This window comes from Anser anser, assembly GCF_964211835.1.
Source record: "Anser anser genome assembly, chromosome: 2".
In the NCBI taxonomy this organism is placed as follows: Eukaryota; Metazoa; Chordata; class Aves; order Anseriformes; family Anatidae; genus Anser; species Anser anser.
Genome location: NC_139721.1, coordinates 12,734,400 through 12,878,578, shown reverse-complemented (window position 1 = coordinate 12,878,578; position 144,179 = coordinate 12,734,400). Strand labels below are relative to the sequence as shown.

General features: G+C 40.2%; 1 protein-coding gene and 1 long non-coding RNA gene across 2 annotated transcripts; one reads left to right on the top strand and one right to left on the bottom strand.

Annotated features, from left to right (window-relative positions):
• Nucleotides 1–44,685: 44,685 nt before the first annotated feature.
• LOC310894235 (uncharacterized protein) lies at nt 44,686–60,206 on the top strand. The gene is made up of 5 exons (XM_083824099.1): nt 44,686–44,825; nt 45,241–45,421; nt 46,402–46,521; nt 57,566–57,623; nt 59,809–60,206. The coding sequence occupies exons 2-5, from the start codon at nt 45,307–45,309 to the stop codon at nt 59,846–59,848; spliced, it is 333 nt and encodes a 110-aa protein (XP_083680225.1). The 5' UTR covers nt 44,686–44,825; nt 45,241–45,306; the 3' UTR covers nt 59,849–60,206.
• A 16,898-nt stretch (nt 60,207–77,104) lies between these two features.
• Nucleotides 77,105–107,347, bottom strand: LOC310893490. Its single transcript, XR_014579011.1, has 4 exons — nt 107,080–107,347; nt 106,639–106,674; nt 104,517–104,655; nt 77,105–77,864 (listed from the first exon to the last, which is right to left on the bottom strand). It is a non-coding gene; the product is annotated as an uncharacterized lncRNA (long non-coding RNA).
• Nucleotides 107,348–144,179: the final 36,832 nt, after the last annotated feature.

Genomic DNA, 144,179 nt, shown 5'->3' with positions numbered 1-144,179 from the left:
TTACATTCTCATTGTATAGAAAAATGCTCCATAAACTTTGAGACCACAGAAATATGCAGATTTAAAGATCTCACTAAAGCAACGTTTCTGAAATGAAAGTAACCATCAACCACAGCTGTAGACACAGATCCTGGACACTATTCTTTTTAGCTCTCTGGTTTGAACATATAATCAAGCACTTACACTTTGGGGCAATATGAAATTGTTGTCATATCAGCAAAGTCAATAATTAGTAAACCTATGTTTTAGTAAAAGTATTCTGAGTGAAAGTAGAATTATTTAGGTTTAAGGCTTGATAAAATATTGAAATGTACTTAATGCTGATTTAAACTAGCTTATTTGTGTTTAGTCTATTTGTAAGTCTATTTGTAAGGACTCATTTCTGGCGTACATAGAAAAGCTGTGAAAGCCAACTTTCTTCAAATATTTTAGCAGCCATGGTTGTGGTTAAAAAAAAAAAAAAAAAGAGTGAGAGAGTGAGAGAGTGAGAGAGTGAGAGAGGGAAGGGAAGGGAAGGGAAGGGAAGGGAAGGGAAGGGAAGGGAAGGGAAGGGAAGGGAAGGGAAGGGAAGGGAAGGGAAGGGAAGGGAAGGGAAGGGAAGGGAAGGGAAGGGAAGGGAAGGGAAGGGAAGGGAAGGGAAGGGAAGGGAAGGGAAGGGAAGGGAAGGGAAGGGAAGGGAAGGGAAGGGAAGGGAAGGGAAGGGAAGGGAAGGGAAGGGAAGGGAAGGGAAGGGAAGGGAAGGGAAGGGAAGGGAAGGGAAGGGAAGGGAAGGGAAGGGAAGGGAAGGGAAGGGAAGGGAAGGGAAGGGAAGGGAAGGGAAGGGAAGGGAAGGGAAGGGAAGGGAAGGGAAGGGAAGGGAAGGGAAGGGAAGGGAAGGGAAGGGAAGGGAAGGGAAGGGAAGGGAAGGGAAGGGAAGGGAAGGGAAGGGAAGGGAAGGGAAGGGAAGGGAAGGGAAGGGAAGGGAAGGGAAGGGAAGGGAAGGGAAGGGAAGGGAAGGGAAGGGAAGGGAAGGGAAGGGAAGGGAAGGGAAGGGAAGGTGAAATGTTTGCAAAAAGACTTGGTTTCAAGTGAAAATTAAAGTTTATAGAGCTAAGAAAGGTGCCTCTTTTTCTTATCTTGCTCTCCCACTCCTGAGGTAATCCTAAACTCATTTTTTATTTGTCTGAAGACAGACAAGAATCATCATGAAGTTTTGTTGCACTGCTATAGTCATGCAGCTCCAATAGATTTATGTCTAGTTGTTTAATACTCAACTTTTCAGTTTTCTGTAAAGTGAAAGGCTTTTTTTTTTTTTCTGCTTTATGATAACCTGAAAAAGATGCCTTTCTTCTACATCTGAATCTTTCTCATCCTCTTCTCAATCTAAATCAACAACTATCAATGGATGGGAATGGGCTATCTTAATTTCTTACACATTCATGATGGCTACCACAAGCTGCACATCAAGAGCAGCTGGAGTAATGCAGTAGGGAATAGGTAGGGATGTGCAGGGATCCTGCTATCTGTTGCAAGGCTCAGAAGCCCACAGAATCATCTGGTGACACTGTTAGGAAATCCAGCCAAGTGGGCATCAATTATCTATCTCCCTTTGTTGGCTGTGTATACACATTCAGTGCCACCACATCCAAACAGTTGCGTAATAGACCTCAAAACATGAAGCAGCATCTTCAACCAAAGTAAACTCTCTTAGGGTGTGTAGATTACCACTCAGACTGAGCAATTTTAGTTTGCAGTTGCATCAGGTCAGAATTTGGACTCTTATTCAGCCATCAACAGACTGAAATGTTAAGCAGAGTGGAGAAAGACAATGCACAGCGATCTCAAAAACTTCATTTTTATTCATTAAAAGTTGTAATAATTTTTACTGTCTTACGCAAATATTCATGATGGAAAATGAGGACTTCTGTTCAAAACCCATAGACTTTTGGAACAATAACCTCTTTTTCATGAAGCCAGGGATAAGTATGGATGTTTTTCATGAGTATGCAAGTGTCTCAAATCAAGCTATGCTTGCAACACTTTAAATCTGAAGTGATTTCCATGGTCATTGTTTGCAACAGTGTATTCTGCTTGAGAATAAGATGAAAGATAAAGTTTAGAAAATAAAACCATAAACTACATTAAAACATAGCTTAGTGTCTGTGTTTGACATTATTTTTGTAGGAACCTATCATCATGAGTTTGTTTGCATATACAATTTCCGTGACTTAGTGTCTTTACTTTTTACCTCAGAGAATTTTTCTTCTCTTTCTCCACTGTATATACTTTCTAAACTAAATAAAAGAAAGTTAGGCCCTCCAAGTGCCTGATCCCAAGCAATGTCATCCTGGTTTAGGATCCAATCCAGAATCAGTGAAGTGTTGTAAATCTGATCATGATGTTAAGCTATTTCATTTCAGAAAGATCTCTGTATCTGGAAGTGATTTAAAGGCTATGTCAGTCAAAATATGATTGGAGTAGGAACTGCTATCATATGAACTAGCTTCATTATCACTGAAATGGAACCACTCTTTCTTAAACTTATGCTGTATAACAATAAGATCTTAAATACATCAAAGCCTACTATGATTTACACACAAAGCCCACAACTTTACAGCAAAATGACATTCATCATAATAAAAAGATTAATAAAATCTTTCTCATATCTGCAGCTGTAGCAAATTTTACTGAACATCTTCCTACTCATTGATCATGTTAAATATATACCCTTTTGCATCTGGTGTATGCAGTTTAACCCTTTTGCCTTCCTTCATGCGACCAGGATACAAAATGTAAGCAGGAAACTTTTCAGGAACACAACATAAAATATTAAATTTAAGTTGCCTTTTAAGCCGTCAGAAAATCTAAAACGATTTTTTTTCATTATGTACTGAATGCACATTACAGTGTTTGGAGATATACTGGATAATCTCAGAGGTCAAAAATGTAATAAGAGCCTCATTCCTACATAACCTTTTCCTGAATGGAAATCCTTCATAAATATCCATGGCCTTTTATCTTTCAAGGAATATATCAATAGAGAATGCTTATTTGCATTTCATTCTAACACATGCTAGAGGACCTCAAACCAAGCTGGCCTGTTGTAGATTTGAAACAGGATGTTGTGGGTGCTAAAAGTTCACATAAAAAATAATTACCCTAATTCATAGGACAAAATCTGTTGAGCTGTATTAAATATGGTGTCAGGATCAGAAAGTCCTAGGCCTCAAATTGACAGACTGGGAAACTGCCATGGAAAAATGTCAGTATTTGTAGTTCCAGTTCTTATACTGTCCCTTAGGTATCTGGTTTTGGCATACTCAATGCCAAGGCACTCTGGCATATGATCTGAATTATACAAGTACTTCTCCCCACAAATAGCTATCCTTACACTATATGTACTCTGGCACTACAAATAGCCTAGCAATACCTTTCATCTGTAGCCCTGCAAGGATACTGCAGCCTCCAAGAGACCTTGGATCATGTAGGCTTTGTTTTGTGAGCCTAGAAGTCACCCTGTCTTGTCTGTCCCTCCAAACTAAGCAGGCTATGCAATATATCAATACACCCTCATAAGCTAAGTATTAAACTCTTGTGTTGTACTGCTTGCAGTGATTCTTTTTATCACTTCCATTGTCTGGAAACAAGTGTATGTCTGAAGAAGGTTTGTCCAAATTTTACACATTGAACTAAGGTACCAAGGGCAGGAACCCAGTCATACTTCCATGGTCAAGGGAGAGATTTACTGACCTCCAGATTGATCTAGCCCATCTATCTTTTCTGTAGCAGCTTTTTGCTTACTATTTGTATTACATGCCTGACTCTCTCTGTCCTTCTCACTCTCCTCTCAGAAACTCTAATTCTAACTGAGGAGATCTGAGTGGATTGCAATATCCATGTCATATGATCCCCAGTCCTTTCTATAAATATTCTTTTTTTTTTCTTCTTCTTTTTTCTTTTCGTCTTCAGGATAATAGGTCTTTGTGTGAAAAGCCTAAACTGACTGCCTTTTTGGTTCCTGACCATTTACCTTTGACCTGCAGTTCTGATGGCTTTTTCAAATCTCTCACGTCGCATTACTTCTGTCCTACTTACCACTTCATTGGGACAAGATGCTCTTTCAGCCTCTGATGGCTGTTAGCCTGGAAGTGGAATGAAAACTCTTACAGAAAACAATAATCACTTGCTGCTACTGTAACACTAAATAACAAGCAAGAAAATTGTCAGTCTTGCAGGTCTTCTGCCATCAGCCCTCCTCAACTTCATAATCATATCACAACCTAATTGGTCTAAACATGCTAAGTGCCAGAGTCTGGCTCATGGTCTCAGAAGTACATCATTTTAGAGAAGGAAAAAGGCTCTTACCTTCCAACCCTGGCCATTCAAACAAACCTAACTTACTGTTGCTTTATAATACACTTTGCAATACACACAAATAATAATACAAACTGGAGCTGATTTCAGCTGATGTGGAACACAATATCCTGAGCAATAAGGCTGTCCACAAAGAGATAGTTCTCTGTTCCTGTGGGTTCTGTCTGGGAACACATTAAAAATAAATAACCTACCAGAGAAGAGGTAAGTGTGTATAACATATCTCCACCGGCCATTGAGCAAACTCATCAATAATTGCTGATGTTTCTGAAGTGACCCTAAACTGTGGAAGAGTAAAGCTCATTGTTGAGTATTTTCTTCCCAGAAAGACAAGGAGAACTATTGCTGAAGGAAGAATTTGTATCTAAATCATAGCCAGCTTTGAGGGAAGGACAGCAGGTCATTACCATGTTATTTTCCATGGGTTTCCATAAGTTTTTGTTTTGTTTTGTTTTGTTTTATTTTGTTTTGTTTAAGGAAAGGTAAGCAGCAGGAAGAGAAGGGCTTTTTCTCCTTCATTTGCTGTCACAGTAGCAGGTCATCATAGCTTTATGGAATCACTTTCTCTGCCTGCTCCTTAAGCAGAAACTTTGTTATGCAGAGCCTAGAGATCATGGAAAGCCACCAGCTGCCATCTGCATTTCTGCGCACCAGATCATGGTAATACAAGAGAGGTGGGTATTCTGTAATTTTGTTCATTCTGAATTCTGTACAGAATTCTGTACAGAATTCTGTAATTCTGTTCATTCTTCCTTTAAAAAACAAACACAACAACAACAACAACGAACCCTTTGTCTTTCTGCATAAATTAAGCTTTTCCTTCATGCTGGGGGAAATTTGTAGAAGGTCTAGTATTAGTTAAATTTACAAGCTAAAACTGTTCTCAATTGTGTTGCATTTCAGATTAAAACAAAACAAAACAAAACAAAAACAAACAAACAAAACAGAAAAAAGAAAGGGAAAAAAAAAAAAAAGAAGAATATTAGGGTAATTAGTATTAGGGTGAACCAAAAATGGAAAAATGTTTATTCTCTAAATTCACCTCATGCAGTAGAGGTCTTTGTCTAACACTAAGTGATATGGTATAACAGGAGCAGGCAGGTAGAATGAAAGAGGTGGCACTGAGAATCTTGCAGCCAGACACTCTGTGTTTCCAAGGGGCTCTTCAAATTACATCTAATCTTGAGTGTAATCCATGGCTTGAGTGCTGATCAGCAGCCTCAGGCCACAAAACTACTGAATGGCTAAGGCTGGAGGGCACCACTGGAGATCATCTAGTCCCACCCTTCTGATCCAAGCTTTATAAGTTAAGTTGCTCAGGGCTGTGTCCAGTCAGGGTTTTTTTCTGAGCAGATGGGAAGGATCACCTTCCTTCAACTGCCGACATCATTCTGCCTAATGAAACCCAGGAGGCAGTTGGCCACCTTTCCTGCTAGGGCATGCTGCTGGCCCACACTCAGATTGGTGTCCACCATGACCACAGGACCTTTTAGTGCAAAGCTGCTTTCCAACTCATTGCCCCTCAGCCTGTTCTGGTTTTGAGGGTTTTCAATCCGCCTCACTGTCCACTTATCTTACCTGCACTTCTTAACATTATCAATGAGGCTGTTTGGAGAACAGCATCAAAAGTCTTACTAAAGCCAAGATAATATCCACTTCTCCGGCCTTGTCCCCTAAGCCAGTCATGTCATTATAGAAGATGATGAGCCTGGTTAAGCATAATTTCTCCTGCCTAAATCCATGCTGACTATTCCCAATCACCTTCTTTTCTTCGTACGTTTGTAAATGGTTTCTAGGATTAGTCTTTCCATCACATTTCCAGGGACTGAGGTGAAGCTGACTGGCCTGTCTCTCCATGGATCTTCTTTCTTCCCCTTCTTGAAGGCAGAAGTGACATTTGAATTTTTCTGGTCCTCAAGAATCTCTACCAGTAGCCACAATAATGAGGATGACTTTGCAATGACACTGATTATCTCCCTCAGCACTCAAGGGTGCATCCCATGAAGTCCCACAGACTTATGTATATCCAATTTGTTTAGACGTTCCCTAGCTTGATCCTCCTCTTCAGAGAGTACATTCCATGTTGCAGACTTTCTCACTGGTGTCAGGGGATTCCTGAAGGATGGTCTTACATGTAAAGACTGAGGCAGAGTTATGCCATGAGTGTTTTGTTCATCCATGCAGACCTCCTGCCCCGCTGCCTTTGCTAGACATTCTGTACATCCAGAAGGGGCCTTTCTTGAGGTTGGAGAAGGGGGTCCTTGAAAATTAAGTAACTCTCCTGGACCCTTATTTTCTCCAGGTCCATCTCCCATGAGATTCTTCCAAGCAAGTTCCTGAACAGGACAAAATCCGCTCTCCTGATGCCCAATTATTATTATTTTTTAATTATTATTATTATGCTATTCTCCTAAAGAGAGCATGTTCTAAGCTCCTAAGAGCTACGTTTTGCTTCTATTTCTATTGTTCCATAACTTTTTACTGTAAAAACAAACATTCACAACAACAAAAAACATAAGCAGCTTAGGAAGAAGGATCAGAAATCAATTTTCTCCTTTTCTGTGTCAACTGAGCTGCAGCATTATGTTCCTTCTAATTAAATGAGCTATACACAGAGGCCAGAAGAACATGTCAGACTCATTCATACTTGTCTCAGGCAGACAGACTGAATCAGACAGAAGCATTTCCACATCATTTCCTACAGGCTGGCAGAGGTATACCTTCTTTGCCCCCCTTCTTCTTATAAATCCCATTCCTGGGAACCTCCATTTCCTCCTCATTCACTGCACTTGACACAAGAACATGAGTTCCACTTTATGGCTTTAGACATCACCACTTAAGCCCTGAACTGCTGAAACTTGCAGTGCCTAACACACCTTCTGAATCTGGACTGGATCACCTAAACAGATTTGATGATTTGGGCACACTAAACGTGTGCAAGAGCTGGAACTAGGCAAAGAAAAGCTGCATGCTAAGATGATAAAACCTTCAGTCAGTTTATTGCAGCTCATTTATACAGCTCTGACTAGGCCTCAGCAGTTTATAAAATCCTGTAATCTGTTCATATGATACTTGGCATCTTCCCCTGTTCTTTTGGCTCCAAAGTGTTCAAATTGTCTTGTAATGAGGAAGAATAAAAAAGATTTTGTTTTGTTGAGAAGTTTCATGAGAAACTTGGAAATTTTTCTGGCTACCTCTCCAAAACGCATATAGCCTTGTATTTATACTACAGAAAAAACATCTATGTGAAGTTTAGTGTAGCATTGACTCCCTTTATCATTAGCCCCATCTCAATGATAAGGATAATCTATTCTTATCTAAATGAGTGATAAAGATTAAGTTCAAGTAGAATTGGCAGTTAGCAGGGAATAAATCAGTTACTTGCTGAAAAATACCATTTAGGTGACTTCATGATTTCTCATTTAACACCCTCTCTCCCCTCAAAAAAGCAAAGACAAAGGAAGTCAGAAAGTGTACAGCCTTCTGGAAAACTGAATAGAGCTTCATTTAAAATAAGAGGTAGTGACTTTCTCTTTGAAGTGATTATTTTGAAAATTATAAACTTTTTCTAAATAAAATTGCTGAAACTTTTACTAGAAATAAGTTATGAAAGTCTGAATTTGCAGCTCTGAAATGAAGGGTCCAAATAAAATGTAGACTTGTAGCCTGAACTATTCATGCTGATAAAAATTTCCTGTGTAACAACCTACTGAATAGGGCTTTCACCTGATGGAAAGATCTAGGTTCTTGCCAGCATTGATCTGATTGCTCCAATTTCCTTTATAAAAGTCAGTATCACCATCAGCCTTACTTTGACATGAAAGTAATTGTGGCTGCTTTGTTTCTGTATTGAATTTTGGTCATTAGTATGAGCAAGGAGTAGTTCAGGATTTAGTCATCACCTGAACTTCCTTAGTGTGGACAGTCTGGCCATTTTTGTTTCCCCAAGTTATCTCACTGCTGTATCTCACAGCTGAACAAGAAGAGACGTGACTTGAGTGACTTGAAACAATGGTCAGTTTTCACCTTGAGTTTCATTCAGTCTTCTGCTTATCTCAGAACTAGCAGCCCACACCGGCCAAGCAAGAGCCCATTGTTTTGTCCCCTTATGGCTGGACGGAGGCAATCTGTCCATCTCGAAAAGTGCCACCCCACCCCAGATTAGCACTGTCTTTCTGACAACAACAACGTAGCTAAAACTTGATTTTAGTGATCCCCATGTGGCTTGAGACATGTCCTGAAACGAAACAGCTCTTCAGCATTCTAATTTGTTAGGCAGACTTATACAGCTATGAAACTGTAGCAGGCTGACTAAGACCAAAGTGCCTTTTACTGCAGCAAGCCAAACCAAAAAGCTATGTGCAGGGATACATTTTCTGGTCTTCTCCAAGATTTAACAGCTCTCAACCCAGCCAAATCACATTTACAATTGAAAACTGTCAGCAGTTGGCCAAATTATGATGATTCTGGTTACCTATAAAGATAATTCCTATAGTTTTATCTCAGAGTAATTTACAACTCATTGTGTGTGTTTCACAGGATGGCATGAACCGTGAACACTTGTAGTATTTATTGTTACCATATGTTAATGCATAAGTGGATGGCCAAACAAAGACTAATGAGGCTCATAAAATATAAAAAACTGTTGGTCAGAGGATTTTTGGCATCTTTCACAAAGAGTTTCTCATGCTTGAAGACAGAGCTTGTCCTCTGGAAAAATAATAAAAATAAATAAAAAATAAAAAGTCTACCATACGCAGAGGCACCAGGCATGATACATCACATGGTTTCGTCATAAAACAGCCCTTGTGTTATAGGAGCTGCAATAATCTGTGGAAAATGAACAAGAAGATGCCAAAAAAGAAGCAAAATGTTAGCTGAGCTCCATCACAGGGATTTCTCATTTTCTCATGTGGTCAGAAATGATTTCACACAATTCCTTAGATTAAAGAAGAGGTGTACCCATTTTCCTCTAAGAACTCCCAAGGCAGCAAGGAATATTTAGCTTCTATAAAATATGCAGTGGAATTTCTAAGCTTCTTGAAGGCAGCCATAATCAGAGTAAAAACATGGTGTTTTGAAAGCACTGAGCAATTCAAAGTGCAAGTGCTCAAAAATGCAAGTCCGTATTCATTTCCATACAGTATAAAAATTCAAAAAAAGATCCCAGCCACTTCACACAGTTCCTCACTTGCAATTCAAAAGATGAACTTTTTATAATATAACTGTGAAATAGAACTGCATTACGCAGGCTGTTGTGAACTGTCTCTTGGTGACATGGATGTTGATTACAAAATGAGCGAGCAGGTCAACCTTTAGCCCCATAAAATTCCAATAATTTAAAAACAAAAACAAAACAAAAACACACAAACACAAACACAACTTTAATCATTACTAATCCAAATTTTAAGCTCTGAAGAATAGGAATTTGCAATGGGTAATATTTTTATTGTCTTGTAACTTGGTCCTCTCTCTGACTTATATTCACATTTAGGCTGAACTCAGTAGTAATATACACATCCCATGTGAAGAGGTGCTCAGAAGGAATAGTGTAACTTAAATGGGATTTTGAGGATCTCCCTGCCCAAGCTATGTGAGGTATCTATGCTCACCAGGGGACTCTACTTCCAGCCAGCTCATGCTGGGGTTCTGGTTCTTCTATGGAACCAGTTTTGTTTATCCTCTGAGCTTCCTGTATATCTTTGAGAAAGAGAACCAGAAAATGAGGTGCAAAAGGACATGAAGTTGAGAGTTGTGTTTGCATTTTCAAGCCCCTGGAAAGTTTTGAACATTTGTTAAAGAAGATGGGGGGAAGGCCCGGAAGATGGCAAGCCATGAAAACTAAAGTCATGTTAGGATAAAATACTTCATTCATTCCATCATTAAAGTTTTCCATGACATTAAATCCCTTGAGCTGAGGGCATAAAGATTAGAAAGGCAAGGCTCCTGCTGGATCAGATGGAAAACTTTCCACACCCACCACATAATTCCAGAGCATGTAATATCTTCCATGAGAACTGCACATTTTGATACCAAGCCAGTATACCTTAACTATTTGTTCCAAAGTTTCAAAAGTGACTAGTGATAAGACAGAGGCTTCATTTTCAGAAAATCAGGTTATTTTAAGGTCATGCCAGGTTGGACACCCAGAAGACAATGCATTTTGACATGCAAGGGACATATGAAAAACTGAAGCATTGGTTTTAATCTGATGCATTTTCTGAGCACAGTCCTTTGCACCTATATTTACCTAATAGATACTCTGCTTTCAGAGTATTCACTATATATCTGTGATATATATATCAGTATATTTTCACTGTATATCACTATGTGGTCAACTACCCACAGGCCACATCATGTTTTCTGTATTCTTTTTTTCAAAAATATAAGTAAATTAGAAAAAAAAAGGGGGGGGGGGGAGGGGGGAACAACACAACTGATTCCTTCTGTGCTGTACCCCTTAAAATCTGTGCTTTTTTATTTGAAGAAATGTTAGGTTTTATCTGAGGCAGGATGGTGAAACACTGATATTTCCATTAAATCTACCATTGCAAAAAATAAAAAAATAAATCTTTAATGTCAAGATTTCAAAAGTAGGATTTGTTTGCTGTGAATAGGCTGACAGAGGTCATGATAACACATAGCCAAAGCACGAGGTGGAGAAAAAAATATTATATGTTTTGTAATTACACACACAGACTTTGTTATACTCATCACAGATACAGGCATTATTTTTGGAACAAATCATTTTGATGAGCTGTCCAGCATTTTATCCCTGACTCCAATCTAAAATTATGATAATGGCAAGGAATTCAAACTCTTCACTAGAAGAAACAAACTTAGAGCTCTGGAAAGCTCCTACAGTAAATTAAAAATTAAGCAAGAGTGTTACCATTGCTTTAACTTCTGTTGGATGAAAATTATTTTAATTTAATGTAATAAATTCAAAATACCAGCAGAGATTGCTGTAAGCTGGAGTGTTAGTGCCACTCAGTTCACTATAAACATGATTTGTTTTTTAACTTAACCATTCTAGTGCCAAGTGTCAAGGAAACCAGATGTCAACCACACTTTACAATTCAATACTCAGTTTTTCCATTTCCAGGACTTTTAAATTATATGTATCAAAATATGAAAGAAACTTCCTTTGCTTAAGGATGAATGTGGAATCAGTACTAAGGGGTTGAGTAAGTGCTCAGACGTCAAAGGCAGTGTTTCTCCTTCACACACAGTCCAGTTGTAAGGAAGAAGGATGCTCCACTTACAACAGCTCTTTGTAGTGCTCTAGAGCTGAACCCAGTTCTTGACCTTTCCTTGATCATTTCACGTAACACTCAGAGAGAGATCAAAAGGGCATGCAGTTGTAGTTGTTTACAGTGTTAATATTCACCTGTCCCACTAAAGCAGCATCTCTTTGGAAACAAATTATACACTCTGAAGATCCAGGTAAAGGAAATGGGAGATTTTATGCCATGCAGGTTTGTGATGAGGATATTCAATTGGAAGAGGGAAAGCCATAGTTCTCCCACTTTTTTTCTTCCAAAGCTGTTAACATATTTAGCAGTGAGCAGTTACAGGAAAAAATAAACAATCAACTTCAAGATCTGGGATCAAGATCGTGTGTCCCAGATGAGAAATTCTTGATGTATCTGTCTACCTGTTCATCATAAGTTTGTACAGCTGAAGGGAAGAATCACATTTAAATAAACTACTTCAATGAGTGAGCCCAGAGGATGTAGGGGGTGCTCATGACTTGGGGACAGTCTTAATGGGAGGAGTCTGAGTCCATGGATGAAACCATCCATGGTAAGGTATGGCTGCAGCAACCCTACAGGCATGATGGGACACTAAATGGAAAATGATTAGCTCTTCAGTAGGGTTAAAAAAATAAAATCCAAGAAATTAAAACCACAAAACGGGACCATTTCTAACTAACCCCCACCCCACTTCCTCTCCAGAGATAATACACTGCTTTAAAAGAAATCCAACACTTTGAGCCATTCCATTTTAAAAGCAAAGAAAAGCAGTGTAATCCTTTAAGAGTCCATGGGGTATAAGTAGAAGTAATCTCTGCAAGCTAATAATGAGGAGTAGCCTCCCAGTTAAACTGGTAGGTTTATTATAAGTCTTTTACATCAAGAGTGGACAATGTGGTAGGGAATAAATGAGCTGGCATTAAAAGAGAGTAGAAGCTGGACAAATAAGCTCAGAGGATTTTTTCATCTCTGGTTTCTTTGTTTCTACAGAGCTTATGAAGAAAAAGAAAATTAAACCTCTGGCACAATAGTTTATATACCAGTGTTTGGGATCATACAATCTGCATTTCATAAGAAAGTAAACCATGCAGAATTCATGGCCAGCAAAATTTTATTTCCATTATAAGATAAAATACATAGCACACCTTATTCTAATATTGTGCGTTACTACCAGGTCCACTTCCTTATGTGTCAAATTAAGAAAAGCTGGAATTGACAAAATAATGTTAATCAGGCTTTCTCTTGGTACAAAGACACAATAGTTCTGACTCAGGAACTGCAGAATAACAAATAGGTAGAGGAAGGGATGTTATATTAGCGAGATGCTGGCGCCCGTCTAGGGGGTGAATCAGCTCCCAGATCTATGTGTCTCTGTGAACCAAGAGCAGAAGAAGATTTCTGACATGAGCACTCTTCTAAATGCATGCTGTTGTGTGGGATGAATCTTCAACCAAACATTACCCTGGGTTCACTCCCTTTAAGCTAAATAGGTTGTTTTCTAGAAAATTACTATTAAAGAAACAGTGGGTTAGAAAGAAAAGAAATGCTTTACAGTGGAGTTTTGCAAGACTAACTATTTTGCCTTTTAAAGGTCCCCGTTAGTACATATTTATATTTTCTTCCAGGGGTGGTTCTTGCAGAGCTGTTATACCACTGTTTCTAGAAGAAAGTACAGCACATTTGCTAACTTCTTCCTTTCTGATTTAACAGACACAGAGTAAAAGCACTAATGTGGATGTCTAGACAGGAAGACATCTCTTCAGTGGATTAATAAATATTTTGAGGATATATTCAAATCCTCTGAAATCCTTTTATTCAACTGGAATTAGTAAAATTTATACAAAATAAAAGCAGTGCTCACACAGCAGCTTATTTTCAATACCAAAACTCTGGAATAATAAGACATTGCATCTGAGCCAAGCACTTTGAGTATGTGTGCTCAGGAGTAGAGGACTTTGTGCCCAGTATCTTGTGTCCCTGAAACTCAACGTGCAAGGGGCTGAGCTGACACCAGCTGAGGACCAAGCTCAGTGATCTTGGACCTCTGCTGGAAACGAAGCCACATCAACTATCTGAGGAGCTGCATCAGCTGTTTTTCCATTTTCCCATTTTAGTCTGCAACTCTGCTCACTCTGACTTGGGAGATCAAAGATCTTGGGAGTGAGAAGTAAGCACAGTCTCCAGCTGATGCTATATCATGCAACTCCATGACTGTATCTGCTGTTTAACCATATCACTGTTTCTTCAATGAGGGTACAACAGTAAATACAAGTATTTCATTTAGTGTTTGGCAGCACTAATGTATTCACGCACTATCTTAACTCTCACGGTGAGAACATAATTACTGTCCCCACCAAAAAAATATGGAAGCTGAGCTTGGAAAAGAGATCCTGTGACTCTTATTTCTCCATATAAAGCATGACCAAATCCAAGTGAAACAAGTGTAAGGGTAGTTATTGGCTTCTTGGGCCTTTGATTAGGTTTTTATTTAAATATAAACCCGATTTTAGGATTCTCTGAGAACCTACAACTGAAAAATTACTTTTCCCCTACTAAAGCCCTGAACACTTTTTTTTAGGGAAATCATGAAAGTTTAAACACGGTTCATGTTCACTCTACATTAAAAAAATAATGTGGGTGTTAATGAAAGGAAGTATCTTTAGAAACGGACAAATGGAGGCACAAAGATATTAAGTCCATAGAATCGTAGAATCATTGAATGGTTTGAGGTGGAAAGGACCTTAAAGATCATCTAATTCTAACCCTGCTGGCATGGGCTGGGAAACCTTCCACTAGATCAGGTTGCCCAGAGTCCCCATCTAACTTGGCCTTGAACACTTAAAGGGCTTCTCTTGGCAACTTGTTTCAGTGTTCACCTCCCTCATAGTAAATAATTTTTTCCTTATATCTAATCTAAACCTTTAGTTTACATTCTAATCTCTTAGTTTAAAACTGTTAACTCTTGTCCTGTCACTACACTCCCTCATAGTCTCTCACCATCTTTCCTGTAGGCCACCTTTAAGTTCTAGAAGGCCACTAGAAGGTCTCCTGCGAGCCTTCTCTTTTCTACACTAAATAGCCTTAAATTTCTCAGCCTTTCTTTACAGGAGAGGTGCTCCAGCCTTCTGAACATCTTTGTGGCCCTCCTCTGGACCCACTGTAACCAGTCTTTGTCTTGCTTAGGTTGGGGGTCCCACAGCTGATAACAGTACTCTAGGTGGGCTCTCACAGTAGTTGAGTACAGGGACAGAATCAAATCCTTCAACTTGTTAGCTACACTTCTGTTGATGCAACCCTGGGCTACATTGCTGGCTCATTTTGAGCTTCTCATCCACCAGTACCCCCAAGTCCTTCACCATAAGGCTGCTCTCTGTCCACTTGTTGCCAAACCTGTATTCATGTTTGGGATTGCCTTGACCCAGGTTTAGACCTTGCACTTCACTTTTCATCTGGAAAAAAGGGATTTAGTCTCTATTTCCCATAGGCCTTGAGTAGATCTCAGTCTCTTACTTATTTTACTACTTAAAATGAGAACAATAAGGATAAGCATTTAAAGAGATTTTTGGCTTATTTGATTTTTTTAAATTTTAATTACCAACATATGTGAGATGATTATGTTCCTTCAAATGTTTGCATGAGGTGCTGAGAGCAGAATTAGAATGTCTTTATTGTCATGAGCTACTTTGTGATTAGCAAAATAAAAGCAAAACTGACAAAAAACACTGATTCCTCTGGCTGTCGCTGTGATTATCTGATATCTAAGCATTAATTTGAGGCTCTGTCGCATCTTTATATTAGTAGAAGACCATATCTGCACCTCTGTGTTTTCTCTACCTTAAAAAATAAGGGAGAATGTGATATTTTGGGGTGTATTTTCAACTAAATTTATAAAAACAAGTTCAACCGTACTGCCAACCATAACAAGCAGACAGGAAGCACAAATATAAATACAAATAATTTTGTTGATTTCTTTTATACCTTACTTTTTTTTTTTTTTAAATTAGGTTCAGATTTCCATTGTCCGACCTGGGATACCCTGAGGCTGGTCCTTTCTGCATGCATTTTAGGTAAAACATACATAATTAGCCCTAAAACAACATATTTTCACGTTCCAGAGATTTCTTGACCATTTTAACCTCTTCAGTAAACTGTAGTAATGCAAAGAGGAGTACAATCCTGAGGAAAGACAGACATGAAAATAAAATTTGTGTAAAAATTTCTTATTGAGACAGAAACAATAAAACAGTAACTGACAGACTGAAGTGTGTACAGTGGATTACATGAGGGTGTTTTGATAAGGCACCTTGTGAGATAGGATCCTTCTCACCCTAAGGATGGTGGGAAAGTAGTTGAAAGATGTGTGAGATATTTATAGCGATGCTGTTGGCAAATTAATTAACATATTCCCATAAAATTAAGATGTCACCAAAGTTTTGTGGGTTATAGTGGTTCTCTCCATCTGTTGTGTTACATACATTCATAAAAGAAAATCTGTGTTCTTAGCAGGTATGTTCAAGGAAAGCTTTCCTTCTGTTGTCAGAATAGAATTTTTACATCTGTTAACATCAGCTAAATTAAGGATGCTGCGACTAGGAAAATGATAAACTGCTGACAAGGTCAAGCTCTGTAATAGTATTACTTTGATTCTAGTATGAACAATGTCAACTTTACTGCATTTTGATTTCTATATCCATAAGCCTGTTCTGAAATTATTTTAGTATGATGAGCCTTGTCCTTGTCTAATCTATTGTTAAATATGAGATTTTGAAGCAAAAAATTCCAAAATACACATCACATCAATTTCTTCTGATTTGGAAGAAAAAAAAAAAATCACTTTTTTTTTCCTTCAAGAGAGTATACACGCTGCCTTCTGTTATATAACTCGCTTAACAGTACAGAAACAGCTGTACTAGTTATGTATACGTTCTCATACATTTGTGTATGTGTATATATATATATACAAATAAAGGATATTTCACAAGAGAAAAAGTTCAGGAAACTGGAAAATTACGATCTTTTGAGCTTGAGCAAATTTCAAATAGATCAACGTACACGTCATAAAGTCATATTTTAGATTTCAGATATGGATTTACAGTCCTGGTGTTACAGAAGATACAATAAAAGTAGAGTCCTGGCATATGTAAGTATGGCACACACTAGATGAGATGAATTTGCTACCAGCTGCAGTGATTAAGGAAAGCTTTGATATGGGCTCATGTCAGCTGCAGTGTATGGTGGGAAGGTGTGCACCTTAAGGTCATGGCTTACATCTGGGTAACAGATTCTCATTCTCCACTAAAGAATGAGCTCTTCTCTGCTTCTGTTCCAGTTTGAGAGTGATAGAAACAGAAGATTATTACTGTACAAGAGTCTTTAAACAAAAATGCTACTGGGTTTACCTCTGGATCACAAGAGATTCTGTTCAAATCCTGCTTGATGAGTACTCTTGCTGAATTGTGCATGTTAGCCAGTCTTACAATACAAAACAATTTACAAAAGCCATGGCATTGATCCATTTTGTCACAACTGGTGTGTATTTGGCCGCGTCCCATGCTTAATTCTAGAAGAGTTTACAATAGATTAGCTTGCCCAATAGTTACAATAAAAAAAAAGAAGTTAAAAATGTTGATTCATTAAATACTTCATTCAAACTTAATCACAACTACTGTGAAATACACCGTGAATTCATCTGAAAACATCAGCCACACTTCTGGCTAGCCCATTCTCAAACACTGCAAAACCTAATATTTACCCTTTGCTTCCATACAACATACACAAGCATAGGTGGGAGAGCAAAATCGGATTCTCCTAATGAATTAAGGAAAGAAGGACATTTCTCCCCATAAATCTTCCCCAGTCATGGTCAGTGAATAAGGGTGAGAGAGGATATGTGGGAAGAACAATACAGGGAAAAGTTAGGAGGAAAGAAAATGAAACAGTGCATAGAAGATGTTTGTTTTATATCATTCCTCTTTCTGTTGCAAAGCTCTGAACGTCTGTGCTGGAGGCATGTGCTGGGATGTCCCTGAGGGTGAGGAAAAGGCTGCCCACATCCTTAGAAACTGATTAAACTTTTGTAGAGCAGGTTTTCGGGGAGCATAAGGCTGAAAATCTGTCTAAGGCACCACAAGTTCAGGCCAACATAGCTGAACAGGCTATTTACACTACACCTCACAGAATCTGCAGATTCATGGTAATGCACAGGTGCAATATTTTTACCTAACAGTATTTTCAAGGGACTAGAAAAAACACATCACTGACAACAGAGGCATTAAAGTTACCTCTGTATTTGTACACTGAGCAGAGACCTCTCTCTGATGCTGAGGTCAGCCAGGCAGACTCCGCCTAACAGACCAGACCAGACCCTCTTACCCACCAAACGGAGTGGTCACACCCAAACCAAGGACGAGAATGGTCCCCTGCCTCTGCTAACTTTAAGACACTCTTGGGAACTGTCTGAGAGCATGAATTGTCCCAGTGCAACAACCAGGCCAACAAGTTGCCAGTATAGGCAACTGTGCCCCAGCAGCCAGGGGCATGCCCATGTCCTGTCTCCTCACTCTCTGAAGAGAAGGCTGTTTCCCCACCACCACCTGGCAGGAGATTTTTCACCAAGTTAATGACATCTGTGTGAGCTGCTCACCTGAACCCTGTTGTAGCAATGGAAAGGGACAAGGCACCTCGGAGAGTCAGCTGGCTTGTTTTCAATAGCTACTCAGTGAAGAAATGGATTTTTGCTAAAATTTTGTTTTCCTCCACTGACTATAAGTACACTCCAGAGGAATATTTCTGTGTATAGGCTCCACACAGAAAGTTCACACATTTTCTATTTGGAAATTTGCCTGCTTTGAAAGTGTGTAGATTATAGGGATCACCATGACCACCCAATCTGATCTGATTCCTGATCAGATTCTGATTCCCAGATCTGATCAGAATCTGATTCCTTCATAATCTGTAAACTTGAGATGTTATTTTGGAAAAGCAACTGCTCTGATCTGAAATAATCCCAACATCCACCTACTCTGCTAACTAAATACCCACACCATTAAACATCTCTAGAGCAGTTTTGAACTTTCTAGCTCCAACTTCATATGACATTATAATATTATCTAACAGACAGGGCAACACATAACCAAAACAGTTTTCCCCCTACCATCGGCACTTAAAATCTGTGATGAAGTCACACCTGTCCCTCTCTACTGAGGTCCTGGGCTCTTCTTACCACAGTGCACATTTTTCAGTTGTCATTACAAAACCATTTGGACTCAAATCTCAGCAAATAAATAACATATTGATGTTGCTTGAAAAACAGATGAGTGAAACGTTTAAAAATTTGAACACTGTTTATTATTTTTATTACACATGCATCATTAAATACTGGCTTTTTAAATAGTCCTAATTTATTCAGGCAAAGGACAGGCAGAGTTTACAGAACTTACAGATTCTCAGCCTGTCCTTACCACATCTGCCCTTAAAATTTACTGAATGTTAATTCCAAGAGACCTGCGAGAGAGAGGTAAATTGAATACCAACTAAATGGCAGGCAGATTTTCAGCTGGCCACTGTGTACCTTAGTGGTGAATGCACACTTTCATGAGTAGAGAGGCTGCCACTTTCAAATCTAAATTTAGAGAGGTGGTGCATTTCTCTCACAAAGTATGGGTTGATTTCTTCTTTGGAAACAGCAAGTTTTTTCTCAGGAATAAATATCTATCATTTTCCACCATTACTAATTTTCAAGGTCATTACCAGAGTTTTCATGGAATTAAAGAGGACCTGACTTCTGCTGATCTCTGCGGTCCTCTTTGAAGTGCATTGGTGGACAGTTATTACTGTTTACATGTATTTATATGGCTTGAGGGCTACAGGAAAAGTAGGTCCTTTTAGTGCTAGGTTCTGTACAAATAGAAATGAAGGGTGGTCCAGAGGATGAGTCTGCAGTTCAGGAATGGCGTCAGAGTCTGACACTCTGCAAGGTTCCTAAAAAGAGAAAACAAACTTATAATATTATTCTAACAGTACCTTCATGCATATTTATTTCAGTTATTTACAGACTAACTTTAGCAACTGTGAAGGAAAGTTTCAAAGGCAAAAAGTTCAGGTAGACACCCTGCCATGAAGGAAAGCACATGTAAGTTATGTGCCAAATTTCTTTCTTTCTTTTTTCCCAGTTTTTTCCCCACATCTCTACAGGAGTCACACTTCTTCCACAGGAGAATGCCCACACCTGAGGTACAATGCTGATACTGTTTAACACTTGAGCCATCATACGTATTATGCATGACCAAAAAGTTATTAATAGAAGTCAATTAAAACTACAAAAAAAAGAAAAAAAAATGTCAGAGAAGAATTAATCCTAGAGTCACATGTATTGGAAGTAGGATTTCTTTTCTCTGCCAATGCTGGATGGTTTCCCAAATTACATTTCTGCAGCAATTTGTCTAGGCTACTTATAAAAGCCCCAAGTTTTCAGAACTTTTGACTTTCTCCAGAAACTCTCATATCATCTCAAAAGCTGCACAAATTTCAGACTTACATTTCACCTGACTCAGTAGTGTTCACTTAAAACCCAAGAATTTCTTTCTGCCATTGGAGAAAATCCTTCTGGACCTATTTCCTCCTGTCAGAAAGAGATTCTTCATCCCTTGATCTCAGAGACCACTTGAAGAATTTAGGAGCTTCTGGCACAAGATTAAGCAGAGTGATTGCTGCCACCCATAATCACTCTGGTCATTTCTGCATGCTAGGGGAGAACAGGTCTCCTGGACTCATTCCAGAGGAGGACAGCACTACAGGCCATCCGGGCCCAGCTGGAGCACTCACTGAGATTTGGGCTTGTGGAAAATACTTTTAAAGATTTCCGAAGTACCTGGTCAGCATCTTTGGATGGCTAAATGCCTTCAGAAAGTGCAAATACCATTCTTAGTATCCTTATGTTCGTCCCAGCTGACTTCAGCTGTAATCAGCCAGGAGAGATGCACAGCTGGAAGGCAATAAATATCACCCAGAGTTGATGTCTACATTCTCATGGGGTGAACAGTCCTGAGAAAAAAAACCTGTGACTTTGTAGAGAGGCTGGAAAACCAGATAAGCCTTGAAGCCTGATTTTCAGGTGGCTAGACATAGCAGAGGTGCCTCCATTATTTCAATTCCCCACTATAAAAACAATGATAACCTTTTGCTATCTGACCTGGACAGTGTGAAGAAAACTCCCTACATATACTGAGATACTTTAACACATAAAAAATAACTGCTGTTATGTGACTATGCCTGCAGAGGGTAAGAGACATACAGATAACTTTCCAAACAACAGATCAGCAGCCAGTGCAGCTGCCACAGAAGCACTTTCTGCTATGCTGCTGCTCAACACACTGTGCATGGTGCCTGACAAAAAATAGAACTCTTAAGCACTTCATCCCTGCTATAACCATAGCTATAACCATAGACCCTCCGGGGTCCGTTTTCACTTTGTTACAAGACAGTCATCATGACCCTCTTGGTTGTTATAGGATCTCACCTGGGTCATCATACATGGGCCCCAGCATTTGAGAGGCTGGCAAACTCTCAAACACAGCTGTCCGCACAAAATGGGATTCATTAAGTGAGCTGTCCAAGTGGTCTGGAATACATTAAGTTAAAAGGAAGCAACGCTGTACAATGAATTTTCATCCACTGAAATGTGTTACAGTGCTTATCAGGTATTTGTGTAAGCTGGCTCTACAGCAATACCAAGCTGATAACAATTTGCAGCTCCATTAAGTGTTATTAGATGGCAGAAAAAGCAGGCATGCTGGAAAAAAGAAAAAAAAAAAAAAAAGGCAGCTGCACAGAAGCAAGGAATTCCTGGTTTGAAAAAAACACATGTTAAATGAATTGCTTCTGTTGAGCAGATATGGGAAATGATGGTAGCCTTTTCTCAAGCAGCTAACAAGACTACTTTGGATATTACAGACTTATTTTCACTCATTTATTGATTGTGATCTGTAGAAGTGTGTCCAATGAAGGGCGGAGAAACATTGCTGTCTTAGACTTTTCAAGAAGGTACCTTACCACCACTTACATTTTTGAAGTCTTATTTATTGGTTCCCATGACTGTTCCTTTGTGTCTTAAACAAGGGAAATATTGAAAGCAACACCTATTTCAAAGAATTTAAAATTCAAGCTCATATGTAATGTGACAAAAGATCACATGTATCAATGAGGTAGGAATGGAAAAAGAAAAAATAAAGTCACACGTACTTTAGGAGAAATGTCTTCACAGCGTGACTCAACCAAGTTGTTTGGCTCATATCACAGGTGATAAAACCTTGGAACTAAAATAAGCATCCTACGATAAAACTCTGTTAAAAATCACTTCTTGAAGACCTAATGGTAAAACTTAGGCCTAAAAGATCAGGCTGAATGAAATATTGTAAATGGGGATTAAACAAAGAGATTACGGTGTGTCAGGTAATTTTTCATGAGAATGTGCCAGTTTTAAAGACATGTCAGACCATGACAGAAAACTCCATTTACCTCAGTAGGGTGATCAGTAGCCATATGGTTAGGAAGCAAGCTGCTCAGAACAGAAGGAAGGTTTTAGCTTAGTTTCCTAAATTTGTCTGAGATGTGGAAGACTCATTTTCAAATCTTGGCCTGGGTCCAGTTTAGTGTCACAAGCTAGGTGATATGGTGGTCAGTTGGCCATGTAGGGCCTGAGGGATCTTTCTTAAAGGGAATAGGAATTCCCAAGGAAGTTTTCAGGACAGGGAAAAAGTTTCTCCAATGGGACTGGGCAGGTCTTGGGCTATCATTCTTAGCACTGCAGAAAGAACAGGAGGTGACAAAAGATACTAAACTGAATAAACAGATGGGCACGGTGCTATGGTAGGCCAAAACAAGATAACTACAAGAAAAGATAACATGGGAATGAAGGAGTATGCTGTGAACAGATTGTTGTCAAGGGAGATTTTAACTAATGTGTTTACACAAATTGGAAAGGAGCAATGCTAGATGCTTGGTGCTGATTCTCTTTACCTGACTCATAGGTCTATTTGCACATCTTTATAGCAGTACTGCTGTCAAAAAAATAAATTTCTATAACCTCTGAAGCAACCGCACAAAGTTGCAGTCTTACACTGCTTAATGTAGAGCTCTTAGATCCTGAAGACTGTCCCCCCATCTCACAGGACCAGGGATTAGCTGCAAGCAACCGATCTAAGGTAATTAGCCAGGCTGCTTCAGAATTAATTTAGAGATAGGGACTTCCAGGAGGTGACTTATCCTGCTGAGACAGGTACTTAACAACATTTGGAGGAAGGCCAGTTGCTAGCATAGCTGTTAACAGATATTCCTGGCTTCTTCTCATCCTTACCGTCGCCTTACTGGTCTTGATAAACCATAAAGACGTTTGAGCAGCCAATTTGAGTTAAGACATAAAGACCCAGCATTTGTCTCCATCAGCTACTAGTTGTGGATGCCTAACACAGAGCATAAGGACAGCAGAAGGATATAATGATATTTCCGCAGCGCATTCACCAGACTTCAATGATTTATGTATGGCTCATAAACTTTCTGAGCCAAAGATGGCATCTATGATCTCTGTACTTAACAGATTGCCATAGATTTTTCTGCCAAAAGTTTGCTCAGTCACCTTTTGAATCCACATTGGTGGTTTTTTTTTTGGTTGGTTGGTTGGTTTTGTTGCTTTTTGTTTGTTTTTTTTTTTGTTTTGTTTTAAATTACTGTACTGCAACACATCCTTTGCATCACAGTGTTTGGAGAAATATTTCCTTTATTATTCTTATTTTGAACTAGACTTTTAGAGGTTTCATACCTTCTACTCTTTGTGTTGAGAGATCATTTCATATTGCTATTCTTCATACATCTTATGATTTTATATACTCCTCAGAGAAGTTTCCAGGCTGATGAATCTTAGTCTCCTTATTTGCTTCTTCTACAGCAGTGTATCCTTATCTTTGATCATTTCTTATGCCTTTTTTGTACCTCTTCCAGTTGTGTTATAATACCTCTTTATATAGTGAAAGAAAAGAGTGAAGAAATGAGGAACTATACAACATATTCAAGATGAGGTCACAGAATGGAATTGTACAGAGACATAATGATATTTGTTTTGATCCTTAATTCATACTAAAAGCCCTACATTTAATTTTTGGATTTGACTACTGTTACAAGCACATAAAACTGACTGTGATAACTCCAGATTCTCATTTTTCCATGGTAATAGCAGTTCAAAGTTCATCACTGAATATGTAAATACAGTACTGTTTTTCATTTGTGCATCACTTTATATTTACATGGAGTTTCATCTGTCATTTCATCATCCAGAAATTTAGTAGTATGAGATCCTTCTGAAACTCTTTGTATCTGTTCTTGTCAGCAAATTGTCACATCATCCCCTTTCCAGATATTTTCTGAATATACTGTACAGGACTCATCCTAACACAAGCCCTACCCAAAACAAATAGCATACACCTTTTGATTAACTGTAAGTGATGGACATAAATGTAGACTTATATTTGCATGCAGAAATATATCATTAAGTTTCCACACCTCTGAAAGGCCATAATACAAACACTTTTCCAGTCTTACAGTGTTAGAACTGCCCTGCAGATCCCCTGGATAACCCATAACATGACAGATTTAATTCTAGACACAAAAACATCACTATCAAATAGGTAATTTTTTTTTTATATTGACCCAAGATGGAAATATCTTCAGTTGCTGTAGTTACAATGCTGTATGGGTATGTTCTGAATAGATTCAAACTCCCTGTTTCTGGTATTCTGTCTAATCTATCATAGATTCTTCGCAGTTGATTCTATGGTAATAGAATGATAAACACAATACCCTGTTTAGAGTCATTAGGCATTTTCCTGTTTCAACATTTATGATTTAACAATGTTTAGTCAGCTTTACATATATCCTCATCCAGTTTTACGATACTGCCTCCTTTACAGTCAAAGGGGATTTTGCAAATGATCCTTGCTATGAGAGGCAAAGCCTGCATTAACCATTCTTAGCTCTAATACTCCTAATAAAATTTAATATGGATAGAGGAAAGATTTCCAATCAGACTGTTAAATTCAAATAAGCAAGCATTGCAACAGCATATAGCCATTTCTTTTTAATCAGTCACAGTTTTCAACAATTTCAGAAGTTGTTCAAGCATGCAAAGCAGATGAATTTAAATTGCTGCTTCATTTGATGTTATATGATGTTGTTTTTCACTGCAGCTCAGCCAGTATTCTTCTAACTTCATTTAGAACATATTTGGCTCACATTTCTCTTATAGGTTGACTACACATTAAGCATGAAACATGCTGGATGTCAGACAGTCCTAGTCCAGAAATAATTTTCACAGAGAAAGTTGATGGATAAATAAATGAATGAACGAGTGAGGCATGCAAGGTCCACTGTAGATATTGTGGCTGAACAAGCATCAGTGTCAGAACCCAAGCAAAGGGGACTCCATGTCTGTCCTGCCACCAGATCTTACCAAGAAGACAGAGAGGCAAATGGTTCAGTGTAGTCAGCTTTTTTTTATTTTTTTTTTTTAATATAAGATATTGGCACTTGGAGCACACAAAGAAAGGACACAGCATAATATAACCAAACAACTCTCTGACTGAAAAAAATAAAAATAAAAATAAAAAATATAAAATGAAGCTGTAAGGATACTATGATTATAACAGAAAGCTCTTCAGGGCCTGATTGACACCATTCAAGCAAAACGTTCATATTTAGAGCAAGGAAGAACTGTACACTCAAACTCATTCAAATACCTTCTCAATTACACTATCTGTAAATATTTGATTCTCTGATCTGTGATATATCTTTCACCAAATGTATGTCATCAGGTTAATTTCATGACACAGGCAATGTTTTCAAGTGTTTAACCTTTTCTACCAATTTGAATACAAGATTAAATTGCTCTCTACTGTAGGTCTTAATCCAAATTAATTCCATAGACGTCGTTCTAACTGCAAGATCTGATTCTGAAGATTAGCCATGCATACAGATCTCAAAACGTTTGAGCATTTTGCTCACTCCTACAGTGGTCAGTTTTCTGTGTCACTGCAGTGAAGACAAGCAAAAATCATTGCAAACTAAACAAAAGTATCTGGCTCCACTACATAGTACAGGGTAGGAAGTACCATATCAATGTTACCACACGAAGAAAAAACTGCCCCATATAGGAGTTCTCACAGAAAATAATAATAATAATAATAATAATAATAATAATAATAATGATAAATTATCAATGGTTTCTAAACTGTGGTCTATGGACAATGGGTGGAGCATGAGTAGTAAGTGGCCCACACCAGGCTCATGAAACCTTGCTGAGTAGCAGACCAGTTCATGATAGCACAGCTTCTCACAGATCCCCAGAGGGGTAGAATTGCTGTTCTGTGACATTGTTTCTCCATGTTTTAAAAACCAATTATGTTCTGTCAAGACACAAAAGGCTTGCTGAAAGCCTTTGAATACATAAAAGTTATTGCAAAGGAGCGGGAAATCAACTGTGCTCTATATCTGGTATGGCCAGTAGGGAAAGAAAAAAAAAATGTGGAAAATTAAGGCTAAAGATTAAATTAGTTGATAAGTGGCTGATGTATTAATAGTTGAATACACTGGGATAAACTGCCCAGGGAGACTCTAGACTCTCTACAACTGAAGTCTTTCATCACAGCACTGCCCAACACTAGCCAGAAATGTTGCAGATTGAGCTGATCCTGCCATTAGGGAAGAGGAGACTAGGCAAGCTCTCACGGTACCTTACAGCTCTGTCCATTTTGTTAGACAGTTTCTAACAACAACAGCAACAACAAAATCAACTACCCACCCACTGCTGAGTCTTTCTTTCAAATGGTCTCCTTCCCTTTTCTACGGATGAGGCTCTTGTCTGTTTTTTGCAATTTCTGTGGTTCTGAGAACAGATAGAATTCAGTGAAATAAAGAAATTTTTTGCATTTCACAAGGATCCAGTATTTATTTGCTTCTGACATTTGTCTAGAGTCCAAAGGCCCATTAGTGCTAAATCAAACACACTCATTTAATAACTAACAGCAGTACATCCTGCCAAATAATGTTCTCTAACTTTTTTTTTTCCTTCTGTTGGAAGCAGGGCACCCAAAAAAGCAAAATGAATTAGAGGCTCTTGCTACCCCTATCAGAGGGAGAGAGATTATTTGAAAGAAGGAATATGCCTATCTGCAGAGGGAAGATAACCTTTGACGGATATCCTGAGCATTTGCCTACCCCAGGAGAGAGCTTTCCCAAGCTTTGCATTTGTGCTAACGCCACGCAAATCTTCCAGCATTCGCCCCCATCTCAGACTGCAGAACTGAAGGCAAAGCAGCCAGCACCAGACTTCTTTCCATGGTGAGTTAATTGAGGAGGAAAAGGCTCATTAGAGTTCACTTTCTGAACTCACATTCGTGAGAAGAGCATTTCCAAGTGACTCCTTGCAAGCAGCCAGGCTCTGACAGCAATTACAGTATGAATTTTGACTGAGTAAATATAAGGAATATTTTTGATGGTCCACAAAATTGGAACACCAAGATAAAACACACCAGCAGAGAGGACTGAAGGGAAACAGATGTAGTAACCAAGAGGTAGTCTGCAGCGGTTTCCCTGGTACATGGTAAATGTGTACATGCACACACACACATGTACACATATATATATAGATAATATATAAATGTATTTGGGCATATATACATGTACATGCAACCATTTATACAAATATACATACAAATATATACATCTACCTATGCATACATGCATATTTACACATATTTTATACATGTGTAAATATATACACATATATACTGACTGTGTGTATGTATTATATATATACACACATATAGTTCATGATTCTGTTTTCAATTAATGCTTCATCCAGAAAATAATTACTTTACATTCCATGATACAGATTTTTTTTTTTATTCATATATGCAGACAGATAAAGCAGGGTGTTCTGTCCTTCACCTTAGGCATCCATAAACACGTAGACCTAATTCTAGACATTATTCACTGTACTCATGAGTTGCAGAGTCAAAAATGATTGATGATGGCACCATCATAGGGTCTTATATACACAGTCTCACTCTATCTTTTCCACACATTATCAAAGTGAAAGAGATATGGCTGTAAGTTGTGTAGGGACCTATCAGAGCAAGCGGGATGAATTTACAGCCTTCAGCCCTCTGGAGATTCTTGGCTGAGGTGGAGCCCATAGGAAGCTCTGGGCTTGTTTCCATGAATCACAGCAACCAAAAATTGCTTCAGTTTGACCATGATCCAGCTGAGTCTCAGCTGCAGCTCTGAAACTGTTGCGGGGAAAAAGTGAAGTTCCTCGAACCCTGTGTCTGCCTGGACACATCAGCCAGCCTAGGGCATTAGGAGCAATTTTATGGAATTTGTAACCTTCCACCACAGACCTTAACTCTGCTGTGATTGTTACTGTTTTATCCCTATGTTTTTATATACCGTAATCACAAGAAGAGAGCCCTGAAAGAGAGTTGTACATACACCATAAAGTCTGGGACTCAGGAAAGCATATTTTGTCATCTGGATGTAAGCTTTCAGTTGTTAGTACTTATGCAGTCAGTTTTAAAGTACAGACCATTAATGCTAATTTGCGTTCTGAATGCTTACAAGTGAATACATTCATTTAGGAGGCACTAGCACAATTCATGAAAAGTTTATAATATATTTTACATACTGTGTATTTTCAATAATATGAAATTAATGCAAAATATAAAAATTACAAAACTATTCCCATAAGTTGCACTCTAGCATTCCTGGAGTGTATTCATAATGCACTATCCAGATGTGTGCTGCAATGACGTCATAGGCGAGTTGTGACTTTAATAAGGGATATACATTACTGAGGGAGGTTTGTAACAAGCAAAGAAAAGAAACTCAAAATTCAAGAGAAACAAGCTTTTCTGAAGTTAGGTGCACTACAAGACCTAATATCACAGTAGAAATATTCTCTGCAGTAAACATAACTTTGACCAGTGCCAGTTGCTGAACCAATGCTGTCAATGCCAGGCCAGGATGAAAGGGAGCTCTTTGACTTTGTAGAAATTGAAAACAGTCTGGTTGTATCCAACCCACTAATTTTTTGTCTGTTCCCATGGTTACAAGAAGATAACATACACCCACTCTATCAGCTCATTTTTGGCAGAAGGGAATATCTTAACAGCATTCCCCCTCTGTTCCCCTCCACAGAGGAGGAATTAGGAAGTAAAATCCAGACACTACAAGGGGCCCCGTCTCCCTTCACACAGAACTACACCAAGAGGTAGGGTCTGCTTTCAGAGTGCATTTGTCTCAAACATGGTTGTGTTTCATGAAGAGACAGTGTGTGTACTGAAACTTGCAACCAAGGATTAGGAGATAGTCATTTGGTGTATCAGCCAAAGTGCTTGAAGACGTCAACGCTCTGCCGGTTGTACGTAGGAGGAGATTTGGGAGCTACTGGTTCAAAAGAGAAGAGGAAGGGTAACGAGGCTAATGCTCAAGTAAACAAGGGAGCTGCTTTTGCTTACTGTTTGCATGAGAACCCAAATGAGGTTGCTATGCAACCCTACCTACTGCAAGAGGCCACGCTTGAAATCCTTACCTCACTATGATCAGGCTGAGGACGTAGCCCCCACCCTTATCTCCCCACTTTCCCTATTTGTCAATATTGACATTCTCTCCAGGGAGCTTGGCTGTATTCAGAAGAGACAAACTAGCCTTTGTACATACAGAAGCAAATGCCTATGCCAAGTGCACAAGAACAGCCCCCTCCAAATCCTCTGTTCTGTCTGCCTAAGCAGAAGAACTCACATTACCCCATATGCTGTCCTCACTCTGTGGAGATTCACAAGAAATACAACACTGCACCATCCCGACACATTTTCCTGGCATTGTTGGAAGATTCTTAAAAAAAAAAAAAAACAACAAAAAAACATACAAAAGCCTTTGTTCTGTACAAACAAACATCTGCAAAAATGCAGATGTAAATGTGTACTTTTTCAATTCACTCTTCAGTATAAAAAGGTCTTGGAACAACCCAAAACTGATCAAGAAAGAATAGGGTGTTTTGTGTGAAAAAAAAAAAGGCAAGGCAAGGCAAGGCAAGGCAAGGCAAGGCAAGGCAAGGCAAGGCAAGGCAAGGCAAGGCAAGGCAAGGCAAGGCAAGGCAAGGCAAGGCAAGGCAAGGCAAGGCAAGGCAAGGCAAGGCAAGGCAAGGAAAGGCAAGGAAAGGCAAGGAAAGGCAAGGAAAGGCAAGGAAAGGAAAGGAAAGGAAAGGAAAGGAAAGGAAAGGAAAGGAAAGGAAAGGAAAGGAAAGGAAAGGAAAGGAAAGGAAAGGAAAGGAAAGGAAAGGAAAGGAAAGGAAAGGAAAGGAAAGGAAAGGAAAGAGGGAGGGAAAGAGGGAAAGAGGGAAAGAAAGAGAGAGAGAAAGAAAGAAAGAGAGGAAGAAAGAGAGAAAGAAAGAAAGAAAAAGAAGAAAGAAAAAGAGAGAAAGAAAGAGAGAAAGAAAGAGAGAAAGAAAGAGAGAAAGAAAGAGAGAAAGAAAGAGAGAAAGAAAGAGAGAAAGAGAGAAAGAGAGAGAGAAAGAGAGAAAGAGAGAAAGAGAGAGAGAAAGAGAGAAAGAGAGAAAGAGAGAAAGAGAGAAAGAGAGAAAGAGAGAAAGAGAGAGAGAAAGAAAGAAAGAAAGAAAGAAAGAAAGAAAGAAAGAAAGAAAGAAAGAAAGAAAGAAAGAAAGAGAAAAAGGGAAAGGGAAAGGGAGAGGGAGAGGGAGAGGGAGAGGGAGAGGGAGAGGGAGAGGGAGAGGGAGAGGGAGAGGGAGAGGGAGAGGGAGAGGGAGAGGGAGAGGGAAAGTTTATGTTATTTGAAATATTTTGCTAAATTCTGATGTTTGATCATTTGTTTCTGGGCATTTTAGCTGCTGAACACAAGCAAATTACAAAACTCAAGTCTATTTTCACAAGGAGACTCTATTCTCTAACTGGGAGAGAAGTTTCAGTCTTGCTGCTTGGAACCCACAGACATTCGGGACAGCTGTCCAGGAAGTCATCTCACCTTTTAGCTTCCTCAGGCCAGACCCTCATTCTTGGGTCCTAACAATGTTTTGTGCTATGGCTTTCCAACAAACTAGACTCCAGAAGAGAAGAGAGAACCATTATTCCTGTAACCCTGTTTAGGAAATGGTGCCTTACATTGAACCCCTACTGCCCCAACAAGATGTTTCCAAATGCTTTAGTGAAATACGTTGATTTTTTTTTTCTCTCCAGATTTTGCTTCAGACATAGTATTAATCAGATTGGGTGACTTCTCAAGACTTTTGGCCTCCCCAAAGCAGTTTTTCTTTGACACATGACAAATGCCAAAATTAAAAATAAAAATAATAATAAGAATTGCCCACTTCAACCCAATAGGACTGAATTAATGTAGAGCAAACTAAATTGTGACCTTTTCTTATAAATTCTTGATTTGGCAGTTTTAATAATACAAGCTTTTTCTTATACTAAATATGCTGGGGGCAGTTTTCACCTGATCTCCTAGAGAAAAGGACTAAGGAAATATTCTGAAAAATCATTGTGTAAAATCATATCAACATTTCCATTATATATTGACTGCTTTGGCACAGTTAGATCCACAGGACAGCTCTTCATTCCTTTTTTTACCTACAGGATATTCTCATTAAAGTTATGCCTCCACTTTTACTTTCAGAAATACAGCACTAAACATTTTACAAGACATTGTGGCTTGCTAGCTAAATCTATCTAATTGCCAGGGAATAAAAAAAAAAAAAAAAAAAAAAAAAAAGATACAGAAAGATTTTGTAGAAACAAGTCTGGCTGAAGTTTCGTTAACTTCACATTGGTGTGAATTATTGTTTCCTGTTACCCAGAATAATCTTTTACTGTATTTCTTCAGCCTGGCCTTTGCTAGGAATAATGTTGCCAAAAGATACAGTCCAAGTTCTATCAGTCTCAAGTCATGAAACAAGAAGGGAAATGTTAGAAGTGCAGAACTGAACCAAGACAGCTTTATGGTGCTTTTGTTTATCCCTCTTCCTTGCTGTATCTGTCACCATTCATGTGTTTAATTGCACATGCTTGTAGGTAGAGGTGTATACATATCTATGTTTATCTTTATTTATACATGTATATGCACAGATACATCATTTTGTCCTCTGCGTATGTCTGTACTTTGTGCTTGTGTGTAGGATAAAGTAACCAATGAAGAACTAATAGCAACAATACCTGACTACCTACACTATCCCATGGGTAGATAAATTACAAACCTCTTATATTTGAACAGATATGTGAACCTTCTCACAATTAACTGGTTGTGATATTAGGTATTAGGATACACCAGTGTGTTAGAGAATAGGAGCAGCTGCACTGGTTCAGATCAAAGTTTTATCTCCAACACTGTCTGCAAACAGATGCACAGGGAAGGGAACAAATAGGCCAGGCATACACAGCACTTCCCTGGAATAACAGTGCAATCTTAAGGGAAAGTGAACTGAAGACCCATTTAGCAAGTTTAAGATAATATGACCAGGGAGCTGCCGAGTCAAAAACAGTCATGAATTAAGAGTATCCCCTCTGAGCCTACCACTTTCCACTGGAGGGAAAAGATGACGATATCTTAATAACTTTCTTAAAACCTTTTGGGAAGAAGTTTCAGAGGAAGACTGAACTTATAAAACTAAGTAGAGGAAAGAAAATATTTCAGGACTGCCATTTCTAAAGCCAGTATCAGTCCTTACTGTAAAGCCTATAAGTAAGCATGTTTACAAAGTCAGGTGGAAAAAACAGGCTGGTAGCTTCACTTATTGCAAGATTTTGAAACATCAGACAGCCGCTCTTCTACAGACCTATTAGCAGAAGACCAAGTTCTGCTATGTCGTGGATGAAGGAACTGCCAAATTCACACAACACAGAACAGAGTGCATTGGGCAGCATGAACAGCAGTTGAGGGTAATGCATGCCTGGCTTAGCATCCAAATTTTATCCCCCTAATTAAGCTCTAACAGCACAAGCTGTGTCCTATGCATAGTTTCTAAACAGCTTCCAAACTGAGTCTGGTTCAGAGACCTGATGGTTTGGACCAAGGTGACAGTCAGGAGTACATATGTCCATCTGACCACCCCGGCTCTCAGTTGAGTGGTGGTCCACTGTTCGTGGTGATGTGTTGTTCTCCGTCCCCTTCCTCACCCTTCCGCCCCATTACATGGCAGGGAGGAATGTGTTGCCAGGAAAACAGAAAGGGACCAGGAGGCTGATCTCCTGGGCTGCTCATCCAGGCAGCACCAAGATTATCATTCCAGTGAGTCTCACTTTGCTGCCAACATTCAAGGCAATGCACGAGGGAGCAAAGCAGCATAGACAAGAGAGTGTAAGAACGGAGGGTGCTTTAAAAAGCAGTGAGAAAAAGCTTGTAAAGAGCCAGACAGGAAAGAGAGGCAAACACAAGACACTGCATCTGTCTGATTTTTTTCCAGACCATGAGTAACAACCTTTTCCCCCTTCTAAATTCTTGCTAGTTATTTATATAGGCAGCACCTTAAAACTTCTCACTTTCCCGTTTGTTATTTATGCATTAAAGCACCAAGTACAATAACTGCAAGAATTTCCATTTGAACAGGCTTAACCCATATTTTCTTTCTTCCCCAGTTCTGCCAGTTTCTTTTAGCCTAAGTAATCATCAGTGCATATAATGACATTAGAGCTACAGCATTATGTTCTCAGTTGAAGCTACACTGCAAAGTTAAAATGTATCCTTCAAAACTTTCAAAGAATTGTTCCATTTGTTTTTCAAACCATGGTTCATTTGTATTTTCTGTCAGTCCTCACATATAAGTTTCAAAGCCTAACAGGAAGGCAGCAAATATAAACACAGTGAGACTGATGTTTTCTTGAGTTATCACCCAACTCAGAGTGGATTTCATCCACGTTCTTCTGGAACTGACACTTTATTCAAGTAGTCTCTGGAGAGATATCTGTATGCCCTCGGCTGATACAGTGGGTTGAGGTACTGCAGTATGGATGAGAATTTCTCTTCCATTCCATGAAAATTGGAATAATAAATTCACCCCTCTAGAAGTTGAACATTCTCTGCAACCAACCCATACATATATGTATAAATATATACATAAGATCACCAGTAAAATCTGAGATAGGTTTTAATTGCAACTTACAGATCTCCTTTTGCTTATTTTCTTTTTTCTTTGTTTCTTTCTTTTTTTTTTTTTAAATGATTTTTTCTAATCAAGAGCTACAGCAAATACTATAGTTGTTCAAAAATAGCACTAATAACACAAGAGTTTGTCTGGAAAAGGCCACTGTGGTTTGTTGCCACTGGCTGCCCCTTTTCCAACTCAAAGGGTCCTTGAGTTTATTTGAGGTATCTTGTCATTGCTGCTTTACAAACAGAAGGAACTTATCAGGGAAAGGACTTATGAGCATCTGTCTGACATCATGTCTCACATCTGCACATTCTGAGTAAATACAAGTGGTCCAACAGGATGATTACAAACCCAGAGATACATAAAATCCACACAAGTTTTGCCTAGAACCCCAGGTCTTTGAAAGTACACTGATAGTATTTAGTCCAGTTGATCCCATATTGTTCACCATTCAGGAGATCCTGTGGAGCCCACCCTTTCTGCTAAATTGGGTGATGTGTAGGACAACATTGCTGTGATGTGACTAGCAAGATTGAAACACCACCTTGTGCTCCTGATGACACACTTTTGGGGGCGGTTAGCAGTGGCTGTGTCTACACTTGTACACAAATACCATCCTAGATAGTAAGCCCTACATCTCAAGCCAATACTGGCTACATCTACATTGCACAGCATCAGACTGCAGATCTCTTTGGACACCAAGTCGTGATGGAGCAGCAGAAGGAGTCACCTCAAAGTGCCTAAAATAGTGTGAGACCATAAGGCGAGGGTGTTCAGAGGAGCAGAGAGAGGTATAAGGCCTGCTGGAGAAAGCTGGAGCTTTGCACAGTGCAAAGGGAGCTAGGGTGTGACCTCCGGTGTCCATTAAAAATGGGCTCTGAGAGTAACTCCCCGTAGAACCACATCTATATTTTGTTTTGGAGAAGTCTGGTTCACTAGAAAAGGAAGCTTGAGAGTGGACTAATATCTAGGCAGGGGACCAGGTGTAAACTAGGCAGATAAGTTATCTGATAGTGTAAACATGCTCTCTACATCTGCTTCCCAGCAGCAATGAAGCAAAACAAATTCAAAGGCTGAATCAACAGACTTGAAACTCTTAGATCTGAGTCCAGTCTGATGTCTGAACTTACAGTTTACAAGCAGTTTATGTAAGTCCTTGTTCACACACCCCACAGACAACCTGAAAACCCTGGTACTTTTAAAAGAGGGTTTTCACCCACTTATTGCTCCTGTGGCCATGTGGGGCCATTCCCTTGCCATCTGCTCACAAGAGTATTTTGCTGGTATTACCTTACAACAACTGTATGCTCAGAACCAGCTAAACCAATACCAACACTGTCATTAGGTAACTGTGGAAGGAAAAACAAACACATTTAAAAATTCTGTTTACTCATGTCTTTAAAACCCCATCATTAAACAGCTGTTCAACATGCCAGACAGCTACCGATATATACAAATTTGTGTATTTATAAATAAAGAGGTATGTCAGCTATGCATTATGAAATCAAAACATGTCCCAGCAAACTAAAGAACTTCAAGTAAGCAATCCACAAAATCTACATTTGCCAGATTTTCTGTATCTGAAATATTCACATATCCATGCTTCAGATAGCAAGATCCCACTGCATCTAACATGAATAAAATTTAAAGAGTACTGAATAATTAATGCATGTTATCTGATCTTGTTAATCTTACAAAACCAAACATTTTCTGGGAAAGATAATGCTGATACAAAGGAGATGAAATTTAAAGTTTTCAAATCACATGATTCCCTCAGAGATCTCCAAACAGTAGTTCTCTCTTAGGGAAATTCCTGCCCATCCTGACTGGATCTTACGGTTGAACTGCAAGTGTAGCTTAACACAAATGTTTTCAAATGAAGCCTGGTGACCTTCACACACATACAAAACAGAAGCAGACTAGATGCTGGACTGCAGAGGGTTTCCTCAGTCTGAAGGACATCCCTAGAGTCTACAGATGCTCTAACAGCATTGATGGCACCTTTTTTCAGATGCCGAAATGAGAGCCAGGGGATGAGCAAGGATATATACCTAGCATGTTTAGTTACATGTGTTGGAACAGTCCTGTTGCAAAAGGGCTACAGGCAACTCACACAGATCCAGCACCCTAAAACTGCAAAAAAGTGGATTGGGATTGCAGCAGCTGCAGGCTGGCAAGGGTTGCAGCTGGCTTCCTCATGCTTCCAGTCCTCAGGCAAATCCCAGAGGTCACCAGAAAACATCAGAAACCCCAATTTCCTAATATCAATGTAGCAATCCTGGATTTTGGCACACAAATAACTCCTTGCTAACGTGCACTGTCTGCTACCTCTCAAGGCCTTCACAGACATATGCAAGCCCTTTATAATCGGTTGATTCCCACCACAGTGCTTACATGCAGACAAACTGCTGTAGCCGTCCTAACAATGGGGAATGTAATGAACAGGGAAGGCAAGTCCCATATTAAACAGTCCCCAGCTTGAGGACCTTTGAGCTTCCCAGCCCAGAAGGGAACCTATCTCTGGCCCTAAATCCAGCCAAGAATCCATTTGATCAATGGGGTCTAAAAAAGCCCTGAACCACAACCTGAGGGTGCCAGTAATGTTAAGTGTTGGATATCATGAGTGTTGTCTTAACTGCTTAAGCAAAGTCAGAGCAGAACTGCTAATGGGAACTGTGGCTTTTCAACCTCTGTCTCTGAAACACTGCCCTTCAAAAGGTCCCAAAAGAAACCCTGGCTAAGAGTGGAAGAAGCAAAAACTAAACAACAGAACTGACACGATGAAGTCCTTTCTCCCTGTTAACACTTCTACCAATTTTAGCTATACAAAAAGACATGTGCACATTGCCAAGATGCATTAGAGCTTTACATGCCCAGTATTTCTTCTCTGGGATACTACATTTTGTAAGTCCTTTGTCAAAATGCAGAAAAACATGGACAAGGAAAAAAAAATCTGTCCCCTCAAGAGCATGCACAGTAGAAATCAAAGTGCTCAGCACTGTCACCAAAGTAAGCAGGGGCAGTAATGAATGGAAACATGTAGCTGGTATCGCTAAGCTGGCACAAACAAGGCTAGAGAGAGTGCTAGGTGATACGGGGACGGGGGATTGCTGCTGACCTGTCAGGCAGCTGCTGTGTCACCAGGGGCCAGCTCTGACCGGAACCAAGTGGTGACATGAGATAACACTGTCCTGCAAAGGCAAAACCTGCACCGAGGGCCTGAGAGCATGGAACAAAGATCATGGAAACTCTTAACTCATTTATGCGCAAGGTTTGTTTTTTTTTTGCCTGCCATTCAATACACCCAATATTTTCCCAAAGCAAAGAGATCTGTATTTTTTCATGCAGTCAGACCATTTCTGAGCTACCTGAGTTCTTGCTGGTCTCAGAAATTATTAATGAATTGCTCTGATTCAGGCAGCAATAATCTGCTGCTCAGATCATCTGAACGCAGCACAATAAGTGTACTTTGGCTGCATCTATACTGTGTTTGATCCTCTGTGAATACAAAGCACAATGACATAAAGAAAGGCAGGTCCACGTAGATGCAGCTGTTATCTATGGGCTGGGTATGGGCTGGGTACAGTGGAAAACTTGAGCAAGAACACATTAAAAAAGAGGCTACTGAAAGATTAACAATACAAAAATAACATACAAAGTGAAATTCTGCTGAGAACTAGTCCATGGACTACTTAGATCCCAAGAAGACTTTTAATCATTACTAATTGATTGGCATTGCATTAATAACTAAGGCTCAAGGACTTAATGTGATAATTGTAGTTCAAATGTATCAAAGATGGGCCCTGTCCAAAAAGCTATAGTGCCTAATGTCATTGCAGATGTGGCAATTCCATCCTCAGTGAGCATTTGGTAATTTATTTATTCTCATTTTTGGTGTGAGATGATGATTATGAAGGATGCCATAGAACCATGGACACCTCAGAGGCTCCTGTCCATAGGTTGCAAACCTGCTGCGAATCTTTATGAGGTGGCTCATGAACATCCCTTTGGCCCCTGAGCAGTGTAAGTGACACCTTCCTCACTTGTCAGCACACCAAATTGCTGTAAATACACAATGGAAAGGACAATCACGTCACAAGTCTCTCAAAGCTTAGCTGCCCAGCAGAGGATACTCAGGCTCCTTCCATACAGGTCAGAAGTGGTTAGCCCCCGCTTAATCTTAGAGAAGAGAACTGCAGCTGCTAAACTGAATTTAAATCTTCTGCAGAAATTGCAGTTGGTCAAAGGAGGTAGCCTAAAAAACAGGTCTGGAGGAAGAAAACCTGAGCGACCTGTAGGGAAGAGCTGGTAGCCAAAAAAAAAAAAAAAGACACCTCTGAGGCTCTTAAGGCAGCTACAAAGGAGCCAGAGTCATGGTTAAGCTGGAAACTGTGGCAAGAAACCTTTTTAGAAGAAAGAAATGTGAAGTGTTTCACTTCACAGAGATCTATTTTCAGGAAAACTCAAAGAGAAGAAAGTGTATTGACACAGAAGAGTCCCCCCCAGATCTGACTGCAGTCCCACAAACCCTGTTTTGCCTGAAGTTATACAATATCTTAGCAATAAATAAAGCATTCTTTTCACCATGGTTTTTGATTCTGGCAGATTTGTTTTGTCAGAAATAAGCTGAATAAATTCAGTTTGGTTTGAAATTAATGGGTGTATTTTCAGCAAGTACAGAAAGTAGACAACTTTATTTCACAGAATGGATTAAAAAAAAAAAAAAAAAAAAAAGCAGTAAAAAGCAAGAGATGGAACCATGCTTTTGCCAGGGAATAAATAAATGTGACACTACAGTGCTCTTTTCAGAAGTGTAAGTTTTTGCTTTTTCGCTAACTGAAACAGTTTTGTTATAGCTCAAAAATATATTTTTTTCTGCCCACATCTATAAACATTCACAAAATAAACAAAGGGGAAAAAATTATTGAGGTTATGAAAGAGCTCTGTCACTTGCATTATAACAACTAAAATGCATTTAGCATAAAATTGGACTCTCTGTATCTGCTCTAACCCTTGGAATCCTGTTGATATCACTACTGTGTTAGACAGCATCCTTTTACAGATCCTGCAGACTGTTAAGCCATGTACACAGAGTAAAATCTTAGCTCTTTTGAAATGAATATGAAAGGTCTCATTGCTTTCATTGGAAAAGAGATTTTAACCTATTACCTTCTTTGGTTTATACTTGAACTTATGCATTAGGCAAGCAGTAAAATAAACAGTAAACATTACCCTGGTGTGACACGTCAGTTGAACAGAACAGGTCCTTATAGGGACGGTAAACTCTGTGGTTTTAATATTACAACACCAGTTTCTCTGTATAGACTGTAGACTCAGGGAAGTGTATTTATACTTTCCTTCTTTCTTAAAGACCAGGCTGGAAGAGGAGGGAACGTGTCTGCTTTTTATATATCTCATTCAAGAAAAGAAAGTAAGATTCAGGGCAAATACAGAAGCTGTACGTGAACTGTCCTCCATGTGCCCAGGTTCAAATGGTATGAACTGCAAAAAATACTGTAGTGCCCATCCTATAAGAAAGATAAGGATCTCTCCTACACAATACTGTGATAACAGTGCAAGGGAATCTGTTTGATACATACCCTGAAGGGGAGTTTTCTCAGTGGTCACATGAACAGTGGAGTTTCATTTCCTCACTGTTCCTCAACAATGGAGCATGCTGCATTTCATATTATATATTTTCTAAGTTAAGCTTCTTAGCTACGTTTCCCATAGTAAAGAATCACAGAACAGCTGATGTTGGAGGGCACCACTGGACATCACCTAGTCCAACACCCTGCTCAAAGCAGGGTCAACTAGAACATGTTACTCAAGGTTGCATCCAGTCAGGTTTTGAATATCTCCCAAAGAAGGAGACTACAGCCTCTTTGGACAACTTGTTCCAGTGTTTGATCACCCTCACAGGCAAAAACTTTTTTCTTGTTTTTTAAATGGAAATTCCAATGTTCCAGTTCATTCCCATTGCCTCTTGTCCTGTCACTGTGCACCACTGAGAAGAGTCTGGCTCCATCTCCTTAACTGCTACCACCCATCAGGTATTTACCCACAAGGATAAGATCCCCTTGAGCCTTCATTTCTCTAGGCAGAGAACAGACTCAGCTCTCTCAGGCTTTCATGATAAAAAAGATGCTCCAAAGCCCAAATCATCTTTGTGGCACTGCACTGGATTTGTTCCAGTACATCAACGTATCTTTTGTACTGTGGAGCTTGGAGATGGACATAGCACCCAGATGTGTCTCAGAAGGGCTGAGCATAGGAGAAAAATCACCTCTCTCGATCTGCTGGCAACATTCTGCCTAATGCAGACATGGAGACTGTTAATCAACTTTGCCACAAGGGCACATTGCTGGCTCATCTTTGTCCATTAGAATCCCCAGAACCTTTTCTGTGTAGCAGCTTTCCAGCTGGTCTGCCATTTCCAGTCCTGGTGCCTGGTGCTATTCCTTGCACCAGGTAGGACTTGGCATTTCCCCTTGTTGAACCCCATAAAGATTCTGTCAACCCATTTCTCCAGCCCACTGAAGTCCCTCTGAATGGCATATCCAGCCACTCCTTCCCATTTTGTATCATCTGCAAACCTGCTGAAGGTGTGCTTTGTCACATCATCCCAGTCATAGAATCATAGAAACATTAAAGTTGGAAAAGACCTCCAAGATCATCTGATCCAACTGTTCCCCAACCACCAATATCACCCACTAAATCATGTCCCTAAGCACCACATCCAACCTTCCCAATGAAGAAATTAAAGAGTATTGGCCCCAATATTGACTCCTGGGGTACACCACTCGTGACTGGCCTCCAGCTGAACTTTGTGTCACAGATCACAACCCCTAGATACTGGAAATTGGCCACTTTTCAGTCACCTCAGTGTACCATCCTGTACTTCATTAGTTTGTCTCTGAGGATGTTGTGGGAGATAGTGTTAAAAGTCAAGGTAAAGTTAACTTAAACAACATCCACTGTTCTCTCCTTATCCACTGAGAAAAAAAAATATCGTTACAGAAGGCTAAAAGATTGGTCAGGCTTAATTTCCCATTAGCAAATCCATGCTGAATAATCTAAATCTTTCCTGGCCTTCTTGTTTTTAAATGCTTTCTAGCATAATTTGTTCCATCACCTTCCCAGAGAAAGAGATGAGGCTGAACAAAGGGTTCTCCAGACCACCTTTTTTTTAGATTTTATTTTTAGACTGTTACAATATGTTTGGAAGCTATTGATTCTGCAGCTATATATGTTGTATAACTAAATAAGAAGAAAAGAGATCCAAGTAATAAATCATATCATCCAGTCCAATTCTGTGGCTTGATGTTGGCCATTACTTTTTTTTTTATTAGCTTCCTGTAGTACAGAGCCAAAGATTAAGGATGATGAAACATGATTCATTTACATCATTCATTGGCTTTTCCTTTGTGAAAGAAACGTGAACTTTTCACTTTTAGATTTCTCTTTATATAAATAAAAGTATAAAGAGATCGTGCCCATGCTATATAATACATATATATTAATTATCAGTTATGATTTGTATATTGTGTAATCTTGCTCACAAGGTTATGACAAAGTATTTAAGTACTCTCTGAGCAATACTTATCCAGCCAGCCATAGAGCTTATGTTTAGTTTTATGTTTTCTGCTGCAATCACTTCAATGAGTTTGCATGTGTAGCTGAAGCTAAACATTTGCCTAAAACCTTTGGTCTGTTTAATAATGAGGAAATACCAAACTGGGGCTTAAATTTGCTCACTACCTATCTGATTTCCATGTGGCTCCTTGAACACCATCTCTGAGCCATAAGTACTTGCACTAATCTTGCCCCAAATAACAGTTTAGACCAGAGTAAAATTAATTTTTCCAGCAAGGCTTTCATAATTAAGATCTTTCATTCTTAACCAATTTTTTTTCTTCCAAAGAAACACACGTAAGCACCACATGAATGTGCCACCACAACATTGGTTTAACTGAAAACATCTTTTGCTAATGGGGCATGGCATTTCCTTGTTGCACCACATTAACTTAATTTCTTTGGAGCAGGTAATTAAGGCCAATTGTTTCTTGAAAACAGCAAATGATTTACTGACACTGTTGCACTTTCTAAGACTATCACATCCAGCTGTTGCATTAAAAGAAAAAAAAAAAAAAAAGGAAAAAATATTGCACCGTTTAAACTCTCTTTATATTCTGTACATGCTGAACTATTTAGGCAAATGGCAGTTTGTACTTAATACTTTACACAAATAGATAGAGATTGGAAGTACCAAAATAGCAATAGATTATATGGTCTCTCTCTCTCTCCTACAGTGACAACAGGTTCTTCTTTCACCATGGGTATATTCAGGGCTGAGGGGAGTTGCCTGATACTGCCATCTTCCTTGCATTAGGACAGTGGAGAATGGGACACAGTAGGGACATTTCAGGGGTGAATGTGATGTCAAATGCAGCAGCCTATTGGCCATTAGAAATGACAGCCTAGAACCCAAATATCAAATCTGTCAGGTGATGGTTTTGCTTATGTCCTGAAAACAGGAAATCTACAAATGTCCAGAAAACAAACCTACAAACAATTCCTCCTAAGCTTTAGGGGAAATATCTAACAGGTCTCTATGAAGAATGCCTTGGTTCATGTGACTGTTCAGAAGAGCAGAAGTTTATGTCAGGGTGTGAATGTCTGTGCTTGTGTGCTTAGGTCAGGGGAGTGGTGCATGGACAGGATGCTCCTGCCATCAATGGACTCAGCTCAAAGACCATAAGTCAGGGACATGTGTGACCAACCGCTAAAGAAAATATATATTTGTGCACATGTTCATGTTCAAATAGTCAATAGCTGTAAACAGTAAAGACAATAGAGGAAAAAAATGTTATTTGACAAATAAAGAAAACGAAATCAAATTAATTATTTCTTGGAAGTAGCTCAAGAGTGTCACTTAGAAGTCAGTAAGAAACAATGTGACTTACCCATAAAACCAAACTAAAAATCTTGCTTTTGTCACACTGTGTTGCACAAAACAGTTTTTATTTGGGGACTGGCTTTGGAAGGAAACCCAACAAGCTTCTCTCCCTTTTTTTTCCTGACATGCCTTTGACTTTTGTTTTGAAGACTGACGATGTTCGTCTCCACTCTGTGGACACTTCGAGTAGCTTCAGGATGTTATTGCAGCTACTCTGTTGGTATAGGAAAATGAATAAAAGCACTGGATAACAAAGAGTTGTTTTGAGGTAAATGTGAGGAGAAGGGAAATTAACATAGGAGTATTTACATCATTTTAATTAACTATCATAGCAGTCTAAATACCTGGTTCAGATCTCACTTTCCTTACTTTTTTCTTCTCTATGACCTCAGTCCTTATCACTTTGGCTTTATCTGCTGGTGCCCATAGTGACACACAGACTTCCAGAAGACTTTGCAAAACACTAACCTCTTTTAGCCAATGCAAATGCCCAGCATTGTTCCAGGGACAGGAGCAGGCCTGCTGATGCAAAACTGCTCTGTTTATTTCAGGAAATTCATTGTTTCAATACGCAACTTTCTTGTCTGGCCATTCTGCTCCTTGTTTTGGGATGTCAGTCAGTGTCAAAGAGCACATGGGAAGTGGTGGGAAGATGAAGACAGCTGATAATCTCACCAAGTTACATTGCCACTCCACACAACTATTAAAGTTCACAGCCCAGACAAGTAACAAACAGAAACTAATTTACAGTAGCTTATCCATGCAGCAGTACTTAAAATCTCACCCAGTTCTCTCAAAGACAGGCAAAAATCCCCTCCATTCCCGGGCTGAGTTATGAGCCAAACATATTAAAATGTGAGTTGGCATGTTCTTCTAGATCATAAAGGGGTCATTAGAAAACACATATTTCTCAAAGTCATTCAGAGTCCCAGAAGGACACGCTGTGTATAAAGTCAGCCTAAATAAAGGACAGTCCCAAACACTCTGAGCCAGACTCCACTGTAACACTTACAAATAGATTTCCCAAAAAACTTGAGATTTTTTTTTCCTTTTCTTTGGTATCAATCCATTTGGCTAGCTCTGATTAAGGAAAAGAAAAAAGAAAAAAAAATAAGAAAAAAAGAAAAAGCAATTTTAAGAGATCTTTCTTCGTTATATATCTTTTCTATCGAGGACAATGACTAGACACAACATCTGCTTTTGCATATTTTTGTCTTGTGTTTTTGCATGTCCTGTTGAGCATGACCAGAGTGCTTAACTGCCGCCCCAGGACTTGTCATATCTGACATGAAATTGTATGTGTTCATGCAGCCTTATACTGTTATACTCCATTTCTTCATTTTCATGATGAAGTTGATATTTTTGGATAATGCCAAGAAAGTCACAGAAAAGACAGACTTTGATTTGGATATTGCTTAGAACACACACACACATGTAAATTGTGTAAAATGTTTATATGTGTGTATTATAAAATATATATACATGTATATATGTATGCATATATGTTTGTATATTTGTTTCCCATCCTGAAATCAAAGCTCCTGTGCCCCTAAGTTCTCCTCTCTGACACTGACACTATGTTTTTACCGGCTTAAGTCAGTCACTTGGCAGTGCAAAGAGCTTTACCATTTCAGCCCAATACATCCACACCAGGCAAAACTCCCATGTAAATACAGCCTGTCTCCTCCTCTCCCCAACATGGTGCCACTATAGCAGCATAGCACATGTATTTATGGAGCTTCTAAAGGACATCAAAGAACTTTTGCTAATATGAGCCATGTCTCCAGCAGGAGGCTTTGCTGGCAGAGTAAGGCAGCAGCGGTAGCGAGCATCAGCTGCAGCCAGCTGCTGAGCATGATCATCTGATGCTGTAACCTCGGCAGCAGGGCTGGCTGCTTTCTGCCTGCTGTGAAGCACTCTAGAATCTCCTCAAAGGGACTGTGGATTTTGGCAGTGCCAGATACTAGCAGCCTCCTACTGTGGCAGAAGTTGGAGTGATGAAACATTCAGTTTGAGAGATCGTCTTCTTGGAGCAGGACCAGCAAGAGAAGGAAGAGTAAGAGAAGTTGGGACCTCCCCAGGGGCTTCTGAGAGCTCCTTAGTGGGTGTGTAATGGTTTGGGGGCCATGCTGAGAGCCTGAGAAAGAGTAATGAGCATTCCACAGGATTAAAATACATATTAGAGACATAGGAAGTGACATAAAGTACCTTTGTCTTTTGGTTGGTTCTCCCAAATCCTCTGCAACTCCATTTTTCACACTGAAACCTCTGTGTGAGATTTAGGCTCTCACTTCGTGTTCCTGCACTCACAACAAACAGAATATGTTTCTCTAATGAAAGATTTTGTTAAAAGGAAGACGTTAATTTTCTTTTTTTCTTTTTCTCCCTCCCTCCCTCCCTCCCTCCTTCCCTCCCTCCCTTCCTCTCCCTTCCTTCCTTCCTTCCTTCCTTCCTTCCTTGCTTTTTAACAGAAATAGTCAGCTTTGGGGCAAAGGACAGCAACTGCACAACCATGCATCTCTTTGGAAGAGGACAAAATGAACAGGGAAAGATTCTTTTGGAACCCATTCCATTTTCATATCAGTCCAAATGACTCAAATAAATGCACATGCAAGCTACCTTGTCGTTTGCTTGTGGAGTTATCCTCTGTGTGTAAGTACCCTTTATCCTTCTGTGTACCAACATCATTGGTTTTTAAGATTTCATGCACTAAATGACCACGTAGCCAGCTGCCTTTCAGTCCAGTCAGTTGATTCCAGTAAGACTTTGGCAGTGATTTTATCAGCATGACTACACATACACACACACACTGAAAACGGCATCTTTTTTTCCCTACCACATAGTACACATCACCAGCTTCTTTTTTACACCTCAGCTGGAAGAAAAGCTGAGGAAGGAAACGTATCAACAGTTCAAGGAAGACTCCCTGCTTCTCATCTTTTATACCACTAAGTTAGAATAGACAATGACTTCCCCCTGCAGACTGCAGAGCAACGGAAGTGCAAAAAGCCCGGCTAGGAATTCATATTTTGCCCAGCATAATGGCAAACTTGTTCCACAGCAGCATATCCTCTGTTTTAGTAGATGGTGATTCTGAAATTGTATTCAATTATCCAAACATATTTGCAATTTCATTAAAAATATTTAATGGAAAATTAGCAATTGGAACAAACAAATCAATTCCATAGTAAAATATGCTCTTATAAGGTATTTTCAGTTATTATCATTATAGAAATGCCAGGAAAATTAATTCTTTTACAAGTATAGGCTTCTTATAAGCAGCCAAAAAGGATTTAGTAGATTCACCAAAGGCCTGAATAGATGCCATTGTTCAGAGCTAATTTAAACCATCCTGTGCAGTTTCAGCAATTTAAATACCGTTGGTGTACAAGCAAAGAAGATCTGCTTTCTTGTCTCTGAGTCACATGAGAATCAAGAAACAGTTTGGGTTAGGAAGCATGCTTCACAGTTTCCAAAATATCAACATCCATTCCCATGTCTCCAATCAGCAAAGAAGCATCAAGTGCATACTTTGCTTCATACTTTGGATCTGTTCACTCTCTGAAACTATTGCTGGGAACACACTGCTATGAGACAAAAATGCAGAAAATTTTCTTCTGTTGTTTATGTAGGCCCTGGTCCTGCAATAAGCATTTTGTGGGAAACACCCGGCGCTTCTATGGAGTCTTTCTGGCTACAACAGTTCCTTGCTTGGGCTCTGGGACCTGCAGCATGGAATTTCCTGCAGAACTGTATGTAGATGTCCCTAAATATCATTCTTGAATCTGTGACTCTTCCATGCAGTCAGCAAACACCTGCCTCATAAATAAATATATAAATAAATGTGATTTTATGGGGAAGCACTTAAATACATGCTCAGGCTTGAGCACAAATTCAAATAATATCTGAAGTCACAGTAGTTTTCTATGCTTGAGTTGCAAAAATGATGAGACAGCCTCAGGCCCAAGTGATCCCCTTGAACATTTGTTGGGAACTCTTCCTTCTTCAAAAAAAATAAATAAATTAGTTTTGTTCTCATGACTGATATTTGAAAAGGAAATCAACAGAAAAAAAAAAAAGGAATTAGTGCAAAGCAATCTTGTGAGAGACAAGAGAGTGGTTGGAAGGATACACTGAATTCAGGAGGAAAGATGAACTTGCTGGAGATAATTTGATCATTATCATGCTGGAATGAAGTGACAATTCAGACCTCCATGCAACTACGCCTCATCACTTCCCACAGGAGACTCCTATTTTCCTGATACAATAGGTGATTAAAGATCTTATTTTCCATAGACTACATATTCATTTCCATAGACTACATACACAACCTTCCTTAGGAAAATATTCATTGACATCCACTAGAGAAGTCATTGGCAGAAGATGAGCAAAACAGGCTAGCCCCCTCCATAGAAATTAGGGAAAGGAGTAGGTGTGGGAGGAAGGAGGAGTTTGGAGAAGATATCTGCGTGTGTGGGAACAAAGTCCATTGTGACTGTAGCACTTCAGCAGGTAAAGTTCATCATTGTAGCTTAAGTCCCGAGCCAGAGCAGAATGAAACTAGAGATTCATTTTGTGTTTTTAAAAGGAAAGAAATACGTACTGTGCTCATACCTAGTAAAAGGTTGTAAAAATGACTAATAAAACCCTAGCTTTTAGGAGAGAGGACACCTAATCCATTTCACTGAAGAGACTGGGGAGGCAAGCAGGTCTATCCCTAGAAAAACACTTCCAACCTGCAAGGGCAGGTAAACCAAAATACACCAAGGGACAAAAATATGACCTCAGTCACTCAAGAGCCATGCACAGGCTCCAGATGAGCAATGCAGGTTGCAATACCTACTGAGAGTTCAGAAAGAGAGTCTCCCTGAGGCTGTTAAAGAAAAGTGAAGAAATATGGTGAAAGTCATAGACAAAAGAACAGAAGTTTGGAAGAGTAAAGCTGAACAAAAGGAAGACATTTTTCACAAAACACCACAGCTTTACAAAGCAGTTTGAGTGAACACGTGATGCTTCAGAGGAATGTAGGATGTGGTAACGTAGGAGTGCAGGCTATTTAAAGTCAGTCCACAGCATTCGCTAGTGTAGTTCCACCACAGAAAGGAAATATGAATAGAAAGACAGTGGGATAAGGATGTTGGTTGTGATATCTGGAATGTAAGGATTCCCTCTGTTCCCTTTTGGATGAATGGCACAAATTGTTCTGATGTACTATATAAAAGTCACCCACAAGCATCTGGAAGCAAACACATTTTATGGAGACTCTCCAGCCAGGAGGGGAAGAGACATTTCTGCCCCTGAGAGAGCTGCTGCTGGTAGATGCTCTTGGACAACCAGTAAGGCTCTTTGCAGGACAAGGCTGTCCTGGAAAGTAACAATTAAAAATTAACAATTTAAAGTCTGAGCCTGGCCATATTGCAAGAAAACCTACCCCAGGACAGCATATTTTACCCCACCAAATGAAGGGCAAGGATGTGTGTGCAAGGTGGGACTTGTTTCAAGTTCACTTAGCCATAATCCCAACAAGTTTAAGATCTGACTTTACAAGACAAATACCTGTGTCAAAGCTGGTGATGGAGGAATGGTTGAACTATACCAGTGGGGTGTGCCTACAACCTTGTCCTGAACATTCAGCTGAAAGCAAACACTGCATATATATTGCATGCATTTGCAAAGAGGCTTTACAGCAAAAGCAAAGATTTGACATCTTTCTGAAATCTGATATTGTGAGAAAAGATCAGAATTGGCATAACCCGTCTGTATGACAAAGCACTATATTGCTACAGTGAATTACAGTTCCAACTTGGAAGGACAGTCTACTGGCAGCATGCAGGTATCAGCTGTGGTTAGAAAACTGAGAGCAAGTTTTGCAACATCATTTTGTAACAGTAAGAAACCAGAGAACAACACAGCAAAATTAAGCTCCTTAGTGCCAAATGGGAATTTGAGCACAAAACATGACAAACAATAAAACAATCTTAAAGCAGAAACCATGCTAAGAAAATCTGACTGCAAAAAATAAAACAAAAAAACACCACACAAAATAAAGAATATTGGTTTGTGTTGCTATGCACTCTCCCAAGTAAGTGACAGTGAGGTTTTAAAGAGTGATGAGAGAGAGCATATAACAAAAGTTAGGAGAAAGTAGGAGAGTGAGGACAACATACAGGTTGTCAGGACTGAGCCCAGTCTTGTATAGCAACAGAAAAGGTAAAATGCAATTGTCACTCAGGTTAACCACAGATTTATGGGATGTGAACTTGAACAGAACAGAGAAAGACAGAGACAGGGAGAGGACTGAGAGGAGATGCTGTCATCAAAGGAAATACAATGCATCAACATATATACATTTTTGCTGGCTAGTCAACCTCCAAGAGAACAAAAGGGGAGACCTGGTTCTACAACAAGAGTAATAACGGAAGCAATATGTAAGAGATGGTTGCAAAGGCGAAAATAAAAGCAAAACAGAACAAAACAAAACAAACAACAACAATGACAGTTAAAGGTCCAAGTGGAGCAAGTGGCATCCTTGTAAACACACACATCCAACACCAGCTCCTGGGGCCCAGCAGGACCTGAAAGGTCTATGGAAAAATGAGGGAAAAAGGAACTTGGAGGAGGAGAGAGTTATAAAATAACCCTCACAAAACAATAAGCTGAGAAAATTAGAATCATTTACAGTGTCAAAGGAACATAAATACTGGTCTTCCCCCATTATTTCCATTGTCCAGCAGTCTATAAAGAGGGAAACAATGGTTTGCATTAGTACACTGTGATGGGCAAGTCACAGAGCAATTAAAATCTAATGAAGAAAACAAAAAACACAAATCTTCAGTATCACATATTCAAGTCCCCTCAGGCCCTACCTACCCCAAATCATACCCTCTTACAAGAAGAAAGGAAAACATCTGGCTTTATTTCAGTACAGCAAGACCTGTGGTAGCTGCATTGCTTCTTTGTAGGAATTGCATTCCAGATCACCTTTGTTCTGTTATGGTAGGTGATAGGCAACACAGGAAAGTAAAGAACATTTTTTTTAAAAAAATAAAAAAATAAACACTTTAAACTGCTTGAAAAGACTGGGCACCTAGCCTTAAGTAATCTGGTGGCTCAAGGGCCTTGAAGAGATGCTCTAGGGCTTGCTGAGATACTAGGAAGCTCCTGACATGTTGTCTTGCACCTGGCTTGGATACCAGATGAAGAAACGTGGCAGGGGCTGAACAAGTCAAGATTAAAGCTATCCAAAGGCACACCTTCTTTAAAACCATCATACTTGTTAGTGTGCAAACAAGAGACATGCACAAAGAAAATTTACAGGCACAGGAAAGTAAACCGGAATGGGACTTCACAAGCCATTTAGACAATCCTCTTGTTTGAATGCCAAGTTTCCTATTTGCCAAGGCCATGTCCAACAGATGTTTGTCATGAAATCTGCAAGCGAAGGAGACTTCACTGGCAAACCTGGTAGCATGTTGCAATGCTTAACTGTGCTTATAAAAATATTTTCCTAAAATTTCACCTGAATCTTCTTTGCTGAAAGGTCAGTTACTTCTTGTCTGAACCCCAGGTGCTCACAGGACAATTTATCACTAGTCTCTTCATAATAACTTTATACGTATCAGAGACCATTATCATCAACTCAGTAGTCTCCGCTTCTCTAGACTAAACAAACACTATCTTTTAAATGTTCCTTCAAAGGTCATGTTTTTCCAGCCTATCATTCTTGTTCGCCTTCTCTGGCATACCAGCAATTTGTCCATATCTTGTCTGGGCCTGGAAATTGGACATTCAGTTGAGAGATGACTGGTGCCAAGTGGAGAGAAAAAAAATGCATCTGTTCTCTTACACAATACTTGGGTAGCTACATGCCAGAATGAGATTTGGTGATGTTCTGGCCAAATAAATTTAAAAAATAAATAAATAAACTGATCAAGTAGCTACGCATTTAAGTACATGTAAACATGAGTCTGTATATATTTGTTACTTGCATGTGGAAAACACTATTCCCGTGTGCAAGGAGTTGTGTCACATAAAACTGGATTCCTTCCAGTTATACTTAACACAGGTCAGGATTTTTCAGAAGTACATGGCAAAATCCAGGCTCCTCAACCCCTGTTTGGTTGCTGAAATAATTGGCCTTGATCTTTGCACAGCTCATAATCTACAAAACCTAGAGTACAGTCTTTGAATCTTAATTTTAAGCACTTCTTTGTTACTAATGGCTGAAAACAAGTGTTACTCCTTGACATCCAGCTTACCATAAACTAAACTCTACAGTTCTGGTAGACAGAGTCATTGCCTTTTCCAGTTTCCACACAGAAAGCCAGAGAGCAGGGAGTCAGTTCCTTGAAACCCTCAGGACCAGGGCCCCTTTACAGTTGAAATTAGCTCTGTAATAACATTGACTTTAAAAGAGGGTAACACTTAAAGACATCTTGATAAAGAAAAAAAAATATCTTAGAAGTCCGTCAAAGTTAACATTTGTGAGTTTTGAAAGTAAGTCACCCACTTGGGAGGAACCAGGGTTAAGTTAATGACCACGACTAATCTGTTTGAGTCAAGGCACCTCCACCATTCCTAGGCTTAAATGGCAGGGGCAGATGATTCCAGTAATGCTCAAGAGGTTGCTGGAATTCCCTTTTATATTCTGTCCGCAGAGCGATACTACCTAAAGCTTACACAGGGGATTTTTTCAGAGCTGAAAATTTATAGAATTTCTTCTTGGGTGATGTGACCACAGCCTGCCAGTAAATCTTGCTATTCTGAATGGAAACACCCAGGTGGCTTGAGCAGCTGGGGAGGAAATATCAGCTTGTTTGGCATGCAGCACTTACTGTGACTCCTTCTCTCTGATGACATGCTGTACTTCTTCCAGGGTTCCCCATAACAGCTGTAATGACTTTTAAAGATATGAACAGTACTAGCAGACCACACTCAGTATCCTTTCCTCATCCCCCAATTCCATGTTCATGTTTTGCATTAGAGACAACAAAGAGAGATTCAGTTGGGTTGAGTGATGAATGCTCTCATGTAGGTTCTCTTCACTGCCATTACCAATCAAAGCTTACAAAATGTGTCAGCAGAAGTCTGGACTCCATGAACACTGCAGGTTTGGCAATGACAGAACCAGGGGCATCTGAAGCTCTGAAAAAATTGAGGGTGACAAAATCATAAAAATTGAATTATAATTCACTTGTCCTGAACAATTCTTCAGACTCTGATGCACCTTTAAAGCTTTACTTGCTTTTGCAACTTGTGTTCCAACTGCAGTAGCTATGTGAGCAGAAGTGTCTGCACTTACTGACAGAAAAGCGAAGAACACAATAAGCTATATAGCTATCACTGCAGCCTTAGCTCACCTAACACTTCACTGAGGCCTTAACTCCTTAGCTTGACCATCCCTGTAATGACTCCTCATTTATTTTGAACAACTAACACTGATGCCACTGTAGAGTAAATCTTGGATCACAAAGCCTTAATTAATATTTGTAAAGTAATCATTGGCAAGTGGATAGACCACTGAAAGAGCTTTTCAAACTCACATGCCTCTGGCAGGAGGAATTCTCAACAGATGACTTTGCTGGTTCAAAATTGGCAGATGCCAGGTCCAACTGATGCATTGGCCCCTTATAATCAGTAGCAGCATGAGTACTTCCCTCAGCCTAGTAGGTTTTCGTGTCGCAATCATTTCCAAATCAAAAAGTCTCTAACCTCCCTCAATGTTCCTTTATTTATATAATATGGTCATTTACCAGCAATATGCAGGTCTTGCATTGAATACTTACTTGGAAACATCCTGATCTAAACTCCCGTCTTCCCTTACATTGGTATTTTATTGCTAGCAAGTGGTTAAAAAACTTGCTTCCCAAGGAAGTTCTTCTAGTATCATTCACTTTCCTTTTCTCTTGTTGGGTGGTGGGACTGTCTTGAAGAAAATAATCAACTGCAGACAAAACTTCAGCTTTCCACGCAGTCCTCGATAGGGATGTTGACAGAAGTGACATTTACATTCAAGTTGATATATTTGTTCTATCAAATGTAGAGTACGATGAAAGACAAATCTGCACCTCTAATTTCTAAAGTATAATTGATTTTAGCATGTTGACTCCAGTGTTGCTAAGACGAGTCCTGGGTCTTTTTTACAGTCACATTCTGAAGGATTCAGACAAACAAAAATATTGTTTCATATGGACAGAGTTTGGTATCTGACCTCTACATGATGGTCCAGATGGACATGGAGTCTCCATGGGGCCCTCTGTCACATCTGGCAACTAGAAGGTTATACTAAATGCCTGTGTTTAGCCAACCAGATAAAATCCCTGGTATCCAACAGAGAGTCCTTAATTGTGTTGGTTACACACTCCTTTACCTGTTTGCACACACAGACACACGCACCCCTTTACAAGACTACACATGCATCAATGTAGATGATGGTGGTCTGAGTCTGTTGTAAGAGCTTCCAGACAGCTTGTGCTTTCAGTGTTTAGTGTCTCCATTGGGTCTGTGTTCTTTGTGGTTTCACCTTCATACTTCAACAGCACAACAAGGACTCCTATTCTCTTGCTTATCATGACAAGCAGAACACGGTATTTTTCAGTGTCATGCATTTTTTATACGCAAAAACATGGATACAAGCACCCAGATAGACATTATCAAAGTGGCAGATAATTATCTTCCAAAGAGACAGACACTGTTTATTCTACACATCACAGAGGAACAGTATTTTTTGTGTGCAGAAATGTGCAATATCATGAAGGAAACATTTGTTTATTCCTATTTCTAGAAATGTTTCTTCAAAGTATTTTTGCAAACCCGTTTTCAAAGATATGCAAGTAATCACACTGGCAGAATGAGCAAGCTCAAAACTTTTCCCAGCACCATTGTGGAAGCCTGGAAATAAAGAAAACCAGCAGATATGGATTACATTGAGAAGATTTCTTTCCACTTTCCTCTTCTCCTATTATTTTTCTCTTGTGCATTTTTGTTTTAATCTTTGTTGTCTAACAAAAGGCAGATAATGAGTTCTTTGAAAAGAAAAAGTCTCTAACAATTTCAGGAAATGAAATTATAAGCCCCTTAACTCCTCACCTTCTTCTGAACTGTATCCACTTTCCAATTTGATGGACTCCAGCTGGGAACTTATTTGGACTTAAGTAAAGGGGAAGGACTTTACCATCTCAGTGCAATTCAGTCACAGTTGTCGACTAAAGATCTAAAGATCAGTCTTCCTGGTCCTGTCATTGAAGGTGCTTTCCAAATGTGGTTTTTTGGTTTTTTTTTTCAAAATGAGGAATTCCTTTGGCTCCAGCCTTAAGGGTCTCTCTTTCTGAAGGTTATTTATTGCATAGCGTGTGGAAGCTTCCAAATACTAACCGCTCAAACTTGGCAGAGGAAGATTTTCCTTCTCTCTGTGGAAATATCTATTGTATGAGTCTGCATTGTTGCAGAAGTCCCTCTCCTGGGAATTTTTATCTCAGAGGAAATATGGGACAGCTGTGATTTTGTATGTGATTTCCTTCTTTTCCTAGATTTTATGCCATGAATTCATGGTTTATAAAACTTCCAACAGTGCAGTTGTTTCCAAGGAGAACTGGAGAAGATTGAAGCCTTACTCTTGGTCATGTATCTTGCAGGATTTCATAAGGAGTGCAGACGGTTGTTGTTTCTTTTGTGCTGCTCAAATCCAGCCATTTCCCATACCTCCTAGGATGCTGTTGATATTTTTTGTCAGATTTCAAGTATCAGTGATTTCCACACAAGTTCAGTGGCCCCGAAAAAATTCTTCTTTGACCATGCTGCAGATGAAACTTAGTCTGAGATCAGATGATTTGAGGAGCTGTATTCTATTTTCTTTTAATTAAATTATGCTCACTAGATTCTTTCAGAGGTTTTAATGTGTCCCCTAAAAAAATAGCAGGCTACATAGGAATAACCCTCTGCTCTATTTTTCATTACTTCCAAATGTAACATTGGGATGTTTCTAGTGTGTCAGGAAGAGTCATCATTTCTAACTTCAACTAATTGCTCCACCAGTTAAAGGTTGCAGTATCCAATACTGTTCTTGACAGTTCTGGTTTTGTCTAATCTACCTCTGTAGATTAGACACCATAAACCCATGTAGCAATCAGTTGCAGTCATGTATCTTAAAAAGCCAACACCATGCTCTATATTTCAGTGTGTCATAAAGCTGTCCTACAGTTAATGGCAACTAATGACACTGATTAATACCACTTATATGGGAATGGCACATGTACATGGGCATTATTGGGAATAATTTTTAAGTGTAATGGCCATTGACATGAATCGTAGAATCTTAGAATCATAAAATCATAAAGTCACAGAATGGTTTGTGTTGAAAGGAATTTTAAAGGCTATCTAATCCATCCCCCCTGCCATGGGCAGGGACACCTCCCACCAGACCAGGCTGCCCAAGACCCCATCCAGCCTGGCCTTGAACACCTCCAGGGATGGGGCATCCACAGCTTCTCTGGGCAACCTGTTCCAGTGCCTCACCACCCTCAACATGAAAAACATTTCTTCCTTATATTCAGTCTAAACCTAGACTCTCAGTTTAATAGCATTGCCCCTTGTCCTGTCAATACAGGCCCTGGCAAGAAGTCTTTCTCCATCATTCTTATAAGTCCCCTTTTTGTATTGAAAGGCCAAAATAAGTTCTCCCCACAGCCTTCTCTCCTTCAGACGGAAATAAATAAATAAACAAACAAACAAAAAAAATAATAAAAATAAATTCTCAGCCTTTCTTCAAAGAGAGGTGTTCCAGTACCCCAGTGTCTTTGGCCTAACAGGTCTTGCTCTTGCTCTAGCAGGTCCATGCTTTTCTTGTACTGGGGACACCAGAGCTGGATGCAATACTCCAGGTGGCGTCTCATGAGAAAAGAGTAGAGGAGGAGAATCACCTCCCTCAACCTCCCAGCCACGCTTCTTTTTATGCAACCCAGGTTATGCTTGGCTTTCTGGGCTGCCAGCACACACTGATGGTTTATACCCAATTTTTCAACCAGCAGTATTGTTGTGGTCTAACTGAATAGGAAGCTAAAGTAGGATTTCTATCTGTACTTCTCAGCTTAACTATTGTTGTATATTAGATAAAAGATTGCTACAGATAACGAGAGATGCTTTCTATTAATATGGAGCACTTATTTATGCATTCAGTCAACAGATTTTAAAGGGCATCTCCTGAACAGCAGCATAATGTGGTATTTGAAAGCATGACTTTGATGAGTAAAAGTTCTTCAAAACTCATATCTCCTCAGCAATCTACATAAAAAATCATTGTCACAAAAAATACTTAAAAAAAAAAAAAGTGTTTAACAGAAAACATTTAAAGGAACTCCAGAGTTCTTAGCTGCTAAAAGGTAGATCAGATTAGTTGCTCTATTAAAGTCAGTTACTGAAAAGCAAAACTGGCAGGGTGTATTTCTGCAATTATAGATGAATAATAGCTGTGCAGCCAGAAAAAAATGTGCTCTTATACATCTTGATCATAAATATGGATGTACTTATAATGACCTATTCTCAAATGAACACTTAAATCTCTTCCATCATAGTTTGTTTAGCTGCACATAAAAGACTTGTACACAGCACAGAGACATCATAGCATTGTAAAGTACGTAACACAGCAACCTCTAGGAAGCTGTCATCACGTTAATTACATATTTAGGAGAACATTTTTCAAAGTGCCACGTTTTGCAAAGTTTTAGTACAGCTCTGGCAAATTCTGGAGATGTGCAGTTCATCCTGCAAGGTTAGCTGAGCATTTTATGCTTCCTGGGCAAGATGATACACACAAAGATCTTGAAGGAGGGAGGTCCTATTGAAAAGTGCTGAGTGCCCTTCACTCCCAGTAAATTGCAATCCCATTGGAGGTAAAAGGGCCAGAATTGCTCTCCCTGATGGGAATGGATGGGGAGGGTAAGGAAAACCACCTGCGGCCAGCAATTGAGAACACAAACTGATATTTATCAACTGCAATTTATGTGCTATGAATTTCTGGCTGCCTGTTCAGCCCTGTAAGTGCAAGTTGAAGAAGGTGGCTATATTATTAGGTTTGAGATGGTGTTAACTGGTTTATCTCCCTCAAATGGAGCCATGCTGGAGATGCACCAGAAGGAATTTTTTCTGGGCATGAAGAAAAATTTCTCCAGTTACACTATGTAGAACACTCTAACTGGAACTATTACTCCTTTCTTATATTAATTCTATTGAAATATATTAACTTTCTCAGACTTTCTAAAAATATATCTGCCTTAACCCATTGTTAATTCTTCAGAGGGCACATGCTTTTCATTTGTTTTATTACTATCATTAATCCATCATTATCCTTTGCTAAATAGGTTCCACACAATCATTGAACACAATTCACGGCTCCAGACATCTGGAATTTGACAAATTGTTCATGGAATAATTCAGTTGTTTTTATTCTAAGGCCAGTTTCCACTTTGTTTTCACCCTTTGGATAAGTCTGATGTGCAAGCCCAGATCTGTTACTACACAGCATCTCTAGGAGAGCTTTACAAGCCATGAAAAGGTACACCTTGTTTCCTGGGAAAGCGATGGATGGGTAGGAGCCCAGCTTCTATGCGGAGGTGACATTTGGCCAACTGCATGTCCTGGCATGTATAGGGCTACCTGGGTTTCCAGACCATGGGGGTCTGACATGGTACCTAACATTCAATGCCTAATTTATGTTGTCAGATATGCAAGGTTCACCACACCAAAGCTCAATTTTGTTGTTGCTGTTTATTTTTTCTTTCTTTTTTTTTTTTCTTTCCAAAGGCAGCAGCGAAAGTGGAGTTCCTAGAGATATGAGCTTTAGAAAGTCCCAGTTTTCAAGGTAAGTTTTGCTTAGCATTTCTCGAAAATTGCTCCCCTGGCAAAAACAGGAAGCCTCAGACAACAAGGTGCATTCCCTTCTCAGCCAGCATTTTTAGTTCAGTAACTGTGCTTTCACATTTGTAACATGGAATAAACTCTGGCCTTACCTCTCTGAGAAAATAGCATTCGGCCAACACAAACAGGAAAACAAAGCACAGCCGTGCCCAGCTATTAATGACCAGGACTCAGAGTACCCAGAAAGATGTTATGGAACAGCAGGTCCTGGTGTGGGATGATTTAGGACAAGAGGAAATGGTTTAAAACTAAAAAAGAAGAAAGAGATTTAGATTAGATTTAAGAGAAAATTCTTCACTCAGAAGATGGTGGAGCACTGGAACAGGTTGCCCAGAGAAGCTGCGCATGTCCCATCTCTGGAAATGTTCAAAGCCTGGTTGGACTGGGCCACTGACAACCTGATCTACTGGAAGGTGTCCCTGTGCCAGGCAGGGGGGCTGGAACTTGATGGTCTTTAAGGTCCCTTCCAACCCAAACCATTCTGTGATTCTGTGATTCTAAGGCTTTGTGGCTCCAAGAGCTATTTAAGACATCATTGTTATTACAAGGCAGAGAAGCTGCTGAAGTTACCAACATAAATATACCATTGCCCACAAAATTCATTCCACACCACTTTAATGAACAGCAGGTTTTTCGTCTCCATTAGTACATGACAATAATGACTCCCTGTGGTCCTGTCCACCAAATGACATGGAGATAATACTAGGAATGGAAAAAAGCAGCAGGTTTCCATAAAGCTTAGCAGCCTGATCTGCCTTATTGTTATCAACCCCGTGGTCTGGAAACACCAGGAGGATCAGATGGTATTTATGCATACTTAAACATCACTTTAAACATCCCCAGTCTTTAGGATTAGATTGTATCAGTCAGGCATGATCTTGGTCAACCAGCAGGGCACAAATACATCCCTAACAGTGGGATTGACTTTCCAATTAGAGTCATATATCAAGAAATATTTGCTCCCTGACTCATTACTGCCTTTTTGGTCCAGCAGGGGCAACATGCATGTGCACAGAGCAGCTTCTCTGCTACTTTGTGTTTGACAGTTGAGCAGGATTTACAGAAGGAAGATTTGACACCACTGAGTTGGATGTTAACATTTAAAAAGTTGCAACTACCACCTTGTATTTACTTTTTTCCTTTTCTTCTCTGCTGTCTCTTCACAGTTGAAAACTAGGGGTCATTGTCCCCACAACATTTTTATTTCTCTAAGTAGAGTCTTCAAAATATAAAATTAAGTTCTGCAGAAGATAAGAAATACCTGCAGACCTGTTAGTTCTGAGCTTCTTGAGGGTGACAAAGGTTTTCTTAGATTCAGAAGTTCAGGTATTTATTGCCAATTTCAAAGTCAAAAATGTGCCTTTTCCCCTTTAACATTTTCTTATATATGTTTTTAAATCAATGGCTCTGACAACTGTTTCTTTTCCTCTTGGCCGTATTAAATGATCAATTTATACTCTTTAATTCCACGTAACTGAAAGAAAGTAAAAAGTTTTGGACACGAGTTAAAACACTGGCAAGCCTGAACATCTGCTGGTTTTAGAGACCTTAACTAGATGAGTATCTTTCTTGAACTTCTACAGCCAGGAGAGGACAGTTACCTTCTAAGAATGTGTAAGTTGCTAGCTCATGGCTTAACTGCATATATATATATAAAGTAAAATAAAAAAATGCAAGAAATATGGGTAAAGAGGACTAGAAATCATAAATGTCTATTTTACAGGTTGTCATCAGGAGATAATCTGTGCTCTCCAAACTAAGATACACACATGGCAGTTAAATCGTGTCTTTTCAGATGCAAATCATAGCATTATGGGAAATATTCATGGCCAGATTTACGAAGTAAAAATACCAGCTAATACTGGAACTGATGACTTCTAAGGGGAAATATTGTTCTACATGCTGAAAGGAATCTCCACACAAATAATGTAATTATACCCCAGAGGGCAAAGAAATTGATTTTACCCCCTCCAGATACCAAAGAAGGAACCAGCATGATCCTCGTTGCACCAATAAACTGAATGTGAAGTTCTGAAGATCAATTGCTGTAGTGAGACACTGAATAGGCAGATGTTTGCAGTCAGACAAACTTTTTTTTTCCTTTTTTTTTTTTTTTTGTTTTCTGGCAGTGAACGTGAAGCAGCAGAAGCACTACAAAATCATTCCTGAATGTGCAGATTCCAGTAACAGATGCACACACAAGGAGTCCCAGGACAAGCCGAGTAAATTTTAAACTAAATCAGTAGATTTTAAATTACAGAAATATAATTCCTTTAGAAATTTTGCAAATATTATTTGGGGATGGAAGGAGGATAGCCAGAGGTGGATTACGAGCAGAGATAAAAGCAGTTGCCTTTCACCTCACTCCCACCTAGCAACATCTTATTGTCATTGTCACCATCAGATAAGATTATTTTTTTCTGATAAATGATTTAAACATGGTGAAAGCAGAAAGCACAGAATAATAGAATGGCTGGGGTTGGAAGGGACCTTAAAGATCATCTAGTTCCAAGCCCCCTGCCATAGGCAGAGAAATCTGTAGTTGGTATATGACTGCTGTAGCTGAGCAACAGGCACCCACTTGAAACACATGATGTGTGGGTGATATGGGTTCTCAGGCATTGGAAAGTAGTCTTGCGAATATTGGGGGAATGACCTCAGCTGTATGTTTGATTTCTCTAGAAAAAAAAAAAAAACTTTTTCTTGGCCTATATTCAACCACACATCTTCATTAATGTTATGGAGCCAGTCTGCACCAGGAGACAAGCTTTGTTGTTGATTTTCCTTGCCTTCTTTTGGGAAGCTCAATCTCTAGTGCTTGCAATAATTTGAACTTTTGAGTAGGTTTCAAACCATTTTGATTCCATGAATTCAGCAATCTTGTAAGATCAAGGCATCATACAGACATTTTTGTCATGTGTAACAGGAAATAGAAATTATAGAAGAGGTTTCAAATGAAAAGTATAAGGTATCTAGAATGGAACCAAAAGGGTTATGAAACATTTAAAAAGAAAACACTATTCACCAAAATGTAGAACAGATCCAAAGATATTCTCAAAACATCTGACTTCAAATAAAGTTTAATTGTATTAACACCTAAACCACTTTTGGAAATTGGACTCCTAAATCACTCTGATATTTGCAAATCATTCTAAGAATATTAGTAGAGATGTTGTGAAGCTTCTTCTATGCAGCTAGAAGCTAAAACCAACAGCTCAAGTGTACCATAGAAAGAAAGAATATAAAAATACCAAATATAAGATGAAAAAATAAAGTATGTTGTACCTAATTGCAAAATGACTACTTCATAATTAAAGTACTTAGTGTTTTGTTTAAAGATCTGACACCCCGAGAAGGCATGTTAGGAAAAATTCCGATGAGAACAGGCTCCAGAAAAAATCAGTAGTCTTGAAGCTCCAACTCAGAACGATCTGGGGAGTTCCATGGGTTGCAGTGAGTCTGTGGATTGCCTTGTCTTGTTTTGAGCAAGACAGCAATCCCAATAACTGGGAAACTGAGAAGTACCAAGTGTTTGACATCATAACATCAGAGCACCCTATAACACTAATAATCGGAACCTCATCACACCCCTCTAAGCTGTACAGTAGAGATACTTGCATGCGTAAAATTAAGTATGTGTATAAGTGTTAGTAGGATTGAGGCCAAAGGTTGCAACAGCAGTCAAGGGAATACCTGCCCAACCTCTTCAAGGAAAGGATATTTTGTTTGTAAAAGGATATGTTAACCTTCAGAGGCCATGGACTACACAGTGGTAACGTGACCTTTAACTTCTCCAGATCAGTTGTTTACACAGGTGTTCTCATTTCCTGAAAGAGGAGCAGAGGTTTGAATATAGTACAAACACTATTAATTTAAATATTTTTCCCAGTTCCTTTTTCATCTGATTGAAAATAAATATATTTACCATTTTCACTGAAATCTACACATCTAGCATAAGATTTTGAAAATTACTATGGTCATCTGGTGGAAATTATCAGAATACACATATAGGAAGGCACCTGAGTTGCTATCTAGCTTGAACACTGGAGATTGTGTCAATGAGAAATTTTAAGGAAAAATCTCCGAAAAATCCTCTGTGTGTTATGAGGTAATTCTAGTGTTGTAACAGCTGCAGATCAAGTGAAAGAAGACCAGAGGAACCATGAATGGGATTTCTGTGGTTCCTAAGTTTGTTCTGAGATGGAAGCCAAGGGGGTTTCCTTCTCCCAGTTTTCCTTCTCAATGAAGTTAATCTGAAGCACGAACAATGACTTCCCATGGGAAATGTCTCAGCACAAGTCTGGAAAGCAGACAGAAATAAAAACTTTGAAAAATGCTCAAATGCTCCACGTGCATGTCTTCACTTCCAACCATGCACTCTTAGGCAGTTAATTAGTCAGCTGCAATTCTAGCTTCCACTTTGCCAATTTGGACCATGTCTCAGACCTTCAGATAGGTGATTTGAAATAGATGCTTTGAAAAGGACCACGTGGATCATGTGTGCTGTACTTTTTTAGCCAGGTCGAAAGTTAAAGCAGGAAAGACAGTTATGCTGAAAAAATAGAAAAAATCAGCTCTGTTTTGTTTGTTTGTTTGTTTGTTTGTTTGTTTATTCACGTGACAAGTGAGAAATGAGTCTCACAGAAATTGCATTGTGGAAATTTTTTTCTATTTAATTTACAGTTTGGATTAATTTCTGAAGTGTATTCCCATACCAGCCTCCAAATACGAAACCTTTGAGTTAACACTTGTAACCACATTTGGCAACGAAATTTTTTTGCCACCCTTCCAAAAGGCATGCCAACAAGAGTATAGGGCAGAGGTTGTTAAAATATGTAGAGGTTAAAAATACCATACACAAGACCAAGACACTTGCCTGATGAGAGGGACAGGCCACTCTCGATATGGGATGGAGTTTTCTGGTTCAACAACTGCTGATAACCAGGTGAGGGCTAGACACAGAGCCCTCCTCATTGTTTGATCTCTAATTGGACCCCGAACATGTTGGAGAGGTGCCATTTTCCTTAGGCCCAGGTGACACAGAAAATTTTATGGAAGAACTGCTCACTCCAAAACAATTGTCTCTGAGGAAGAAACATGGAGGACTGTTTGTTAAAGACATTTAGGTACTATAGGTACTATATATGTCTATATATGTCTATATAGAGAGACATTTAGGTACATTTAGGTACTATATCAAACCTCATGAAACATCCATCTTAGAAACACTAGCCAGGTTTATAATTAGCAGCTTTTGTCTGAAAGTTACTCAGAGTATTCCAAATGCCATATATATCAACGGTGTTTGCAGTTGGTTTTGTATGCAGTAAATATCTGTTTAGTAAGAAATTAAATGGTATTTTCAGGGGATGTCTGAAAAAATTGTAGCAGACACTGATCAGGATTTTAGGGTTTAAATTTTAGACACCTGAATGAGAGATACTTTTATTTGATGTTAATCCCAGATGAGAGGAATATGAAATATTCTAATATACAGATACATGTATGCATTTATATATGTATATATCAACAGAATTTTTAGGGATACATTTTTCTCATACTTTTATAAAATAGCAAGCCCTGGATGGATTGTGCAAGTGTGTTAAAGACAACTGTGAAACAAATAATCACAGAATCATTAAGATTAGAAAATACCTCCAAAATGATCTGGTCCAACCATCCCCCTGCTACCAATATCACCCACTAAACCTTGTTCCTAAGCACCCCATCCAAGCTTTCTGTAAACAACACCAGGGACAGTGACTCCATCACCTCCCTGGGCAAAGGAAAAGTAAAGTTCCTTCTAGTTTCATGACATTGGAGCATACTGAACTTAATGGAGGTACAGAAGGAACATGGTACTCCAGTTCCTTATTTCCAGCTCCTTATAAGATGACGCATCTGCTGAGACCTTCTCTCTGATGGCAACTAGGACAATTGCAGAATGCTTTTTTGGTAGTTAATTTCTGTTAGCATTATCCATTTGATTAATAGGAAGCCATTGCTGAAATTTTCTCTAGGAGACAGAAAAGACTGCAGCTGATTTCATGATCATTTTACAAACAGTGCATCCTTTCTCTCAACTCACACAGTGAAGGAAGGCACTTGAGAAACTGTTCAGACAGCTCTCCCTGCACTTCGTATTCAGGCAGAGCTGGATCTTGTCATCAGGCTCTATGTTCTGTAAGTCTCATGCTGCTCATCTTGTCAATGGACTCATTATTTTCATGGCTTTCCAAAATTCTCAGTGTCCTAACATTAAAATGCAGCTTTCTGGACATGGTTTATTCACTAACAGCATGATCCAAGCCCTATGAAAATCAATGATTTTCACAGGATAGGGGGTCAGTCTGTAAGCGTGTTATGTTATGGAGAAGAGTGTTAGAAACAACTTGAGACAGGACACTTTGAATGCAAAAAAAAATATTTAACTCAAGACCACCTAGGTGGAGAAAAATTGACACGCAAAATTGTTCTCCCCATTAGAAAAGAAGGCAGAAAAAGGAAAAGAGGATTTTGATTGAGACATCTGAAGTTTACCTAAATTTTTCCCAGGGAACAAAAATGGTTATGGATGTTTGTGGTGATGTAAAATCAGCCTTGACTGATCAAATGGGGAAACCCTCTATTCAGAGATACTGCTACTGAGATGCTAATTCAAAACGTGGTGGTTTGTGGTGGACTTCCTCTCTTTCCTCTGCAGAGTCTTTTAGGTTCCTTTTTGAACTTAGTAAATTCCAGCTGTACTGCATTATACCCAGGATCCTGGGAATCTATTTAATGTCTTAGTAGATGTGTGATTTTCATGTGATGATGATAAATCCTGTTTTGGGGAAAGTTTTGATTTTCTAGCTTGTTTCTAATATCCTTAAAGCTGGATCTTCTTGTGTCTTTGGTTTTTAGAACTTGTGTTTTATGATTTCTAATATATTCTTAACTGATTGATGTCACTTTTTTGTGCAAAACAACTGAAATCACATGCATACAATGGGAAAGGCATTAGGAAAAGCTTCCTAGAGGAGACACAAGGGTCTGAAATGTCACAAAAAAAAAAAAAAAGAAAAAGAAAAAGAAAAAGAATGATATCCTTCTCTGATGATCCAAGAGGTTCTTCCCAGCCAGAAAGCACACAGAAGAAGCAAAAGCTACCTAATCTATTTTTAAAGTAGTTTGGCTTGATCAGTCTAACACCAGCATGAACTATTCCTGAGAATATTTCAGCATATAAAACATCCAACATAGAGTGGTGAAAAGTGTCACTTATGATAGGTAAGGTACAGTGTTAAGCCTTTTTGCCCCTTTTGTAACTTGAAATGAGAATAAATCACCTTCCAGGAGGATATAGTTTTGGACAATGACCCCATTCCTTTCAATCTACTTATGCATATTTCACAATTCACTGACGTTATGTTGACTCTTTGTTCCCTCTGCCCTCCTCCATCAAATTCCTTAATACCATTGTTTCCCTATCCTCTAATCACAGTAGTGAATAGAAAGATCACAATTCAAACAGTCTTTAACCATAGAACACGTAGATCTGAAGTTTGTGGAGCCCTTCACAGATGTAGATCAATCTGACTAGTTGTTCTGGGAAGCAGATATCCGAAGTTCTTATCCTGCTGCTGTAGAGTGGTACCATTCCATGTGAGCAAGAGATTGCGGCAAGGAAAATAACATGCCTGAACTAGCAAAGTAAATCTGTGCTGACCCCCAAATGTGAACTGAGGATAGACTGATTTTGCCTGTATTACTCCAGGCCATAGGCCATAGGTCTAAGCACAGTAATGCAAGTCTAAGAAGGGTAAAGAGCAGCTGCTAGCTGTCTCTCAAGCAAAATAGGTGCTTATTCTTATAGTTTTCTTCCTACTGTTGGAAAAGTTTCACTGTCTGCACTGCAAAAGGGATCAACAGTGGGAGCTGAGAAGGTTATGGGTCAGCCCTACTTATCACACTCTAAGGCTGGTAGGGCTTTGACATACCATCTCCATGGCAGTGGAGACACATTGATCCTGGGCTTCAGAAGGAACCAAGGAAAATAAAGATTGCTGGGAGCTACTCAGACAAAGAGACTGTTAAGAGAAAAAGAGCCTGCTCCAGAGACAGCCAAGCAAAGCAGCCTCGGGAATATCCAGCAGGGATTGCATCACTTTACCGAGACTGACTGTGTCACTCAAAAACTGGGAACAGGAAACAATCCAACTGTAGCTCTTACACTACTGCTCCTGTGCTTTTGGAAACTTTACAAAAATGTTTCAAAGCTCTGTCCTTCTTGGATATCCAAAACATGACGCTCAGATTTCCTACTCACGCCCCTGCATGTAGAGAGGACAATTTCATCTGCTTATACGCTCCCAAAACAGGGCCCATCACTGATGTTCACCAGCTTCCTCAATGTTTTCTGCCCACTCTTGGACAGGGTCCACTAGACTCATAACAGAGCTCCTCATCTGTGGGGTGAGCCCAGCCTGACACCCTCAGCCCTTTGGCACCTCCAACATTTTCTGACAGAGCTACCACAGGAGATGTTTCTTGCGAGAAGATTATGCTTTGACTTCCCTTTCATGACCTGGGACCATCCTGGCAGTCTGCCCTCTGCACATTCCTGCTGTAGCTCTGGATACAGCCATCACCAGCTCCCCAGTCCCCTTTTGCAAACTTTGGGTGAGAGGAACAGTTCCCAAAGGGCTCTGCTCGCCTCCTTCCTTGCCTCTCTCACCCCCTCCCAACCCTTTCTGAGTCACTGCCATTTGCCCTAACACATGTGATGCGTTGCTCTCAACTATCAGCAGCTCATTGTTAACACTGCCAAAAAATCATGCAATTGCTTTTTATTTTTCCCCTTTTTCCCTTCTTTTTAAACTAGGAGCATTTCTGCCTGCTGTTTGCACGGACAAAGGGGGAGGCGACAGGGTGGGAATGGGAGAGGGTCAGGGAACATCTGTTTCGTATTTAACCTGGAACCAAACTTTTTTCATAGTGCTTCTCCAGCCTTGCTTGTATATTGATTTAATTACTGGGCTCTGCTAGTGCAAGAGATTTATATTAAAGCCTCATATAAAGCTATTGTGTTTTGTCACACAACAGTCCTAAATCAATTACAAACATGCTCAACATGATCCCTTTCAGTCGTAAACGTTAGCACGGGGAGAAGCTGCCTGACCAGTATGCATGGGGTGATCTCCAGGAAGGTGAGACATGCCAGCCAAGTTTGCTGACACTTGCTAGCAGGATGAACTGCACTTGGCACATCTCCATCACTGTCCCCTGGTTGCCACCTTTCTCACCTTCTCCTTGTTAAAAGTTTGCATGGGATGGAGAAGCAAGGCTGGACACACACACACAAAAAAAGCCCAGACTCTGGTCTCAGCAGCTGCCTGGGAGTAAAGGTCCCTTGAACGTGCAAAGCAGCAGCAGTGCCAGCCCTGGGCTGGTGTGACATGACCCTGCCTCAGAGCAGGCAGAAGCCAGCCAGTGAAATCACATCACAAAAAAAAATGGGGAAGGCACTCAGGGCTGGGCAGTACTAGTGGAGGAAAGGGGCAGAAGAACCAGGGGATACAGCCCTCCAAGTCCCTTTTCCCCAGTAAACCAGCTTCCAGGAGTGGAAGTAAAATGGTTATCAGTCTTTACAGGACATATCCCATTTAGAAAGGCAACCCGCTGTTCACACGAAGGGACTCTTCTGGGTTTGGCCACTGCCTTGCCATATAACCACGGCCGAAACTTTATAAAGATGATATTTCAAATATTGTCAATGATTTTGAATGCTGCCAGAACTTCCAGGCCCTCAACACAAGTTCTCTGTAGAAAACCAACAGAACTGGACACTTCATGAATTAAAGATCTTTTTCAAGAGTGTAAGCCTACTAATTCCTTTGCAAAACACCCAGAAAAACATAAAACACCTTTTATAATATAAATGCAGTTACTGGTATAAAAATAGCAATTGATAAATTTAGCACATAGAAAGCTTCCAAACTGCTTAGAAAACCCTGCACATAAAAACACAGTGCAGGTTGGAGTAGCTCTGTCAGGAATGCAAGTGCTCCCCATTTGCCTGCATGGTTCCTACCAATTTCTTTGTCAAAACAGTGTCTGCTGCTTCTCAACATCTTGCTCTCCATCTTTTGTAGAAGCCCCTTAAAGTATTGAAAACTGCAGTGAGGTCACCCTGGAGCCTTCTCTTCTGCAGGCTGAACATCCCCAGCTCTCTCAGCCTTTTTTCATAGGAGAGGTGCTCCAGCACTCTAACTTCACAGCCATCCTCTTGACCTGCCCTAGCAGGTCTGCCTCCTTCTTGTGCTGGGAGCCCCAGACCTGGATGCAGCACTCCAGGTGGACCCTCACAAGGGCAGAGTAGAGGGGAAACATACAAAGGAACATCCTGAGAAGATCTTTGAAAGACTAATATCTGTTAATAGTAATAATAACTAAACTGTAGTTAATCAATGTAGATTTTTTACGAGTTCAAGTGGTCCCTTTAACAGCCTTATTTTTTTTATGTTCAATAGACAGCCTGTAAGGCAAGAGTAAACTCAGGGTTTTTCAATAAAAATTCACCATTCATCAGGGTGATTCACCATGCTATTTACTCCCTCCTGCCTCAGTTCACCTCTTCCTGCAGCTGAGATGGTGTCCATCATTTGCTCTGTCCGATAGAGCAAAACTCCTATCACACCAGCTGATGGTGTGAAGCACAGGTCCATGGGCTTAACCCTCATGGAGACCTGACTCATAGGGGAAGAAAAACTCCTCAGCAGAGCTTTGTCCTGTGGGTTGAAACTAAAGGACCCTGTACCCTCCTGAAAGGTTGAAAAGCTCGGAACAGATGGAGTATTTAGTGCTCAGAGATTATGAGCTAAAACTAGCAGGGTTCATTCAAAGCCAGACTGTAACTAGCTCTGATTAGAGTGCTTGCAATGAGCTTTAGCTAATTTTGAGCTTTCGGGAGATCCTTTTATACAAGTGACGTGCAAAGAATGGCAGCAGCTGTGTGCAGCTCTGTGCACGCTGTGAGCCAGCCGGATGCAAGCCAGCTGTGGTCCAGAAACCATATAGCTGTGTTATCCTAATGCTGGCCCGGAGTTATTATACCTTATTGCTCAGCATGGCTTTATTGCTTCAGGTTGAGCACCCTGTTAATGTGGCTGCCCAGCTTCCTGCTCTGTGACCAGCTGGCAGAGAGCACAGGCAACACAGGCACTCTGCTGAGTGCTTTAAAGCAGATGTGTGCACCCCAGAGGTCCAACGGTAGTCCCCAGAGCATCGCTGCCTAGCAGTCCCTGCCTACAAGGGTGTCCCTGAAGCAGTTCCGAGTTCCAAGCGCAGCTTGTAATCCTACTTGTGAGCTTTAAGCAAGCAGTGCTGGAAAACTTCCTGCTGGCAAACACACTGCAGAACCTTGTGCAACTACTATAGAAGCTTGCATGACCACAGGCTTCTACGTGGACTTCAGCTGGCTGAGCTAAACGTAGCTCTGCTACATCTGCCCTGCTGAGCACAAAGAAATGCCACTGCATCGTGGTTACACTCCTAAATAATTTCTGGTTTCATCCTTGACACAAATCGACCAGCACAGCTGTACTTGACGGTCAGTTTGTTGTCGTCAAAAGTGCACGGTGTTCCCATCACCTAGAAATGAAAGTTTCTTCAAAATTTAGGGAAACAGGGATGAGGATCAGGTATCCTCATCTGGCCTGCTGTGGTAGGGGTGTGGCAGGTGGGAAGAGCTAAAATGGGAATTCCAAGCTCAGGATTTCTGAAAAGCAGTTGTGAAGTTGTTCAAAGAAGCCATGCCAGTATTTTACCCACTTCCATAACCAGTGTCTGTGAGTTTATTTTTTGTTACTTTCTGTACATCTGTTTAAAATAAAGAACCTTTGTTGGAAAATCACGTGTCATAAGTTGACATCTCAACACCCCAGTGACCGCTCCTTCTCAAGTCAAATAATTTCAAAAGTTTATATTTCAAGAAGAAGATGAAAGATATATGATCAAGGAAATCCATTTTGATTAATTGCTGCTTGTTTAATCTCAGTTGCAAGGTATCTACACTCCAGCAATTTGTAGTTTTGCACTGATGGCTGATTGGTCATTCTCTTCTCTACCTGAGTCATCTGGTTCTCCTATTAAAAAAAAAAAAAAAAAAAAGTGAACTTACTAGTTAGTTATTTTGTTATCTTGCATTTTCTTTGTAAAAATATTTTTGCAATGGATGTTTTATATTAATTAGAGCTAGTGGCCGAAATCTCCCGATTCTTGAGAGCAGACAGCAGCTGTCTTATAACTGGGTAGTCCCATGAAAAAAAAAAATATCTTAGTGCAACAGTCTGTTAAAAAGAAAGTTTTAGGAATTGTTAGGAAAAAGCAGGTAAGAACCCATTATTCTGCCACCGTGTGTGTCTATGCATCTGCGGCCTGAATGTTGAATAGCGTGGTCTCCTGACATCACAGGCACAGAAGGATATATTAAACTGGAAAAGGTTCAGAAAAGGATAACAGACAATAATAAAAGGCATCCAGGCTGCACAGGACACTTTCTGTACAAACACCACCAAAGTGAGGTGGGAGTCGTCTTCCTGGACAAATACAACCAGAGGGAGATTTCACGGAGCTCTATAAAATCAGGGAGAGGATGAATGAGGACTGAATATCTGCTGCCTGTTGCAATACAAGACATAGAAGACATGAAATGAAATTATTGGGAAGCAGTTTCAGACCAAATGAAGAACATTTTTCCTCACACCAGAAGCTGTTCAATCTGCAGAGCAACTTCCCATGGGTATCACAGGTGATCACATGTCTTTACAAGGAGGCTGGAGAGATTCATAGGAAAGAAAGCCATCAAAGGCAATTAAATATACAGACGGCACCTCTGGCTTGGCAGGCCCAAGCTTATAAATTGCTGAAGACTGGAAAAATATTTGAAAAAATATCTCTATTTTTGCCCTATTTTGTATAATTCCCTAGCTGTGTCCATTTGGCACCATGTGAGACAAAACACAGCTAGACTGCTGTTTTCTCTGGCTGTTTTTCTCATATCTGGTTTTATGTCCTTACATTGAGTCTGAACCGCTAGTTCAGCTGGGTCCTGTCCATCTGAGGGAATGCCTGTGAAATGCTCTATCCAGACCTATTGCTGAGCACAGAAACCAGGCATCCACAGCAGCAAGGCTGAGCTACAGGACCCTGCTGCTGACAAACCACTTTCACAGGGATGTCCAGGTGCTGCTGTATGGTGACTGTGACAACTCAGCCAGCTTTCACCTGCAGGATGTGTGATTTATTGCCTGGTGCACAGGATGTATCCTATGGATAGATGTATCCATACTCACCCTGCATTGCTCCTCAGAGCAAGCAAGAGAGCTCCCCAGCTCTTTTTTAGACACCATATTACACAACCTGCCTAAGTTCAGGTTTACTCACCAGTTCTCTTTTGCATTGAATCAGGTGGAAAAAAAACATGTGGGTTGTAGAACTGGAGGTGCTTGAAACTAAGGACCCCTCCCAATCGGTATAACGGATGAGGTTTCAGGAGGTTCGTTTCCCATGTCTTACAAAGTCCTGCAGTGTTTTTCAGCCAGCTGTGCACCTTCATGTCACACCCCAGGGCATGTAGCACAATCCCTTATTTACATCCCACAGCATATTTTTGGCAAGCTCCAGCATGGCCCTCATTGTCACGGAAACGATAAATTCACATGGGGGAATACCTATATATATATATCTACACATCATCATTTTGTCTTAGAGGATACAACACGGATCCTGCAGGAGACCCAGAGCAAAGTGTGAAGCAGAATGGATAGTACCGTGGAGGAATCAAATGCCCTGAGCAGTCTGAGCACAAGTAGCTTGGCCTGAGGTTCAGGGATTGCATCCCAGAAGGGAAGTTTTTAGCATAACTTATGTAGGTGATGTTTCCTCTGGACAAAAATCAGCCTTAGAGTAAAATCTGTTTTCACTCTAAAGACTTTATATGCCAAAAGAAGTCTAAGGAGCATCCAGATGTTGTCTTCTGACCATCAATACCTTCAGCTTCTTCTTCCTGGCCATGATGAGTTCAGTCTGTCTGAGATGTACCATAAAACAGTTTCACACAGCTTCTGGGTGGTTTCTGCTGGTTTTATAACATGAACGTGCACTTAGATAAATTAACAGTATACAATCCCCCCAAAAGCAGTCAACACTGTCCCGCTATGGTATAACCCAGAAGCAAACCAACATCCAGGGCTGCTGTTAGCAAAGAGGAGTAATTACAGGTCCTGTTCCACTGGGTGCTTGGAGTTTCCTGGAAAAAAAAAAAAAAAAAAAAGCTGCACAACACGAGTCAAAAGCCTGACAGAGCCCAGGCAGCCCATCAGGCAATACCTGCCAGTTTCAGAGGCCAGCATGGCAGAAGGACTGGATACAGGCACCACCCGAGCTGCCAACACCTTACTCCTTGGTGTCCAGGTACTCTTCTACTCTTGGGTCAGATGCTGGAAAAGCAGAGGGGGAAAATGGTATATGTGTTGCAAGGCTGAACTTAGGTCTCAAGGCTTCTAAAGGTGCTTTCGCCCATAGGTCACCACACCCTCCCCACATAAAAGGACTGCTCTGAAATCAGAGCCAACAACTTTTGGCCCCAGGCTGACGTAGCAGTGCTCTTTCTCTGATGTGATGTTAATAAGCAAAGAGAGGTGTTGAACTGAAGTGTGTTGGACATTGCAGCACAAAGCATAACAAGATCCCCTTTGCTATGTAAGATACGCCGTGACATAAGGCACTGAATGTACTTGATTACTCCCTAAATTCTATTAATTTCTGGGAATCGGTGGGAAGCAGTCTTCCAGCTAAGATCTTTATCCTCATATACCCCCTGGAGCTGGCCACTTCAGTAACATTTTTCAGCACTACAGTAATGAAGGGGCTCCCTATATGAGCCGCTGGACTACCCTCACTCTTTTCCCTCACCTCTTACTTGTCTCCAATAAAACTCCTACCTCAGGAGAGAGAAAAGAAGGGAAACAAAGGGAAAGCCAAGAGGTGAAAGGTTTTCCTAGGCTTAAACTAACCCTGGCTGCCAGCTATGGTCTGGAGCAGACGATCCCAACCTGGATACTTCAGAGCTGTGCACAGGCAGGCAAAGACCACCCTCAGAGCATGCACATCATCTGGGAGAACTGGTGTGGGCCACCTTCACCAGGTCTCAGTGCAAAGCTGATTATTAAATGCTAGGTTGGGGTGCTTGTATGTTCTGCATGAAGCCCATCCAGGTGTCTGTGGCTGTCCTCTAACTGCCTGCTTGAGCAGGTCCTCAAGACAACTCTAGATATTGAGTCTCCAGGTGCATTGTCTCTTCAGAGTGGGAATGGGGGCTGGACAGTGGCCTCTGGTGTTGGCTTCATCTCTGAGGCATTTTCTTATCTCGGTTTCCCTTATTTCCTTGTGCTTTGCCTTGTGCCCAAATCACTGAGTGGCATTCCTTGTGAAAGGTGTACAAGAGAAATGTCATTTTTCCAGGTAGAAGAAATAATTTCTAATGAGCTAAGGTAATGTTTTATAATGTACTTTAAGGGGTAAACATAAAGCAGCTAGCAACTCCCAGAGACTGGAAATTTAACAGTTAACCCCGTTAGCTCAGGGACATGAGGTCTCTGCAGATATCCTGATTCCTGTACTGCTATAGTCAGAACATAGTCCTAATCCACATTCAACTTGTGCTTCTGGACTCCCTTTTAGCTCTTCACAGCCTTACCAAAAGAGCTTGGACCTCAGATCTCCAAGAAGAAAGCAGAAGCCAAGTCACCTCCAGTAAGAGCTGAAAACAAGAATGAACCTTTGTTCAGCCCACAACCTTTGTTCTCTGTTCCAGTGGATGTCACAGCTTCAGAAAATGAATGATGGCAATTAGAAATAAAACAAGGACTTTGTTTTCCTGGTAGAAGGGATTCTGCTTCAATCTCCTCTCCGCTGTTGGTCCTTGCTTTCTGTCTCCCATCAGCAGCCCTCTCCTGCCTCATGCCCTCATTCCTGGTGTTTCCAGCCTCTCCCCCTTTCCCTGCCCGACACCACAGACCCAAAGTAAATATAAAAGCTCACTGAATTACAAAGGAAGTGACTGCACCTAGAAAGACAGGCACCTGTCACCTTGGTGACATCTGTCGGGCTCACTCCAGGCCTTCTGCATGCTCAGACCATGAGATGTTTAGGGCAAAGATTATGTCTTCTGATGTCTGCACAGAGGTGCTGATTGTGGCTCTTGGGCAGTGTGAACATTAAATAAGAGCCTTGTACCAGAAAATATTCCCACCTGGAAAGGTTCAGAGAAAAGCCTCCTTGTACATGTGAAATTCCTACTTGGTGCACAGGCTATTTATTTAACAGAGCTTTGGCAACTGAAGCAAATCACCGTGCAAGAACAAGCAGAGACTTGCCATCGCTCTCCACCTGCCCTCCCACAGCCAGATCCACTAACACGTGCCTGGCATTGTACCAGCCTGGGATAGGTGATGGGATGGGGCCTTTTCTGCGTGCAGAGCCAACCCTTTCAGAAACCTGAAGTATCAGCCCTGAGGAGAAACCAATGAAAATGTTAATACGAAGGAGCCAACATATGTCGCTTGAACCATATGTGTTACATTACAATTCCCAACAAAGACTGGTACAAGTACATGTTGCAATAAAATTTTAGCATTAATTATTTTCAAAGATCAAGTGGAAAAATAATTTGTTCTGCTACCCTTTCGTTTCTATGGGCTGCTGACAGCAATCTGTTTGTTCTTACAGTCTTGTGCGAGAGTCATAAAGAGGAATTGAGGAAGGAAGGAATGGATTGTCTCACCAAACTCAAAGTAATCAAAATTCAAGGAAAAGCCATTTACTTTTTCTTGTTTTCCTTACTCCTCCCAGAACTGGCTGTACATATCATACATTAAAGAGAATGCTTACATGATTGCATTTATACACAGATATTACATCTCCTACATAAAAGCAATATTTAAAATTAAAAAAAAAAAAAGCAGCAATCTATTTTATGCTTTCTATGATGACTTTCTTCTGAGTCTCTGTATTTCTTATTTTGCCATGTGTAAAATGGTATAGTTGCCCTCTTACTGTAAATTGCTGTGAGGTATATGGATGAAAAGTGCTATATATGTGCTCCTGACTATGGGCAGTTTATTTGTGCCCCTAACAACCAGTTCCTTCAATGAAGAGATTTTTATTAAGATCAACAGGAGAGCAGCGGAAAAAAAACAGGCATTTAAATTGGGGTAAGATTTTTTAAAGTGAAATTAATCCATACTCCTATAATATAACATCTAGGAAAAGAAACGTTATTTCAACAGGTGCATTTTATATATCATACACACGTGCACTTTCACTGCTTGAAGCCCCTGTAGTGAAATTCACCTGGGCAGCAAATGAGCCTGTAAAGTTACATTATTAATTTTCAGGCTAGCATTCCCATTTAGATAATCAGCGTCATGCCTTAGTAATTTACTCAATGAAGCCGATTCAGCAAAATTGCTCTTTTTATAGCATATGTACCCCATATGTGAATGATGGATCTATCCTTTCATTCCAGCATAGTAAGTAAGAACATGTTGTCAAGATGATGTAAATGCAAGGCTTACACTAATCAGCCATGATGCGCCGTCTAAGGATTTGACTAGAAGCTGAGCACTCTTTCTATATTTATATGCCATATTTCTGCATAAGTTACAGCTCATGTTATAAAGGAACATAGAGCTCATGATCAGACATAGTTCAAGGTGGACTGCACATGCAGGCTTTATGTGCAGCCATCAAAGAAGATTCTGTAGTGTGCTTCCACTGCCTAGCCACATCTGGGCTTATGTATGGAGAAAGCATGAAGAGGATCCAGGACAGATCAGGATCCCCATGGGAAAAGGACTCAGAGCACTACTAGCAACTTGCACTCAACACATTCTGGGACAACCAGTAACAAACAGAACCCACAGAATGGAAGGCAGCTGAAATAGGTAGAAGCAATTAATGTGTCTTAACAAACATATAGCCGTACGTATTAAACATGCTGTTTGGTACTTAGCCAAGGACTGAGCAGCCATGGTGGCCACAGTTGTAAGACTGCAATCTGGTCTTTAGACCTTCAGATCTTTTTCTGACCTATCTTCAGCTGTTTAAATGTAGATGCACAGACAAAGCCAGCCCTCTAGACACCATTCACACTCTAGAGAGTAGACAAATAATCAGAGCGAGATGCATTTAGTTTATTTTGTACATCTGCCTTATGATGGGATGAATTATTCTTTAAGGGAGCCTCTAAGTTTCCACTGACTGTAGCAAAAGCTTGCAGTAGATAATTTTCTAGATGGATTAAATTAGCCAGAATGAACCCCACACTGAGCTGTATCCACTGGGAGAAGTCTCCACAGAGGCCATTGGGTTCCAGAGTGACTTTGCACAAGTACAAAATTCTGGTTATGCAGCACCAAGAGCAGATGGGGCTTCAGCACAAACAAAACATCAGTGGTCTTTATTCAGTAGAAAGTGAGAACTATATTCAGCCCAGTGAGCTGACAAACACCACGTTACAGAATATCTAACTTCAGGAAAGACGTTATAGTGGAGAATCATCTTAATTATTAGTGACTATATTCAAGGCTCATCAAAATTTTTGAAAAAATCTCAGTATCTCATTTCCTTTGTTTTTCACTCAAATGGACAACTCCCATCTGATTCCATCAGGGAAAAAAAAAAAATGTACAATCTATTTTGTGCAAATTAGTCAATGTAGAAAATGGAACTTCCAGGGACAGCCTGTGTAGATAGGTTACTGCTATTGCTTTTCCCAGCAGGAATGATGTCACAGTTTCTGTCAGAATTACTAAAATACAAACTTGTATTTTCTGGTACATGGGCTTGGAGGTATATATTCGTTGTACTTATGGATTCACTTTCCCACAGAACTTGCATGAACTGAAGGGTGAACCTTCGTAACACATTAGCAGCCTACAGATTTTCTTTCTTTTACTATATCTTGAACAAATTTCCCAGTTCTTCATGTTAATATCCTTTATTGTATTTGCTGACATTGCATCTGAAATGCATTAAAGAGTTATTCAGAATTTGGACAGACAAATGCACCAGAACAATTACATTTAAACATTTTTGATCTCAAATGTTTAACAGACTACTACAACTTCACATTTACATACCAGACAGTCCCACAAGAGAGTTTTTCTCTTAGATCTGTTTAAGAACTTCATCATGAAAAATGCATTATATCATTTAGATTCACACTTGACTTGCTTCACAAAAATATGTCTATAGGCATTTTGCAGATTTAACTGATTTGAGATATAAGTGGGTGTGCACAACTTTGATTTCTTGTGTATTGAATTAACATCAAAAAATGTGAAATAACACATCTTGGGAAAAAAAAAAAAAAAAGACCGATACAGTTAGTGAATTATCCATTTCAAAGCTGGTCCCATGAAACTTAACTCTAGAATTTCCTTCCGAAAGAATTATCTGTGTAATATCCGTTAATAGATTTCATTATTTTCCATCAGAGCAACAATGGAATTTAAATGAAATGTCACCTAGCAGATGTCAACCATTCCTGGAACCAGAAACAAAAAAGCATCACCTGAGGACAGGATCAGTGCAGCTGGGGATTTCTAGACCACAGCCCAAACATCTCAGTCTGTGTCTGGATGGGTTGGGAGGGAGACAGAGTTTATCAAACTAAATGTGTCTGGGCCAGCCCACAGGTCTGGGTATAGCGCTGGTAAGAGTTGAGTTTGCTGGTAACAGTTCCTACCACCTGATTTGGTAACCACACATGCTTTTAGCAGTAAATCATGCTGAGCCAAGCCAAATCTCCTCTGGCCATGATGTGATATAAATTCTTATATTACAGATATTGTCTAATCTATCTTACTTAGATAGTACAAGCTATTTTTTGCTGATTGGTTGCTATGCAACACTGTTCTGGCAAAACACGACAAAGATATTGTTATTTATCACAAAGACAGGAGGGGGGTGGAATTATCACTACTAATATCCACTGAACTTATTCTTCTTGAAGGAAATCTGGAGTTCAAGTGATCCATTGCCTGTAGCCTGGTAGGATGATGAACTCCTGAGAGAGGTCATAAATGTAATCATCCATTCTTTGGCTTCAGTGACCATAAGCAGTTTCCCTCACATTAGACTGGAGAAAAAAAAAGAGAGAGAGATTGGATAGTCACCTACATTTCAATACTAAAAACTTTTTACATCGTCGAAAGCATACTAAAAACTATTCAGACCTACCAGCTCTGTACCAGCTGATTTCTGGAGGCAGAATCAGTTTTATGCCTGCTGATAGAGTTAGACAAGAACACACCAACTGTAAGTTTATTTTTAATTCAGTAACCAACTCGTGACCTGCTGTAATGTGTGCTTGGTAAGAAAATAATCTATCCTCATTAGATGTCTTCTTACTCGGTAGACCATTTTCACTTATTTGTCCTTGTCTGCATTTCTGATGACCTAGTCATTGAACAGCACAAATAATGAATGTTATATGGCAAAATATTTGCCTTAAAATACATTCCACATCATGAGGATACACTGGTGTCACAGACGTCAGTGATAATGCTCCCACTGATTTACAACCTTGATTCTAAAGAAACTGGAAGAGTTTGGACTCTTGAAATGCTGATGAGGGCTCAGTATTGGAAAAATGAGCCCATTCCTTTCCTGATGGGGTACTTATCTCTCTCAAGGTAATTTCTGCTTAACTGAGGAAAAACTGTGTTTTTTTGTGGTTGTTGTTTTTTTGTTCTCAAACACAAAGAAATGCACGTATTAAGATACTAATGCTGTATTCTCCCAACAATCAAGTTGTTGGCTAATGGGATATATCTTCTCCATTAGGACCAGATGTATTATTTTTTTCACTATCAATTTGGAATTGGATTTGGGAATAAAAGTGGTTCAGAGAAACCAGGAAAATTTGGAATACTTTAGTGCTGTCTTACATGGTTTAAAAGATGTTGAAAAGAGACAGCCATGAATTATCCCTCAGAGAGTGATGAAGAAAGAGATCACAGGTCAGTGTTACATATGCATGTCTGGACACAGAAAGGGTTTCCAAATTCTGAACTTCGGAAGCCACTTTCACTTTACACGCTGGAGAAAAAAAATTAAAATATTTTATCTCACCTATGTTCCCTGGAAATGTGAATTCCCAGAATAACACTTTTATTTTTTGTAGCACAAGTCCAATGGTGAGAATGTCAAACCAATAATACAGAATTTGACTGTCATTGTCAGGCTGCTAGAGAAGTCCAAAGACGAGCAGAGGAAAGCTCTGAAATCAAGTCTTGGGTAATGATGAGAAGCTGGATACTTCAAAGCTCATACAGATGTAGAAAGGAAATTTACAAATTAAGGGTGACTAGGTCAAGGACACCTGCTAGTCAAAAAATGTGTAGGATTTGTTATTAGCCAAATAGAAGAAATCTAGTGGAGTCTCCCTGCTGTGCTTATAAAGTCACATGATGTTCTTAATTCTAATCTTTCGTGCAAAATTAACTTAGTTCTGTTCTGATTCCTGCTGTCCCATGACAGATCATAAAAATTTTGCTAATAGTTACTTAAATAACATCCATTTTCCTAAGGGTGATAAAAATGTTGTTTACACTCTGCAACTGCCAAGGTGTTTTAGTTGGATTTGGATAAATGCTAGCTTGCAACATAAGCAATTTCACTGGGGGAATCCAGCCTGGAAAACGGCTAATCATGTTTTTTGCTCCAAGTCACAAACCACTCCTAGTGCTTTTATGTGGCTTTTCCACTCAGTATTGTCACTCTAGCAATGCTGCATTCAAAGACTCTTAGCTATGTAAATAATAACCATGCACCAAATAATAAAACATAGCCAGCGTACCAGCCAGCCATAGTACCAGCGTACTTCTCTTAGTTTCACACTGAAATAATTATAATTCAATGGAGTTTTAGTCTTCAGTTTCTAAGCTGTTTAATAAAAATGTAGAAACAGATGAACTAGTTGCAATGGCATATGAAGCGTATAAACTTGCGATGCACTCTGTGGTAATCACTTATGTATGTAGTCTCACTTCTTGAGTAACTTTCCCAGTTTATTTCATTGAGGTCCCATAGGTTTGGATGTACTACATCGTATCCAACAGGAAAACCACATAGTTATTTTACTAGGCATCCAGTAAGGGAGAACTCACCTTGGTGAGTTTTTCCAGTGGTTTTACCTTGATTCCTAAACAGAGAGTCTTTTTGAACTGAATTTATTTTCTCTGTGTTGTCATTCCAAGGCGTTCTCTTCAATCGACCACACAGACAGAGGTCCATGAGTCTTGTTTGTAACATGTTGCCTATTCCTTGAGTAATTCTTGCTAGTCTTACCACAGGAACCTTCTCCCATTTTTCAGCATCAGTCACCAAGTGAAAACTTCATAAATGGAGACAGAAGCATGTACACAGCTGCCCTCTGAAAGTCTGGCCACTTTTAAGTGTTATAAGTTGAGCACAAAAATATGGCAACACCTAGAATTAATAGACACACTTGGAAATGTTGGCCCTACTGACTATCTTCCAATATACATCAATATACATTACTAATACATCACCTAAAGTCACTAATTATACCAGTTTCAGTGGAATAGGAATCAGATTCTCAAGATCTGGCCTTGAGCCCTTCATCCCCAAAACTGTAATGAGTTAAAAGAGTTGGCACACACTGGAGTTTAAAATAAGGAACAAAAAAGAGGAACTCCCCAGCCCTTCCTGCTTCAGTTTACTTTAACTAGTGACCATAGCGCAAATAAACTAAATGAGCAGCAAAAACAAATATTCTTTCCCCCATCACCCTTACAATAGTTGTGTTCTCAGGGTTTGCAAGGAGAAGGAGTATCTGTTATTAGCCCAGCTAACACAGCTGTAAAGACGTGGACAGGCTTTTGGACACGCAAGCTATTTGTTCTGTATGAAATCTGGAAAGTCTGAATTATTTCCCTCCTGCCCTCAGCATTTGCAAGGGGTTGTGAATTCTCCATGTTAATAACTCACAAGTGTTATTATCTTCGCTGTGCTTAAATGCAGAGTGATTTTCCAAATGTGGCATCTGAAGTGGAAATTTAGGGGGGATGCTGGAGTGCAGACTATCTGCAGGAGGTATAGGAGGTGGTGAGGCTGCACTTTGGGTCAAGACATTGAGGTCTAAATCAGTGCATTATCAGAAAAAGGGGGCCAGATGAGGAACTCAGTGACCAGCCTGGGAGAGGACTGGTACCATGACAGCAATCCTATTGTTTAACATATCCACAAAGTCTTGAAATGTAAGTTGCAACGTACTCACTGGAAGAGGTGAGGCGCCAGCCCTCATGAGCCATGCACTGTCTTCATTTAACCTCTGTGCCTCAGCCTTGATTCCTGGCAGAATATCTCAGCTTCAGCAGCAGCAGCAGCCTAAATCCCCTGGGAAACCTAGGCAGTAGCAGGCACCATTCCCTCCTGAGCATCCCTGCCTGGATGTACAGCACGTTGACCCACAGCCAGCATCCTGAAACAACCCAGAGTAAACATGCCGAGCAGCTCATACATAACAACTGTTACAGATCTCCATTGGGTTCTTCAAACACATTGACATATAAATACCATATTGGCCAGGAGCAGAGCAAAAGTAGTTTCTTTTCAGGCTGAGTGAGATTTGAACTCCAGAGTTCAAGTGGGAGATGCTGTGACTATTACTGGCTTTCTACGTTATAAGGAAGATGACTCCTTAACTAGTGAACTCATCAGTGTGTAAACCAGTTGATTGTCAGGTAGGTAAAGGGAGTCTAACAGTTCCACCAGTGACAGATTTCTAACATCAGGTCTGTGCTCACCACATAGCTGCATGCTAGAAGATGAAGATACATGGCATTTTTTACCACATTATACATCTGGAAATTCAAACTTAACCTGAATTCGGAGAGTCTGAACTGAAAAAAAATAAACAAAATTTAATCAACTGTGGCTTCATGTAGCCTTGGAAATAGCTATGTCTTGAGTGCAGCTGTGCTTGTTATGTCAATGTTTTCTGATATGCTACAGTAAGTTACGTGTCAGTTACAAGGAAGTTACTCCTTTGTTACATCAGTCAGGGTAATCTTCTGTGCCATGCATTTGTTGAATTATTTGTGGTGCTGATAACACAAGAAATCCCATGCCCTCAGCATGAACCTCAACTAACAGCAGTGTCCTGAAGATGCTTGCAGAGCAGCCGGTGGGTCACCATCCAGCTCAGCAGCTCAGCACACTTGTGTCTGCAAACCAGCATCACAGCCCCTCTCTCACAGGCATGTCCCAGTACACCTTGCCACCCCTTCTCATGTGTTGGTGCTGTGCTAAAACACATCAGAAAAAATTGTATCTTGCTGGAAAACTTGATTTGTCCCTGGAATAGTCCTGAAACTCTCTTTCATGCCTCTTCCAATTGCTTTTAACCCATTTACAACCTGATCTAAGGCTGGTAAAATCAGTGAACAGGTAACACTTGGCAGAACAGGGCATTGAATCTGACAGTTGTGGCTACCTTACTGTTAGCCACATTCCTGTAGAGTTATATATCAACCAGGGAAGAGAGGTGTCTCTGGAGAATTTAGGGAAGGAAGGAAGGAAGGAAGGAAGGAAGGAAGGAAGGAAGGAAGGAAGGAAGGAAGGAAGGAAGGAAGGAAGGAAGGAAGGAAGGAAGGAAGGAAGGAAGGAAGGAAGGAAGGAAGGAAAGAATGGTTTCCAAAGCTTTTTTTAACCTAGATTTTTAATAGTATAAAAGCTTGTATGAGCCTAACTTGTGTTTTTTAATATACTGAAGAAACAGTCTTCAGGAACAGAGCTAAGATCTGAAAAGTGAACACGGATTTGCCCAGGGAAACAGTAAGAACTGACATTAGCAATAGCTCCAAACTTTCTTTCCTTTTCTGACCTTGGGATTAAACCCCTTCTTAAGGAGCCCATGCTGTGTAGCCCAGCCTGCAGACCTCACAGAAAGAGACACCCGTGCATTAGCACTTTACCATTTATCACTTACTTAGTGGACTATGGAGAGGGTGCCTCGGTTTACTGAGGCCTCGTGAAGGGGTCTCCAGCACACTTGGTCTCTACCCCAGGACTGTGTTTATGTAGTAATTATAGCCATGACAGCTAATTGAGTTTTTCCAATCAATCACACTGGAAGTTTTGTTTGTTTTCCTGTGCTAGGGAACAGGAAGGTTTTACCCTTTTCTAAACACTGAGAAAGAAATGAAGGACATTTTTCAGGCACAGGCTGAAAATTATCATTCGAGGAAGGTTAAATTAGTGAAAATTCTACTTATTTCACGTGTAAGTCTATATGTAATGACACTGAGTTTTATCTACACTTTATAGTAGATAATCAAAAGAATTTCATAACAGAAGCCAGTTCCCCTTCAGTTAATACATAGAGAGCAAGAGTAGATGTTCTAAAGTCATTCCGCAGGCTGGAAATAATTGCCAGGTCTCTCGAGCACTACTCTCCAATGATTACTAGACCGTACAATCTCCAGTGTCAGACCAGAACTGAACAGCTGATCACAGACAGGAGCATCCAGGTTTGGTTGCCACAGCAGGGAGAAGACACAATCTGGTTGTTCCAAGAACTCAAACCAGCAAGGACAGGAACCCCTGAGATAAGGAGCTGTGTTTTGCCCTTCCTCGGTGCCTTTGCCACGTTCATTAGTGACTCTAATGTCCATCTAAAGAACTGTCATAAGGCTGGGGTGTGCACAACTCTATGGGTTAGTCACTGTCCTGGGTGGCTGCTCCATGGGCGCAAGGCAAATGTTTCAGCTCCTTGCTTCACTCAGTGGAATCACACATCTCTTTTCATGAAAGTACTAGCACAGATCATGTCAGCCTTCCTGTCAATGCCGTTTACACTCCTTTTTCATATATTTGTCAGTTCAGTGCCAAAATTTCTTCCTATATGAGCAACTCCTATCTACCTTTTTGACTCACTAAAAAATAAAGACATAGCACATTCCAAAATGCTGCATGCCACTGCTTGGTGCACAATACTCAAGTGGTAAATATCCATCAGGAATTATGTTGATACAGTTCCTTCCAACCTCAGGGCAGGGAAAGGGACTAGTCACCTGGTTTCCGCCTTTCTCTATTTGAAGATCCCTGAACAAATAGTCATAGTAGTGTACCTTACGTAGAACAAATCTAACCTCAGTGACGGTATGGTTGTCTGGCTTTCACAGGCCACACAAAAATCATCTATGTTCCTGTTTGCCAAGAAATCATGAACTACAGCTTGAAATCATCTGTACAAGATGACCTATCAAAGTTCCTTCCTGCCTTATTTTAAGGACTTCAAATAAAACTGTGTATATACATCATCCAGAGGTTTAGCACAAAGAAAGCTACAACCTGCAGATGTCCTGTTATACAGGAAGAAAGTTTGCACCCTACTACTACTTCAGTGTTCATCTTGCCTTTCATAACAGAAGGGAAAAGTTCTGCACCTCCTGGGAAAGCTGCTTGCTCCAAATGATGATGCACAAAGAGAAGCATGTGGTGACCAGTGGGTTTATGAACAGACGGGTCTCTGACAAATAAAAAACCAAACACTTATCTCGTGTTCCCAGACTCACACTTCTTTTGGGGAAGGATATTTCTATTAACAGCTCTACTTAACTGTCTTTTATCCTTAAAAAGAATAAAGAAGTTGGAAGTTTGCAACACTGGCTCTGCTTTCTTCTAGTCCCAGAGAGCAACATTGTTTGTTTGTTTGTTTGTTTTCTGGATGTATAATCACAAGGCAATGTCCTACTGGTAAGCCTAACTGACCTGCAATTGTGTTGAAAAATGCCACTGTGGGGAATCAGAGAAATTAGCAAATTAGATAACGAATGAGATTGACACACCATATGGAATCAGCTGCTGTTTCCTAAATGGTAGCATATGACACTGGCTCTTTGAAGTTCTGACTGATGCCAGCCTCACTGTTTATTAGTATCACTGAGCGAGGTTGCTGGATATTTCCCATGCAAAATCAGAGCTGAAAAATGGGATCTGATGCACCATCAAAAAAAAATAAATGTTATATATGTATCTTGCTCCTGGCAGAAGATGATGCCTCTGGCTGGCAAAGGGACAGCAGACTGCTAGTGACCTCCTTAATCTCTTTTATACTATTAAATTTTGGGATAAACTGAGATTTAAATTGTACCAAAAACTTATGTTGGCTTTCTCCCTGAAGACATTTTTACCTACTGTAGTCAGGAAAAGTTGGATACCAAGTCCTACCCCTTCTGACCAGGGAACTGACCAAACGTTTCTTCACAGCAGTTCAACAGAATAATTTGAATATATATATTTAAAAACAAGCAAACAAACAAAAAAGCTATTGCTTTCTGATGTGTTAAATATCTTTCTTGTCTTTCAGTGTTGCAAATGTGGGCTTCCCAGGACATAAAATATTAAAAAATAAAACAAAACACAGAAACCTTCTGTAAGGAAGACAGATTGCTAAAGAGTTTGGATTGCTTATTGTATGGTGATTAAAAACATAAATTCAGTACTGCACCAATCACGGTTCCCTCACTATTTTTGCCAAAATCTCTGTTTAATGCAAGCTTTTCTCTGCATGTGTTGTACATCTACCACTGAGAAGCAAACAGAAAAACTGGAGACACAAAAGGGACTGAAGCAAAATCCAAGACCTCAGCTATACTCAGCTCCGAACTCGTGCTTCTATCTATTAATAACATATAAAATACAAATTACTTGAAATGTGTGCAGAATTAATATTTAATTTTTTTCCTCCCTGAATCCTCACTGAGCACAATAATAAGTGTGATCCCCAGTAGACAGGCAGGCAGTAAAGTCTTTGATGGCAAATAAGTTATAAATCAACAGGATGTCAGAAATGTTAAGGTGGTATCTTCCCAAGGAAAAGGGATATACTTTTAACTTGAATTAGCTACCATAGTGCTTAGGCCTAATGAAGACAAAGTAGTTGATAGCTTTTGCAGAGGTTAGTGGGTCAAAGCAAACCCTGGGGCTGCCCTAGGCTTTAATCAGGTCTGCTGACATCTATCAAAATTAAACTCTCTTCCTGGGTATTTTACCTCATCCTAGTATACTGAGTCCTCTGTCTTGATTTAAAAATGCCCTTTTTCTCCCTAGTGAAAATGAAGTCTTAGAGGTAAGAATAACAGGATGTGTGTTGACAGTTCAAGTGAAGGGTAGGAAGGATGGGAAAAAAAACAATGGGAAAACAAGATGGAAAAAGGAATGGTTTATTGGTTGAGGGAAGTCAAAGTTTTATATATATATATATATAATGTAAAAAATAAAGTGAGTTTGATATACCATATATAAACTTGGAATAGTAGGTACGGATTTATCTGGGCATGAAATACTTCCATACATCAGTAGGATCGAAGAAAATCCAATAAAATCTCCAAAGAATTTTTACTGAAATCAGCTACCATCTTCTTGTTGTTTGGTTCTTTTGCCAGATTCTACTTTTTTCTTCCATAAACTGTTGTCACAAGCAGAAACTTTTGGAGTACATTAATAAAAGCTTTCACCATCCCCCAAAAAACATTGGTCTGGGAGGGAAAATTCTCTCTTCCCACCCCACCCCCCTCTCTCCTCCACACACACACACTCACACACCCCGCATTTAAAACACGTATTCAAAAGGACTGCTTCAGACTCTCTGAAAGATTAGTATTTGAAACAGGACAAATGAAGAGGAGCTCAGTATCATCATTCCCATCACTGGTCCTGCTCTCAAGGACAAGACTTTCCCAAGGAGTCCCTCATAACCTTAACATTCTCTTCGATCTCCAACAACTTCCTCATGACATTTACCATCCTTCTGCCAGGATGTTGTACCAGCAAATCTGAGAAAACTGTATCAGTACCATCACTTTCAGACATTCCCCAGCTGCCCAGCTACCTCCAGAAGGCATGAGTCTAATCATGGTAGTCTTTTTTTACAGGATTGTGGAGATCCAGAAAGGAGGTTTTCAGTACACTACAAAAAAAAAAAAAAAAAAAAAAGAAAAAAAAAGAAAGAAAAGCTTCATGATATGAAGCCGCAATGCTCTACAAAGCAGAGCTCTGCCTTGATGGCCTGTGACAATTAAAACAACTGGGAAAGGACCACATCTGAGTGGTCTGCAGAAATGTTGCAAGTTTGTCATCACCTAACTTTTTCTTGAAAAGAAAAACCTTTAGGGGAGGAGAAAATCATGCTCTGGAATCCTGGGTTGCCTGGATCTAGGACCGGGAGCAGAAAATTCTGCTAGCTTTTCTGTTCTTCCTGTTGGAACAGCTGCTCCAGCTGTTTCTATAGCTGCTGTTCCTGCCTCTGTTTTTTTTTTTTTCTTCAGTAATTTCTATACTCTGGCTGTAGCTTCTGCCCGCGTATCACATTGCACAGAATCCAGGGGGTTATACTATCAACCCTATAAATGACTGGTACTATTTGCCTAGTATGTTGAGCTTCTGACCCTACTGCAAATACAAAGAGTGGTTAAGCAAAAGAAAGAGAGCAATTCCTCTGGATAAGATGTAGCTCACTGAGAACTTCATTGTTCATCCTCTCCTTGAGATGACCTTTTTTCTTTCATCTTTTCCACGATTACCTTTCTTATTTGCAGACTTACTGTGATTGCAAGGTGCTCTTCACTTTATTGTTAGGTTTCAATGGCAGTGGCACAGTTCCAGTACCTGTACTTCAAAATGTGTATTCTGGACCCTACTGTGCTCTGACTCCACTTCAGCAGTGACCAATGCATGCTAACAGGTAAAACTGTCAGTACCTGAAATAAATGTATAATATACTGTTGCTACATAGAAAGCAACACTGTCTGACACAGGAATTATGACAACTTCACAGCAGAGTTGGTTGGATCATACAGCATTTATGGATCCAGTACATATAAATTCTCATTACCATTTTAAGGCTTCATAAGCTTCATTTATCATTTAGCTTACTGGTCATATCCCTTAAGAGCTGGATAATATGCAATTCTTTTTCTAATCAAGATCTCTTCCTATAATGTCATTGTTGACACTCAAGACTTACATTAGCTGAGACAGCATATGGAAAAAAGGTGATTATCCATAGCTGGATGATTAAATCTACTCCATAAACACTAATGTTAATGACTGCCAGGCTGTCATATTCTTCTTGTTTCAAGCCTGATGGCTAAGCGCATTTTTGTTCTCATTACAAAAGCAAAAATCATTCTTAATTTCCTGGAAGAGCATGGAATAAATTCCTGTTCCATCCAACACAAATTGAGTATTTCAGCTGCCTCAGTTGCAAACTCTGTTTTTTGAATAAAAAAATAAAATAATAATAATAATAATTGTGCAACATAATCATTCCATCTAAATACTCTGATATTCCTTAAAATTCCTGTGGCTATTTTGTCAAGGGTTGTGTACACAATGATGCAGAGTAAGGCTGTTGGTTTTTTTTTTTGGTGGTGGTGGTGGTGGATTTTTTGTTTGTTTGCTTTTGTTTGTTTGTTTGTTATACACACACAGAAAGAATGAGACTTTAATATATTATTAATAAATAAAAAATGGTCTAAAGAAAATAGCAATATCTGAGATCAGTATTCTATATATTTCAGCCCAAAATATTGCACAGCTAGGTAAAGTCAGAATAAAATATTAATGTATTATTAAAAATAGAATAAGAAAATAAACTAGGTTAAGCATACATATCTAAGAGCAGCAGACCCTGTCCTAAGTGAGATCCTTCTGAAGCCTTATTTGAGTGAATTATTAAGACACAATTACAGAGAAAGTAGAAATGCAACTAGTTATGTCTCCTGGATCTGGTGGATTTTGTCCACTCTCGGCTTCCCATATTTCCCTTACACAAGGATCCGAAAAAGGCTCCATATGAATGAAGGAGTGCACCATGTGTGTTCTATTATAGCTATGACACAACATTGTCTCCTACTTGCAGTGCAGCAATTCCTGCAAAGGCAATTAGGACATACCCCCAGGGCTTCGCCATATCAGAACTAAGGAGCGTCAGTAGTCACGAAAGAGTTCCTGAACACTAGCAGGAAGGATTTCTTTCCTCCCTGAGTCCTTACATGTCTGTGATTTCCATTTCAGTCAAGGTAGACAAAACCCACATGTGACTAGAGTAATCTCCAGGTGACTGCTAGCAAACTGGCAAACTGATTAATCCAGGAAAGAAAAGTCACTCATTGTTCAGCAAGCATTTTGTAGGAAAATCAGTGTCTCCAATACAACACATCTAGGAGTAACAGAGGCTGTCCAGCAAAGGCAGACCCATGTGAGACCATTAAGCCAGGGTGGGAGCAGTTTCTTTGTGCTGCCTTCATTCCAAGCATACACACTCTTCCCAGGCACAGACTTGACTGATCTTTTCCAAGATCATGAAAATTAAGTATTTCTTTTCTGGCTGAAATAGATTGGGAGCAAGTACTGTTGACTGTGATATGTATTTCACTTACAATGCCTTTGTGGCGTAGACTTTCTCTACTTTATTGGTAAACTCTTTCATCCGCAGAAAGACAATAATCCTTACATTTTGCCTTGAAAAGATAACTTTCTTTCTATTTCAAGTTCTTTAGCTGCCAGGCATGAGAGAAGTGTCCTAATTAACCAAAACCATTAAGAATGGTTAATTGTCTCTGAGCCCTCCAAGGACCAGAATTAACTCAACTATTATCTCTTCCTCTGCTTTGCCGTGCTGAGTTTGTAGAGGATGTAGGTGCCATCTTAATGATCCTCTGCCAAGCAGTGAATCTATGTCACTTCTTCATGTCTCAGGAGGAAATACATTCAAAGACATCTGGAAAGTCTCGGTGCTGTCCATTTATGACTTCCAACAGTCTGATGCCTGCTGCACTCAGACAACATGCCAGAGAGAAGATTTCTGCACACCGAATTCCAACCATACAGGGTTAATTTGAAAAATGCCTCATAAGTCGATCAAAAGCTGAAAACCATTAAGATCAATTTGTTCTTTTCAACAGAAATTAGCTTATGAGTGTTTTCACTTTGATGGTTTCCATTAACCAAAAAACATATTCCTACAGCAAGTCCCCCTCCTAATGCAGCCCTTTTATATACAGGGCCTCAGTTAGACAATAGAGCAGGGTCTGGTTGGTTTCCAAGCTCTGTAACTTGAACTGATGGAAAAGAGAGATTGGACCTGATGTATAACATTATTTATGAAAAATGAATGCCCCATTGGCAGTGCAGCGGAAAGGGGTGCTGTGTATGCATTACCAATGTGGATGTGGGAATGGGTGAAGACAGACATCAGCTACCCTGCCCATGCTTCAAGTTGATCAGATGTAAACCGAAGCCAGTCTGGAGGCTTTATAGCTAGCTTCATGCAGAGTCAGTGCCCTGACTAATACATCCTGTCTCTCAACAAGGCTTATTACCTCACACACAGCTCCCACTACATAACTCTCACATCAGAGCCTTTGCCATCTGTAGCTCCAGCACAGGAGTTCAGGTCTGCCTGTAGACACAGCCACTGTCTGCAAGCAAGAGAAGGCAAACTATGAGGTGTGAATTTTTTAGGTCTTTAAGACATGTTAAGATCAAGGAGCAGGAATATATATATGGTAGAAACTGCTAAGTTCTGACCCTTTTATTGAAAGCATCAAAATCACTGTTATAAAAATAAACAGCTTCCCCTTTTTCCCTCATTACTTGGGCTGAAAGCTGTTCCAGAGTCTCTCTGCTTGGACTGTAAGAACTTCTTTACTTTCCCAGACTAAATGTGCTCATAGGCCATTTATATGCTATTGCTCTCCTAGGCCATTTTAATTCTTGTGTTTCTGGATTCAGTTGATTCATAGTTTGTGACTTCCTGCCAATGCCTCAGTCATGGACTGTGATTCTTCCTGCCCTACTGCCAGCACAAGTAAGGAACTAGAAGATAGATCCTACCCTAAAGTGTTAACAGATTTAGACTAAAGGCAGCCGGTGGATACAGACAGTTGTGAGTGTAAAGCAAACATGGGCTGTCTCAGGTGGTGATACAGCCACCAACAGGCTACTCATGGCTGTGCTTTTGTAATGATCAGATCTGAGCAAGAATTTGAAACAGGGAAAGAAGTGGCTTTTTGGAAACATTTAATCGGGGGGCAAAAAAGCACGAAATGGCAGAGCACAACCGTATTTGAAAATAAAATGATCTGTGCCTGCTGGCTGAGTGTATACCCTAGGTCTGCTGGACACAAAAGCTGACCTTTTGGGAAAAGTTACTGTACAAGATGAGAGGTGGCACAGGATCTTCAGTGCAAAGTTTTGAAAGAGAGAAGGGGGAGTCAGTGGCAGGAAATTGCAGTTGCCTAAGATAATGTGGCCAAAGCAAGATGGGAATGTGAGAAAAGGACTGCAGTGGTTTGTAATGGCCAAAAGTACTCTGTGGCTTTGTCATGCAACAGATGCCCTCTCACAGCTGCCCAGGCCTGCTCTGGGGATACGTTAGGATTCAGTGAGAAAAGCATCATTTACTAAATCAATAACAACACTTCTGGTTGTGTATATGTTTCCTGGGAGGTCTTACTGTAGACACAGGCCAGGCTCAACCCTATTTAGCTCATGAAGCCTGACATGAGCCAATCTTGCCATGAAATGTCTGCAAAACATATTATTTCCCTTGTCTGACTGTGAGTTATTTTGTCTCTCAGTTATTGGAGTTTATTTTAAAACAAAAGCAATTTATCTAAATGAATGTTGTGGCTGTAGTCTGATCTTCCCATTATTTCCACATCCTCTGGAGCAGCTAGTGGTGAAATTTCCTCCTGCTTTATAGATTATAAATAATTTGTACAAGATATCGCTTTGAACCACCAGGATTTATTAAACTATCAGAAGCATAATAGATGGTTGGCAGATGAGCAGAACACTCCTTTACCTATACACATTTCTAACAGCCTAGAGTAAAAGCACAAAAGTTATCCTTTCTTTAACTAGCTTTAAAGACAATGTGTGCTTTGCCCTCTAACTTGCTTCTGAGAACTGGCAGAGGAAATCATTCTTTCCATCAGCAATTCCAGGCCTTTGGACAGAGTAGCTTGAATATGACCAAAAAGGTTGCAAAATTTTTCAGTAGTGTCCCACGAAGCATATGAAGTACCCTCTCTTTGCATCCAGCAATTAATGCCAATAAGTATAAACTAATTGTTAACATCTGTGGTAAGCAAGAACTATAAAGTTGGGTCTGTTCTACTCATTTTCAGTGGGTAAAGACATACTTTAGTTTCAAACACCCTGGAAGGAGAATACTGGAATTGAGAAACAACAAGATTTTTCACTAGTGCTTTTTATTACGATTCCCTCCTAACAGAACTTTTGCAAGAATAAAAAAGGACTTAAAATCCTCATCTTGGATACACTGCCTAACTGAAATGGCAGGTCAGGGCAAAATAATAGAAAAAATAATTCTTTATGAGTGAACAAGGGATTAGCGGTTTCAGATCGCTGCCTAGCAGACCATGTACATACCAAGACTCATCAAATTGGTCTGCTGTGATCCATTGCTCATTTTCCACAATAGCTAGTTTCATAAGCATGATGATCATTAAGGAAACCACCTAAGCAATGTCACATTTCCAAACTATACTTTGCTCCAGGGATGGTGTTGGGTGCCATCAAAATACCACAGCAGCTGCCATCTGGCATGCACCATGACTGCCCCTTGCTTAGCAGAATGGCAGAATGGTACAAGCAACAAGGTTCTGCTTTGGAGGAGGACCGGGAATTTTCCTTAAATCTATACTTTGCAAGGTGTGCCCCATCCTTCAGAAAGCTGTGCTCCAAGAGGTCTTCTTGAACTTAGGAGAAGGTGTTTTTGAGGTCTGTGACTGTCATTTCCAAAATAAATCTGCATTGAGAAAGAGCAAGGAAACTGATGAATGGAAGCAGCAGGTAGCTGTGCACTGCAGATGCTGCACAAGTTTTTCAACTCGTGTTTGCTTCACGAGTCTATGGGATAGAATTGAGTGAATTTTGAACTGCTTTGATGCTTTAAGTCACGACAGGGGCAAGAAACAGTAAGACCTTGAATATGCTCTGTACAAGTATCCACTTGGCTTAAGCATCACAGGAATTATAATCCCTGAAATAGTTGTCTCTTTTTCCAAGGCGATGCTGTAATACCAGTTCAAAGATACCTACAACGTGTCAGTGAAGGTTCCCAAAATCTCTGATTCCTAGTAGCAACCATGCCTTCACCACCAGCTGTGAGCTTCTGTTGTGCCCTCCCCACATCTAATCCCTGGCACTTGAATGTTGTTATGTTTCCTTTGCTTGGTTACTGCAAATATTAAAGCAGATGGCAAAAGCTGTAATAAAAGGCATTAAGCTATAATGTCTTGGTATGAAATTAGCAGATCATATTTACATAGACTGTGACCCTAGACTGTTAAGTACTTGTTAAAAAGTTTATTTTTCTTCCCTTTATGATATCTTCCTCTTGGTTTCTTTCATTCAGTGTTCTTTCTAAGTCCTCTCAAAAGTACTGCACAAAATAAAACACTGAAAACAAACAAACAAACAAACGAAAGTTAAAAAAAAAAAAGTATTTGTGGGATTGCTTTTTATAGCAAACATTAACTTCGCATAGGGCTCCATAGCCTGAAACATTCACTGTAGTGAACATCACATTCACTGTAGTACTAACTAAAGCCTTACCTTAGTCAAAGATTATGAGAAAATTCTTTTGTTTGTTTGTTTTATACTAGGCTGAGCCCAAATTATCACAAATACTAATATAAAATATAAAATAAATATAACATATGCTGAGGTTGTAAATCTGCTAAATAAGGCACATTTATTCTATTTTTAAAAATGGAAAAAATAGCCAGGTGTTTTATATTCTTGGTCTGGATGCAAAAGTAATTAGGGTCAGGCACTGGTCAACTAATGTAATGCAAACGTGCAAACGTTCTGTATTTTGATTGCACCTCAGGTTTCATGGGATGTTTCTTTCATTTTTCTCTACAGCTCCCTGACACACACAACTAGCTGTCCCAAGAATCTGACAGGCCCACCAGGCTCTTTGAGCATGCACGAAAGTCCATTAGTAGCTAAACTAACAAAATAATCTGGACAGTACTTGTAAGTGAAGATGCACCAGTCTACGGGCTGGCAGACAAAGTTGCTAAGCCAGTACCCATATTTGAGTAGTCATGGCTGTCCATTGAAGTTCCCTCTGAGTGAAAGAGGGGAAACATAGACCTTATTTTAACAAAGGAAAAAAAAAAAAGAAAAGAGAACTACAGTGCAGTCAGTGTCACCTCTGTGCTTGGTGAAATCATGGAGCAGATCGTCCTGGAAACTAAGCTAAGGCACATGGAATACCAAGAGGTGACTGCGGACAGTGAACATGGCTTCACTAAGGGCAGATCGTGCCTGACAGATCTGATGACCTTCTTCAACATGGTTACAGCATTGGTTGAGAAGGGAAAAGCAACTGATAACACCTTTTGCACAGTGTTTGATATAGTCCTGCATGATAACCTTGTCTCTAAAATGAAGAGATACAGATTTGATGGTAAATGCTGGAAGGACCTGGACAGGCTCAAGAGGTGAGCCTGTGTGAACCTCATGAAGTTCAACAAGGCCAAGTGCAAGGTCCTGCATCTGGTTCAAGGCAATCCCAAACATGAATACAGTCTGGGCAATGAGTGGATAGAGAGCAGCCCTGTGGAGAAGGACTTGGAGTTACTGGTGGACAAAAAGCTCAACATGAGCTGCCAATATGCACTTGCAGCACAGAGAATCAACTATAACCTGGACTGCATCAAAAGTGTAGCTAGCAGGTCAAAGGAGGTAATTATCCTCCCCCCTACTCAGCTCTCTTGAGACCCCACCTACAGTACTGTGTTCAGCCCTGGGAGCCCCAGGATAAGGAAAACATAGACCTGTTAGAGCAGGTCCAGAGGAGTACCACTGAACCAGGTTGCCCAGAGAAGCTGTGGATGCCCCGTCCTTGGAAGTGTTCAAGGCCAGGCTGGATGGGGCTTTGGGCAACCTGGCCTAGTGGAAGGTGTCCCTGCCCATGGCAGGGAGATGGAACTAGGTGGTCTTTAAGGTCATTTCCAACACATACCTATGATTCTATGATCTCTTGGTGCTACCTAGATCTCCTAGAAATCTGAGGAAAATAAATCTCTTGGAACCACTTAAGAAGGCATATGATATTGTGATGACCCAAGCTGGTTTGTGTGCATGCCAGAGAGAACAAGCTTTGCTATATGGTGCTGTTCAACGGGAACTGACCATGACAGGGAGACACTGAGGATCAAACATCTGGGAGAAGTCCAGAGGTAGGCATGAAACAGAGCTTATCCCCAGAATGCTCTCACGTCCATTTCAGAAGTGAAGCAGCTTTTACAGTTGAGCTCTTTTGATGGAAAGAATAAGCAGATATAATCTAGTGTGTCTTTCTCAGTCTGTGTGGCTGGCCTCCCAGGGAAAATCTCTGATCTTTTCCAAGTATGGCACGTGTAACCCTGGGGCAAATGAGAAGCGGAATGTGTGTCATTTATTTGCTTAGTGCTGTGCAAACCCCCAGCATCCTGTGCTGGCTACTCTGTGCTGAATGCTGATTGTTCAAAGGACCCCTCCTTGCTAGGACTCATCTCAGTACTGGAGAATTAGATGGGATCTCTTCCCCTTGGCACAAGGGTGCATTGGATAGAGTCTTCCACATTTTGTGTTCCCACTGAACTCAGCAGGGCGTCTGGATGGAATAGCTGGTCCTTCGGTCACCCAATGTAAACATTAACCGTCAAAGTAAATATAAGCAATGGGCTTTCCCACACATGGTAATTAAATAAGCTTCCTCTATTCTCTGCCACTTTTTGCATTAAAGGATCTTCATTGTTTTGTTTTAGCTTTAATGAACATGGCACGGAAACAGGTTTAGTAGAGAGTTAGATAAGTGGGTTTTGCATCATTTCTGGTTAGCTATGATACTCAGACCTACTTCATCCTTTTTATATGTTAAAAAAAAAATGGTTTAATCATACAAGATAACTCATCTTTTTCTGCCATCTAGTGACAAAAACTGCAGCTTAGCAAGTTTATGGACCTTTTATCCTGGTCATTTTTTTTATTCAGTCACACAGAGGCAATAAAATACAGCTATCAACATGCGTTTTCCTGATCATTCCACAGCACTTCATGTGATATGAACGTGGAAGACAGCACAGAGTTGTGTTTTGCACTTTTATGTACCTTCATTTTCACAATTCTTTTTAGCCTCTCCGCCTGTACATAATGGCTTGGTCAGTCCTGCAATGGAGAAAGAACATCCCTAGCATCAAAATCCATGTGTCTTTAGAGAAATCCACTTACATCCTGACTTGGTACATCATCTGTGGAGGTTCTCCCTTCCTTTCTGATGAAACTGAAGACACACTTCACTGATGCCAGTAAATCCACTAATATACTTAAATGTAAGCATATGTTTTTAATGCTCTGATCAGCCAAGTCTTTCACCTGTTATTCCAAAATAACTTTGTTGGGGGGCTATGATATGAAATGAGAATTTTCCTAATACTTGCCCAACCAGAGCCTTATCCTAATGTATGAGAAAAAAATCTGAATATTTTTATGAAGGTATGAAGGTAGACACCAGAAACTCATTTCTAGGTTTTTAATATCACCTGTGTTACAGAAGTACTTATAGAAGACTTTAATATGCTGCATGATTTTTCACTAAAGAAGAAGTCTCATTCAACTCCCATTAAAATCATTAAAAAAATCAACTAGTCTCAACACACATTGGGTCAGGCCCAAGATAAGCCCATGGAGAAATGATGGTGACATTCAGCCTCTGCACGACATGTATATAGTTCTTGGCAGGGCTGGAAAGCAAATTACCTCTGCCTGTTTCTCCAGACAATGTCAAAATCATCAGATAAGGTGAGTGAGAATGACAATGCACATTAACACATCACTTCTATCTTTATATTAAACATTGCAGCCTTATTAACAGCCGGCCACCTTGTTATACTCATTGAAGCAATTTTACAGACAAGAATTAACAAAGCAAAGCCATTATTTTTGCATCATTTCCAGTGAATGATTATATTATTTTCTTCTCTAATAATGGGGAAACGTCGCAATACCTCCTTATACATGTAAGACATGAGTGCTATTAATAAAAAGTGCTGTGCTCCTGCGGGGGAGGTTCTTATAGGTATTTGATTGCTGAAGATTTATATATGTGATTCTCCTCAACTGTGACACTAAACTGGCCCATAAAGTCTCTATTTGAACAATAGTATACCCATCACATAAATTTTACTATCATTTTAATGAAGTGCTTAGAAAGATTATCTATGCCAAAATACTGCACTTTTAATTTCAAATAAAAGGAAACAGTTCATATAAAGATTACATGTTAATAAGAAGCATTTGTGGGAAATGACTATGAAAACCTTAGCTGGATTTTTCACTGGGGTCAATGCAAAGTAATGAGAGGACTTATAAAATACTAGGGCATCAGCTGTGTTTTATAACCATCTCATAGAAACCAAGACAAGTCCATAGTTGTGTCTTTTCTCCAAGCAAATGAATGATACAACCCTTTTGTTTAATTTTCATTTGCTTCTTTATCTTCACGTCTCTTCGGATACATCACTTTGTGTCTATGTGAAGAATGAAAGAGATCCCTATCTTTGAAATAATAATTAAAAAGTAAAACCAAGGACAACACTACTTTTGTAGTTTCCATCAAGGCAAGGTCCTTGCTGGCATGAAGCCAGCTGTCCTGATCCCAGGATACTGCAGTGACACAAGCACAGAGGATTCCTTGAGAAACCAACCTCCGAGATGGACAAGAAAATACTGGCCATGGGGGAAAAGATATTTCCAGACACAATGATGCATTCTAACAGTTTTAACTATCTTTTTTTTCTACATTTAGATGTTTTGCCACAACCTCCCCTTAAGTTTTATGAATCAACAGGCCACACAGAGAAACCTTGGAGGAAATCTAAAAAAGGCTTTTGAAATGGGGAACCATAATCCTCACTCAGTCATGTTTCATTGGTACTTAATGTAATGCATTGCCTGTTGATGTTCTTGTGTCATTGAATGTCATGGACCACACCCTAAAAGGATAAGACAGAATCAAAGGAAAACTGTCTTTTCTTTTAGGGGAAAAAATAAAATTAAATAAGAAAAGTGTATAAGAAAAATGTTTTGTAACACTGACTAATTATTAAATTTAAATAAAACTTAAGACTGCAAAGCCTTTACTTCAATGAATCTAAATAGAATTAAGCATGTACTGAAGTCTGTAAAACTTTAGGAGCCTCCTTTCTATATTTTCACAATGAATAATATAGAAGGGTAATAATGGTGCCTAGCAACAATAATTCAAGAAATAATGACCCGAAGGCCAAAACTATTAGTCATACTGTAGTGGTGGGATTCTTTTGACTGTGTCCTAGGGGATGGAGTTCATAGTGCGATTTATCTTATCCTAAATTAGTTGTCAATATTTGGTGGACATGAATCACAGCCTGAACTCCGTCCTAGTCAGGCACGGTGGAAATACCCACACTGGAGACACCTAAAGATATCTGTAGCTTGTTGCTGACTTGAAATGAATTCAAAAGATTTGTGATATTATTTTTCCTCTCAATTGGCAAGATATATGCAAGATGATGTTGCAAATATAAGCCAAAAGGCGCTTCAATGCAGCTGTTTCTCTTTGTTAAGCTTAAAGGGCTGGCTATCTGAGGACCTCACATGGAGATGTTCTGATTGCAGATGTTGATACACTTGAGTGTTTTGCAAGTACAATAAAAAATAAAAGTGCTTATATGGAAGGGACTAAAAGAAACCCCAGTTCCTAGAACAGGTGTTTAAAATAGCTATGGTTTTTTATGTCTCCACCAAAAAAATATACAATTTTATTTAGATTCTAGGTACATACAATATCTATCTTAGACCCACCTTGTGTATGAATTTCTTTATTCTTCTTCCTAAATTACACATGACTTAACCAGATTTGATTCCTGGAAAAATTAAGCTATTGTTAAATCACTGGATAAACCCTGTCTAAATTTAATTCCTCCAACCACATCCCCACACAGCCGTTTTGTGCATATATTGACCTATTTGCAGAGGGTGTGATCAAGTGTTTGTCTAGCTCAGTAACTCCTGCATCAAAACCCTAGAGAGGAAATGTTGTGACGACAGCAATGCATAATGCATATGCCACTTGTAATTACATTACTATTTATTTACTCAGTGTAGACACTTGTACATTTAGAAATAGATTGAGACAACTGGCTGGTTTTAGACAAGTAATGGAAGAGACATAATATGGTTATACCTGTGAGCTCGCACAAAGTATGGACATAGATGGACTTGTAACTCTGTCTCAGTTGTTGATAACCTCAAATCAAGGAAGAGTTTAATGCAATGAACAGGCAGTTGGCCACAGAGAAATAAAAGGTCATTCTAACACCTCTTTGGAAAAAGTTTATCTAGTGAAAATGAGAAAGTATGATTTCATGTTTTTTGTTTTTTGTTTTTTAAATATATATATATATATAATTTTTCTTATAATTAATTTTTTTTTTTTTTACTCAAACTACCAGCAGCAACACCAGTCTTATGCTTTCAGTTCACATCTTTCCACAGGGACCTGGGTGCCACTTTGGAAACCCTGCAGATGCAAAGTGATCCAGCCCTGCTTACTTCCAGAAGTGAGCTACAGGATTTCACATTTACCATGATCGAGACACATGCAGAGTTACCATGCATTGCAATGAAGAGTTGTATTCTCAGGAAATTGGGAGGACCTCAGTCTCAGGGTCAGAGAATGACTTTTAGGCAAGAAAATAGTGTCATACGCTGTTTTACAAGGTGTTGTAAACAGAGGCACATCTATACTTCTCAGATCTTTCCTTATTCTCCCTTTGCATGGCAGATGAAGGATACTAATTTACTATGTTCCTACAATAGCAATAAATCATTATCCACCACTCAGAGACCACTGTGCAGAGAGGGATACAAAGGGTATTCTTACTTCTTCTCTTATGCATGAACATGTAATCCAATTTACAATCTAGCTGCAAGTTATGGGAATCAGGTTTATGTTCCCAGATCCCACACAGCGTCTGCACAACACTGAGCTAATGCCTGCCGTTCCAGGGAAATATTTCAGACGTTCATTCACCAAAGGGCCATGAGAGTCTGATGGAAGGAGTTAGCTGCATGCCAAGCATTATTAATAACATTAACATATTAAATACCATCTACTTACTGCCAAGCAAAATAAAATTAAATCATCTTAGAATAGTGGGAAAATCTCATTCAACAAAAAAAAGAACAAAAGCCATGGAATTATTTATTCTAAGGTCCTAGCTAAGGAATATCATTTCAGACTTCAGACCACGTGCAATTTTGGGGGGTGTTTTCAAACATTTTCTTCATTTCTTTTTTATCAAGCAACAGGCTGGTCCACGATCATGTTGTCAGTTAGTGGGGACTACCAGTGAGTTTTCTATTCACCTGGAACTAGAGGGACTCTGAAACATGAGGTGGGTCTCCATTTTTGGATATGTATATTCACCTATATATAACTAGTTTCCCCTTGGGAACTAGGAGAGGCCACTGCACTGCCCAAGCCAAAAGTGAAAAACCTCTCCTGCAGCAAGACAGCCTCAAAGCCAAACATCAGGGAGAAGAAGGGAGGTAAATGACTGGCACTGCTGCCTGCACAGCCTGCCAACTCAGCTGAGTGTTGGCTTTGTTCCCCGGGAGCCAAAAACAACTCCATCTAGCTACCTACAGCCACAGCCTGCTATTTGCCACTTTTAAGCAAATGTCATAAAAATATTCTAGTTGAGAAAGAAAAAAAAGAAAAAAAAAAGGAAAAAAAGAGGGATTTCTCTCTTTGTAACCTTTTGTACTCAACTGCTGCCCTGCTGCCCTTTCACAAATATGATGGCTTTGGTTTCTCTGGTTCAGGCAGAAAACCTGCTGCAAACATCACAGCAGTTCTCATATCTGCTTGGGATTGTCAGTACAAATCTATCCCATCAAGGGTAATAGAACCCATTATTGGTCATAGGACTTGAGATTTGCCTTTGTCCACATCATTCACTTGAAACCACATGAAATACTATACAAATCATATAATTAGGTGACGTTTCAAGCTGAGTGGGACCTTTAAATGTGAGGAGTCAGCTCTTAACTGTGGCCTCAGACCAGGGGAGCAGTAAAGAGCCAGCTGTCTTTGTAAGTAGTCAAGCTGAAGTAATTTCCATCATGAAAAGATCAGAGGGAATATACTGCTTTCTGAGTGCAGACTATGCAGCAAGCACCAAAGGGACGCAGATAAATAATGCCTTGATTTTCATTTACGTATGAGATGATTTGCATAGTTAATACCATAAGTGCAGAGAGCAAGTCTAGCTGGTACATAGATGCACATGCATATACCTTCATAGCTAGAGGAGTATGTGTTCACAAGGTTGTGAAAACAGATGGATACGTGTGACTGTGAACACAGATGTGTATAAAATACACACACATACTTGTGGTGCCCTCAAAGGTGTGCTGATTTTCACAACAAAAGGTGAAATGAAATTAATGATCCTCACTGTTTCTTAATGGAATACCATCAAGCCTTTTATGGTCCCAAGCATTAACAGTCATCTGTGAGAAACAGGGGAAAACTAATACTGTTGAGTAACTGCTGCCTAGCAATCATGATGGTACCACAGAATGGCTATAAAATTAATTTCCAGCACTTTGCATTAACCTTCTATACATAAAAGGCAGTTGAATTCAATGGGAGATCAGTTTATGCAGCAAGCAGAAAAAAAAAATCCTGTCTCTGTTAAAAAATAAAATTAAATAAAATTGCGTGTTATTTTGATTTTGAGTATTACCTACAAAATCTGACTTTTCTTTTCCTCTAGAAGATTACACAGATGTTAACTTTATCCAATTTTTTATTCAGAACAATAGCCTCTGAAAATAAATGTATAGATGCCACTAACTGCAGCAGATAATGCATTATCCCTGAAGATCATGTTGGGAAGATCACTACAGGTGAAGGAACTGATGCAGAATCATTTACCATGTTGACTTCATTTTAAAGAGCTGGTGATGTTGGAGGAAGCAAAGTGCATTGTGCTTTACTAAGCAGCTCCCGGCTCCTTCAGCCAGGACCATTTAGAGCCACTGGCCTAAGATCAGCAACATTTTACTGCTAGCCCAAAACTCAAACACTTTTATTAATTTTATTTTGGCAGAACCTAATGTTAGCAAGAGGTGGATGTGTTCTTAATAGCTGGAAAAAGAATTTCCTGTTCACCCCTATTTACAGTTCTCCCACAGAGCATTTCCTTCTCCCCTATTTAGATGCAGCTCTAATAGTTAACCAGTTCATGAAGGGCTACAGACACTTCCTCAGCCAGATCTAGTCCTAATGAAAAAGTAAGGAAGATATTTTTAAGTAGCATTGCTGACTGGTGATATTACATTTGAAGTGCAAGACTTCTCATAAGATTTAGTACAGAAGGAAGGCTGGGACAATCCATATTTTGAATTCCAGTGGCTGTCCAGACGGATTTCTGTTTGTTAGTCATGATGACAAAATGCCTGTTGCTACTTTTACATTCCAAACCTTTTTTTTCCTGTGGTTAATTTATCCCAGGTGAAAGTTTTGGAAGAACTCTGTTTGTAGAATCTACAAATAGCTAGGATCTTTAAGCAGATTTTACTAAACAGTATTAAATACAATATTCATCAGAAATAAAAATGGCATGTCTCAGCAATAATAAACATTGAAGGAAGGCAGAGGGAATACCACATCCTCCTGCACTGAGAGCCAAGAAGAAATCCTCTTGGGAAGGTGAAAATGGATTTACCATTGATTAAAAATAAAAAAAAAAAAGAATATAGTGTGAGAGGATGTCATTTTCTCAGCCTGAGGCAAAAGGTAACACATTTTCACCAGCTGGAAAAAATAGTTGCTGCTGGTTACAAAATTGGCATGGTAGAGCCAAGTTTGACTGTGCTAAATTTGAAGGGCTACACCCATGGAAGTGAGATTTCAGGGGAAAAAAATGGAAGAATAAGACTCCAGTGATGACCACTGGAAATGACAAGGAAATTAAATAGTCACATGATGCTGCTCTCTAAAATAACACATTTAGTGATACCAGTCATCTGCACCTCTTCCAAATTTGAATTATTTCAGGACTAAGAGCCACGGAGAAAGGACTGAAGAGTCTTGTGGATGGACTGTGTTCAACTGCCTTCTGCTGCAATGAATTTTGTGGGTGGTCTTCTACTGCATGTCTCCAACATGTGAAAGGGTTTGCTGGCTCACTGATGCTACTGTTTTGTGTTTATCCTACAAACTCAACTTGTGCTGTTGTGTTGGGCAGACAGCGAGCGTTTACTCTTGACTTGATGGAATTACACAAAGACTTCATGATTATAAACAAAAAGTTTTAAACATGATTCTCTTCCTATTTATTCAGTTGCAGACACATACTTCCAGACTTAACGCGGTTTTCCTTCAAGTATATTCAATTCTTCATGGGCTATTATGTCATAGCATCTTAATTCAATTGCTAATTTTTTCGTCCCTTCTCTAACACTGTTTTTAGAAGTATTCATCAAGATCTCAACCATGCAGTCATCAGCTTTCCCATGTTACTGGTGCCTACTATATTTTTGGTAGTTTGGATGCTGCACAAAAAAGCCACAAATTCTATGGCTTAATGTGCCCTAAAATCTTAAGCAATTTATATCAGCAAAGCTTCACATGCTCAGGAAAGCAATAGCACTTGATGTTAACTGATACTGAACCCACAACCTAGATGAAAATTTTGTATCTGGAAGATGAATTGAAATCATGGATATTGAGTATGTATATTTAAAACTTAAGATTCCTAATCAATTCACAAACATGCTTAACAATTTCAACTGCAATTTTACATGATTTTAATAATGAAAATTAGCAAGACGTATGAAGAAGAGACACAAATTGTAGTGTGTCTTTCTGTGGTCATTTTCTGTACTTGCTGTCTCCTAATTTTTGAAGTATACCAACCTATAATCATTCTTAAGCTGAAGGCTGGTCAGATTGTTCACCTGTTTATTAGAGAGCCATAATCCCCTGAGTAGGAAAACTAAAAACAACTACATGGCTAATACACACATGAGTGCTTTGTTGCATCTGCAAATCTCCAGTTTCACAAACTAGCCCAGGGTTTCAATAAGCTCGATTTGTAAAAGTTCACTGACCTAATCACCCAGAGGGGCAAGGTTGTTCAGGGTCTAAGAAAACAGTGTGTTCTTTAGGTCATATTTCTTCACTAATTTAGGGGAAGACATTTTTCTTGTTCATTTCACAGACCAGCAGTTTCCCAAAAGATGCTGACACTTGGCTGTTCTGTCACAACCCTGGTGCAATTCCAGAGGAGTCAATGAAGAAGTCAATGGTTTGCACCAGCAGGATGAGACTCAAATTTGCATTTCTCTACTATCACTGCAACAAAGTATTTCAGGAGTAACTTATAAAACACCTCAGTTTTTTTTCAATCACTTCTGAAATTTTCTTCTACTGTGAAAGTGTTCAGAAGAGGCCTTGGAGAGAACAATCCTAGGAGGAATGTATAGTTGATGTCAAGAACTGGGATCCTGCAGCAGGAAAATTTCACAGGAGATGCTTCAATGATTCTCCTGAATGTGTCAGAAAGATATATATAACATGTCTTAGAAAACAATGAAACAAAGGCTATAAGATTACCTCTATATGCCTTAAGACGTCTGCCCCAGGAAGAAGTACTCCCCTGCAGACCAGGCAATGCAGGACTTCTGGCATCTTCCTTAAGGACCAGGCACTAGCAGAGCCCTAGCCAAACTGTCAACCTGGGATAGGTAAAAACCTAGAAGAAAAATAATGAAGATTAAAAGTACTAAAGATGGGTGACAAAGAGTGAAGAAGAGGCAAGTAGTGTGAGAGCAGAGGGTTCAGAATGGACTGTTACAGTACTGGAGGGAGACCAGAGAGAGAACAAACCAGCCCAGCAATGCCCACAGCTCACAGGAGATCTTCAAGATGCCAAGACAAGCATCCAGGCTGCTCAACTTTGGTCCCTCCATGCTGTGGCCAGGTGTGGTCAGGATCTCCATGTGGAGCGCTGAGATAATGCTGCTAATGCAGCACCGTGGGGAGCCAGTTTCAAGTGCCCAAAATTATACAAGCTCACTGGAGAAATGCATCTTAATGCAATGCCCAGGAAATATGTTTGAAACAGGACATGAGAATATGGAGTGCAGGATCTGCTGGGTTAGCACTGGGGGACTGTGTGAGGTCCTAGGGCTACTGGAGCAAATCTAAGCCATTTTGTCCGCATGTGTTGTAGGGAGAGATTTTTGCAAAGAGCTACTCCAAGAAACAAACCTGGGTTTTATCCCAGAGGAAACCAGTTGGTCCACTCCAAAAGAGATGTGAGAGCTAACACATTTAAATGAGAAGTTGACTAATGAATACCCTGCTGTGCTGGAAGATAAGTAGATTCAGACAAAAAGCTTTTTTTTTTTTTTTTTCTTTTCTTCCTTTTTGTTGTTCAAATCTGATTTAGTTCTTGCATGTAAAAGGCACAGCGAAGAAGAACAAAATCAATTTGCAACAGTGTCCGGGCTCAAGCCTAAACCTCACGTAGCTCAGTTTTTGACAAGGAAGAGAGAGAGCTGAGCCCAGCAGGAGTTCCCCTGGACATCACAATGCTTATGCAGAACCAGATCCTGTGGCTCTGAGCTGCTTTCTCACAGGGATTCTTTAGGCACAAGCTCTGACTTCACAGAGCATTGTTTTGCTCCATCTCCATGAGATCAGGGATCTGACCATGGTCTTCCTGAGCACACATGCACAGACCATACACAGTGTGTCCTCCGATCAGAGGCCAGCAGTTCCTTCTCATGGCACATAGCTCCCATATATACAGGCAGCAGAGGAAAGGGGAAATTTGCCAAACCCTTCATGTTGTTTCTGGTGTAAGAGGGGATGGGCTGTGGAGTCCAGCATCAATTTAGACAATTTCCAGCTATCTGTGAAGTATGATGTTGTGCTGTTCCTGGACCCAAGCATTTTTCAGCTTCCCTATGGAAAACTTTTGCTAGGTTCCTTCTGGTAGCTAAAGTCCCAGTGTTCAGTCTTGTTACACTCTTGGCTTTCAGAATTTTTTTGTTAGTATCTTTTGTGTTTTTGACTTGTCTGCTCACATCCTCATCAATCTGTCAAAGCAATAGCCTGTCCTTTATGCTTAAATTCAGTTCAGAGTGAAAACCCTCCAGCCAGATTCCTGACTAGTGCTGCATATACCTTTGTTTTGGATGATGTTTCCCATTGCTGCAACTATCTGACTCCCTAAAGAGTATAATTGCTTCTTGCATTTATCCTGAATAAAACACAACTGTTAAACCTGATAACTTCCAAAAATTTTTCAACCGGAATAATATTATACAAGCCTTCTGTCAGTGGCCATTAGGACTAATAAAATATTTGTTTTTAATTCAGTCTTTAACGTAACCTTAGATTTACTTCTTTCCTCTACTACCTACTGGTTTGGAATATCCTCAGTCTTCACGGTCTGCTGTATAGCACTGCCACTGCTTTTCTTTTTTCACTGTAGCATCCCTATTCTTTTTCTAAAGTAACTCTTTTTCTGGTCTTATTGTTTTTCCTTTCTCTCACAATCCTGTGCATATGCTTACCTCCTCTCAGCCAATATCTAGTTTAAACTGTAAAAATTAAATCCTGTTATCCAAATTCTTCAGTCACACAAACTGCTGGTAACCTTTCTGACCTCTGTCAAAAATTGTTTATTACACCATCTTGTTATGCAGTCCCCTTGGTGGATACATACCTTGGATTTATTACTTAAAAATCTGCTCCATTCTTCCTGAAAGGCAGAGGAAAACTTAGTTTATTTTTTTATAAATACTCTTCTTCCTCAATTAAACATACAAACCTCCCCCAACTTTTTTCTGATTCATGAAAAGCCTTCATTTCTCATCTCCTTTTTTTGAGGGAAACATTTTCAGTCAAAATTCATAAAAATATGAATATTATGTTTAAATTACAAGGTCATTAGCAGTGCTCAGCAATAACAGGATAAACCAAAGTACATTAAATCATGTTAGTTTTCAAATCCAGCTGTGTATCAACGGAGGCACGATAATGATCTCCAACAGTGACTGGATAGTAGCTTGTAAACGGCTTGGGGCATTTTGATTTACAAGCTCATGTCCTCCCACAAGTCATCAGCATGTTTAGCAGTACTTGGCACACATGTTGGCAACCTTACCTGAAGTCTTTATCCTACCAAGAAGCGCACACAGACTTCTCATTAATATAGAAATAATCCTGATGCTGGGAAAACCAAAGAAACGAAGTTAGAGAGAAAAAAATACAGGAAAGTGCAGCCTTTCCTTTGGGGAAGTTTTGCACTTACTTAATGGGCTCTGTACCAGACATTTGAGGAGAAATCCTTACCCAATTAATTCAGTGGGAATTTTGCCATTGATTTCAGTGGCACAGGATTTCACCCCTTGTGTTCACATGGACCCAGATCAGAGCCCATGTGAGTCAGCGGCCCAAGGGCATGATAACCTTTTCTTGCTTATGCCAAGTTTTTCTCCTACTTCAGAATGACCCAAGAGATGACTGTGGATTCTCATCAGTGTAAATGAGAACAATATTTGCTTTGGAGGCTAGCATGTATCTCCACATCTTTTCTCCTTTGCTTAAGGGACTCTTTTCTTGGGCAAACTGTTCCTCTGACTAGACAATAGGATTGCCTTTTTTCTTTTCTATTTGTTTTTTAATAAGTGAAATCCAAAAGCAGTTTCCAGAACCAAAAATATGTTCTTGATTGTTGGACTAATGTAATCCATGTTCTGAAATCTTGGACATGTTGCAAAATGTAGAATACTTCAACTCCTTCATTTGTTTCCAGTTACTGTGTGCTAACTGGTACATTTTATATCAAATGCGAATCAACAAGGAGGTGTATATTTGTGGAAGTAAACCCCAAATGAGCCTCATTCTTCCCCAAAGTTTGCTATTCTACCAACAGAAAATGATGGTAGGTCAGGGGGAGTAATTCATTTAGAGACATATTGGCAACTTTGAATGAATTGTTTTCTTCCTTCAGTCTTGCTACATTTGCATACAAAAGCATACAGAAATCAGGCACTAACAGGAATTGTAGAACATCAGTCACTTCCAAATAGACTTCCAGAGAACTCCTGGAAACAATTAGGAAAAACTACATTAAAAATGAAGTCTGTAATCTGTTTACAGAGGGCACAGATTTTCCAGGGAAAAAGATTATGTCTTCAGACTCCAGGTTTTAATAAGTGTCTAATTTCTCTATTGTACAATAGACTCCTGTTCCTCTACTCTGTTCTGTTTGATGAGCATTGCAACATCCAAGGGGTATAAAGCTCTTCTGATGTGTACATTTAATCTAGTGCTTCGGGGAAAGGATATTTCATTTAACATGAAATTTCTTCAGATATTGAGGAATTGTATTTATATATAGCAAAAAACTCAGTGTTTCTGTAGGACATCCAGTGAAAGGATATTGTAAAATTGAGATGTCAAATTCTGCCTGGTGTTAGTTAGATGTAAATCTGGAGGGCTGCTTTCTGGAAAACAGACACAATTGTCTAAGTCAAACAAGATAAATGCTTGGAGAGTCTGTAAAGTTCATTAGAAAGCCCATGATAACCCCATGGGACATGTGAGATCTGCTGCTGGAATATTCTAGCATTAATTCGCTTCATACGCCTTAAAACTTCTGGCTAGTCTGAGTTTGCTGGTCTTTGTCATTGTGTTTGGGAAGCAAAGCTGGTCATTCAGTTTCCCTATGCTCACACCTACCCAGAAATGAAGAAGCCATCAGTGCTGAGTCCTCACTAGCCTGTGAGTTGGAAAACAATGAAAATCACAGAAGACAAAAATAAAATAGACAATAGGAAAAAAATCACATGAGAAGTAAGGAATTCTTCAGTCTTTGGTATCAACTGCGAAAGATAACTGCAGGATAATTCCTACTCAGATACACCATATGACTGAGGTTCAGTCCAGGTCAACTCTCAGTTTGGCATTCTAGGCTTTGACGAAGGAGTACAATAGGGGATTGCCCAGCATGAGAGGGATGCTGGTGGCTATTGCCAAAAGGTATTGCTAAAGACTGTGTTATTCTTAGAAAAATTAACTGCTTGAAATTGATATTTGAAAGCATTTTACCTGATAATTGACAGACGAGCACCAAAGAAATAGAATCATAGAATCAAAGAATATCCCGAGTTGGAAGGGATCATTGAGTCCAACTCCTGGCACCACACAGGTCTACCGAAAATTTTAGACCATGTGACTAAGCACACAGTCCAAACGCTTCTTAAACTCCAACAGGCTTGGTGCAGTGATTACTTCACTGGGGAGCCTGTTCCATTGGGCAACCACCTTCTCAGTGAAGAACCTCTTCCTGATGTCCAGCCTAAACTTCCCCTGCCTCAGCTTAACACCATTCCTGCAGGTCCTATCGCTGGTGTTTACAGAGAATAGGTCACCTGCCTGTCCACTCCCCCTCGCGAGGAAGTTGCAGACTGCGATGAGGTCCCCCCTCAGCCTCCTCTTCTCCAGGCTGAACAGGCCCAGTGACCTCAGCCGCTCCTTATACGTCTTCCCCTCTAGGCCCTTCACCATCTTCGTCACCCTCCTCTGGACACTCTCCAACAGTTTGTACTGTGGTGCCCAGAACTGCACACAGTACTTGAGGTGAGGCCACACCAGCGCGGAGTAGAGCGAGTAGACCTCAGAGTAGATCTCCTGACCTCAACAAAGGTAAGAGTTAATCACTAACTAAGCCTTGCCACTTACAGTTAAAGCGCCCCTAGACTATATTTACAGTGTCTCTGGTTACAAGAATGGACATTAAAAAAATAAGCAGCTGGAAAGGAAGCTTTAAAAGGTAATATGAACTGCTGTTTTCATGGCTTTTGTTTTCACTTCACATAAAAATAAAGCAACCCCTGTCTTTATTCAACTAGTTCTAACATGGTAGTCCCAAATAAAATGGATTACTTACTCTATCACACATAAACATAGGCTCAAATTTTGTAAAAAATGACTTCAGAATCTTGTGAGCCTTTATTTTCAATTGCCCCCAAGTAAGATATCTCTTTGGCTGTTTGAAAGCAGCAGAGATGTTGACCTAGTAACAGAATCTGGCAACCCATTTGTCCTGCTTTCTTATAATAAGAACCCTTCTCTGAGATATGTTGTCTAAGAAGAAACCAACTTCCTGTCTGGCTTTCTAGGTGTGTAGGGGTTTGTCCTGCCAAAAAGTTCAGAGGTTCATGACAAGAAGTTATCTTAGAGCCAAGGGAAGTTCTCAAGGGGACCACTTGTTGAAATGTGGCTTACCTCCAAGGCCTGTATATGCTTTCCTGACTGAACTAGTTAACAGTCTCTCCCTTTTACATTGCATTAGCTTTCTAGGAGCTAAAAGGATGAATGAGAACCACCCCACACATACATACACACACACATTCTTTTTAATTAATGTTATATCTGCCTTGTAAATAGGTAGCAAAAACAAATAAAAAAAAATTAAAAAAGAGCGATGACATTTCTCTTTATTCTACCACTTTCACAAAACATCAACCCAAACTTTTAAGCAGCTGCGTCCAAACTCAAATTCTGAGTCTTTCCACTGACTTTGAATGGCTGGGACAGAAGTGATGCTTGCTACCCCACTCTGAGCAGTACAGTTTTCTTATCCTCATACCCATTAAAGTAATTTTATAGATACCAAGCACCTATCGTTTCATCTTTCAACAGCATACCCATTGATTATTATCACTATCAAGCACATATCATTTCAACTTTTGGCAACATAGCCGATGATTATCACTTATTTAGTCTCAGTTTGTTTTTTCACCTCTCATTTAACTCTTTCAAAAACCTTTTCTAAGAGCTTAACTTATTATCCTAGTTTACAGGTACTTATTCTGTATTTCCACTGAACAAGAATTTTACTGTTCTGTGCCCTTCTGGAGACATAAGCAATATAAAACAATGGTGTGAAAATCTGTGTTCATACGATCATTTAAAATGTGGTGGGTTTTTTTCTTTTTCTTTTTTCCTCTTGTGAAATACCACAACATTTTTCAATTAGAGTAGGTTCTTGTTGTAACTGCTATCAAAGCACTGTTATCATAAAACATCTGTCCTAAATGTAAGAACATCTGTTTCCCAACCTCTTTCCTAGTCTCTTGATGACTCATTTCTTTGATAGCTTTTCTTCGTAAGGAAAGTCTCTTTTTTAAAAAAAAAATACTTGGCTTTCAAAATTTTTCCTCTTCATTTCAAATGTTAAGTAAATGTTTCACAATATCACAATCCTAAACTATGCCATTCTCTTCTTTTCTTGTCATTCTTTTCACATTATAATACTTATCCGTGTAATATCACTATTTCAATTTCTCTTAAGAACAACTGTTTCTACACTGATTTTAAGTGCTACCAGAACAGCAAGGCAAAGAATTCTACATTTCATCCTCCCTGAAATGCTGACTCTGAGGTTATCAAAACAGTCTAAGGACCACCAGCACCAGGTACCACTCAAGTTCATTAGAAGGCAGACATTTAACTCCTGTAACCTCTTTTGAGACTTTTTATTTCACATAAATACTGCCGTCACCAAGCATAACAATGCAGGCCTTCTAAATTATTCTCTTAATTCTGCTGTCCAGCCCTGTGCAGCAGAGCAGAACTTCATCAGCTTATTTTACTAAAATAAAAGTATGTTAAAGCTTCGGCAAGGTTACTGCCAAACTCCCACTGAAGACATGGAGCTGACTTCATATCATCCTCACTGAGCCATTGGAGCTAGCTTTAAATGACAAATTATGTAAACACCATAGCATGATTCTGTCTTACATATTATTTCTCCATCCAACTCCTGTGCAAGCACATAGCTGCTGTATTGCCAGAAAGTTCTTAACATTCATTTCTTTTATGAAATGTAACTTGAGCTGTGAGTACTTTGATCATGCCTTTCAAGTCCGAATTATCCTGAGCAGCGCTTTGTGGGCAGTGCCAAATGCACCTTGGGTCAATTACTGCTTCACAGCCATATCATGTCTTGAAGCATGTAGTGTTTCCTCCATGTCTCCCTTCCAATTACCGCCCCAGGCAAAGCCAGCTCAGCTGGTGAGATCTGATGCCTACGCACACCATGTGCTTCTAACTGAGCTTTCAACAGGCTTATAAAGTGCCATTCACCCAACTGCCTAGTCCACTTGACCAAGAGAGATGTGTCAAACCAGATTCCTTCTGGACATAAATCAGCATCAGTTTAGGGAGCTGTACTCAGTCTCACTAAGTAAGGAATGGGCCAGCAAGCAGGCAAGACACATGTCATGTGCACAAATAGCCTTCAAATATTAATGAGAGCTTCTGATATGAGCTCCTGTTTCAATCAAGTAAACCCTAAAACTTACACAGAGTCCTTGTAATTTCCCAGAATCTTCTGCACAGAGCAGAAAAATAACCAGATTCTAGCTCTTTTATTATTAATATTCGTTATTGAATTGAAGTTTAAAGGAAAGTCCAAAGGCCTTGTCCTGTGTGGTTTCAGAAATATTCACAGTGTGATTCACAAGTGACTTGGAGCTTTGAGGAACTTCAGATTGGGTTAGACATCTAATTTCCTAACCCTGTGAACACAGCGCTTTCTATTGAAGCAGCTGGGAGTAACAGCACTGTCTTCCAAAACAGCATTTGCACAGCCAGAATCAGTAGCAGGAATATTATAACCAGGCAAGCTGGACAAATGTAGTTAGCTAAGCTTTGGGGTTTTTTTTAGCTTCACCTTCAAGTACTTTTACACCACTACATTTTCATTGCTCCTATTATTCTGGCAGTTTGTAGGGGTGATCCTTAAAACATATTTTACTGCCAGCCAGTTTTCACCAAGCACGGAGGATCTGTTGTTAAACTTCCCATGTATTACTGCAGTCAGCATGTTTCTTTTGTGGATTAAGGCAACTGGCTGTGTTCCTTTGAAGCTGCAAGTTAACACTTCTTTGTAAACAGGTGTGGAAATATCTAGAGACCTCAAGAATTTAACAACAGTGACCTACCAAAGTTAATACTGCGGTGGCTTGTGGCTGTTCTTTCTGGCACTTTTCTGAAAAGTTGGCAAAAATGTTTGGTATGCTCCATTGTGGGTATCTCTAGAGAACACATTACCATAACAAGTGTGTGAGCACTGAGATTTCATTCCAGCAAAGAAAAAAATTGCAAGGCCTTGCAGGAGAAATTGAAGGAGAGGAAATTAACCAAGCAATGTAAGTAGGCAAAATTACATGGTGTCCTTCAAAGTGAAGTCCAGAACCTTCATTCAGTCATGTACAACAAAGAAGGAAAGAAGAAGCAGGGTCCATCATCAGATGCAACTATTGCCAGTATAGATGTTACATCCAACCCATCACACAGATTCCCTTTGTAGACGACAGGAAGAAAATGCACTTCTGGACAGAAAGTCCCTTCACCTGCATTTGGATTGCAAGCATCTGATCCTCTCCCCAGGCTGTTAAGAGAGCTTAGACATTTAGTCCCATCAGACAAACCAAAAATCTCACACAACAACTCACTCTTCCTAGACAAGTCTTCAGTTTCCCAGTACTGAGTTTTCCAATGCTGAAATCACCTCTCTCTTCACAGCAGTGAGTATCCTGGCATGTCTCTTAAGCCTGATTTCTTCTACATTTACTAACTAGTCATTTACCAGTCATGCATCCAGCACTCAGTTTAGTAGGTTTTATCACAGAATGCTTAGGACATGAAATGACGAAGACCAGCTGTAAAATGAGGTGGGCCACAGCCTCAGTACCCATTTGGTAGCATGGATCAATGGCAGAACACAGAATGGGAAAAATCAGGGTTCGGTTCCTTGTGCTGCCTAAGGGATCTGAGCCCTTATATCCCGGGACAGTTCCTACATACCTCATTTATTCTCTGTTCCTGAAGTTGTTCCACTTTGCATGGAATAATAAACTACTAATTGGATGAGAGTGGATAGAAAGCTAGAACAAGACTTTATGTACCAAATTACAGGGTTCTCAGCTGAGTTTTGGTCTGTGAAGTAATGAGTATCCGACAAAGTACTTGGAGCAGGACCACAGACCAGTAAGGACTTCAAGTCACTCTTACTGCCTTTTATACACAGCAAAATAAATATTGTGAACAAATTAATCCCAGTCACTCTTTAAGGCCTGCTGATTCAGCTTTTCATTCATTCCTGGTGCTGAAAATGACGTCATTTAAAACAATCTTGAGTTAGTCTTTTGTTGTTGTGTTTTTAAATGAACGCTGTAGACGGAAAAGAAGGTACAAGAAGACAAGCAGATCTCTGAAGACAGTCATACAAATATATGATGTGGCATTATAGAACTGCACAGCCAAGCTTTCAAAATAAGCATGTATTGGTAAGGCTTTTAAATTCAGACCTCAGCACCTGGAAAAGAGTTCCAATGAGAACAAACAGGACAATACTTTGCCATGTCTTTCATCGATGAGAGTCTTATTTAGGTGCTCATGTTGGTGTTGTAAAGCCTGACAGGAAATACACATCTGAAGAAACAAATCATAACCTCACCGAGTATTAAATATGCAAAGAATGCTGTGGATTTAAGCACATAATGAGACAGAGAAACAAAGCTCCACAGTGTCACAGGAAAAAGAAAGAACAAGCTGGCTTCGTTGGCATTTTTGGCACCCACAGGCTCTTTTATTGTGCCAACAATTCAGTGGCAGAAGAAAACCTGCCTACTAACCAAGACTGCCAAGGTCTCAAAAAAATCACCACATGGAGCCCACTGTAGCTCCCGGGCTGGTTTGGTCTTAGGCTGAACCTGAGCTCAGTCTTCAGAGAGACAACACAGAGCAGAGTGAGCCCTGGAAGGACAGCGACAGGAAGGATCCTCAGCTCAGACCAGCAAAGACAAGAGCTACTTACTTGCAAGACTGTCACAGCCTCTGCTTTGAATATTTTATTATAATGTGCTGCTTATTAGGTTGTTTGTATTCCCTGCCTTTTCACTGAGCCTTTAATTTTCAAAACAGTCCTCTGACAAAGGTGACAAGAGAAGACTGATTTTCATTTTGATTGGCTTTATCAACTCAGAGCAGAGCAGTAAGTGATATTCTGAGTCAGGGGCCTTTCCATAGTGCTGTTACTTGCCAGGAAAAAAAAAAAGAGACCTTTTTATCCTGTCCCTACATGTCACCATGAACACCTCACAGAGGTCTTTTGCCATGTCAAACACGTGACTTGATTGCTGGGTCCTATCTGCCCCACAAAGACCTGGATTTGAGGAGTTTTGACACAAAAGTTCTTTCAAATTCAGAATGTTCTTTCCAGAACATTTCAAGAGGGCTGAAAGATTGGCTATGCTTAATATGCAATTAGTTAGAGGCTTTCGCTGCTGGAAAATACTCTAATGACAGCTATATTTAAAACAGTCCTGGGCTGTAGCTATTTCTGAGGTGCAGTTTTCTGCTGCCATATTGTACGCCATGTTGGGTAAATGTGTGGATACAGCTCCTAAAGGATCAAGTGGTTGTCCTGGTTTCAGCTGGGATAGATACATTTTTTTTTCTTTTTTTTTTCTTTTTTACATGGATACTTTCTTCCTAGTAGCTGGTATGATGCTGTTTTGGATTTAGGATGAGAATAATACTGATAACACGCCGCTGTTTCAGTTGTTGCAGGGCAGTGCTCCCCCAGAGCCAAGGACTCCCCAGCTCCTCGTGCTGCCCTGCCAGCGAGGGGCTGGGGGTGCCCCAGGAGCTGGAGGGGACACAGCCAGGACAGCTGGCCCCAAATGACCAAAGGGACATCCCACACCATGTCCTCATCTTAAACCCAAAACACAGCACCATACCAGCTACTAGGAAGAAAATTAACTCTATCCCAGCCTCTTTCCCTCTATCCCAGGACAACGTTAAATCTGTTAAGAAGCAATTTAAGATGCTTATTTCCAGCTTTGTAAATCCTCTAATCTCTTTGTATACACAAAGTAGTGCATAGACTGGGAAGCATTGTTCTCGTGCTAAGGCAGGATAGAGAGACATGAGGATTATGTCTGGTCAGCAGTGTGCAGCTAAGACAACACAATTTTTTGAACAGAAATCTGAGTTATATGATCTTTCTTTTTCCTGAAAATATCTATCTCCCATGAAGAATCTCAGGTTTTCCACACTAAAAAAATAACATCTCTTGAGCAAATAGTTTCTAGTTTGGGTTCTTCCTCTTTTGGGTATGTGAAAAGTTAAAACTTCTGCAGTTAAAAAGAAAATATATAAATCTTCCAGACAGCACTAGAAAAGATGATTTGTTCTCTTATGTCTGAGCATAAAGCAAATCAGCTCAGTGGTGCCTCTTGGGAGTTGAAAGGGTATCATGGAGAGGTAGACCTGCTATTTAAGGTGGCTTAAGCATTATTTTAAAAGACCTGCCAGACAGAAGGTGATGGAAGCTCAGTGGTACTTATGAAAGGCACAGATTTTCTCTTTGGTAGAATCTGGAGTTGGTTTTAATGCTGAAATATCAGTTTTTCCTTTCAATTTTTGTACTGTGAGCTACAAGGTTGCACCCTGCTTTCACCCCATTTATGAGCCCCAGAGACCCACGGATCCTTTGGTTGCACAGAGATGTTGTATGGGTTACACAGTCTCTTCCCCTTTCAGGCTCCCAAAATGACTGGAGAGATTTCCACCCCACCTCCCTTTGTGCAGTAAGGTATTTCCTGGCTGAGGAACTACAACCATTTTGATTTATTAATTCAAACTACAGCACATCTTGTTCATGATTTGCAAGGTCCGGATATTGAAACAAACAATATTTTTAGTGAATCCCTTAAGTTCTTCCAGTTCCTCCTAGCTGCACAAAAATAGCTATTTGACAAACCCCTCGTGCATCAGAAATAGAATAATCTGACAGATCGTATACTGAACCAGGAAGAACAGTCAAGATAGCTGACAACCCAGCCAGCAGTGTGAATATATGCAAGCAGAAATACTCGTATAATACAGGCATTGAGGAAGCTTGCATACAGCCAAGCCTAATGGTAAATTATTTCCAAGCCAAAAATATGTAAAAGTTGATATGTCCAAACACTACTCAGTCAGCTCCAGCCATCGTAGGAGCTCTTTTTGTTCATTGTCTTGGGTTTCTTTTGACAGCAGATTGATATGGGTTATGGGAGGTATTGCAGTGATTTCCCTATCAAATAACATGTGTGGAGAAAAATGTCTGTAGACTGTGGTGGCAAGGGCTTAGTTTGACAAGGAGCTCTAGGGCACTAAGCATATTATCCTTGTCATCTGGCCAAGTTTTCGTGGAACAGTGGTTCACTTCTTGCAGTTTTTGTCTGAAGCCATGTGTGAGCAGCAATTGTGAGCTGGCTTTAGAAAAAACAAGAAGCATTAAAACAGTCATTTACCAATATGTTTCAACAACAACTTAAGTTTTCAGCAACTTAACTCCTATTCCTTTTAAATCTCAGAAAAGAAAATTATAGAGCTGCAAATACAATAAGATTTTAGGTGGCAACACTGTCATCTTTGAAAACATAATTAAAATTTCTTAGCTTCTCCATGACTCATTGTCAAAAGTTTCAGGTACCAAAGCCTCAGGAACAATCCTGTGTGAGGCCAAACTTTCAGGCCCATCTCAATCCCAGAGATAACAATATCTCTTGACTTACACAGAGAATTAAAGTTTATGTTGTCATATGAATACTTGGAGTAACATTTGTCATTGAGTCAAGATACACTTGTAAAATATGTGCAGATGGCTAATTCTTTTTCTATGCATCACATTAAAAGACAAAACTATAAAATCCTGCTTGTTATTTTCACCCTAGCAGAATTATGCTAAACAAGGTAACAAGTACCCACTGCCACAGAGACATTGCATGTTGATGCTATTACCATAATCATAATATGAGCAATGTTGCCTCATTAATTACATCCAGTAAAACCCACTGATGATGAGTGCTTTTACAGTAATATCTGGGTCAAAGCAAGACCTGGCATATATACTTAGTTTTCTTTTATCCCACGTGAAACAGCAGTTCAAAGTGACACAGCACGTAGCTTCTCTGACACAGCTCAGCACATAATTGATTCACTGGTTCCCCGTCTGTCAGCATCACAAGTGCTTCACCCTGGTGTACAGCAGAACACACAGGTGATGATATTGCTTGTTGTCATGCTCGAGGTTTTGGTAGAACACAGAGAAAAAGCCAAAGGGAAGAGACGATCTGGCTGTTAGGTTAGAAGTTCTTCCTGCACATTTCTCTCAGAGACAGGTGTTGAGCAAGCAGAAGTTCTCTGCATTTCTGACCACTTCTGTCCCTTTGACCATGTTCATTAATTGGATCTGATCTTTGTTAGACTGCCAACATACCAGCAAAAGCAATACGCTAAGAGAACAAACACAGTTGGTTATATTGTAGTGGCAATTCTGGCATGTTTGGTATATCTGAGAAATTAGTAAGGACGTGGACCTCATTAGGAAGTTATAAACTATGTTCACCCCTCCCTTTCCCTCATTCGTGCTGCATTTCAGGCTTTTGTTGTACATCTCATTCTTTTCATCACAGAAGTGATGATCTCCAAGATCTCTATTAAACGGTGTCCGCGAACATCACCATGAGGCTCTGTTAGAGGACACCCAGTGGCCTTTAGTCTTCATCTTTCATTTCCACACAGCGGAGTTACACACATGCTCCTCACACCTCCCCCTTGCCTCCAGATTGTGTCCAGTCCTGAGTGAATCATGCACACGCTGTCCTGAATTTCTTATAGAAGGAATGATTTCAGGGAGGCTGAAGCTTTCTGTTCCTAGTTAAATAAAATATATCAAATAGATTTTTAAAACAACAAATATAAACAAACAGTACGCACGTACATCTGTGTTTAGGACACATACTGAGGTTGAAGATGTTTTATATTAATGCTCAGAAATCAAAGCACTCCACAGAAGAGATACACTAGAGTTGGAAAAGAAGTTATGAGTACATTAATGTGGCACTTTGACTCTCTTCTTTGCTGGGAAACTCACAACACTAGTGTAGCAGTGGTTTTCCAGTTGGAAAAAAAAAAATCCATTTCTGAAGGAGATGCCTTAGCTACAAGTCTATGGTAGGAGCAATAGTTTGAATAATTCCCCTTTATAAGCTGTTTTGATTTAAACATGAACTCTTGAAACAATCATTTTATAGTTGAATAATTTGTCCAAAAAACATTACTTGTGTGCCTTTTTGGGGTTTTACTGTGTAATATGCCAGCAATCAGTTCCATATGGTAGCATATACTCTATGATTTAAGGTTTCTGGAGTTTGGTCTTCCATTTACTTCCCTGCACATGTACAAAAATATGCTATAGCGAACATACTTTTCTATCCCCAAAAATCATGTGTTTAATTGGTTTCTACTACTAAGTACCATTGCGTCTGTCACACATGTGAAAAATAGATGCTGAACAATTTTTCCAAAGTTCATTAAAATGTATAATATAGTAAAAGTGAAAATTACTAAACATACATAAAACCATTATGCTTTCAGCTAAATTAAGCTATCTCATATACTATAGTACAGATAAAGAAGAGAAAGGAAAAGCAGTTTTAAGCTGCGAGTCTTCATCTGCAGTCATGCTTATTTGTGTGACACAGGGCTGTATTGATAAAGAGATCATATAGGGAGAGGCTGTTTGCAAGAATCCTTCAGAGAGCAAAGCCAGTGGATCTGTAGCTGTTTGAATGCACTGCATAAACTGCCAGATGGAAAGAAAGCAAACCATAGTGGGGAGACGGGTAGGAGGGAAACCTGAGGCTTTGCCATCAGTTTGAAAATGAGCGATCTCTCCCAGGAGAGAGATTTTGACACTTTCAGGGGGCTGTTCATCCCAACCTAAAACTAAACTAACTAAACTTTCACTCTTGGAAAAGGAATCATTCCCACCTCACCTCACATCCCCAGAAGTCCCCATTTGGGGCTTTTGCCTACAGAATGATCTAGCACAAACCAGCTGCCTAAATTTTCAGCTGCTGATGTTAGAGAGGATGCTAAGGAGTCCATCTTCCATGTATCAGTGCCAAAAAAAAAAAAAGAGAAAAAAAAAAAAAAGAGCAAAGCAATACAAATGCTTCCTTTTTAGGTATAAATTCTGTGAGGATAAATACAGTGACTGAGATATTAGAAGAATAGGGGACAAAATAGCCATGCTAATTCACCTTTCAAGCATTGTGTTTTGTTTTTTCAGCTGTTAATGACAGAGTATCCAGTGTTTGAAATCTCACACCAAAAAGCTACAACCTTTAAACAAAGATCAGTTGTTGCAGGAAAAAATTGCTCATTTCACATTGTTGAAACCAAATCAAAACTGAATCAGTTTATTGATTTATTAATGGCAATCAATGAACTATACATCCAGGAATGTCCAGCTATGCAGCAGATATAATGAAAAACAAGACATTCATGAAATGTGAATAAGCACCTACAAATTTCTAAGTACACCTCTATAACTAATTCCCAAAAGCCCTAATCACACGCATACACTCAGCTGCATGCAAACACCCCTCCATCCCCATGGGTCATGAGCATAAGCATCCTCTTCGAGGTTACAGGTTCCCTGTACCCCCCATGGTGGTGTCAAAACAGGGAGCAACTTCTTCACCGTTCCACTTGTTTAACTGTTCGATAATGCAACTGAGGTACCTACGTCCCAGTGAGACAAGACTACACTGAGTTTCTGTGAACGTGCTGAGGAAGTGGAGTGGTGCTGAATCAACGTTAGAGCAGCTCAGCATATTGCATCATCCTTTATGATCAAAGAAAGTGAGGGAAGCTAATGAGCAGCAAGCATGCCATCATCGCCCCCACGAAAACCATCCTGCCACACACCGCAGAGGACCACAGAGCTGAGACAGATAGTAATCCATGGGAAACAAGAAGATTCTGCTCACCACAAGCAATACTGTGATTAGTGGTAGCATCAGAAGAATCTGATTCAGTGGATGAACCCCTTGTCTATACCCTTTCCTAAGCAGATTTCTTAAGTGTAACTTAAACAAACCACTGTTCCAGGTTAGCCATATGGGTAACAGAAAATACTTAAAATACTGTACACACCACCCTCATTCCTGGGATTGCATTTAAATGCACCCTGACTTTGTTGACCACTTTTCTGTCCGCCCACATTCAACCCATTGCCAGCCAGAGGTTTTCTACCATGAACTATCGCAAATTTCCCTTCCCAGTTTCTGAGCAGGAACCAGCTCCTCAGTGCCATCACTGTAACACTGCCATTTACATCAAAAATGTCTGTTGTGGTAGCAATGCAGTAGTAAAACTGGGAAAAGGAGCTTCCTTACAAGTGGAAACATCAAATAAGACATGATCACTCCCTGCTTGCTCCTACTGCCATGGGTAGTGCTTCTGCCCATAGAAATGGTTGTGGGGCCATGGCAATGGACTGGAAGGAGTCTGAGTGGGCTGGGGAAAGGTGATAAATTTTCTGGATGTTGGAAGGAGTGAAAAAAAAATAAGAAAGAGGAGAACCTAGTGGCTGGGAGGAATTGGAGAGAAAGAGTGAAGAATGCGATGACCAAGCCAAGAGGGCATCAGAAGAGCTGGAAGCAAAGTTCAAGCAACATATCTCATCAAGTTCTCCATGAAGAGGCTGGTGGGAGCTGGTTAATGGAAGTGTGGGAACCAACAGCAAGTGATGAAAGCACAGATGCAGATAACAGTCTAGGATTTAATTTTACAAAATATATGCCTGAGAACTTCTATTTTAAAAGAATTAAACACAATTTTTGGTTATAATTTTACTTATGATCTTACCTGGTTCCCCAGGAAATCTCTTCTCATCTCCAACAAGTACACAGGCACTTGTCATCAAGAGAAAATGGGAGCTGCATGGTCATTGGGTGGTTCTTTATCTGATGCCAGCAATGCCAAAAGCTAAATGCAAGAGGAGTCTCCATTTCACACACGCTGGATCTAAAATGTGTGCTGATAAGCACAGGCTTCATATTTAGCTTCATTAATAAGCTGAGAAGTAGAGATTTATGTTGCACCTGTCTGAATTCTCCCACATGCACACAATCGGCCAAAAGCTCAATGATGCTTGAAAACCAGGAACTTGTGGAAAAAAAAAGGTAAAAACATTGTTTTCTAGGTAATGTACTGTTGGCTTCACCCTACTCATTGTTATTGCATTCCAAGTGGCAAAAGAAATTAAAAGCCTTTTCCCAGCTGAAATATCCAAGGTAACTTTTAATTCATGATTGTATACAAACTCTAAACAACATAATTTGAAGCCAGTGCCATAGAACAAAAAATATGTTCCAATTAGACAGCTATTTGACTCGTTCAATAAAACGCAGTGCAGCAATAAACTCTCAGATAGCATCTACCAAGCACCTGGACAAACCTTCACTCCCACACACTGCATTGGTGTGGCTGTGGCTATGGCTATGGAAATAGCTGCTGCAAGTGATGAAAGAGAAAACTCCAGCACTCCAGACAGTGTGATGATCTCTTGAAACAAGCCAAACAGAAAGAGGGGTGAGAAAGCAAAATGAAGTCAAGAGACAAAATAACTAGCCCAAGTGCCAAGAATAAAATACACATTCTTCAAGTCCCAAATTAAAGCCTTCTCAGTCTTCACAGGATCTTACTGTTTGCTGTTTTTTACAATTCAAACATCCAGTCTGAATAAGTAGTTCTGCAAAAGAGATGATTTTTGTTATTGGTGGCCAAAGCAATAGGCACTTCCACCTGAGGTGGGACATGTCCCATTATTACTTCATGACCTGAGAATGAGCATTTTTGTTAATGAGGCCTGAGTCTCATCAGTCTGGAAAAAGAAAATTAATCCACTTTATGTTTAAATGGGATACATGGCAATTCCCTCCTGACAGGGAGGAGTAAAAATAGGAAATACTTCACTTCCCATCACAGAATCACAGAATGGCTGAGGTTGGAAGGAACCTCTGAAGGTCATTTGGTCCAAATCCCTTGCTCAAGCATGGATCCTGAAGTGTTACTGGATTCTCTCTAAACTCCAGCCATGGTGAGCATGATTAATAACAGGAACAGCAGGTCCTCCTCACCAAATCTCCTGCATGCCAATACTTTGTTGGAGTGCGAGAATACAGTAAAGTACCAGCTGTTGATAAAAGAGTGACTGTTTTTGTGCACATATTCCAGCTGTGACCACACATAAAGCTAAAACATGTAAGAACCCACATTTTTGTCTATTCCTACATATGTTTTGTGTGTAGCTTCACTCATTGTCTCTATGTATGTATATATAATTTTTTTATCCTATTTCTATTCTGCACACAGCTGAATGATTTTAACTGATGTCACAAACTGGAGAACATTACTGCTGGAAGTTTTTTTACATCCTTACCTTACATTTAGACAGGAAAAGAAAAAATATTAAAAGTTCCCATTTAACTAAATGATCTAAATTGTTTTAGTCAGCAAATCCTTAAGATTTCTTTGACTCTGAGTTCTACCCTCAGCCCACTTCCTGAGAAATGTCTTTAAAATCTGCCATGTTTCAGAGTTTTCTCTTCTTCCATGCCTTGAATCTGTGACTGATAGCCACCGCTGTAATGTAACGGCTGGCCACTAGATATTCAAAGGACATTCAGCAGCCAGCTAGTACTGTAGTCATCAGAAATTAAAAGAAGCTGTTAATCCAGACAGGATCTCTGTTTTGGGAAGATGTTGGGCACATCCACATCCAATGAGCACCACACTGAGCAACTTTTTGGTTCCACTGGCCTCCTGTGGCTCATGAGGTCTCTCTTCTGTGCCTTCAAATAGGAAGTGTCTGCTCCATGTTATGCCAGCATTATGATCTCCTCTAAGTGTGGTAAACCCACAGTGCCCTCAGAGATTGACTGATATCTCACTGGAGAGCCCTAATTGTCAACAACAGCATTTGCTATGTCATTGTTTGTGCAGACAGACAGGAAAAGCCAAGAATAAGTAGGGAGAGCAGAGGGCAAGGTCATCATAGTCATATTCCTTAAATATTAGCAGGTAGAACCCATCCTGATCTGTAGGCTATATTTATGCTGGTAAATTTAACCAAATTATGGTACAGGTTTGAGCACTTTCTCATGATCACCCTTACCATCAGCTCCAAATAATGATTCTGGCCACAGCAGAGGATTCATGCCAGTGGGCAGCTTTGGCCCACCACTCCATTTTAAGGGAAAGAGTTTGGCCATATATTTATGAACCATGCTGTGTGAATGGGCACCAGAGTTAGAGAACATACCTGATCCTTTGTCTTAAAAGCATAAGTGTAACCAAGGGGTAAGAGCACTGCATTTCCATCTATATTCCGCTCACAACCTGTATGTAAATTGGAGAAGAATGATTAGGTCACTTTGTATCTCTTCACAGAGCACACCACAGAAACAGGCTAAGCTCACACACCAACTGTCTGCAAATCTATCCTGGAAATTTACCGGAGATGAATAGTCTGTTTGCAGGAGCACCAGACGGTCCAGTTCAGTTGCTGCATTGGTGCCATTTGTGCTCTGCAGAGCTCCTACACTGTCCACCATGCTGCACATACATCACAAATCACACATACAATACACAGCATTTCACCCGCAGCAATGGCTGGGACTGTCAGATGTTGCAGTCAGAAGTGTACTGAGGAGCTGACAAGGAGGAAGAAAAAGTAGATTTTTCCCATTTAAAGACCCTATTAAATCAGCACTGAATCCATAAGTGTTCTTCTATATCTCATGTGCCTCCATGTGGCTTTCAAAGAGCAGATTTTCTTTTCTGTTCAGAAATGAAAGCTTCAGTAACCAGCAAGCCATTATATGAATATGTACTTGATGAATTCAGCCGCTGACTCTACGAATCTGTAATTTCCTCCTTGGTGGCTTTCCTAAATGACAGTGAGGCTGAAATAGATAGTTACCTTTTCTTTGAGTTTATTAAAGTAAATATAGCATTAACTGGATTTGGTCCCAGTGGAAGCATACTTTGATCTCCAGCCTAGGTAATACTTCTCTTCATCTCTTCAGATGTACTCTGTCTGCTCCCTTTAGAAGTGACAATTGCACGGCCATCAGTTATTTGAAAGGTTTGCCACAGCAAGATTAGAAAAGTAAACTCCAATGCAAAAGTTTCTCTTTCTGCGACTGAAACAACACAACCCCCACAGTCTTTTCTCACAGTAAGCACTGGTGATTTTCAAGAAAAAATTAGTAAGTTAGACATCCTCAGTCCAGTTACTCATTATCTACTCTTTCCTGGAAAATCAAAGTAAACAAGATTAACGACTCCAAACCAAGCACCAAGGAGAATGAAACACTGACAGGATTCAAGGTTCCCCACTTCAAAGAGAGATTGTATAATATTGTGCCCTCAAAAATGTTGGGTATTTCTCAGCTAATCTTCATTAAAGATAAAATAATTCTCCCTAAAGATAGCCAATATTCAGTGTTGGTCATGGAGTTAATAGGAAGGCTAGGATCCAGCCCCTCCCTACATCTATTCACAGGCCATTCCTTCATAGGCATCATGTTTCCTTCATCCAGTTTGTTTCATTGAGCCTCCACTCAATACCAAAACACCACTTAAGAGATGGCAGCTTTCAAATCAAAATCCACACCATCTTTAAAATAAATAAATAATGAAAGAAGTTTTCATGATGCAGACAAGACCGTGAAAATCCTGCGGAAAACCAACGTGATATGCTATGTCAGTCCTTCCCTAAGGCAGCAGTTCTGCCCCAGTCCTTAAATGTGGCCCAAGGTCAAATGCACAGCACTGTAGGGATGCAAACCAGCAGGCCAGAGGAATCAGGGCAACAACTCACAGAAAGGCTACTGCATCCCATAAGCGTTTCACATGGGCTAGCTAGAATAAGCAGAGACAACCTTCACAAACACTAAGTTTAGCAACTTTCGGAAAATACATCGCATTCAGTGACAACTTGTTGTTTAGCAGTAGTCCTGTCTCCAAGTAAACAGGCTTACAGTAATCTTCCATTTATCTCACTGCATGAAAAATGTTTTCAAGCCACAGATCAGATGCGTGTCAGGGAATATCATTTGATGTTCATCCAAATCACATGACATTGACACTCAGTTTGAGCCAGAAGGATGACAGGTCACACATGCACAGCAGGAAAAGCCACTTTCCCAAAACCTTCAGAGTGAAATTTTGTGCACAGAATTTAGAACAATTCTATTTTAAAATGCTGCGTGTCTGGGTGTCTCCAGCTGACAACACATGATATGAATTAAACAGTAGATGTACTATGTCAGCACTGCCAGATGTTTTGCTAGCCATTGCCCTGTCCATTTGAAGGAACTTTGTATCACGAAACTCTTGACTTGTTTGTTCAAACTGCGATGACTACATAGCCATGCCACATACCTTGGGTCAGGAGTTTGAGTTTTCCCTTCATCCAGAAAGGCTACAAATGTAAGTCAAGAAGCATGTGTAGGTTTTTCCACACTAAGGGAAGGACAATGACTCCTCACAAAAGATCTCGACAACAGCCAGATCAGATGATATGGTGAGGGCATTGCAAGTCAGGATGACCAGTTCTGCCTGTGAATTTCCCCTTGTTCCCTCCCGTTGTTTATCTGAATGTATTCATTGCCTTAGAATTTATTTGATACCTTCTCTATTTTCTTCTCTTTTTGTACAGCACCTTGTACATTGTGGGGAGGAGGGTCCATTTTGTCCTTGGCTCAAATGACTACAATATTATTAGTAGGTAGAGATATTTTCTTTAATGCCACTAGGATACCAAGAAAAGACACTTCTCCTCCATACAGACAATACAGATGATCTGTCCAGTAGGCAGAAAATGGAAGCCCAGTCCTCATCTTGTGTAAAACTTCATGACAGCACTTACCTCAACAGAGCTACATGCATTTACCTCATCTGGCCTGGTCTGTGAAGTGTAACAGATCCTACAAAGGAGACAGAAAGCTAAATCTGGAATGCATTTAGACAGCATTATGGAAAAGCACTCAGCATAACTGAATTGTAACAAGAACTCCAGAAAACTAGCCCCACAGCATTGATTAATTGCACAAGCCTTTTTTAAATGAGATCTTCAGAAAATCAGATCATCTCCAAATGGAGAGAAAGCAACCAGCAAGGAATAAAACAGCCAAGACAGTAGTAAGCTAGCTTTTAAAAACTGTTGGGATTTGAAAGAATTATACATTAATTCTAGTTATTTAAGTGATTATTTTAACTGTAGCTCCCTATGGGCCTGATCCAAAGCCAATGAAGTCATCATCCAGAAACAAAGGCCTGTGGCTCCACTCTGAAATGAGTAGGCCTTTGTGTAGTGTACTCTGCTGTATATGTGCCCCATAAATTACATCTGCATAGTTTTCTTATTAATAATGATGTCAAACATTACCAAGGCTGAAGCTTAAAGGAGGAAAAAAAACATGTTGCTTTGTTGCTTACAGCCATTCAAAAGTTATAGCAAGGCACAACAAAGTAAAACTTAAGCCAGCAAAATCTAGGCTGAACCTCAGGGAAAAAAATCACACAGTAATGTGTGTTAAAGTGTTAAATAGCCTCCCTAGACCAGTAAGATTTTTTTCCCTATGTATTTAGCATCAGATTGGATGCAGTAATTGGAAGCAACTTCCCAATACACTCCTCAATTGAGTATATGGCCTGAAGAGGAAATTTACATTAAAATTCAGTGAGGCAGGTATGAACCACCCAATCTCCCATGCATTCCCTTGAGGGAAATACAAACCCTCTCCAAGCACGTGGGCAACCTCTAATTTTGTAGGCCACTTCTAAGGACCTGCCTGTCCCACACACCGACATACAGCACAAAGATCATGCTTTACTGCTGACCCGAGCTGCACTCTCTTTTGTACCATGCAGTATAGTGAGCTCTGAGAAGCTCTGCACTTGCATTATTTTGATGTCAACACCTCATTAGTTTATTAATTTAGATCTTGTGTTGGTTTAACAAGGCCAAGTACAATGTCCTGCATCTGGGTTGGGACAATCCCAAGTACAAATATAGGCTGGGCGAAGAATGGATTGAAAGCAGCCCTGACCAGAAGGACCTGTGGGTGTTGGTTGATGAGAAGCTCGACATGAGCCACCAATGCTCACTTGCAGCCCAGAAAGCCAACCGTATCCTGGGCTGCATCAAAAGAAGTGTGGACAGCAGGTCGTGGGAGGTCACTCCACTTGGGTTACTGCATTCAGCTCTGTGATCCCAGCACAAGAAGGACATGGAAGTATTAGAACAAGTCCGGAGGAGGGTCACAAAGATGAGCAAGGGGTGGAAGCACCTCTCCTCACCTCTCTTGGGGTCTCATGAGAGCAAAGTAGAAGGTAAGAATCACCTCCCTCACCCTGCTGGCCACACTTCTCGTGATGTATGAGAAGCTCATGTCGAGCTTCTCATCAACCAACACCCACAGGTCCTTCTGGTCAGGGCTGCTTTCAATCCATTCTTCGCCCAGCCTATATATGTACTTGGGATTGCACCCACAATATCCTTAGTGAACTTTTGGAAATGAAAGAATAAAAATGTCCTTAGTGAACTTTTCTGGAAGTGAAAGAATATGGGATTTTTATTTTTATTTTTTTTTCTGGGAAAAAAGATGGTTTTAAAATACAAAGCAGATGACAAACTCCTTTCACATATGACAAGCTTTGTGAGAACAGGAAACTTATTAGTACCCAACAATAGCGTGGGTAGAAACTTGTGTGTCACACAGACAGAGCAGACTATGTAAGACACAATACAGTAGCACAAGGGGGACCTTCTGAGGCCACTTCCACACTTGTTCATGTATCACTGAGGCTGCATTTCCTGTAATGAGTATCAGGTATATGAACGCTGTGCTTTTGCCTGCTGTCCTTCTGTAGTTAACAGAAAGAGACACCTTCAGAGGGAAAGTCATGCAGTACGAATCACTGAAGACTACTCTTGTCCCTCTCCATTGACTTTTAGTTTGACTTAGGTTGCTAGCTGGGTCATTACCATGGATGTTTTAAGTTAGGTGGTCAAAAGCAGGCCAGGCAGACCTGGAAGGCTATTGCAGGAATAAAAGCTAACAAGTTCAAGAGAAAGAACCATGCTCACACCACTGTGAGGTCCCAGATATCTGTTTATCAAAATGAAGAAATAGTTGTGACAGTTATATTAGGAAGCTACTACCCTGGACTCCCCAGAAATAAGCACCTCCGGGGGACACAGTGTAGGAACCGCAGCTACAGAACATGCAAGTGCTTTGGGCTTTGTTTTGGGCCCATCAAGATGACGTGTCTGCTGATGGAGACCACAGCTTCTGTGGCCTTCAGAGCAATGGAGCCTAATCTGCTCTTCCATATCTTGTCTCCAAATTGTGGCAGTGATTATTTTGTCCCACTCCCCATTTGCTGTTCACACTGAGCCATACTCACTTTTGTTTGGGCAGTTTTGCTGAAATATTGCTCTGTGATTTCCAGCTCATGCTCTGCATTGCATGAGCAGAGCCTACTCTAAACAAACAGCTTATTCTACTTTTGCTCCTGGGAATCACACTGTGGATATATGAGGGTCTTATAGCTACATTTATCTTTAGAATACAGTATCCTATAATCATGCCAGCAGTAAGTGAAATTACGATTTGCAACTGTTGAAAAGACTCAGAGCTCCATCTCACTGCATTGGGTGGGAATTAATTCAAAGAATGTAAGCAATCAACATGTGGTATTGTTCTAATAAATACTCAAAATGACAACCATAAGGCCTGGCCAATGCAAGAAAAGCAAACGTCCATACAAATTTTCTGTGGTAAGCACTCCCAGTTCTTAACATATCCCTAGAGGCTACTGTTGTCATTACTACACGTTCTAGTTATTTTGAGCTTTTCCACTTATATACACTTCTTCACCAAAGCCTGTGAACCCATCTACCCACTGCAAAACTTTGAGGGATGTGTAAGGGATAGTTAGATTCCATGCTGCAATATGGGAGCTGTAGTGTGTTTTTGTTCCTATTACAGCACAGGCATTTCGAAGATGAATGTTCCTAGTTGTGCAGTATTTGTACTCAGCATTTTCCAGACTGTTTTTTTTTCCAGAGGTACCTGGATGAACTCTCCTGTGAAAAAGAATTTATCTGCCTCCCTAACTTTTCACCATCTGTGGCAACAACTTTTGGTTTTAGAAGATCTGCAGAAAACTTGAAAGAAAATATCATAGGGACACTTTCTAAGCTATTCCCTAAACTTGGGAAAGGCAACATGTAATGCATGCAGAGAAAGGAAAGAGCAGTCAGCTATTTAATATTGACAATCTGAAGTTGCTTTTCAGAGACACATCCATTAATATTAATTGAACACAGAGAAGTCTAGAAGTTTAAGCATTAGTGTGAAACTTGGGAAACCTGAAGGATATCTGCAAATATCATGCTCAAGCACAAGAAATTACGCTCATCTATAACCAAGACTATGGAAGTGCAGTGGTGTGGCAGCAGCAGGAACAAGAGTGGTTTTCAGGGACCAGGCTGAATTCTTAGGAGAGCCAGGTCTTGGTCCTTTAGTTTCTGTCACTGTAGAATGTAAATAACAGCCATTCCCTCCCTATCTGACAGCTGTTGAAAGGATGAAGGTATTAAAGATTAGTGCTTAGAAGTTAAAATCACTGTGATAGATGTGTGTCCAACCTGTCCTGCCTTGCAGTATCTTTTGTTACATTGGTCAACTGGGAATTGGACTGCAAGACTAGCACCTGGCCTGCATGAATACAGACTTCTCTTCCTTCTTGTACTTTAGTGGTACTGATGAAAATAGTAATTCACTAGTATTTCCAAAATTCCTCATAACCAAAAGGATGAAAAACTTGAGCCACTGCTTTGGGTTTATGTGGCAAGCTTTTGGTAGCAGGGGGGCTACAGGGGAGTCTTCTGCGAGCAGAGCCCAGAAGCTGCCCCATGTCAGGTCAGAGCCAGCTCCAGCTGCTCCAAAGGGACCTGCTGCTGGCCAGAGCTGAGCCAGGGAGTGATGCTGGTTGGGCCTCTGGGAGAGCAGATGGAAGAAAGGGGAAAAAAAAAAAAAAACTGCTGTGCAACAGCATCTGGGAGAGCAAGGAGAAGCAGCCCTGCAGCCCCCAAGGTGAGTGCAGCAGGAGGGCAGGAGGTGCTCCAGGCAGGCAGCAGCAGTTCCCCTGCGGCCTGTGGAGAGGCCCCTGGTGGAGCAGGCTGTCCCCCTGCAGCCCGCGGGTCCCACACGGAGCAGATCTCCATGCTGAAACCTGTGGAGAAGTAGCTTATAGTGGAGCAGGAAGTCGGGTTGGATCTTCCACATGTTGGGGAACCGTGCTGGAGCAGTTTGTTCCTGTGCTGCTCGGGGGGAGGAGGTAGGAGATGGTGGGTGGGGAGTTTGCTTTTAGTTCTCACTGCTCTAGTCTGTTAGCAACAGGCAGAAAATTACATTAATCTCCTGACACTGAGTCTGTTTTGCCCATGATGTTAATTGGTGAATGTTCTCCCTGACCGTATCTCAACCTGCAAGCTATTCTTTCATCACATTTCTCCCTTTTTTGTTGAGGAGGGGAAGTGAGAGTGTGGCATCGCAGTGCTGAGCTATCTACCAGGGTTAAACCACCATAGCCATGCATTTTGTGGTACAAATTTCAGATCTGCAGATCAAAGCATAGTTTTCTATCCTAAATGCAAATGGTTTCAGTTTACCATTATATGGATTATGGGCAGTTGCAGCCCTGGTCCAAAATCCTCCTAGAGAAGGAGAATAGCTACTATCTTAACTTCAGAAATCAGGAGCCAAAGTCCAGAGATCTGACTTCTCAAAGATATATTTATGCTTAAAATATCTGATAGAGAAGCCAGACATCAGATTAGACCCCATGTATAATGAATCTAGTGAGCCTTCTTATTCAGGATAAACTGTCCTGGACAAAACTAACTGTTAGCACTGAGGAAATTGAGCACAGCAATAATACCAAGAACAGCAATAATAGAAGCAATAACAATTATAGACGTACTTTACTGTTCCTGGAAATTAATCATGACTTTGCAATAATAGTCAAATTTGGGGAAAATAAGGGGAGCCTTAGCAGCCCAGTTCTAAAGGCAGAGCTATTCTTGATATCATGAATTCCAAATACTTTAGAAAAGCAAAATTATTGTCCTGAGGTGTCTGAATGAAAAAAATGTTCCTCGAACTTTTTTTTGTTTTGGATGATCTCCTGGTTCTGCCCACACACTGTACTCTTAGTCCTGCTGTGCAGTTTAGCTAAGAGGCCACAAAGTCTGCATAACACAGGGTGAAATGCTGAATCTGAAATTCTTTTCCAGTTGTGGGGAAAAGACAAGGACTTTGCCTTATTGGTGTTGTGGCCTTGAAATTAGAATGAATTTAGTTATTCTTGGTATGGCACATTTCCTTTTGTTTATCCCTCACAACATTTAAAAATAGCTTTCTAAGGCTCACAGAATCTCTCAATATTTGTTATTTCAAAACAGAGGCTTCTCTACACAGACTTAAGCAAGAGCTACTTATTGAGGACACATCATTGTCCTGGCTTTCTTTGTAAATTCATCCATCTGCACAAAGGCAATAATTCTTCTCCAACACTGTTTATCACTGGATGTTCATGGTCAAGCTGGAAGAAAGAAGTATTTTCCAGATCAGTCCTAAGAGCTCTTCTCTCACACCATGAACACAATGGCTTCCTCAGCTCTGAGGATTTGAATCACAAATATTTTTAACACGGAAACGTTTTCAAAAAAAAAGGTTTTAATCTATTTTCTGTCATGAAGCATACCTACCCTGCTCTGTGCAGTCCTGTGTAAAGACATTCAAATTCCTCAGATAAACTCATAAATGCCATTACCACATGGTGTACAGCACAAGATCCAGCACAGATCCCAAAAGCAAAAGATACGTATTTGTGCCATCTACTGTACCTGTACCCCAAAGAGAGATTGCAGCAATTTCTTCCAGAGACTGAAGCAGACACGAATCTGTCCTCTCTGGTCAGAGACTGGTCAGGACCTCTCTTTACTGTCTTGTCCTTGGTCACTGGGACAGTTGCAACATCTCCATTAGGCACATGTAGATCAGCAGATGCTCTGGAAGCCCACATCAGGTCATTAAAAGATGATGTGAGTTTTATAAATGCTAAACAGCCAATGAACATCTCAGTAGATTGAGACCAGTAAATTAAGATGAATCTGGTTTAGGTACTTCAGCCTACAAATATGTCTAACCTAAGCAAGCACCTAATTGACTTAGATATTTTCATATAAACCTTGAGCGTGATGAAGTTCATGCTGAACTACTCAGAGAGCAAACTTAGACCATGCCTACCTTAGACAAGACCATGGCCATGAACAGCTTAGATTTATATCTGCTCTAAAGAGTAAATAATAAAAAAAATCTCATTTCTACGTCCACTGTAGCTAGGGGACAGAACAATGAACTTTAAATACAGAAAGTAAATATAGCTTATATGTCACAACATATCTTCTAACTTGGGGGATACTGAAGCCCTGGAATAAATTAGACAGCTGACCATACTCTACTACAATCAAGGGAAAGTCGTGACATTACTGGATCTCAGTAAAGACAAAAACAACAAAAAAAGAAATCCAACTCTAGAAGCAACTAATTATACTCTGGAATAGTCTCTTACAATATTTCATTTAAACCTAACCTTTGGGATACGTGAAACCACAGAACCCCACTTCTGGTCCTTAAAGGAAACGGTGAGGCTCCTAATAGTGCAGTCACACCACCGTAACAAACACTTGAATGTTTGCAGTAGTCACTCACATGTCCCAACACAGAGGTTGCTGCTGCACAGGTCACTGAAAAAATGGGAAGTAAATAATCTAAACAAACTCAATTTAATTGTATAACTCCCAAGCGATGTGTATATTTGAGGTCCAAGTGCATTCTCCTTCCAGGTGTGTTCTGTCTCCGGGATCCAACTTAGTCTTTGAAGCAAGCGGAGACCTTACCTTTTCCTTGTTTTTTCTTTTCCCTATTGCTGTCTGTTAAGTATTACCCCATGACCTTTCACTGATTGGCTTCAATTAAGGCCATGGATTTCCTCTTCCTGAACCAAAGTCAGGTTACAGTGCAAGAATAATAAAGGCAAAATGCCTGTGTTGCAGTCATCCACCTACAGTCTCCAGCATTTGGAGTCAAACTTTACTTGGGACTCCCACCTCTCAAAAACCTCAAGACTCCAATTTGCTAATAGCTTTTTGAAGTTTCCAGTACTTCTCTGCAGGAACGTTTCTCATAGCTTGAGCAAGACTGTTCACATTTTGGATATTTTGGTTAATCAGAAGTTTTACAATGTATGTCCTGTCCATTGGTAGCATTGTGAGGTCTTAGCTGGATTTCATTAGGGCCAAGATCAAGGGGGAAGCAGAGGCCTGGATCAGCTGTCAGCTCTTGGAAAAAATAATCAAACTTTTTTTTCCTTAGAAAATGTTCCTTTGCTAAAAACTGTTCTTTTTCACAAAATCTCCCCGTTTTCATTAATTTACTCCATAAACACATTTCCCCAAGAGAAAACATTTCTTACTTGGAAGATTATATTTATTCTGGGTTCTAGTTTATTCTGATGGGAAGTTGTGTTTTGATGTTGCTATTGTGATATCAACTTTTCATTTCAAAAGAGTTATTTTGCTTTCTTTTCTATTTTTGTTGTAGTCACATTCTTCCTGGCAGCATGTATCTCCTGATATATCCTAGCATTCAACATTAATAAGACAAATGTATGGACCCTAGCAATATATGCAGAGGAAATGTTCATCCACTGAAATATATGTCAAAGCTAGAACTTCATGGGTATATTTAACGTGTAGATTTCAAAACCAAACCCTGATCATTTTATAGCACTAAAGATGAGGTGTGCTTGTAAGTACCACTTGGAGATGTACATATATGAATCTAAGTGTCTTTTGTAAGAGTTTCCTTCACCAATTCAGAAAGCAGCTGCACATAAAAGGTCTCAATCATTCTTTATTTAGGTGCCACTCTCAGTATGTCTTTAATATGAAGAAGGTAAGTTTGTAGCATAAAACACCACCATGCAGACTTCCTACTACGCTGAAGACTGAACCAAGCATTTCAGAGCTGAGGGCTAAAGGATTTCATTCATTCTCAGAAGACTGTTGCTACTTCTAAGTGGAGGGCAGCAAAGTTTATATGACTTTCTCAAGTTGAAAGGCATGACACATCACAAGCGTCAGTCTGCATCTGACAACTACTGACATAACCGAAAGCCCTCATGAAAGCAAATCAAACAAATGATGGTTATTTGGAAAAGTAATTTAAATTAATCTTGCTGCACTGTAAAAATTGGATTATGTCCAAATTTCTAGCACTATGGTGGGTTCCACAATCCCTCTTTTATGGGGCACAATCAACTTATCAAAATTATCCTGACTAATTATTTGTAATACCGGCTTTCAGATGGTGTTGGTTTTCCCCAGGTCTGAAACCCAGCCAACACCTATATTGATTCCGTCTACCACCAGGCTTCCTCTGCAGAGGGGATTTCATGAACAGAGGAGATGAAGCAGCTTCTCATGAGCTCAGGAAAGGCCAGTCTGTTTTTAGAAGATCTGTCTGCTCCACTTTAAACATTTCATCCAGGAAAATTTAAAATCTGTCATGAAATTTATGATGTCCTGCTGGACAAATGTTTTCCTTTGCTTCATACGGCACTGGCTACTGTAATATAACAAAGTGGAAATTGGTTTCCAGAGAAACATGTAGAGATTTACCAGAGATACCTCATTTTAATCACATTCCAGAGAGACAGGGTCAGTCACTCATCTTTAGGGAGAGGGAAGGAGGGATTTAAATTATAACTTAATCCATTATGAAGTCAGTTGTTAAAGATGTTTTGGAAATGAAGTATCTGTATCATACACCAAACAGGAAATTATGAAAATACTTATTTTAGCTCTACATGCATCTTGTAAAAGCAATTGGAAATTCAGCGACGACAGCGAGCTGAAGAAGTACAACTCTTTCTGGTTCCCGAGGAGCATACATAACAGGGAACTGCTATACACTCTGCACAATGACCCAGCAAATAACTGCACAGATTAGGAAATTCAGGGACACTGTATATCCTCAAGCAACAAAGCTCTCTGTGCGTTGGAGGAGATCTTTGCACCGACTCTCCGAACAGGCAGGTTACACTGACTTGCCAGTCCTTCTACGTGCTGGCAGGTTACTGAATGATTAAATACTGAGATGTCTGTTTGCTAAGAATATGCTGCCAGGAAGGGTATGGAAGGGAAAGACAGGGGCCATTGCCCTTGAGTGTAAAGGTGGCAGCACTAATTAGGCATGAGGATGGGAAAAGCAAAGGGGGGACAATGTTTCAATAGGGAAGTAGTTGGGCTTGTTATTAAGTTCAAACCTTTAATAGCCCTCGAATTCTTTTCAGTCTGCAGCCTGCTTTGTAATTGCTTTTAAAATCTCCACGTTCCTCTGAATATCCGAACAAGACTGACCTGCCAGAGCCATTCTTGCCAGTGCACAGGCAAGTTCAGCAGTTTTATCAGTTCCCTCTGTAACACCAAATTAAAAAAAAAAAGAGTAAAGGCTGGTTCACTGACTCTGAGGACAAGCAGCATAGCACAACTTGCCTCTCCAATGGGAAATTCCCTCCCTTCCAACAATAAGTCAGACTCATCCCTAGAACTGGTCAAGAAGAATCTTTAGCTGAGGTGCTACCTACAGACATCTCTTGGACAATGCTAATTGGAACAGACCAAAGCTCTTCCAGGTAGCACGTGAGCAGGTAGAAAGGACAATCGCATGTAGACCTCAAACCCCTGTTCAGAGATGCACCTCTGGAGACTGGATTGGCATTTGTGCTCACCAGTGTGGAGAACAAGACCACGCAGAGCTCTATGCCTCTGCAGCTAAACAACCTCAGCTCCCAGCCAACTTCTTTAGAAGCTGCTCAGATGTCTACACTAAAACAACACGAAACACTGGCACCCTTTGGGCACATTGCCAGGGCCTCAACACAGCCCAGGACATATGTTAGAGGGTCTGGAGTGCCACCTTCTGGTACAGCACCCCTTCACATAGCCAGCACTGGTGGAAATGCAGCAAACCTGGGGAGCATACAGGGGGCATGAACCCCCAGCAGCATCCCCACGAGGCTTCTGCCACTGTGCTGTTTCTGGCTGGGCACAAAGTCACTTTCTATCCCAGGAATCCCATCCCCTCCACTCTACACTGCTGCCTGCATGCCAAAACAGAGAACAACTCTTAGATACTCCAGAATATGAAGAAAGTGCTTGCCTCATCTTCTCAGGTTCACAGCCTTGGCATAGGTGTCAAAGAAAGCAACTTTGTAGTAAACTACAAAAAATTTCCCATAAAATAAAGGTACAACCCAATTGTCAAATGCAATAAAAGGAGAAAATAATGTATTGGGTTTAAGTGGCAAGGGCTTGGTAGTGGGGGGCTGCAGGGGTGGCCTCTATAAGAAGAGCCCAGCAACTGTTCCCTGTGCAGCAGGAGGGCAGGAGGTGCTCCAGACACGCAGCAGCAGTTCCCCTGCGGCCTGTGGAGAGGCCCCTGGTGGAGCAGGCTGTCCCCCTGCAGCCCACGGGTCCCACACGGAGCAGATCTCCACGCTGCAGCCCGTGGAGGAGCCCCCGGTGGAGCAGGTGGATGTGGCCTGGAGGAGGCTGCGGCCCATGGAGAGCCCCCGCAGGAGCAGGCCCCGGGCCGGAGCTGCAGCCCGTGGAGAGGAGCCCACGCAGGAGCAGGGGGTCTGGGGGGAGCTGCCGCCCGTGGGGGACCCGTGCTGGAGCAGTTTGCTCCTGGGGGATGGACCCCGTGGGACGGAGCCGTGTGGGAGCAGTTCCTGAAGAGCTGCTGCCTGTGGGCAGCCCCCGCAGGCTCAGTTCGGGAAGGATGGCATCCCTTCGGGAAGGACAGTACCTCCCACTTGGAGCAAGGGCAGAGAGTGACCATGAAGGAGCTGCGGAGATGAAGCATCAGGGGCTGACCGCAGCCCCCATTCCCCATTCCACTGCACTGCTTGGGGGGGCAGGGGGGAAGGTGGTATTTGCTTTTAGTTCCTCAGTGCTCAAGTCTGATAGTAATAGGCAATAAATTTTATTAATCTCCCTATGCTGAGTCTGTTTTGCCCGTGATGACAATTGTTGAGTGCTCTCCTTGTCCTTATTTCAACCCTCAAGCCCTTTCCATCATATTTTCTCCCCTTTTTTGCTTTGAGGAGGGGGAGAAAGAGATGTGGTGGTGGTGTTCAACTGCGTAACAGGGTAAAACCACCACAAACAACTATTTGAAATATTCAGGCCTTTCCCTGGATTTCATACAGAAATAGCAAAATTCCATCTCCAGTCACCTTAAGAAAAAGGCAATAGATGCTCTTTGTGGAGAATCCATTCATGAAAACAGGCCCACAATGTACAGCTTTGTGAAATCCTCAGCAATGCACTATCAGGAGCATTGACAGCTACCCACAGTTTGTAATTATCTTCCCAATAATACTTCATCCAGCTACGATCCTAGCAATCTATAGTTATTGTAATGTGAATGGTATGTACCACACACAGTTTCTGAAAGAATGGGGAAAAAAAAAAGCACCACAGAGAAAGATGAGCAATGATAAACAAAAGGCAAATCCTCATGGGCATTTCCTGGAACACTCTCTTTGTCTTCCCACCGCTGACCTGAGGAACAAGCCAAATGCAAATTGGCATGTACAATTTCAGTTTCTGATCTAGAGCAATTTTATGCCAACACAAGGATCTCTAAAATGATACATTTTCATCTGCTGCTAGTGTAAATATTGGTTATCTGTGTGGTGATATATCCTTCCAACTTTCCCAAGCTGTGCATGCAGACTGGACCCTGAGACATTGGACTTTGCCTCCCGTTACATTCTGTGAGTTCAGATTTGTGGCAGAACTTTCTAGGGTTCACAAGGAACCTTTTCTGGAGCTTTCTACTGCAAATGATTTACAGAAAGGATGAACACAGAGGATGGATGCTAGGGGTTCTGATTTTGTTCCTAAGGGCACTCTGCTCAGCTCTTGACTCTCCCACATTGTTGTGCTGGGCAAGTCACCGAACGTGGCATTTTGTCTCATCTCATGTGAGAGAGTCACATACCTTCCTGGTAGGTTCAGTGCTGTAAGGGTGGCTCAGGGTGGGCCTGCCTCTGCTCACCACTGACCACAGGGAGGACGCACGACACCAGATCATAGTAAGGCACCTCACTTGCGGGTATCTGCAACTAAATGAGATGAATCTCACCTTATGTATCCATTCCCCATCTATCCTGGGAGGGAAATCATCCCTTCCTTTATCTTTTTTTAGTTGATTATAAACTTAGTGGCCACACAAGGGTCTCTAAGCATATTCACTCAAATAGAGGCACCCACAGAGGTAGTCACCTCTTACTGTCTGTCAGTAGGCAAATAACCAAGGGCTTACTCTTACCTTGCAAGCTTTACTTGAAGCCCTTCACTGCAATTAATAAGCCTTGCAAGCTTTACTTGAAGCCCTTCACTGCAATTAATAAGCCTGAGTGAACTTGTAACTGCTGTGTAAAATTCTGGGTTTGACAAAGCCTGAGCTGTATTAGCTTTTAGAAACAAATATCCTCTATTAATTTACAGAATAGCATAAGAAACAGCCAAGGACATCTGATAAAATCTATAAAATGTCGAACATCTTAGTTCTCTGTTTATGAAAGTAGTAACACTGCTACTTCTGCCCTGGCAGATGGTCCCACTTCCAGACCTCCTCCAGAAAAGGCAGACTGACTGCTTATGAAAATATCCCAACCTCAGATCCATATCATAGCTTATCTGTGTGAAAACACAGAAACCTTCACCAGAGGCCCAAACCTGCCAAATGCTGAAGGCCTTGCCATCTCACTGACAGCTGATCATATTCTGGGAAATGGCTAAAGCTTCCAGCGACACAGTGAATTACCCCCCGCTGCCTTTTCCCTCACGTCTTTTCAACACCCTCATTTTATGCAGCATTTGACAGCCTTCCACTACTCCCAACTCCAGTAACAACCTGTCTGTCTCTCCAGTAGCTGATTTTCTGTGTCTACCTTGGGAGAAAGCCCTTGAAATTTAACAGCCAGCTACTGACATGATTTGGATGGTCCTGTCAGCAAAATAAAGCGCATCTCGTTTTCTTTGCCCAACTGCATCATCTGGTCTAACATCACATACTGCCTGTCCTTGCAGATAGAGAGCAGTCCATCATAAAATTGTATTTATTTTAATAGCCAGTCATAGCTCCACAGTGTTACACAAAATTTCTTACCCACTAATAACAGCTCACCAGATTTCAGCAGCACCTCCATGCACCAGCAATGAAAAGAATAGCTGTTTCTTAGCAGTTTGAGCCAGTGCCTCTGTTTTCATACTGTAGGCAACTATGCAAACACTAGCCCACCCCAGAGAAATTTGGGGAATATTGGAAACCTCACGGCCTTTCGCGGTGCTTCAGCACAATGCTATTTCACTCAGCCCTTTCTGTCATTTGATACAGGGTAAACATTCAGCGCTCAGTGGCCTCCACACACGCATTTCCACCTGTGTGGCAGGCCAGTGCTTGCCTGCTGGTTTGTAACATAAAACATGTGAGAATACTCAGAGTCTCAAGAGGTCTGTCTTACACTTCCTGTTCTTTATTTACCTTACTGTGTTCGGTTTGTTTTTCCATTTATATTTAGCACAGATAAAAGCGGGGAAACCAAGCTCACGTGTCTTAGTGAAATAATGGGAAGAAGCCATCAAAAGGCAGAATGCAACACCTCCACCCCACGAACAAAGGACTGAGCTTTAATCCATCTTTGAACCATAAAACATACAATCAAGTACTTTTTTCCAAGTCCCCATAAGCAGGTGAAAATCACTCACGAATTCACTCCTCACGGGTTCAATAGGTTTGTTATTTTCAGTCAAAGTGTTGGGGAATGGCATCATTAGGAGATCACTTTGATCACACCATGCAAAATCCTGCTCTTGGGGCCAGGCAATTGCAGGGTGCCCCTTGCACAGGATGCAAGGCAAAGCTACCTGCCAGCACCACATCAATACCTTCAGAGCCAGGATCAGGACGTGCTCCCGTTCAGCGTGTCCAAATGGAGTTTGGCAGGACTATTAAAGGACCTTTGTCTGTGTTTGAACAATCTGGGTGCTCATTACTTCATGACTCTATCCACATGTAAGGCCATGCTGCCTTCCGCCGTGCTCTGTCTCCTCCATCCCACCAGTCCCAGATGGTAAACAGGCAAATGAAAAGCCTGGAGGTTTTGAAAAATTGCACAACAGAAGGCTGGACCTGTACTTTTAAAAAGCACCTCAGCAACTTAGCACAGCTCCACACATAGCTCCTGCTGAAAGTCAACCAAACACATGTACCAGAATCATTGGGACACTTGGAAAGATCGTAAGTGTCTAAAACTTCAAAATAAAGGGGATACAAATTTAAAAAATAATAATAAAAATCATAACTAGGCTAACTTTTAGACAAGTTCTAAAAATACTGGAATAGCAGTGAAAGACAGAACAAGGGAGTAGAATAGAAGGAAAGATATTTCTCAATTCAGGGATACAATGGCCTAGAGATACCACCTGAATGCTCCTAGCTATTGTCCAAAAAACAAAAAACATCAAGAAGACAATATTTGATTTACTTCCACTATTGCGACAATGAATCTTTGGAACCATATGTTCATCTTCCTAAAATAAGCTCAGTGGTCTGGCAGCACTTCAAGACTGGATCCATAAATGTCAGCATGAACATGTATTCGTGTAAGGATGATAGATAAGAGGCACTTATTTTGGGGACCCAACATGTGAGTATCCATCAGGAGTCGATATCGGCTTGTGACACTGTAGCTCTCTCCCATAATTATAAATCACTGTTTAATACATCAGCCAGCCAGCCCTTGGTGAAAGCAGAGCCAGGTTCTCAGTGAGATATTGCAGATTGGATCAAAGCCTAAGGCTTCCACAAGCCCCAGGTTTACAATGCTCTACCCTGGGCTGGAGTGAGTGTACATCCCTGTAGAAGGGATGGAACTGAGATGTTATATGGCACAGAAACCACAACAGTGGCTGCTGAGTGGAAGAGGGGAGAAATGCACCAACAGCAAAGCTTCCTCTGGTATACATCACCTTGTGATGTATGTCTACCATGACAAAAATCAAGTGTATTTTTTCAGAGCACAATTTTGTGCGTTGGCTGTAGGCCACAGTCATCTCAGGAATAACTTCCTTATATCCTGTTACTATTTCTTTATATAAGAGCAGAACTATGAAACTTTCATCAACAAAGGACTTTGTTAGACAAGGCACAAGGGGAATACACAGTGAAGGACTGTCATTAGCTTATAGCCAAACATGGGACTATAGGGGCTGTGACAATCCCAGGCAACAATGATGGGACAGTGAACAACGATTGCATACCATGCTCAGAATTAATAAGACACAGAGCACAGTGGCTTTCCTGCACCTCTTCATGCTTTTTAGTGAAGCTAACACTTTTCAAAATGTTGTTCCCTGCTTGGGAGCCGGGGCTAGCACAGGGGAAGCATCATAAAGTAGAGTGGAAGACGGGACTGAGGGGATTTGCTTTGAACCCCTGAGTCTTGCTACACTTGGCTCAGGTCAATGACTCATCCTAGTCAATGCTAAAGTCATTCATGATTATTTTTCTTCTTAAACAATAAAAGTAACATTTTATGTGTCCAGAAAGGGTAATAAAAATGTAATGGACACTCTGTGAGCCTAAATCAGAACCCAGTGAAGACAATGGAAAGAGTTCCATTGAGTTTCCACACACTTTCAATCATGCCTTCTTTACTTCAGTGTTTTTTCAAAAGATCTTTCTAGTTTAGCACAGAGGAAAGATCTTTTTTAAAGATCCTTCTTTTTTTTTTTTTTTTGAAAGCAATGCTTGGAGCACTAATCTCTCCTTGAAGCAGTCTCACAGTCTCACGTGCCACGGTGCTCTTTGGAACAAGGGGGAAAAAAATCATTCCTTCTTTCCTTCTTAATGCAAAATGCAGCAGTATCTTAAATCAGGGCACCAAAATACTGGAGTAACATTACCACGGGATAATTTTTAAGGGTGAAAAAAAAAAAAAACACAAAAAAACACAGATTGAAACCCATGGGAGGCAAATCTGTAAGGATTATCCCAGGCCTGGAAGGAAGGGAAAAATTATTTATCATAATGACAAAAGCCACTTATAATCAGCAATGTTTACATGATATTAAGCATTGGATATTTTTACCTTTTTTTTGGATGTCATATACGAAAACTACCCAGAATTAAGAAAACAGAAACATCAGGGGCTCGTGAGTACAGTCAGGTCTGTCTGAGTTATCCAAGTAATTGCTTTTTATGCCCTTTCTTAAGGTTGTTTGTAAGCACTTGGGGCACGGCCTCCTTTACTCTAAATAGGAAAGTTTTGCAACAGTCCGATATGCCCTCTGATTAATACATATGTGCTAGACATGCCTCAGCCAAGCTTTTTACATACATAACTATACCTTTCAGCCAAGCTATCCTTAAAAAAAAAAAAAAAAAAAAAAAAGGAAATCCCTCTTTGCCTAAATGCCTGAGAAAAAGTATAGCTTTGAAGCTGATGTCTTTCAATTTAGAGTAGAGCTGCCAAATTCATAATTGAGTAGTACTGTATATTACCAACATCTTTCTCTATTCAGACAGTCTCATGTTGCTACAGCCCAGGTATTTTCAAGCACAGACAGAATTTCATGAAGACTTTTGCAGAAGTGTGAAGCAGTAATTAGTATTTAACAAAGAGTAATGAAGGAAAGGTGCCTGTAGCTTGTTTCAGAAGGGTTTCTTGGCCAACAGGACAGAGTAATGCATGCACTTCCAAGATGTGGCTTTGTCACAACCACAGTTCTTTATATGTGTACTGCAGAATTTCTCTTATGTACATGTTCATAGAATCATAGAATCACCGAATATTCCAAGTTGGAAGGGAAGCATGAGGATCATCGAGTCCAGCTCCTGGCACCACACAGGTCTACCCAAAAATTCAGACCATAATGCAGGTTACATCTTTCTCCTTATGACTCTGAGAGAACATAATGTGGGTTAGCTATTATTAACTATTATTAACTCTTTGTATTATATTCCTTGTTCATCTAAGTCAAGGCAATCTTGGGTTAACAACTTTATAATTAATATGTAACATCGATATACATAACTGGGATCAGCCCCAGCATCTGAC

Excerpts from the sequence above, each read along its gene's own strand:
- LOC310894235 (XM_083824099.1), top strand. The coding sequence starts at position 45,307 with ATGAACAGGGAAAGATTCTTTTGGAACCCATTCCATTTTCATATCAGT. Across the intron at positions 45,422-46,401 it reads TGTGGAGTTATCCTCTGTGT|GCCCTGGTCCTGCAATAAGC; the intron begins GTAAGTACCCTT and ends TTGTTTATGTAG. Across the intron at positions 46,522-57,565 it reads ATGGAATTTCCTGCAGAACT|GCAGCAGCGAAAGTGGAGTT; the intron begins GTATGTAGATGT and ends TTCTTTCCAAAG.